At 33.7% G+C, this 144,179-nt stretch overlaps 12 protein-coding genes across 12 annotated transcripts; 4 read left to right on the top strand and 8 right to left on the bottom strand.

Moving 5' to 3' along the window:
• Positions 1-3,056: 3,056 nt before the first annotated feature.
• BDCG_16826 (uncharacterized protein) lies at positions 3,057-4,135 on the bottom strand (the record flags this gene model as incomplete). Its single annotated transcript, XM_045426021.1, has 2 exons — positions 3,057-3,433; positions 4,126-4,135. The coding sequence occupies 2 exons, from the start codon at positions 4,133-4,135 to the stop codon at positions 3,057-3,059; spliced, it is 387 nt and encodes a 128-aa protein (XP_045280701.1).
• Positions 4,136-47,514: 43,379 nt separating this feature from the next.
• BDCG_03966 (uncharacterized protein) lies at positions 47,515-49,887 on the top strand (the record flags this gene model as incomplete). The annotated part of the gene is made up of 1 exon (XM_045419634.1): positions 47,515-49,887. One exon carries the CDS (start codon positions 47,515-47,517, stop codon positions 49,885-49,887), a length of 2,373 nt encoding a protein of 790 aa, XP_045275889.1.
• Positions 49,888-52,777: 2,890 nt separating this feature from the next.
• BDCG_16825 (uncharacterized protein) lies at positions 52,778-53,361 on the bottom strand (the record flags this gene model as incomplete). Its single annotated transcript, XM_045426020.1, has 2 exons — positions 52,778-53,142; positions 53,289-53,361. 2 exons carry the CDS (start codon positions 53,359-53,361, stop codon positions 52,778-52,780), a joined length of 438 nt encoding a protein of 145 aa, XP_045280700.1.
• A 216-nt stretch (positions 53,362-53,577) lies between these two features.
• Positions 53,578-54,038, bottom strand: BDCG_16824 (uncharacterized protein; the record flags this gene model as incomplete). The annotated part of the gene is made up of 2 exons (XM_045426019.1): positions 53,578-53,688; positions 53,742-54,038. 2 exons carry the CDS (start codon positions 54,036-54,038, stop codon positions 53,578-53,580), a joined length of 408 nt encoding a protein of 135 aa, XP_045280699.1.
• Positions 54,039-62,214: 8,176 nt separating this feature from the next.
• Positions 62,215-65,990, bottom strand: BDCG_03965 (hsp88-like protein). The gene is made up of 5 exons (XM_045419633.1): positions 65,653-65,990; positions 65,302-65,333; positions 63,717-65,151; positions 63,229-63,546; positions 62,215-63,102 (listed from the first exon to the last, which is right to left on the bottom strand). Exons 1-5 carry the CDS (start codon positions 65,725-65,727, stop codon positions 62,812-62,814), a joined length of 2,151 nt encoding a protein of 716 aa, XP_045275888.1. The 5' UTR covers positions 65,728-65,990; the 3' UTR covers positions 62,215-62,811.
• A 678-nt stretch (positions 65,991-66,668) lies between these two features.
• Positions 66,669-73,176, bottom strand: BDCG_03964 (chitin synthase). Its single transcript, XM_045419632.1, has 3 exons — positions 70,079-73,176; positions 69,825-69,991; positions 66,669-69,749 (listed from the first exon to the last, which is right to left on the bottom strand). Exons 1-3 carry the CDS (start codon positions 70,124-70,126, stop codon positions 67,412-67,414), a joined length of 2,553 nt encoding a protein of 850 aa, XP_045275887.1. The 5' UTR covers positions 70,127-73,176; the 3' UTR covers positions 66,669-67,411.
• BDCG_03963 (lupus La protein) lies at positions 71,322-75,794 on the top strand. The gene is made up of 3 exons (XM_045419631.1): positions 71,322-72,338; positions 72,434-73,176; positions 73,377-75,794. Exons 1-3 carry the CDS (start codon positions 71,883-71,885, stop codon positions 73,561-73,563), a joined length of 1,386 nt encoding a protein of 461 aa, XP_045275886.1. The 5' UTR covers positions 71,322-71,882; the 3' UTR covers positions 73,564-75,794.
• On the bottom strand, positions 74,403-77,341 carry BDCG_03962 (FAD dependent oxidoreductase). The gene is made up of 3 exons (XM_045419630.1): positions 76,203-77,341; positions 74,981-75,988; positions 74,403-74,842 (listed from the first exon to the last, which is right to left on the bottom strand). Exons 1-3 carry the CDS (start codon positions 76,453-76,455, stop codon positions 74,664-74,666), a joined length of 1,440 nt encoding a protein of 479 aa, XP_045275885.1. The 5' UTR covers positions 76,456-77,341; the 3' UTR covers positions 74,403-74,663.
• Positions 77,342-81,223: 3,882 nt separating this feature from the next.
• On the top strand, positions 81,224-83,521 carry BDCG_03961 (MFS multidrug transporter; the record flags this gene model as incomplete). Its single annotated transcript, XM_045419629.1, has 6 exons — positions 81,224-81,524; positions 81,844-81,872; positions 81,931-82,325; positions 82,385-82,679; positions 82,753-83,034; positions 83,114-83,521. The coding sequence occupies 6 exons, from the start codon at positions 81,224-81,226 to the stop codon at positions 83,519-83,521; spliced, it is 1,710 nt and encodes a 569-aa protein (XP_045275884.1).
• A 113-nt stretch (positions 83,522-83,634) lies between these two features.
• BDCG_03959 (fungal specific transcription factor domain-containing protein) lies at positions 83,635-88,441 on the bottom strand. The gene is made up of 4 exons (XM_045419627.1): positions 88,051-88,441; positions 87,393-87,891; positions 86,563-87,322; positions 83,635-86,479 (listed from the first exon to the last, which is right to left on the bottom strand). Exons 1-4 carry the CDS (start codon positions 88,183-88,185, stop codon positions 85,402-85,404), a joined length of 2,472 nt encoding a protein of 823 aa, XP_045275882.1. The 5' UTR covers positions 88,186-88,441; the 3' UTR covers positions 83,635-85,401.
• On the top strand, positions 84,075-84,674 carry BDCG_03960 (uncharacterized protein). The gene has a single exon (XM_045419628.1). The coding sequence runs from the start codon at positions 84,208-84,210 to the stop codon at positions 84,400-84,402; it is 195 nt and encodes a 64-aa protein (XP_045275883.1). The 5' UTR covers positions 84,075-84,207; the 3' UTR covers positions 84,403-84,674.
• An 18,390-nt stretch (positions 88,442-106,831) lies between the features above and the next one.
• BDCG_16823 (uncharacterized protein) lies at positions 106,832-107,283 on the bottom strand (the record flags this gene model as incomplete). Its single annotated transcript, XM_045426018.1, has 1 exon — positions 106,832-107,283. Exon 1 carries the CDS (start codon positions 107,186-107,188, stop codon positions 106,832-106,834), a length of 357 nt encoding a protein of 118 aa, XP_045280698.1. The 5' UTR covers positions 107,189-107,283.
• Positions 107,284-144,179: the final 36,896 nt, after the last annotated feature.

Genomic DNA, 144,179 nt, shown 5'->3' with positions numbered 1-144,179 from the left:
ATTCAGTCTGACAAATGCACTCATCATCTTTTAAATAATGATGAATACAATCCTTCATAAACAGAATGAAACCTCATATCTTGTATATCTCAATGACATTCTAGTCTTTTCAAACTCATACAATGAACATCTGAAGCATCTCAATGAAGTGCTTACAACTCTGGCAGAGTATAAGCTCTACATCAAATCAATCAAGTGTGTGTTTGAAACAGAAGAGTTGAAGTTTGTGAGACATATAGTGAGTGATAACTGTATACATCTCATCTCAGAGAAATTGAATGTTATAGTGAATTAACTGCAGCTGAGAAACATACATCATGTACAATAGTTTCTTAAGTTGATCTCATATTACTGCAGATTCATCAAGAATTTCACATGAATATCTGCATCACTCTCAGATCTCTTAAGAGAAACAGATGCAAATCTGTGAAAGAAGAAGTTTCATTCAATCATCTGAAATACTGTGTGTGAAGAGGCTTTTCTCACACTGAGGAAATGTGTAACAACATTCTCAGTGCTTATTCAATCAGATCATAATAAACCTTTCTACATTAAGACAGACACATTCAAATGAGCTATCAGAGATACTCTTCTACAGATGAGTAAGAACAGCAAGCTACACCTGATGACATATGATGGTAGAAAACTATCAGGCGCTGAGCTCAATTACTCAGTGCATGAAAAGAAATTGCTAGCAATCAAGCACATGCTGGTGTTGTGGGATAGATATATCAACAACAGGCATATGACAACAATGATCACAGATCATGAAAGCCTCATCTATCTATAATTAACAATAAAACCTTTCAAATGTTTAGCACATTGAATCTCAGAGTTTCAAGTGTATAATCTTCATATCAAATACTGAAAGGAATTGAACACAGTGATGCTGAACACAATCAGTCACAGACCTGATTTCATGAGTGAGAGTCCTGCAAACCAGGCACAAGGGACATTCACATTAAACACACTGAGAAGATGCAAGAAATCAGAATGAGTGAACACCATGATCTCTCACTTGGAGAATGGCAAGATGTCAGATGACAAGTGTCTTATGAAAGTAGTAGAAGAGATGCTTCTGAACTTCAAGCTGAGAAAATTGAGAAATGAAAACAACATTGTGCTTTATCACAATCTAGGATACACAGAAGCTCCCTATCTAGAACCTTCATTTAGACACAACTTAATGACTCGCATGCACAAGGAATTCAGCCACTTAGAAAGCCCTGAACTCATGAGTGTACTCAAATCAAGAGTATACTGGCCAAGCATGGCTGAGGACATTCAGGTGTACACTCATAAGTGCCCGAATTGCCAGGTTGCAAAAGAATCTAAGAAAGAATTAGAACACAAGAAAGTACAATATCAGATGAAGTGTACAATATAACTGTTTGAACAATGAGAGATGAATCTCATAGACATATTACTGTGAATGTCAAATGAAAATTGATGAATAATCACTGCTATTGATTACACTACTGGCTGGCCAGTTGTGAAAGCAGTTTCAGAGATAACAGAGAAGATAATAGCAAAGTTTCTACACAATGAGATCTATATCAACTATGAAATGCCATGTGAGATTCTAACTGATAACAGTGCAAATCTCATAGGAGAAGTGATGAGGCATTTCATGAGCCAGTTACAGACAAGATATTATAGAACAACATCATATCATTCATAAACAAACAGAAAGATAGAATGCTTGAATGAAATCTTGAGCAATATGCTGATAAAATATCTAGTGAGTAAGCCTACAAGACTATGAGATGAATATCTCAGACAGACGCTATTGACCACACGGATTCAACAGCATGCAGTCTTCAAGTGTTCACCATTCTACCTGTTGTATGAATTGCATCCGCGCATCCCGGAAGATGCTTTGAAAAAGATGAAGGAGAGAGCAGTTACAGATGCAACAGTAGCAGTTGCAGATGCAACAGTCACAGACACGGAACCAAGATTGAAAGAGATCAGCCACACACGTGCAAAAGCTAATAAGTTACTCCTGAACTGAGCAATTCAATTGAAAAGAATATGAGACTCACTTGTTAAGAAATCAAGTCTCAAGATAAGAACATGAATTCTCATACACAATGAGAGTTCTGAGAAGTTCCAACCTAGGTGATTTGAGTCATATAAGATACTCAAATCACATTCTCTGAGAACATATACATTGAAAGAATCAGAGAGACAGATCTTACACAACTTAATCAATGATTTATAACTTGTGAAAGCAAAGATGCAAGACTTAAGCAGATTATAATCATTTACAGCACTATCATCAGTGTTGAAAAAGAAGAGACTTACAATTGAAAAGCCTCATGAAGTAAGAGAAATCATAGACACTTACAAATCAGATGATCTCACTTATTTCAATCTTTTCATGATTATAAGAAAAGAATGAGAAGAAATGAAGAAATCAGACAAACACCACACTTCAATAAGTGATAAGACTGTAGTTAATCATATAATAACATATCACAGATAGCAGATGCAACACAGTAAAGAGCAGTCTCAAAGCAGCAGACTTGCATATGAGTCAGATCACAGAAGAAAAAGAAATTCAGAGTTAAATTTAACTGTTTACATCAGTTCAATCATGAAGATCACAGAGAACAAACTATCTGAAACATCTGCAAACATGTGAGATCAAGCCATCTCAACCTCTGAAGACACTCAGAGATCAGATGAGATTAGTTTCAATAAGTCATTTACTGTAGTGATCTGAGCAGGTGAAGAGAGACAGTATAATATATGAGACAGAATCACAAAAAGTTAAAAGCTGCTGAACCTAGTCACTGAACACTGTATCATATAGAGGTCATGTAAGAGTAGTGACTAACAGATAGAGAAAAAGCATAAGAAAAGAAATGATGAATTGATCATTAACTGTAAGAGTCAGTCATAAAAGACAAATGTTATCATACACATCTCATTCATTTTTATATACTATATATTTAATCTATTTCCAACATCATGCCACCTGAAAAACATCAAAAACAAAGAAAATCTCAAAACTCAAGATTTGCAAGAAATTTGAGAGTCATAAGCCACTCTTACAATAACATCATGCATGTCTCTGATTCCTCTATCACTCTGCATACAACATTAATATCATTGATCACAAGATTGACTGAAATATCAATATAGAAATGCGCACGCATATGCATAGAGAAATTGAAGAAGAGCATGAGATCTGCAGAACCAGAAGCCAGAGCAGAGAGAATGAAGGCAGAAGAAACAGAAGAAGAAGAAGACACAGAATCAGATGAATAACAGAAGCCACCCAGAGTCAAACACTTATAACTCAGTGTGCACACGACCTTCTCTGCAGAGAAGAGAGAAGAAGTGATGAGAGAAGCTTGAGAGTGAAAGAAGGTAGTCTCAGCAGCATTATCATCTTCAATTAAAATGACCTCTGGCGCCAGAGTAACTAAGAACTATTGTTAGCATACAAAACTGCAAAAACAGGGATAACAATTATCAAATAAACACTCACTGGCCTTAGAATTGTACATGCAATTACAACATGCACAAGGCTTCTCAGAAAGAGAGAGAGGAACACAGAGGAATACAGGAAGCAGAACACAGTGTGCAAATGACTCATTCTCATAATAACATCTCAGACAAGGTGTATGAGCCTCACACCTGTGAGTGTAAAAGAGTATGACATTCGCATTCTCATTTCTGAAAACACAGATATCTTTTGTCTGCATCACAAAGTTAAACAACAGATATCAGAGAATAGGCTAATACAGATCTATCATTCTGAAGAAATTCATCAGAGCAGATATCTCTGCAATATTGAACTTTACAGTTATAAAAAGTTCCTTGATATCTGTGAACACTATGACTTTGTACACAGTAAAACTCATAATAATTTCTCCTAAGAACAGAAAAATCAGTATTAGAAAGAAAAGATGAAAAAGAAAAAGACTTACAATCTCAACACTGTTGAAAGAGGGAGTGATTCTCTGATATGAATAAATAATTGTCTCATCACAAATATTTAAAATGAATGTAATAATCAGTGTCTGTGACTGAGCTTTAGATAGTTGTGTTGTATACAGTCTTCATACAATAAATTATTCTAGAGATTGACAAGAAGAACAGAAGTGTACATACTGAGAAACATGGTTCACTGAGCCTACACAACATCTCCTTGAAACAGGGAGAGCTAGTAAGAAAGACAGAGACAGCAAAACCAGGAGTAGCAGAAGTAGAAGTCGCGGGAACAGGGGTAGCAGAAGCAGAGGAATCAGACACAGGGACAAGTGTAGAAGATTGAGAGAGAGCAGCAGGGAAAGAAGCAGCAGAAGAGGCAGAGAGAGACACTGAAGACTCAGTTATACATGACATGAGCAATTCCTTCATTAAGATGTTCTTCAAGTTCTCAATCAATGATTCAACACTGAGTTCACTATCATCAGCAGACACAGATCTGTCAACACATGAAGATTCTACACAAATAAAAACAAACATCAGCATCTGCATTCACATAAAATTATGCCAGAAAACATGATCAGAAACTCACTGAGAAGAAGAAACAGTCAAGAGTGTATAAGAAGATGAAGAAGATGTGTCATCATTCATGATAATACATTGTTCTGACAATCATTAGAAGATAAACAAGTCCTGATCACATTTCACAATGTGTTACACTTACTGCTAATGAACTGCCTGATATGAGCACTACAATGACACTTGTTGTGAGAACAAGAGGCCATTGCCAGAAACATGTACAATGTGATAGATGAACAGATCAAAAGAGTTGAACAGAAGAAGAGATAGAAATCTTGAATGAGATGATAACATTCAATGATGATGATGATGAAGAAGATGATTGAAGAATGAGAAAAGTTAGTGAATGAGTGATGTAATATAGTGAAAGTTTCTTTGTGAGAGTGTACACAGAACACTAGCTGAATCAGAGATAGGTCACACAATTATAAAACACTAGTGATGAGCTAATCTGCATGAAGCTAGAGTGTACAACATGGTCATGTGAGCGTGACTGAATCTGATGAGAGAGGATGTGATTTGGAAGAATGTATGACTGTCAGATAATCACGCGGCCGCTTCCGAACTACTAGCATATGTGTACAAGTGTAAAGGGGCCATAGTGTACGCTAATTAATTTAGTGTACGAGATTACAATATAAGAAGCCAGCGTACGCCTGTAATCGTACGCTGGCTTAAGCAACCTTTGAATCATATCTAATAAAATAAGTTAACTGTTTTATATCTAAAAGAATTATACAACTCTTCTTTGATGAAATGAAATAAGATAAGACTGAGATAAAAATAGAAGTATCACAGAGATCTTCAATCTCACTCATTTTATTTACAATATACACTGCATATCTATTCAAAAATAGAAATATGAGAATAGTGCAATCTTCAAGTTATATGAATGATATTGATCTAGTCTACAGCTTAAAAACTATTAAAGAGAATTTGAAAGTAATTGAAGAAGCTGCAAAGAAAATCTTTATTAGAGCAGATATCAATCAAATTCAATTTAATATAAATAAAACTGAGTTAATTCATTTCTTTTCTAGATTCAATGAGAAAGAACTATCTCTAACTCTTTTAAATAGAGAGATTAAACTCAGTGTAAATGTTAAATGATTAGAAGTATGATTAAACTTCAAGTTGAATTTTAAATATCACATTTAACAAAGAACTGTCAAGACAGAAAGACTATTGAACAACATAATCAGACTATTAAATACAGAGAGAGGTCTATTCTTTCAGGCTATGAGACAGTTATATATAGCCTGTATTACATCAGTAGCTGATTATGAAGTTTAAGTTTGATGAAATAATCAAGAGAATTTCACTGAACTCTTTCAAAGTCTGTAAAACAGAGCCTTGAGAAGAATTCTGAGAGCATTCAAATCATCTTTCATTAAAGCAATGAAAATTGAAGCTTCAATTCCTTCTTCTGCTATTAGATTTGAAAAAGCCTGTATAAACTATGCTCTGAGAGTTGTAAAGATGAGCTTAAATTATATAATCAGAGAAAGAGTCTCTTCTTCATTTTCATCAATTAACTCTGAAAATGAACTGGATTGAAATAGATTTCTTGATTGAAATGAAAATAATTCTTCAAAGAAAATGTCTTCTCAACTGTACAGACTATACTCTCTGATTAAAAATCAATTTTCTTCTTTAAATGTTGAAAAAGTTGATTATGAGAAGTTATCTCTCTGAAGAGAAAAGCTTGAATCTCTTATAGACTTATAAATAAGTGAACTATTAAAAGAGAAAGAATATGAACAGCATTTGAAGAGAATTTCTACAATCAATATAAAAGACTCTATTCTGATTTATTCAGATGACTCAAAAAATGAGAACTTAAATAGATTAGACACAGGCATTGCTTATACTGAAGATAATATTAATTTTATCTCAGATTTCTGAAATCTAGGCTCTGAATGTGAAGTCTTTGATGCTGAACTATTTACAATAGTGAAAGCTTTCAAACTCATTGAAATAAAATCTTATAAAAGAGAAAATTGTTTGAAAGAGACATGAATATTCTCTGATAGTCAAGCTGCTTTAAAAAGACTTAGAAATAGTCAGATTTATAATAATCAAATGAATCTTGAACTGATCTTAAACTCTGTTTTAAAAATTCAAAAGAGAAGAACATCAAAGCTGATAATTCATCTGCACTAAGTTCCTGCTCATATGAATATTCATGACAATGAATTGACTGATTCAGCTGCAAAAAAGAATGCAGAATTAAGCAGATCTATTCAAAAAATTATATTCTGATCTTTTATAAAGAGAAAAATAAAAGAATCTTGTTTAGACAAGAGAAATGAAAGCTGGCAGAAATAAAAGAAGAGTATACATTATTCAAGATTTGAAACAAAACTCAAGTGAAAATCTTGTTCAATTAAATGTAAAAAGAAAATATTCTCATCTATAATACAGCTGAAACTAGGACATGGCTATTTTAAATCTTATATACAAAGATTTAATGATAGATTTGACTCAATAGAATGCTCATTCTGCAATACAAATGAGAATTCTGAGTATATTATAATGCACTGTGCATTATACAATAGTCTCAGAGCCAGATTAAAAGAGAAGTATGATCTAAATCAATTAAATATGAGATTCTTATTCTCAACTGAGACAGAAATTAAATACTTAATAGACTTTCTATCAGAAACTCAAGCAGCTACAAGAAAATAACTAAATTCAGAATTATCTGAATATGAAGAGAAGGAAATTAATCAGATATAGTCTGTTAAAACAGCTATACACTCTCTTTTAATAATTTGTTTTGTTATAGTCTCTCTTTACTTTATCTTTTTCTTTATCTTTTCCTTTCAATTTCTTTCTATCTATCTATTTAATGTGTCTATCTTTGAGACTGTGTTCTTTTTCTTTTTTCTTTTGTCATGATATTGTCAAATGATTTCAAAGTATCAAAAGATGTTAAAACACTGTAATTTGTAAACAGTTTTTGTATTCTGAGCTGGAATTTTCTGATTTTGCATATCTGAAATTGATGAATGTATAATAGTTAACTTTACAGACATAGAAAAAACCCTGAGAACTAAAGTTCTCAGGTAGATGTCATAGTCTCTGACTGCATACATCTATAATTGAAGAATAATAATAATAATAATAATAACAAAGATTCTACTGCTGATTTTCAGAGATTCTTATTCTGAATAAGAAATTCTGCACTGAATTCAGACATTGTAGTCAGAATGATAGAGTTTTCAAAGAAGAATGACTCAATTGAAGCTATAACTGATTTTTGAACTTTAATATCAGTCATTAACTGAGAAAAGAACTGCTGATTAATTTCATTTTTAATTCTGAAAATGAGATTTGAGTTTAGCTTATTTCTCTGCAAGATGTTCTGATTTGAGACTTTGAGAATAAGTCTTCTATTTCTGAAGATTTGAAGATTTTCTTCTTTTGCATTTTTTTCTTCACTTTTCTATGAATAGAAGTATGAGCTTTATTCTTCTCAGTTTTCTCAGGATTTTGAGTATGTTTTGAGATAGCAGGTTTAGAGACAGCAGATTCAGCTGCTTGAGAATATGTTTTCTTCTGATTCAAAGAAGAAGAAGAAGTAGAAAAAGAGAAAGAAGAGTACGATGAGAAGTCAGTAATTGTACTAGAAATTTTCAATGTTTTTTGAACTGTGTTTGAAATTTCAAGTTTGAACTTGATTATCTTCTGTAGTTGTCTAGTCTGAGTATGAAGATTTAGCAGAACTTCTTCATTCATCTCACTCAGACACTGTTTTTCAAGAATCTTGCTTACTTTTTCAAGTTTCTGTATTTCAAGAACTTGTTATTTCTCTATTTCTTCTTTCTTTCTTCTCTTCAGAATTTCAATCTCAGAAATGATATTTAAGAAAGTATCTTTTTTCATATCAACTGAGTGTATTTTTGAACTTATTATTCTCACTCAATGAAAAGTTGATCAGACTGTTTCAATTGAGAGATTTATTAAACTCTTTTGAATTGAAAAGTTGATTAGACTATTTCAATTAAGAGAATTCTAAGTCTGATTTTAATTGAAAACTTAGTTAGACTATTTTATAATTTCTCATAAGAGAAGAGAGAGAAGAGAGAGAAGAAGTCTGTATAACTACTCTCTACAACACTAAGAGTTAACACTCTGAAAATCTCTGTGAGAATTCTTGAACAGAGTATCTATAATCTGAAGAATTTACAGACTTTGAGAAGTACTGTAAAAGACCTGATGTAAGAAGAAACAGAGTATAAGTCTTTATAAGATCTTGTATTCAGATTGTCTGAACTGTAACTGAAGAATAAATATACTCAGTATATTCAGAAACTACTCATAACAGAGATCAACTCTGCAGAAATAAAGAATTGAGAAGACTTAAATAATCTCTTATGAAGAGAGAGCTGAATTTATATACTTATAAATAAGTTTCTATATATTAAACTTATTAAAAGATATCATAACTCTTCTCTAGCAGATCATTTTATAGATACTAGAACTCATGAATTGCTTATAAGAAAATACTTCTGACTGAAGATGTGAGAACTTATAAAGAAGATAGTGAATTCTTATACTATTTATCAGAATTCACAGATAGTGTGATTCAGATTATATAAAGAACTTACTTCTCTACTCATTCTGTGAAAACCTTGACAACAGCTAGAAATGAATACTTTTATAAGTCTCTCTGAAAGTAAGAATATATATAATACCTGCTTTAACAGTGTACTGATGATAGTGGATTACTTCATCAAGATAACACACTTTATACTCACTTATAAGAACTTAAAGTCAAAGAATTTGACTTATATCTTTATCTGTAATATAATCTGATTGTATGAATTATCTGCAAATATTGTCTCAGACAGAGAATTAATCTTTACAGAGAAGTTCTGATCTGATCTGATAACTATACTGAAGATCTTATGAGATCTAAGCAAAGCTTTTCATTAACAGACAGATGATCAGATAGAATATCTAATAAGTATATTGAAACAGTATCTGCAGTGCTTTGTCAATTACAATTACAATAACTGAATGCATTGATTATCACTTACAGAGTTTATATATAATAACTTAAAACATATCAGTACAGATAAAACTCTCTTTAAGATACTTACTGAGACTCATCTGTGAATAATCTTAATAAATTTATAAGAGTATACTATAGAGTGTGATTGTAAGAGGCCTATACTGAATAGATCAGTATTATATTAATAGGTCTTATATAACAAAGAGAAAAATATTAGAGAAGGAAAAGAAAGAGAAAGTATGAGAATCAGTGATTAAAGTAAATATTTGTACATATATGTGATAATGTATGTAGTAGAGCTTCGGAGTGAAAGAATCTATACATGTTCATGATGACTGAGAATCAGCAATTGAGAATGACTGAGAATCAGAGTGTATATATTCATGACAGCTGAGAATCAGTGATTGAGAATGATCAAGAATCAGAGTGTATACATTCAAGAATGAAGTGATTGAAATCTGTGAAGTGTAATGAAATAGTCTATATAATTGATCAGATGCAGCCCGTCACATTAACTCTCTTCTTTCAGAAGCAGTTCTCATTGATCAAGAGTCACTGTTTTGAATAACACAGAACTCAGAGTTCAGATCAGTTGATTATAACTAACTCATTTTATAAGATATTATCAGCTGTGACTGCAGAATCTCTCATTGAGAATATTCTTAATATCTCACTCAAGCTCATTATCTTCTTCTATGATGCCTGACAGCTGTCAGTTAAAAGTCAGTTGAGAAGGAAATGAATCAGTGACAGTATGACAGAGTAAGCTTGTATGAAAGACATTATAAATCTCTGATAATATATCAAGATAGTAGTTATGACTATCTAGAACTTCTATCACTTTATACTTGATATGATAGTAATTCAGTGTATAAGATGAACATATGACTTATATAGTCTTAAGATTCAATCACATCAAGTCTTCTATCTTATATTGTTCAGCAGAATCTCAGTGAATATTAATTTAATTTTCTTAATCTTGTTTCACAGTTGCTATGAAGACCTCTGCTCAGTCACAAACATTTCAGAGCTTCATTACTATATTATCAGCAATCTGAATCAGACTGCAGAAGTTCAGTGTGAACTGTATAGTCTCTAGAAGATTCAACACTTTTATATGATAATTATATGTAAGAAAGAACAGACTTATGTCTATTAAAACAGTATTTTATTTATTGATAGCAATCTCTGCATGTGGAAACAGATCATATTAATCATCTTATAAGTGATTGCAGAACTTACAGAGATAATTCTTTACAGTCTGAATTATTTATTCTGACACATTATCAGTCTCAGAGTGATAGACAGTTGACAGATAGTATATAATCTTGAGAACTTGACAGATTCTTGTTCAGAGAGTACTTACAAATTGACAGTCTTAATTTAATACTATGAATCTCAGTAATTCATACATCTGATAGAATAAGCTCTGTAGAAAAGCTTCAGTGACTTGTTCAGTATTTATCATATCACAAGATTTCAATATTATATTCTTACTCAATCAGTTTATAATAATCAGAATATTTCTACAATTCTTACTCTCAGAGAGATTAATAGCAAAGTTAATTATCACATCTTATCAGATTCTATCAGAGACATTGAGTGATTTTAGTAGATCTTTTCTACAGTTCTTTTATAAGATGATAGAAGAATAATAGTTACAGTTTCAAATAAAACATCTGATACTGTTTAATATCTCAGATCAGTAGAACTCTTGAGAGATCATTTAATACAATTGTTTATAATCTGAGTGATTAGTTATATACAAATCATGCATCTCTTGCATTATCTGAGTGTGTAAGAGTTCGGAGTAGAGAACTCAACATCATTCATAGAATTACAGAGTGTTATTATCATCAATTGAGCATTCTGAGATGTCAGTTCTTATACATAGTTCTGAGGGAAATCAGAGTGCTTCTTAATATACTGCTTCAGTGAGTGTTTAAAGAAGTTCATCAGTTTGAGCTGTTGCATATCATAATTCATTCAGTGTAGATTTGAAAGAAGTTGAGATATCAGTGTCAGTGTCAGTGTCAGTATTGATAGCAGTTTGAAGAGAGAATGTTCTAATCAGAGAAGCATGTATAGTATCATGAGCTGTTTCATCTTAATTAACTAATATCTTCAGATTCAAGAGCTTGTGCTCTCAGTTCATTCAGTAAGTATCTGTTATATCAGATGATATATCTTGCTCTTATTATAAGAGAGTATCTATCATCAAGTTCTAACTGCCAGAACAGTAGTATATTATAAAATGAAAGCAGCTTAAGAACTCAGATTATTATATCTATCATTTAATAAGTTTATAAATAGTTATGAAGTACTTGAGATTTTTATAACCTGTGATTATCTCAAATTCAGAGATACTTCAGAGTTCAGAGTCTCATTCTTCTAGACAGTGTATAATTGTAAGAAGTTTCTTATCATAGATCTCATAGTTGCATTCAGCAGAACTCAGTTTCTTAGACATGAAGATGTATAATTGTAAGATATCTTCATTATCATATTACAATATAGCTTATCTCTCTGAAGAGAAAAGCTTGAATCTCTTATAGATGTGCAAATAAGTGAACTATCTAAAGAGAAGAAATATAAACAGCATTTGAAGAGAATTTCTACAATTAATATAAAAGACTCTATTCTGATTAAAACTGCCACTTTCTCTAATAAAATGGGTTAACTGTTTTATGTCTAAAAGAATCATACAACTTTTCTTTGATGGAATGAAACAAGACAAGACTGAGATAAAAATAGAAGTATCATAAGAATCTTCAATCTCATCTATTTTATTTGCAATATACACTGCATATCTATTCAAAAATAGAAATATGAGAATAGTGCGATCTCTGAGTTATGTGGATGATATTGGTCTAGTCTACAGCTCAAAAATTATCAAAGAAAATTTGAAAGTGATTGAAGAAGCTGCAAAGGAAATCTTTATTAGAGCAGATATCAATCAAATTCAATTTAATATGAATAAAACTGAGTTAATTTATTTCTTTTCTAGATTCAATGAGAAAGAACTATCTCTAACTCTTTTAAATAGAGAGATTAAACTCAGTGTAAATGTCAAATGATTAGAAGTATGATTAAACTCCAAGTTGAATTTTAAATATCACATTCAACAAAGAACTGTCAAAGCAGAAAGACTATTAAACAACATAATCAGACTATCAAATACAGAGAGAGGTCTATCCTTTCAGGCTATGAGACAGTTATATATAGCCTGTATTACATCAGTAGCTGATTATGAAGTTCAAGTTTGATGAAATAATCAAGAGAATTTCACTGAACTCTTTCAAAGTCTGCAAAACAGAGCCTTGAGAAGAATTCTAGAAGTATTCAAATCATCTTCTATTAAAGTAATGGAAATTGAAGCTTCAATTCCTTCTCCTGCTATTAGATTTGAAAAGACCTGTATGAACTATGCACTGAGAGTTATAAAGATGAGCTTAAATCATATAATCAGAGAAAGAGTCTCTTCTTCATTTTCATCAATTAACTCTGCAAATGAACTGGATTGAAATAGATTTCTTGATTGAAATGAAAATAATTCTTCAAAGAAAATGTCTTCTCAACTTTACAGACTATACTTTCTGATTAAAAATCAATTTTCTTCTTTAAATGTTGAAAAAGTGAATTATGAGAAGTTATCTTTCTGGAGAGAAAAGCTTGAATCTCTTATAGACTTACAAATAAGTGAACTATCAAAAGAGAAAGAATATGAACAGCATTTGAAGAGAATTTCTACAATCAATATAAAAGAGTCTATTCTGATTTATTCAGATGGCTCAAAAAATGAGAATCTGAATAGTGTGATTCAAAGATGCTTAAGTCAGCGTACGATTACAGGCGTACGCCAGCTTCTTATATATTGTAATATCATATGCTAAATTAATTAGCGGCCGCTATGACCTCTTTACACTTGTAAGCTAGTAGTTTGAAAGCGGCTGCATTATTATCCGACAGTTGTATGTTCTTCTGAATCACATTCTTCCTCATCAGATTCAGTCACACTCACATGATCATATTGTACATTCTAGCTTCATGCGGATTAGCTTGCTACTAGTGTTTCATGATCATGTGATCTATCTCTGATTCAGCTAGCATTTCATGTACACTCTTATAAAGAAACTTTCACTATATTATATCACTTCTTCACTAACTTTTCTCATTCTTCAATCATCTTCTTCATCATTATCATCATTGAATGTTACTATCTTATTCAAGATTTCTATCTCTTCTTCTGTTCAACTCTTTTTATCTGTTCATCTATCACATTGTACATGTTCCTGGTGATGACTCTCTGTTTTCATAACAAGTGTCATTATAGTGCTCATACTGAGCAGTTTGTTAGCAGTAAGTGTAACATGTTGTGAAATGTACATGATCAGAACTTGTTTATGTTCTAACAATTGTCAGAATATACTATTATAAATGACACATCTTCTCTATCTTCTTGTATACTCTCAATCTTTTCCTTCTTAGCAGGTTTCTGATCATGTTTTCTGGCACAATTTTGCATGAATGCAGATGCTGATATGTTGTTTTTATTCATGTAGAATCTTCACATATTGACAGATCTATGTCTGCTAATGATAGTGAACTCAGTATTGAATCATTGATTGAGAACTTGAAGAATGTGATAATAAAGAAATTGTCTGTATCATATGTGATCAGATCTTCTATATTCTTCCCTGCCTTCTCTGTTTCTTTCTCTGCTACTCTCTCTCAATCTTTTATATCTATCTCTGTGTCTGATTCCCCCTCTTCTGCTACCTCTGTTCTCATGACCCTCACTTCTGCTACTTCTGGTTTTACTGTCTCTGCTTTCATTATCAGCTCTCCCTGTTTCAAGAAGATGTTGTATAGACTTAATGAATCACATTTCTCAGTGTGTACACTGCTACTCTTCTTACTGACTCTCAGAATAATTTATTGTATAAAGACTGTGTATAACATAACTATCTGAAGCTTGATTACAGATGCTGATTATTATGTTTGTTTGAAATATTTATGATGAGACAATTGTTTATTTATATCAGAGAATCATCTCTTCTCTCAACAGTATTGAGATTATAAGTCTTTTTCTTTTTCATCTTTTCTTTCTAATGCTGATTTTTCTGTTCTTAGGAAAAATTATTATAGATTTTGCTATGCATGAAGTTGTGATATTCACAGATATTAAGAAGCTTTTCACAACTGTAAAGTTCAATATTATAAAGACATTCACTCTGATGAATTTCTTCAGAATGATAGATTCATATCAGTCTATTTGTAAGAAATCCCGCTTCTTGCGAATCCTTTACCTCTATTCCTATCTCTCGCGTAATCAATAGGGCTAGCGGCCCTTGGCTACACACAACTATATAGACTGGAGTTCATGAATACTATTCATAACTCAGCTTGAATGCTATTATATATTTTAATCTCTACATTTTATCTTCCTACTGTGAATACTTCTAGTAGTTAACAGTACATATCATGTCAAGCTGCAAACACCTGAATAATTGCCTGTAAGCACTTATTCTTACATTTCAAACTCAGTCAGTCAGCAACTGCCTGTTATGACTGAAAGAACTAGAAACTTGTGTGCTTCAACCCCTGTGAACTCTACTGCAGGCACTCAGAAGCAGTCATCTGAATCATGAATAATCTCCATAAAAGAAGTCTCAGAGAACTTATTAATCACTCATAGAACACTATTCTCTACATCTGTGACAGAGAAACTCTCTGAACTCATGAACAAATCAATCTCAGTGAAGAACATTCTTGAGTATCTTCTACAGAATCAAGCTATTTTTCTACAAGAAATGCTTACTATCTGCAAACACTCTCAAACTGAGTCTCTAGACATAATCTTCAGAAATACCTGCAAACTGAAAAGAAACTTTCTCAAGCTATGATCACTTAAGATTATCTATTAAATCACAATCTATAAAAGCTTTTGCAAGTTTGTATTTGAAATTGACTTATAAGCCTGACTGTGTGATATGAAAGATGAAAAAGCTGTTATCTATGTAATGACAGGCCTCTATTACACTGAAGTCAAGAACTGGCTGAATTATCTAGAGAATGATTATGAGAGATTCTGATGATCTGTTCTCAAGATCTATCTAGAGAACAAGTTAAGAGACTTCATAAGTCAGACAGAGAACACCTGAGCTGTAATCATTAATATTAGAAAAAAAGATGAGGAATCTGATGAAGACTACTTACAGTGCTTCATGAAATTGTGATGTGAATTAAGATCTGTGAAAACAGAGCTCTGAAACAAGACCTGAATGATGATATTCACAAAGAGACTGAATAAAGATATACAGAACAAGCTCATTGAGCAAGACTTTAAGTCCTTGACTCTGAAGAAACTGATGACTCTCATTCATCACTTGTGAATCACTGTAAGAGTCACAGATTCACAGAGAGCAGATTATTGACCAGCTCTGCAAGAGTCAGAATAACAGAGAACAGGTTTATCAGAAAAAGATGACAAGACACAGAGAGATTCATATCTGACTGCTGAGCAGAGAGAGAGAGCTTCACAAGCTCTCACAAATAGAGTGCATAACAGAGAGATCAAGAAAAAGAGACTCTGCTTCATCTGTTCTAAATCAGAACATCTTCATACAAACTGTCTGAACAAATCAAAATAGAAGTTTGAGAAGTTGTGAACAGAGTCAGCAACAGCCTTCTTAAGGATCTTGAAGCTGACACCTGAATCTGTTGCTTTCTCAATGAAAATGCTTGCTTATAAGAAGAGACTGTGCTGCAGTGCTACTGCTCTGCAAGTATGAAAAGCATTGATGAACTCAGAATCCCAGGTCACTGTGATGTTTCTGAAGCTCACAGAGTGAATGAGCTGAAAGATGAAGACTGAGAACCTGCTCTTACAATAAGCAGGATGTGAGAACTTAGATCTGAGAGCTGAGAGACTTATGAGAATCATCTTTGAATTGCAAGATCTCTCTGAAATCTGAAGAAGATTTACAGAAACTGTGATTATCACAGATATCACAGATGACATGTACTTGAGACTTATATGACTTTAAAGACACAATCTGCACATAGCTGTCTGTGAGTCAGATTTATACTTCTGATCAGTGTTGATAGATTCACTTATAAAGATAGAATCAGTTGATGCTGCAGAGTTAATTAGAGAAGATAAGCTTATCTATATAATGACTTTATAAGTGTCTGAGAATCTTGCAGTCATGAAAACTGAGCTTCAGATATCAGAGAAATACTGAGACCTTGCAGAGATATTCAGCTCAGTAAAGACAGCTGAGCTTTCTTCTCACTGTGAGAAGAATCTGATAATAGATTTGATAGAAGAGCAGAAATCCTTCTGAGAACTAATTTATAAGCTATTTCATCATGAGACAGAGATCTTGCAGACCTATGTGAAGAAGAATCTGAAGAATGACTTTATCTGATCTTCACAGGCCTCTGTGAAAGTCTCTGTGATGTTCATGAAGAAGAAGAATGAAGATCTCAGATTATATGTAGACTACTGTGACCTGAACTTCAAGATAATAAAGAGCTGCTACTCTCTGTCTCTGATTGAGAATGTAATCAATCATCTCACAGAAGCTATTATATTCACACAACTGAATATAATCAATGCATATACATGACTGTGAATACAGTCTGAGAATGAATGAAAGACTGTCTTTAGAACTGCACTGAGATTGTTTAAATATCTAGTGATGTCTTTTGATCTGACTAATGTCTTCACAGTATTTCAGTCTTTCATCAATAAAATACTTCATATATATCTGAATGTCTTTGTGATAATATATCTGAATAATATGATGATGTACTTCATAAAGAAGAAAGAACACACTGAGTATATACAAAGTGTGTTGAAGACCTTAGATGAGACAGAACTATATATTAAACTTATAAAGTGTAACTTCAGTGTCTGCTGAATTAATTTTCTAGAATATATAATCACTGCAGATAATATTCAGATGAAATCTTCATAAGTTGAGACTATTCTATTATGACTGAAGTCAACTAGTATTCATGAGATTCAGATCTTTCTGAGCTTTGTAAATTTCTATAGATGATTTATCTTTGTATTTATAAGAATCTTCTTAATCCTTACAGACATGCTGAAGAGTGAAAATAAGAAGAAGTTATTCTGTGAATAGAGAATGAAAAGATTGTTAAGAAGAGAGAACTGTAAGAACTTTCTTATCTCAGAAGCTTATAAGGTCTTTACAAGATTGAAACAGATATTTATGAATACAGTGATACTGTTTCACTTTAATTTCTTACTCTTAATCAGATTGAAGATAGATGTCTTCTTCTTTACAATTTCAGAAATAGTCTTACAACTACAGTTAAATAAGAACTGAGTTTCAGTGATCTTTTTCTCACAGAAGATGCAACTCACAGAGATCAACTATAACATTCATGATCAGAAGCTTCTCATAATAGTGAAATTCTTTTATCACTGATGTCACTACTTTAAGAGTCTTGTGACAGTGATTACTGTTAGAACTGATCATGACAGCTTATAATAGTTTACTTCAATCAAGAAACTCTCACAGTGACAGATTTACTGAGCTCAGAGACTGAGTGAGTTCTGATTCAAGATAGAATATATCAAGAAAACTAAGAACTCAGTGAATAAACTCTCTTACAGATCAGACTATGTTAAGAAGACCAGAGTAACAGATACAGAGAGACTAGAGAAGATAGAAAAGCTTTGCAGAATACTCAGACTGAGTGTTATAAAGAGATTGACTGAAGAGTCTCTCAATTCTCTGTAAGAGAAGAGAGAGAAGAGAGAGAAGAAGTCTACACAACTACTCTCTATAACACTGAGAGTCAACACTCTGAGAATCTCTGTGAGAATTCTTGAAGAGAATATCTATAATCTGAAGAGTTTACAGGCTTTGAGAAGCACTGTGAAAGACCTGATATAAGAGAAAACAGAGTATAAGTCTTTATAAGATCTTCTATTCAGATTGTCTGAACTGTAACTGAAGAATAAATATGCTCAGCATATTTAAAAACTGCTTACAGCAGAGATTAATCCTGCAGAAATAAAGAATTGAAGAGACTTAAATAATCTCTTGTAAAGAGAGGACTGAATTTATATATCTGTGAATAAGTTTCTATATATAGAACTTATTAAAAGATATCATAACTCTTCTCTAGCAGGTCATTTTACAGATACTAGAACTTATGAGTTGCTTATAAGAAAATACTTCTGATCAAAGATGTGAGAACTTATAAAGAAGATAGTGAATTCTTATACTGTTTATCAGAATTTGCAGATAGTGCAGTTCAGACTATATGAAGAACTTACTTCTCTACTCATTTCACAGAAACCTTGAGAACAGCTAGAAATAAATACTCTTATAAGTCTTTCTGAAAGCAAGAACATATATAATGCCTGCTTTGACAGTGTGCTGATGATAGTAAATCACTTTATCAAGATAGCACACTTTATACTCACTTACAAGAACTTGAAGTTAAAGAATTTAACTCATATCTTTGTCTGCAATGTGATTCAGTTGCATGAGTTATCTGTGAATATTATCTCAGACAGAGAATTAATCTTTATAGAAGAGTTCTGATCTGATCTGATAACTATACTGAAGATCTTATAAGATCTAAGCATGACTTTTTATCAACAGACAGATGATTAGACAGAACATCTGATGAGTATATTGAAACAGTATCTGTAATACTTTGTCAATTACAATCAGAATAACTAAGTGCATTGATTATCACTTATAAAGTTTGTATACAACAACTCAAAGCATGTCAGCATAGATAAAACCCTCTTTGAGATGCTCACTGAGACTCATTCATGAATAATCTTGATGAACTTGCAAGAGTATACTATAGAGTGTGATAATGCCTGTGAATGAGCTGAGAGAATTCAGAAGATTCAGAAGAAAGTCTGTAAATTCTTGAGAAAGACTCAAGAGTATCAGAAGAGATACTATGACTTCAAGCATATTATAAAGAGTTTCAAGAAAGATGATAGAGTCTGACTGAGTCTAGAAAACATTATTATATAAAGATCTAGTAAGAAGCTGAATCTCTTATAGACAGAGTCTTATAAGATTATAGAGAAGATTAGCTTACAGTTCTACAGATTGAAACTGTTATCTGAATTACAGATATACAATATTTTTCATGTCTCTTTACTCTGTGAATATAAGAAATTCTCAGAAGAGAATTCTGTGACTCATCACTCTGTCTATGAAGCACTAGAGAGTAAAAGAGAATATCAGATTAAAGAGATTATTAACTCAGAGAAGTGAGATTACAAGCTCTGATTCAAGATTCAGTGATAAGAATATTCTGATAAGATAAATAAGTTCACTTGAAAATTATCTGAGTAGATAAGATATCTGCAGAAGCTAAGATATGACTTTCATACTGTAAATTCTAATAAGTCAGAATGATGCAGTCTTCACTAAGAACCTGATTGTAATAAAGATATTAACACTGTTATTTACAAATTCTAGTCTATAAGATAATGAGTTTCTACTGAGATGAACAGTCTGCAGTGTACATAAGAAAAGAAGAAATCATATTCTTATTAAAACTAAAAAACAGAAAATAAACAGAGTTATAAACACAATTTAGAGATTAATAAAGAAAAAATAAAGAAAATTCACACTTATACTCTCAATATCTGTGACACTTAATTCTCTCACAATTACTAATTTTCTTCTTCAAAGAAGCAGAGAGTATTATATCTGTGATACAGACAATTGTTGTATTTGATATAAAGACTGTCAGAAATGCACAGACTTCAGAGAAGCTGAACACCAGAATATATACAGTTGCAGCAGAATCTTGAAGACTGATCATCTATGCATGTGATCAGATATTTCTCATGAAGCTGTGTCTGCTCTCTCAGTTGTACTGAAGTATTCAGTCTGGAAATAATGAGAATATGAAGAGAAAGCTCATCTGTTCAGATCAACTTCTGTTACAAATTCATAACATTCACATTGTCTTGATTATCTGAATTTTATAAGTATCTGAGAACTTATCTCTCATTGACAATGAGATTGCAGAAATGCGCTGTGACATGAGAACCATTGATAGAAAACCTAGACATATTTGCATATGCCTGGTCAGAGATTGTGCAGGTAGAAGAGAGATGATTGTAGGCCTGCAGAGGTGCAGAAGACACTGACAACACTAGAAGCTTTGCAAGAACTGTCAGCTAGAGTCTGCAAGGAATTACTTGTAAGAAGACTTACAGCAAAGAGAGAGACTACACTGCTTAAAGTCAGAAACTGGCCTGAAGAAGGCAGAGGGTTGACTGCTGATCTGAAGATTGAGTGTGATGACAGAGCTGAGAGAGATGAAGACACAGTCATGAATAATAATGCCCCTGCTTTATCAGCTGATAAAAAGCAATCAGAGAAGTCACAGAGATATTCATGAGAAGCTCAGTGATAACTGAATATTGTTTATGAAGAGATTGAAATTGAAAAAATTTTTTATTCTTGAGAAGTTCTTGAATTAATACACAGATATTGTCAGAAACACTCTCTCTCTGTCATCTAAGTGAAAACACTTTATAAATGAATGAAAATACTCACAGTTTATAAGAATGAAAGCTGTTACAGAAAAAGAAAAAAGAAGATGAAATTCTGCAGACAGATCTGAAATATTTATACTACTTTAGAGAGATTTACTTGCACTATGAGTGATTCTATGAAACAGTCAGATTACTCTAGTAAATAAGAGTGATTGTAAATCACAGATCTGAATCTTTCTATATAACTACAAAGAGTGATTACAGACTGCAGACATCTTAATTCTACAATTCTACAGAGTTAATAAAAGAATGAAAAATTTCTTACAATTCTACAGTGTCAAAGAGCAATGATTTATGAGAATGAGTGAAAGATTAACTTACAAATGTTTCTCTTTAATAAGAGTAATCTTATAAAGAGTGATTCATCTGTGAGATAAATCTGTGTAATGATTATATAAGAATCTCATAAAAATGATTAAGAGTCAATCAGAACTCTTCTGTATGAAAGATGTGAGATGAATCTGTATAATAGTCAGAGAAGAATCTGTAGGTCACAAAGAATCTTGCAGAATAAGAAACTGAGTGACAGACTCTTTTCTCTTTGTAATAATAAGGGATTTTTTCTCACTGAGGTTTTTTATAGATATGAAGGATTTTTAGTGAGTATCACTGCAGTGCTGAGCTGACTATGAAGTTACTCAGTGAAAGGCTTCATGAATGAAGCCTTAGAGAGAGAGGGGTATGTAAGAAATTCCACTTCTTGTGAATTCTTTATCTCTATTTCTATCTCTCATATAACTAATAGAGCTAGCAGCCCTTGGCTATACACAACTATATAGACTGGAGTTCATGAATACTATTCACAACTCAGCTTGAATGCTATTATACATTTTGATCTCTACATTTTATCTTTCTACCATGAATACTTCTAGTAGTTAACAGTACATATCACGCCAAGCTGCAAACACCCGAATAATCGCCTGCGAGCACTTATTCTTACACTATTCTCTAACATCTGTTATCTGACTTTGTGATGCAGGTGAAAGATATTCATGTTTTCAGAAATGAAAACACAGATGTCATTCTCTTTTACACTCACAGATGCAAGGCTTGTACACCTTGTCTGAGATGTTATTGTGAGAATGAGTTATTCACATACTATGTTCTGCTTTCTGCATTTCTCTGTGTCTCTCTCTCTCTTTCTGAGAAGCCTTATGCATGTTGTAATTGCATGTACAACTCTAAGACCAGTGAGTGTTTATTCAATAACTGTTTCCATCTCTGAGTTTGTGATTTTTATATACTAATAATGATTCTTAGTTGCTTCAGTGTCAGAGATCATTTTAATTGAAGATGATAATACTGCTGAGACTATCTTCTCTCACTCTCAAGCTTCTCTCATCACTTTCTCTCTCTTCTCTGTGAAGAAGGTTGTGTGCACACTGAATTATAAGTATTCAGCCTCAGATAGCTTCTGCTGTTATTTGTCTAATTCTGTATCTTCTTCTTCTTCTGTTTCTTTCACCTCTGTTTCCTCTGCTCTGACTTCTGATTCTGTGAGTCTCACACTCTTCTTCAATTTCTCTACATGTATGTGTGTGCATTTCTATATTGATATTTCAGTCAATCTTGTGATAAATGACATTAATGTTGTATGCAGAGTGATAGAGAAATCAGAGATATGTACAGTGTTATTATAAGAGCAGCTTGCAGCTCTTGAATCTCTTGTGAATCTTGAGTTTTGAGATTTCCTTTTTTGGCATTTTTCAAGTGATGTGGTGTTGAAAATAGATTAAATATATAATATATAAAAATAAATGAAGTATGTATGATAACATTCATCTTTTACAGCTGACTCTTACAGTTGATGATCAATTCATTATTTCTTTTCTTATGCTTTTTCTTTATCTGCTAGTCACTACTCTTACACAATCTCTATATAATACAGTGTTCAGTGACTAGGTTCAGTAGCTTTCATCTTTTATAATTCTGTCTCATGTATTATACTGTCTCTCTTCACTCACTCAGATTACTACAGTGAACAGCTCATTGAAACTAATCTCACTCAATCTCTAAATATTCTCAGAGATCAAGATGACTTGATCTCACATATCTACAGATGTTTCAGATGGTTCATTCTCTGTAATCTCTGTGATTAAACTGGTGTAAACAGTTGAATTCAACTCTGAATTTCTTTTTCTTCTGCAATCTGACTCATGTACAAGTCTGCTGCTTTGAAACTGCTCTTTACTGTGTTACACTCACTGTCTGTGACATATTATTGTATGACTGACTACAGTCTCATTACTTATTGAAGTGTGATGTTCATCTGATTTCTTCATTTCTTCTCATTCTTTTCTTATAATTGTGAAAAGGTCAGAATAAGTAAGATCATCTGATTTGTAAGCATCTATAATTTCTCTTACTTCATAAGACTTTTCAATTGTAAGTCTCTTCTTTTTCAATACTGATAATAGTGCTGTGAATAATCATAATTCACTCAGGTCTTGTATCTTTGCTTTCACAAGTTATAAATCATTGATTAAGTTGTATAAGATCTGTCTCTCTGATTCCTTCAATGTGTAAGTTCTCAGAGAATGTGATTTGAGTATTTTATATAACTCAAATCATCTAGGTTGAAACTTCTCAGAACTCTTATTACATATAAGAATTCATATTCTTATCTTGAGACTTGATTTCTTAACAAGTGAGTCTCATATTCTTTTCAATTGAATTGCTCAGTTCAGAAGTAACTTGTTAGCTTTTATATATATATAGCTGATCTCTTTCAATCTTGGTTCTGTGTCCGCGACTGTTGTTTCCTCTCTCATCTTTTTCAAAGCATTCTTCAGAATGTGCGGATGCAATTCATATAACAGATAGAATGATGAATACTTAATAACTGCATACTGCTGAATTCATGTGGCTAATAGTGCCTGACTGAGATATTCATCTCATAATCTTGTAGGCTTGCTCACTAGATATTTCATCAGCATGTTACTCAAGATTTTATTCAAGTGTTTCATCTTTCTATTTATCTGTGAATGATATGATATTGTTCTATGATATCTTATCTATAACTGGCTCATGAAATGTCTCACTGCTTCTTCTATGAGATTTGCACTGTTATCAGTTAGAATCTCATGCAGCATTTCATAGTTGACATAGATCTTATTATGTAGAAACTTCATCATCATCTTCTCTATTATCTCTGAAACTGCTTTTGCAACTGATCAGTCAGTAGTGTAATCAATAACAGTGATTATTCATTAATTTTCATTTAACATTCACAGTAATATGTCTATGAGATTCATCTTTCATTATTTAAACAGTTGTATTATACACTTCATCTGATGTTACACTTTCTTATATTCTAATCCTTTCTTAGATTCTTTTGTGATCTGACAATTTGAGCACTTGTGAGTGTATGTCTGAATGTTCTCAGCCATGCTTGACCAGTATACTCTTGATTTGAGTATACTTATGAGTTCAGAGCTTTCTAAGTGACTGAATTCCTTGTGCATGTGAGTCATCAAGTTATGTCTAAATAAAGATTCTAGATAGAGAGCTTCTGCATATTCTAGATTATGATAAAGCACAATATCACTTTTCAATTTTCTTAGCTTGAAGTTCAGAAGTATCTCTTCTACTACTTTCACAAGATACTTATTATCTGATATCTTGTCATTCTTTAAGTAAGAGATTATAGTGTTCACTCATTCTGATTTCTTGTATTCTCTCAGTATATTTAACATGAACATCTCTTGTACCTGGTTCACAGAACTCTTACTCATGAAATCAGATCTGTGACTGATTATATCAGATATCACAGTGTCTGATTTCTTTCAGTATTTGATATGAAGATTGTATACTTAAAACTCTGAGATTCAATATACTAAGTGTTTAAAAGGTTTTATTATTAATTGTAGATAGATATAACTTTTATGATCTGTGATCACTGTTGTTGTATGTCTGTTATTAATATATCTATTTCATAACATCAGTATATACTTAATCACTAGTAATTTCTTTTCATGCACTGAATAATTGAGCTCAACATCTGATAGTTTTCTACCATTATATGTCACTGAGTGCAGCTTGCTGTTCTTACTCATCTGTAGAAAAGTGTCTCTGATAGCTCATTTAAATACATTCATCTCAATGTAGAAAGATTTATTATGATCTGATTGAATAAGCACTGAGAATATTATTATACATTTTCTCAGTGTGAGAAAAGTCTCTTTGCACACAGTATTTCAGATAATTGAATGAAACTTCTTCTTCTGCAGATTTGCATCTGTTTCTCTTAAGAGATCTGAGAGTAATGCAGATATTTGTGTGAAATCCTTGATGAATCTGCAGTAGTATGAGATCAACTCAAGAAACTATTATACATAATGTACATTTCTCAGTCACAGTCAATTCACTATGACATTCAATTTCTTCAGAATGAGACATATACAGTCATTACTTACTATATATTCTATGAACTTCAACTCTTCTGTTTCAAACACATACTTGATTGATTTAATGTAGAGCTTATACTCTCTCAGAGTTGTAAGCACTTTATTAAGATACTTCAGATATTTATTATATGAGTTTGAAAAGACTAGAATGTTATTGAGATATATAAGATATGAGATTTCATTCTGTTTATGAAGAATTGTATTCATCATTGTTTAAAAGATGATGAGTGTATTTATCAGATCAAATAACATTATCAGAAATTCAAACTTTCTTTATTGTATATTAAATGTGATTTATAAGACTGACAGTTCATCTACACAGATCTATTAGTATTCTAAGAGAAGATTGATCTTTGATAGATATCAGGCATTTTTAACTGTATTCAACTGTTGTTGAATCTGTGACAGTGAATATCTATTCTTGATTGTAAGCTTATTGAGTGTTTGATAATTGATACACATTCATCACTTCTCATCTGTCTTTTTCATGAATAGAACTGGAAAGTCTTATGTGATTGATAAGAATTATATAAGATCATGTTCTAGAAGGTCTGTGATCTGATGCTTCTATTCTTTAAGATGTGTTTGTGACAGAGAGTACACATTCTGATTGACTGATTTTGTGTTCTCTGTGTCAATCTCATGTATGAATCCTCATTCTGGCAGCAATTCTGATGAAAGATCTGTTTAAAAGATCTTCTCATACTTCTTCAGAAGCTTCTTCATATGCTTGTTCTTCTGTATATTCTTTATCTTGATTTTCTCTGCTTCTGAGTTCTGTATTACATACAGAATGCTTTCAGATGAGGTCTTGCAAATAGATCTTCTTACTTATTAATGTGTAAGCAGATTTAATCCTTCTATATCAGAGATGTGAAATGTTCTTCTCATATCAGTTAATAGAATTGTATAAATCATTTTCTTTCTATCAGTCAACTACATATAACATGTACATCATTGAATCTGCAGATTGAACTTTTGAAATCAATTAAGTCTGAGAATAAGATTGTATTTTACATTCTACAGCTCTTACACTCAAATATAGCAAGATCATTCTTCAAAGTGCAAGGAAACTCTTACTCTTGTGAGTAATATCAAATATCAGTTATCAGATAATCTTATATATCAGGGATTTTTCACTCAGCAGATCTCTTTCACTCTTTGAATCATATAATTATCAATATATTGTGTAGAAGCTTCTGTGTTTACTAACACTTTTGTAGTCATCTCTCAATTCTTATTCAAGTGCCTTTTATACATTAACATTTCAGGTCTCAAGGCATTGAGATGAGTGTTCACTTTCTCACTCACATCTCAGTCAGAAGCCTGCTTTCTCTTTATATTCACAGAATTCAGAGAATCATCTAATACAGACATCTCTTTCACTTTGAAGACTTTTTATAGAATATCAGTGAGTGTCTTCAAGCTCACTGATTCTGCTAGTTTTTTAACTCTCTTGCTTCTCTTGACTGTGCACACTGAATGCAATCTTTTATATCATGATTTTAATATCTGCAGTTGAAGCAAGCTTAATGCTTATAATATCAAGATTTTCACTCAGAGAATTTCTTTTTCAGAGGATTCAGTGCTTTAATAATGATATTCAGATCTAGATTCATTATGTCTGAGTGTGTGACTTGTGTTATAGAAGTCTGATTATCTGTTCTTCACTAAGATATACTTGATTACAGTATTTTCTGTTATAATTAACTTACTTATTTCTGTATAATGAGAATATTATATGCTTTCTTCACTGTGTCTGATTATGAGATTAAGCATTTTCATTCTGCTCTTAACTCAGATATAAGATCATGAATGAAGATCTGTAAATAAAAAGATATTAAAAGCTCTTCATTCAACATGAGATAGTGTAAGCTGAAGTGTGTGAAGTATAATATAAGATTACTCACTTATCTACACTCAGTGAAGTGTTTATAATACTTATCTCATATATTTACTTTCTCAAAGTTATGCAAGATTCATTTGAAAAACTCATTTTATATTTATAAGAATGAATATTACTCTGAGTCTGTAAGATTCATCTTTTCATCAGTTATTCACAATAACTTTGCTTTTTCACATAGAAATGCAGCAGATCTTAAGACTTGTTAAAATTTCATTAACTGTCTGTCTATGAGTTCATATTTAATCTGATAATATGATCATATCTGACTTAGTCAGCTGATTACAGCATCATTTTTTCAGTTGCTATTAAAACTTGATAACTTCAGCAGATCTTCTGACTTGATATATCTCATGCTTGAATTCTCATCTTGTACAGTGATCTCTGATGATGTGTATACTTCTAAAGAGATTATAAATAATTATAATAAGATCTTCAGATTCAGTGTAGTTGTCTATCTGTGTAAATATTCAATCTTCTACTACAGGTCTAAGATCTGGTTTTCTCTATTCTTATTAATGATGATAATTGCATCAGTGAAGCTCTTTATAGTGAATACTTGATCTGCAGTAAATATCAATTATTGTTTGACTTCTGTCTCAGCCTGTCACTGTGTATGCAAGACCTTGATCTCATTTAGAATTCTTATACATGTATAAAGCTTTGATTCTGATTCAGTGATCTCAGCTGCTTTTCTTACTACTTTGAGTAAATTCTCTGAGAGATTCTGTATATCTTCTGATTCAGATAGCAGAGAAAAGTGTTGTTTATATTGACTAGAGAAGATATTCATTTCAGTGATTTCTCATTGATCATACAATGTCTATTATTATATCACTGTATTATTATATCACTATATCATTATATCACTATATCATTATATGATTTTTATTATTATTGTACAACTCTGATAATAGTCACTCTTTCTTTTATCTCTTTAAGTGAAGAGTGATCTTCTTTGAATCTGATTCACTGTTCTCATCTCTTTTCTCACATCTCATCTGTTCACATACATGGCATTCATCTGAGTGTGAAGTTTTCTCTTAACAAGTGAAACAGTATCAATCAGATGCTCTTTCACTCACTGCTCTTTATACACTATCTTTTGAGATGTTCTAGAATAACACTGGTATGATAACTATGAATCACTTTGTAGACAGAATTATCACACTCTGAAGAAGTCTGTGCTTCTCACTGGTTTTTAGACATGCTATCAGATGTGATTCAAAGGTGCTTAAGTCAGCATACAATTACAGGTGTACGCCGGCTTCTTATATATTGTAATATTGTACACTAAATTAATTAGCGGCCGCTATGGCCTCTTTACACTCATAAGCTAGTAGTTCGGAAGCGGCCGCGTTATTATCCGACGGTCGTACGTTCTTCCGAACCACAATAGATTAGGCACAGGCATTGCTTATACTGAAGATAATATCAATTTTATCTCAGATTTCTGAAATCTAGGCTGTGAATCTGAAGTCTTTGATACTGAACTATTTGTAATAGTGAAAGCTTTCAAACTCATAGAAATAAAATCTCATAAAAGAGAAAATAGTTTGAAAGAGACATGAATATTCTCTGATAGTCAAGCTGCTTTAAAAAGACTTAGAAATAGTCAGATTCATAATAGTCAAATGAATCTTGAACTGATCTTAAACTCTGTTTTAAAAATTCAAAAGAGAAGAATATTGAAGCTGATAATTCATCTACACTGAGTTTCTGCTTATATGAATATTCATGGCAATGAATTGACTGATTCAGCTGCAAAAAAGAGTGCAGAATTAAGCAGATCTATTCAAAAAATTATGTTCTGATCTTTTATAAAGAGAAAAATAAAAGAATCTTGTTTAGATAAGTGAAATGAAAGCTGGCAGAAACAAAAGAAGAGTATATATTATTCAAGATTTGAAACAAAACTCAAGTGAAAATCTTGTTTAATTAAATGTAAAAAGAAAATATTCTCATCTATAATACAGCTGAAACTAGGACATGGCTATTTCAAATCTTATATACAAAGATTTGATGATAGATTTGACTCAATAGAATGCTCATTCTGCAATGCAAATTAGAATTCTGAGCATATTGTAATACACTGTGCATAGACTGGCCGCCAAGACCATGAATTTCATGTTTGATTTCATTTGGTCTGGTCTCATACATTTCTTGACGTGAATCCCGCTGGGACTAATCATTAAATAAACATGCAAAGTGACTATATATCAGATCTCAAAATGAAACCATGACTTGAAAAAAATGAGAAAGTGATTTCATTTGATCTCATTTAGTTCCATTCTTGGCATAAAGTTACTATTTTTAGACATTTTAAGGTTTTTTTTAGACTATTTTTAATTTTTTAAAAAGTAACGCTTTTTGATAACACTCAAATGAGATTTAAAGCCATTTAAAGCAATAAAAATAATTTAAATTGAGAAGTGGAAATCATGATCTCATTTGAAAAATGTGACAAGAGTAGACAGTAAGTCTCACTGAGACAGTATGAGACTACTATCTAATGTTAAAACTGTGTAATGAAATCTGTCGAATTGACAATGAGACTATGAAAAATTCTGATCCTGGTCTCAGACACGGTCACACGGTCAGTCTAACTGTGCATTATACAATAGTCTCAGAGTCAGATTGAAAGAGAAGTATAATCTAAATTAATTAAATGTAAGATTCTTATTCTCAACTGAGACAGAAATTAAATACTTAATAGACTTTCTATCAGAAACTCAAGCAGCTACAAGAAAATAACTAAATTCAGAAATATCTGAATATGAAGAGAAGAAAATCAATCAGATATAGTCTGTTGAAACTTAAAACAGCTTTATACTATCTTTTAATAATTTGTTTTATTACAGTCTCTCTTTACTTTATCTTTTTCTTTTAATTCCTTTCTATCTATCTATTTAATGTGTCTATCTTTAAGACTGTGTTCTCTTTTCCTTTGTCATGATATTGTCAAATGATTTCAAAGTATCAAAAGATGTTAAAACACTGTAATTTGTAAACAGTTTTTATATTCTGAGCTAGAATTTTCTGATTTTACATATCTGAAATTAATGAATGTATAATAGTTAACTTTACAGATATAGAAAAAACCCTGAGAACTAAAAGTTCTCAGGTAGATGTTATAGTCTCTGACTGCATACATCTATAATTGAAGAATAATAATAATAATAATAATTACAATATAGCTTCTTCTGTAATATAGTCAGAGAAATCAGCTTCAATAACTGTCTTATAATCAGAATTGAATATTATCAGTAAAGAGATATTAATAAACATCTTCTTTATCTGTGTAAATGCAGCTTCAGTATCTGCTGATTATTGAAATACTGAGTTTTTCTTATTAAGTTCTGTAAGTGATCTCATGATATCTGAGAAGTTTCATATAAATCATTAATAGAAGTTAGCAAATCTGATAAAGCTTTATACATCTTTCACAGTGTGCAGAGCCTCTCATTCAAGAATAGCAGAGATCTGCTCAGAATTCATTCAGATTCTCTTATCAGCTTCTATAATAAAGTCTAGATATTTTATACTTTTAATCTTAAAATCACACTTATTTATATCTATCAGTAGTTCTGCTTTCTGTAGTTATTATAATATCTTTCACACATGTTCTTGATATTCTTTTCTGAATTCATCAGTGAAGATGAGAATGTTATCAAGATATACAGATATGAATTCATCAAGAAAGTCTCAGAGTACTCAGTTAATATACTTCTGAAATGTACTGAGAGCATTAATCAGTTCAAAGAGTGTGACTACTTATTCAAAGAGATTATATTATGTTCAGAATACTGTAAGTCACTCATCTTCTTCAGTGATACAGATCTTATGAAACACAGTGATGATATCTAACTTTATGAACTATTAAGCTTGTTTAATACAAGCTAGAGTTTCATTAATAAGAGATAAAGAATAACAGTTCTTCTTTATTAATCTGTTCAATTCTTGATAATTCACACAGAACTGAAGTTCTTCATCTGATTTCTTTGCAAAGAGAATAGAGACTGCAGTGAAAGAGTTGCTAATATATATAAATTCTTTATTCAACAGATCATTGAGTGTCTTTCAAAGAAGAAGTTCATCTCAGAACATATTATAAAAAGAGTCTCATGATAATTCAGAGTTCTTATTATTTATCTTTTTTAACTTGATACTGTGATTCACTTCTGAATCTTGTAAGAGAGATAGATTTGTAATATTATTATCTTGTTAAAAGACATCTAGATATTCATGATATTATTAAGAGAGTTTCATACAAGTATCTGTTATTATAACACAGAATAACTTTTCTAGAGCCTTTTTAATATTGATCAGACTGATAGAATAGATTGATATATAATTCTGCTATCAGTGATCTTATCAGTGATTTTAATAATAACTTCTTTTTCAGAGTATTTTGTAAGTGTTGACAGAGATCTGTGTAAGATTCATAGTCTTGTGAATATCACCTTCATGAATTCTATCATTGTTAGAGAATATCAAGGTCCTGTTTTAAGCATTTAATAAGATGCCTTGTTCAGATAGTCAGACAAGTTCTAACATAAGATTATAATTGAGATTATCAACTTTATATATATAGACATCTTCATATTGATGTTCTCTTACATCTATATTTAGTTTCATCATGTAATGAGTATAAATGTCTTTTGAATTATCAAATTCTGTGAGAAGCTGAGATTTTAATAAGAAGATATACTAAAGATTATAATATCTTATAACTGAAGATTTTATCATTGTATAGTGATATAGACTGCTGTCTATCATGACTTTCATATTATACATATTATAAATCACAGTAGATACAAGAATCATATTCATTATTATTTTCTCTTTAAATTATTATCATCTGATCTCTTTAAGCTTCTGTTTGTGAATTTGAACAGAAGCTAATCTTTTTCCTGTTTTATCAGAGTATTCTCATAGTTATCTTTCAAATCTTTCTTCACTGCAATGTAGTTGACATGAACAGGCACTGATTCATCTCTTAAGTGAGAAGATATATAGGCTGATCAGCAGTTGAAAGCAATATGCTCTGATTAGTTACAGTTAATACACACTTCTTATTGATGTCAATCAGCAACTTCTTCAGAAGTAATTTCAGAAACTCAGAAGTCTGTTCAGACAGCAGAGATTCTTACTTATATATAGATATTTAAGTCTACTCAATTCATAACATCTGTATCATTGTTATTCTTCAGTGCAGGTGTATAAGTGACTAAGATGTAATATCTTCTATTACTGTTCTGTATACTCTTAAGCTTGATAAGATGATCATTCAATGTCTGAAGCTGTACTAATCTTCATTCAATTCTCTCAAGATTGATCACCTGCTTCTAAGATCTTGATATCAAAGTCAGGAATAAATGTTGTAAGAGAAATGTTCCTCTGTCAGATACTCTGTAATCAATCTAATACTTTCTGTTGTATAGCAGTGTCTCAGAACAGAATATCAAGATATTTGATAATATTATCAGGTATTTACAACACTGGTTTACATGCTTTTATTCATAAATAAAACTTCTGTTTTATGCAATTCTTCAATCATTCATTGATATATCAATCTTGATTGATTAATAAACCAATAACATCTTCATCTATACTCAGTTTTGTGAGTATTTTCATCCTTCATGATGAGTAGAGAGTGAGATCAGAAGTATTGAAATATATAAGAGTATCTAAGTATTCTTTCAGCACTTTTGTATTTAATTCTGTAGATATTGAAATCACATGAGTTAATTATTAAATCTCTTCATATTGAAGTTATTGAGTCACATGCATGTCTGCTATCTGTTGCTGTTATAATTTCAGCATTGCTTAGAGTTACTGTGATATTACTTCTATACTCATACTTGAGAGGTCTCTCATATTATTATTAGACATAATTATATCATTTATCAGATATGTGATATCTGTGAAATCTGAAGAAGTGTAATCATATTCTTATACATCTAAGTGTCAGAACTCTCAGGTCTTTTACTGACATTCTCTTATAAGATCTTATTACAGAGTCAGAATAACTGATAAGTAAGCTTCTATCTGAGAACTTAGTATCTGCTTTAACTTATTGTTTCTCTTTTCTTACACATTATTACACATTCAGATATCTCTCAATGAATAATCATTTCTAATGAGAAGATAATACATGAATAATCATTTCTAATAAGAAGACAATAAACATTTTTTTAGTATAAGAGGCCTACACTGAATAGATCAGTATTATATTGATAGATCTTATATAACAAAGAGAAAAACATTAGAGAAGGAAAAGAAAGAGAAAGTGCAAGAATCAGTAATCAAAGTGAATATTTATACATCTATATAGTGATGTACACAGTGAAGCTTCAGAGGAGAAGAATCTATACATGTTTGTAGTGACTGAGAATCAGCAATTGAGAATGGCTGAGAATCGGAGCATACGTGTTCGTGGCGGCCGAGGATCGCTGATTGAGAATGATCAAGAATCAGAGCATACGCGTTCAAGAATGAAGTGGTTGAAATCTGTGAAGTGTAACAGAATAGTCTATATAATTGATTGAGCGCAGCCCGTCATAGTGATGATGCTTATAAACAGACTGAGAGAATTCAGAATATTCAGAAGAAAGCCTGTGAATTCTTGAGAAAGACTCAAGAGTATCAAAAGAGATACTATGACTTCAAGTACATTGTAAAGAGTTTTAAGAAAGATAATAGAGTCTGACTGAGTCTAGAAAACATTATTATATGAAGATCTAGCAAGAAGCTGAATCTCTTACAGACAGAGTCTTATAAGATTATGAAGAAAGTTAGATTATAGTTCTATAAATTAAAACTGTTATCTGAGTTATAAATATACAATGTTTTTCATATCTCTTTATTTCATAAATATAAGAAATTCTTAGAAGAGAACTCTGTGACTCATCACTCTATTTATAAAATACTAGAGAGGGAAAGAGAATATCAGATTAAAAAGATTATTAACTCAGAGAAGTAAGATTGTAAGCTCTGATTCAAGATTCAGTGATAAGAATATTCTAATAAGATAAATAAGTTCACTTGAGAATTATTTGAGTAGATAAGTTATCTGCAGAAGCTGAGACATAACTTTTATACTATGAATTCTGATAAGTTAGAATAATGTAATCTTTACTAAGAATCTGATTATAATAAAGACACTAACACTGTCATTTATAAATTCTAGTCTATAAGATAATAAGTTTCTACTGAGATGAATAGTCTGCAGTATATACAAAGAGAAGAAGAAATCATACTCTTATTAAAGCTAAAAAATAAAGAAAATAAAAACAGAGCTATGAACACAATTTCAAGATTAATAAAGAAAAAATAAAGAAAATTCACACTTATATTCTTAATATCTGTGATACTTAATTCTCTTACAACTATCAATTCTTCTCTTTAAAGAAGTAGAGAGTATTATATCTGCAGTAGAGACAATTATTATATTTAGTATAAAAACTGTTAAAAATACACAAACTTCAGAGAAGCTGAATATTAGAGTATACACAGGTATAACAGAGTCTTGAGAGCTGACTATCTGTATATATAACTAGATATTTCTTATAAAGCTGTGTTCACTTTCTCAGTTATACTGAAGTATTCAGCTCAGAAATAATTAAGATATAGAGAGAGAACTCATCTACTCAGATTAACTCTTATTATAAATTCATGATATTTGTATTATCTTAATTATCTGAATTTTACAGATATCTAGAGACTTATCTCTCATTGGAAATGAGATTGCAGAAATATACTGCAGTGTGAGAATCATTGATAGAGAATCTAGATATATTTATATATATCTGATCAGAGATTATATAGACAGAGAGAGAATAATTATAGATCTACAGAGTTGTAGAAGACACTGATAACACTGAGAGCTTTATAAGAACTGTTAGCTAGAAACTGTAAGAAATTACTTATGAAAAGACTTACAGTAAAGAGCAAAACTGCACTGCTTGAAGTCAGAGACTGATCTGAAAGAAATATAAGATTAACTACTAGTCTGAAGATTAGATACAGTGATAAGACTGAGAGAGATAAAGATACTATTATAATCAGTGATATCTCTACTTCATCAGTCAGTAAAAAGTGATCAGAAAAGTCATAGAGATACTTATAAGAAGCTTAGCAGTAGTCAGATATTATTTACAAAGATATTGAAATTAAAAAAAAAAAAAAAAAATTATTCTTGAGAAGTTCTTGAATTAATATACAGATATTGTCAGAAACACTCTCTCTCTATTATCTGAGTAAAAACACTTTATAGATGAATAAGAATACTCACAGTTTATAAGAATAAGAGCTATTATAGAAAAAGAGAAAAGAAGATAAGATTTCACAAACAGATCTGAGATATTTATACTACTCTAGAGAGATTTACTTACACTGTGAATAATTCTACAGAATAGCTAGATTACTTTAATAAATAAAGAATAATTATGAATTGCAGATCTAAATCTTTCTATATAATTATAAAGAGTGATTACAGACTACAGATATCTTAATTCTATAATTTTACAGAGTTAATAAAAGAATAGAAAATTTCTCATAACTCTATAATATCAAAGAATAATAATTTATAAGAATGAGTGAAAGATTAACTTATAAATACTTCTCTTTAATAAGAATAATCTCACAGAGAGTGATTTATCTGTGAGATAAATATATATAATAATTATATAAGAATCTTATAAAAATAATTAAGAGTTAACTGAAACTTTTCTATATAAAAAATATAAGATGAATCTATGTAATAGTTAGAGAAGAATCTATAGATTATAAAGAATCTCACAGAATAAGAAACTAAGTAATAGACTCTTTTTTTATTTATAGTAATAAGAGATTTTTCCTCACTGAGATTTTTTTATAGATATAAAGAATTTTTAGTAAGTATCACTGTAGTGCTGAGCTGATTCTATGAAGTTACTCAGGCCCGGTGGCGTAGTAGTTAACTACGCTATTATGAAGCCTCAATTAGCGGCCTTTTCTCTGAGAAATGAATGCTAAGAGAGAGCAGGTTCAAACTCTGCAAGAGTTATCTTAATCACAGCTTTCACTGTTAAGTTATAAAACAGTATCAGAGACTCTCAGATGCACTATAGTGAATTATTATCAAGCTTAAGATATTCATTCTGAGAATTTCTGAGCACTAATTCTCACTGATCTTAGAGTTAACAGCTCTCTGAGTGCTTTAAGTTAGATCAGTACTAGAGTGATTGAGATCTAGAATACTCACAGAATAGTAAATCATTGTTAAGCTTAACTGATCAGGTCTTATCTTTCTCACTCTAGACATTAACTTCTGAGAAATAAGATTTAAAAACTATCTGATTAGAACACTCTGAGTCTAGCAAGAATCTAGATAAGACAAGGTCTAGATACTCTTAATAGATGATTAGTGTAAGCAAGACTGTGATGATTAATTGATAAACTGAAATACTGAGATTGACAGCTGAAAGATTAGAGACTTAACTAGAATTGAGTAGCTCTGATATTATTCTTAGTGAGAATCTCACTTATAAGTAAGCTAGTTACAGAAGCTAGCTGAGCAGCAGCTCTTTAGAGAGAATGATAATCTCTGAAGCAGGTCTGAGAGAACAGAGACAGTGATCAGTTATATAGAGTGTTAAAATATGTATATAGCTTAAGATGTAAACTGTAGAGATCTTGTTCTGTAGCTCTTTTTACTTTATCTTTTTCTTTCAATTTCTTTCTATCTATCTATTTACTGTGTCTATCTTTGAGACTGTGTTCTCTTTCTCTTTTCCTTTGTCATGATATTGTCAAATGATTTCAAAGTATTAGAAGATGTTAAAACACTGTAATTTATAAACAGTTTTTATATTCTGAGCTGAAATTCTCTGATTTTATATATCTGAAATTGATGAATGTATAATAGTTAACTTTACAGATATAGAAAAAACTCTGAGAAATAAAAGTTCTTAGATAGATATTATAGTCTCTGACTGTATACATCTATAATTGAAGAATAATAATAATAATAATATAAAGTCACTCAGTGAAAGACTTCACAGATAAAGTCTTAGAGAGAAGAAAGTATATAAAAAATCTCACTTCTTACAGATTCTTTATCTCTATTTCTATCTCTTATATAATTAATAGAGTTAGCAGCTCTTGACTATACATAACTATATAGACTGAAGTTTATAAATACTATTTATAACTTAGCTTAAATACTATTATATCTTTGACTTCTACATTTTATCTTTCTATTATAAATACTTCTAGTAGTTAACAGTACATATTATATCAAGCTGCAAACATCTGAATAATCGCCTGCGAGTACTTATTCTTACATGTATATTATATTAATATTAAACATTATCACATCTGTGATACTGCAGCTACAGATATTGTTAAAATCATACAGATAAATATTATCAGTATAACTGCAGATACTCTAATAAAAGCTTTAACAGCTGAAGTTTATAAGAGTACTCTGATTAATATTGAAATCTGAATATCTACAGTCAGAAAAGCTCTGAAGATATTTCAATAAATACAGAGTTTTATCAGTTCACTATCTCTATAATAGTTCATATATTTATTCATTTATCTTACTGTTTTCTTTACTTTCTTATTCTCTGAATTCTTGTTAATTCTCTGTGAAATCTTCGATAAAAGACACTACTATCTTTTATATATAATATTCTTTCTTTAGTTATAGAACTACTCTGCTGAGTTGTAAATATCTACTTAGTGAAGTAGCAGCTAAGAGAGATGTCAGATTTTCCTCTCTATAAGCTGATTACTTCTGTCTAAGTGAGATGTACATTAATCACTTGATAAATGCCTACTGTGGCGGGCTGCGCCCGATCAATCATATAGACTATTCCATTACACTCCATAGATTCTTCCATTCCCGATCGCCGATCCGCGGCCGCTACGAACGCGCGTAGTGTACGCTCCGATTCTCGGCCATTCCTGATCGCCGATCCTCGGCCGCTACGAACGTGTGTAGCATACACTCCGATTCTTGGCCATTCCTGATCACTGATCCTCGGCCACTACGAACGCATGTATATTCTTCCGCCCTGAAGCTCCACTGTGTACACCATCACATACATGTATAAATATCCATCTCAATCACTGATTCTTGCACTTTCTCTTTCTTTTCTTCTTTAACATTTTTATCTTTGTTATATAAGATCTATCAATATTATACTGATCTATTCAGTATAGATCTCTTACACTATAAAAATGTTCATTGTCTTCTTATTAGAAAACAATTATTCATACATTATCTTCTTATCAGAAATGATTATTCATTGAGAGATATCTGAATGTGTAATAATGTATAAGAGACAGTTAAACAGTTAAGTGAACACTGAGTTCTCAGATAGTTCTCAGATAGAAGCTTACTTATCAGTCACTCTGACTCTGTAACAAGATCTTATGAAGAGAATAAGATTTTATAAAAGAATGTTAGTAAAAGATCTGAGAGTTCTGACACTCAGATGTATAAGAATATGATTACACTTTCACAGATATTATACATCTGATAATTGATATAATCATGTCTAATAATAATATGAAACTCTCAAACATAAGTATAGATACAGTGTCACAGTGACTCTGAGCAATGTTAAAACTACAATAATAATAAATAGCTGATATGCATGCAACTCAACAATGTTAATATGAAGAGATTCAATGATTATTATAAGAAACTCATGCAATTTCAATATCTACAGAATTGAATATAAAAGCACTGAAAGAATACTTAGATACTTCTACATATTTTAATACTTCTGATCTCACTCTCTACTTATTATGAAGAATGAAAATGCTTATAAAACTGAGTGTAGATGAATATTTCATCAGTTTATTAATCAATTAAAATTAATATATCAATGAATGATTGAAGAATCACATGAAATAGAAGTTTCATTCATGAATGAAAGCATGTGAATCAGTGTTGCAAATATCTGATAATATTATGAAATATCTTGATATTCTGTTCTGAGACACTGTCATGCAATAGAAAGTATTAGATTGATTACAGAGTATCTGACAGAGAAACACTTCTCTTATAACATTCATTTCTGACTTCAACATCAAGATTCTAGAAGCAGATAATCAATCTTGAAAGAATTAAATGAAGATTAGCATGCTTAAGAAGATATTGACTTTTGAACTCTTACAGACTCTTATAAGTATAGATAAAGACTCAACTTATAAAGACTTCTGTACACAGCTCTGAACATTGAATGACTGTCTTATCAAGCTCAAAAGTATACAGAACAGTGATAGAAGATGTTACATCTCAGTCACTCATACACCCGCACTGAAGAATAATGATGCAGAGGTTATGAACTGAATAGATTCAAATACCTATACATAAGCAAGAGTTTTCACTGTTTAAACAGGCTTCTGAGTCCCTGAGATCACTTCTGAAGAAGTCACTGATTAATGTCAATGTGAAGTGTGTATCAACTGTAACTGATCAGAACACATTGCTTTCAACTGCTGATTGATCTATACATCTTCTTATTTGAAGAATGAATCAGCACCTGTCCACACTAATCATGTTATATTAGAGAAAGATTCAGAGAATAACTATGAGAATGCTCTGATGAAACAGACAAAAGATTAGCTTCTATTCAAATTCATAAACAGAAGCTTGAAGAGGTTAGACAGCAGCAATTTGAAAAGAAGATAATAATGAATGTGATTCTTATATCTACTTTGATTGATAACATGTATAATATAAAAGCTATGATAGACAGTGATCTATACTACTATACAATAATAAAATTTTCAGTTGTAAGATATTATAATCTTCAGTGTATCTCTTTATCAAAACTTTGACTTCTTGTAGAATTTGATAATCTGAAAGATGTTTGTATCTGTTACATGATAAAGCTGATCATAGATATGAGAGAACATCAATGTGAGAATGTCTATACATATGAAGTTGATAATCTTGATTACAATCTTATGTTAGAACTTGTCTGACTATCTGAACAAGACATCTTATTAAATACTTGAAACAGAAGCTTGATATTCTCTAATAATAATAGAGTTCATGAAGATAATATTCACAAGATCATGAATCTAACACAGATCTCTGTCAATGTATATAAAATACTCTGAAAAAGAAGTCATTATCAAAACTACTGACAGAGTCACTGATAAGTTCATTAATAACAGAATTATATATCAATCTATTTCATCAGTCTGACTGATATTAAAAAGACTCTAGAAAAGTTATTCTATGTTATAATAACAGATTCTTATACAAAACTCTCTTAATAATATCATGAATATCTAGATGTCTTCTGATAAGATAATATTATAAACATATCTCTCTTACAAGATTCTAAAGTGAATCACAGTATCAAGTTAGAAAAAAAGAATGATAAGAACTCTGAATTATCATGAGACTCTCTTTATAATATATTCTGAGATGAACTTCTTCTTCTTTAAAAGACACTCAATGATCTGTTGAATAAAGAATTCATATATATTAGTAACTCTTTCATCACAGTCTCTATTCTCTTTGCAAAGAAATCAGATGAAGAACTTCAATTCTGTGTGAACTATTAAGATCTGAACAGACTGATAAAGAAAGATTGATATCTCTTATCTCTCATCAATGAGACTCTAGCATGAATCAGACAAGCTCAATGATTTATAAAACTAGGTATTATCACTGTGTTTCATAAGATTTGTATTACTGAAGAAGATGAATAACTTACAGCATTCTGAACATATTATGATCTCTTTAAATGAATAGTCACACTCTTTGAACTGATTAATATCTCTAGTATATTTCAGAAGTATATCAACTGAGTACTCTGAGATTTTCTTAATAAGTTTATATCTGCTTATCTAGATAACATTCTCATCTTCACTGATGAATTCAGAAAAGAATATCAAGAATATATGTGAAAGATATTATAATGACTATGAGAAGCAGAACTACTGATAGATATTGATAAGTATAATTTTAAAGTCAAGAGTATCAAGTATCTGAGTTTTATTATAGAAGCTGATAAGAGAATTTGAATGAACTCTGAGAAAGTCTCTATCATTCTTGAATGAGAAGCTTTATATACTGTGAAAGATATATAAAGCTTCATCAGATTTGCTAACTTCTATTAATAATTTATATAAAACTTCTCAGATATCATGAGATCACTTACAGATCTTATTAAGAAAGACTTAGTATTTTAATAATCAGCAGACATCAAAGCTGTATTTATATAGATAAAGAAAATGTTTATTAATACTTCTCTACTGATAATATTTGATTCTGATTATAAAATAGTTATTAAAGCTGACTTCTCTGACTATATAACAGAAGAAGTGATATTATAATATAATAATAAAGATGTTCTATAATCATGTGTCTTTATATCTAAGAAACTGAGTCTTGCTGAATGCAATTATAAGATCTATGATAAGAAACTTCTTATAATTGTATACTATTTAGAAGAATAAGACTCTGAACTCTGAAGTATCTCTGAATTTGAGATAGTTATAGATTATAAGAATCTTAAATACTTTATAACTATCTGTAAACTTACTGAATAATAGATATAATAATCTGAGTTTCTAAGATGCTTTCATTTTACAATACACTACTATTCTAGCAGTCAGAACTTAATGACAGATACTCTCTCATAATAAGAGTAAGATATATTATCTGATATAACAGATACTCACTGAATAAATCAAGAGCACTGACTCTTGAATCTGAAGATATTAATTAATCAAGATAAAACAGCTCACAGTATCATATATATCTCTTCAATTAGAACTGATATTGATATCTTCACTTTCTCTACACTGAATGAACTGTGATATACAGCAGCTCAGACTGATGAACTTCTTCAGATTCTCACTGAAGCAGTATATCAAGAAGTATTCTAATTCTTCTCAGAACTATATATAAGAACTGATATCTCAGAATACTCAATTGATGATAATAACACTCTATAATTTTATAAATAACACTGAGTCTCTCACTCTAAACTCTTACACACTCAGATAATATAAGAGATACATAATTTATATATAACTGATTATTTAGATTATAAATAACTGTATAGAATGATCTTCTGAGAATTCTACTGATCTGAGATATTAAACAGTATCAGATACTTTGTCTGAGACTGTAATTACTATTCTTCTATTATCTTATGAAAGAACTGTAGAAAAGATCTACTGAAATCACTTAATATCTCTAATAGAATCTGATAAGATATAGTGATTAACTTTACTATTAATCTATCTAAGAGCAAGAGCTGCAGAAATATTCTAGTCATTATTAACTGACTAAATAAGAATATAATATTAAAATCTTATAATAAGATGAATACTGAACAAGTCACTGAAGCCTTCTTATAAAGTTTATTCTATCAGATATATGAATTACTGAGATTAATAGTATTAGATTAAGACTACTAATTTATGAGTACTCTCTGAATAAGAATCTGTCAAGTTCTCAGAATTATATACTATCTATTAACTATCTATCACTCTAAGACTGATAATACATCAGAATAGATAATTCAGACTGTAAAGAATTATCTTTATAAGTTCTGTAATCACTTATAAGATGATTAACATAATCTTCTTCTACATATAGAGATTGTTATTAACAGTTAAAATGCTGTTTTAATAGAGATAAGTCTGTTCTTTCTTATATATAAGTATTATATAAAAGTGTTGAATCTTCTAGAGATTATACAGTTTATATCAAACTTCTACAGTTTAATTCAGATCACTGATAATATAATAATAAAGCTCTAAGATATCTGTGACTGAGTAGAGATCTTCATAATAACTGTGAAATAAGACTAAGAAGATTAAATTAATATCTGATGAGATTCTACAGAGTAGTATAAGATAGAAGATCTTGTATAATTGAATCTCAAGAATATATAAATCACATGTTCATCTTGTATACTAGACTATCATCATATCAGATATAAAGTGATAGAGATTTTAGATAGTTATAACTATTATCTTAACATATTATCAGAAATTTATAATATATTTCACATGAGCTTGCTCTGTTATGTTATCACTGATCTGTTCTCTTCTCAGCTGACTTCTAACTGACAGCTGTCAGACATCATAGAAGAAGATAATGAGCTTAAGTAAGAGATTGAAAATATTCTCAATGAGAGATTCTACAGCTGTGACTGATAATATCTTATAAAATAAGTCAGCTATAATTAACTAATCTGAACTCTGAGTTCTATATTATCTGAAACAGTGATTCTTGACTGATGAGAACTGCTTCTGAAAAGAGAGAACTAATATGACAGACTGTGCCTGATCAATTATATAGACTATTTCATTACACTTTATAGATTCTTTTATTCCTGATCACTGATTCACAGCTGCTATGAACATATATAGTGTACACTTCAATTCTCAGCCATTTCTGATTGCTGATCCTTAGCCGCTACAAATGTGTGTAGCATACACTTCAATTCTCAGTTATTCTCAATCACTGATTCTCAGTCACTATGAATGCATGTATATTCTTCCACTCTGAAGCTTCACTGCGTACATCATCACATACATGTATAAATATTTATCTCAATCACTGATTCTTACACTTTCTCTTTCTTTCCTTTTCTAATGTTTTTATCTTTGTTATATAAGACCTATCAATATTATACTGATCTATTCAGCGTAGGCCTCTTACACCTACATATATAAAAGACCGCATAATAGATAAATCTTAATAATATAATTAACTACTCTATTATATCATCTTTATTAAATACTGTATAATAAGATTAATTAAATTAATAATAAGAGTATTAAATATTCTAATTCTGATCTCAGATATAGTTACAAAGTCAGTCTAAATATTATAGTCTCTGACTGTATATATTTATAATAAAAGAATAATAATAATAATAATACTTTTATTTCACTATTTTTAAGTTAAATCTGATTATTTTTCACATCATTTCTGAAAAAAGTGATTCATTTTTAGATTTTTTTAATACTCAGTTCTGATAAAATTCATGTTAAGAAATGTATGAAATTAAATTAAATAAAATTAAATGTGAAATTCATAGTCTTATCAGTCAGTTTAAATGAGATTGTAAAGTATTCAGAAATCAGATTCATATACTTAATTTTCTATATTAAAAGTATACTTATACTTTGCTAATTAGTTAATATAATATATTTATAAAATAACTAACTAATCAGCAACTGATTAAGTAATAGTAAATTATTAATAATATGTACTGTGTTTTCATTGACAACTTCTGTATACTTCTCATATAAATTATATTGATTTAAATCAAGATCAAACACATCTTTATTATCATTAATAATAAAAGAATCTTATTTATTTATTTTGACTGTGTTTATTAGAATGTACAAGAATGTAAAATCTCATCTCAGTTCTAATCTCAGCTGACTCATTTTTTGACTTGGGTCAGCTCACTAGCACTAGCGCGCTCAACTGACCTACGCGAGGGGTCAGTTGACGTGTAACCTGCGTTGACTTTCAGACTTCAGCAGCTGGAATTCCCGATGCTTCAGGCGTTCGTCATCCATTCCGCTGGGCATATCCTATTCTCGTCGTGACAGGGCGTCGGAGGTGGCGTTGTCCTTTCCTGGGCGGAAGTTGATCTCAAAGTCAGAGCGGCTTAAGAACTCTGCCCATCTGACCTGTCGTTCATTTAAGCGTCGAGTGGTCATAAAGTACTTCAAGTTCTTGTGGTCCGAGATGACCTTGAAGTGTCCAGTATTCCGTAAGCACGAGTGCCACTCCTCTAGGCAGCGTATGATAGCGAGCAACTCCTTATCGTGTATATCATAGTTGCACTCCGCCGGCGAGTTCTTCTTGGAGTAGAAGGCACACGGTCGCAAGACTCCTTTGTCGTTGTATTGGGACAGGACTCCTCTAGTTACGTAGCTAGATGAGTCCGTTTCAACAACCGTGGTCCGTTTCGGGTCAAACTGCAGAAGCATGGGTGCCGATAGAAACATGTCCTTGAGATCTTCGAAAGCCTGGTCCGCTTGGTCCGTCCATCTGAAAGCCGTGTCCTTTTTCGTTAGTTCCACTAGGGGGGCTACAATCTTGGAGAAGTTCTTGATAAACCGTGGGTAGAAGTTCGCGAAGCCTAAGAATCCTCGTACACCCTTGGTCGTCTTGGGGCCCGTCCATTCCTTGATAGCCTTAGCCTTGTCGGGGTCCATACGGATCCCCTTGCCCGCCTCAATGATGAAACCTAAGTACATGGTCGAGGTTACCTCAAACTCGCACTTGTCGATGTCCAGTTGAAGGCCGGCCTCTTTCACCTTGGTCAAGACCTTCCTGACGTTATCCCGATGTTGCTATAAACTTCCAGAGGAGAAAACCAGTATGTCGTCAATATACGCTTAACAGAACTCATCCAAGTACTCGCGCAGGGTCCAATTGATGAACTTTTGAAACGTGTTTGGGGCGTTAGCCAAACCAAAGGGAGTAACCAACCATTCATAGAGTCCATAGCGTGTTCGGAGAGCAGTCATCCATTCGTCTCCTTCAGCGATGCGAATCTTGTGGAAGGCGGCGATAACATCCATCTTCGTAAACCACTTAGCGCGCCCGATCCGTTCCAGAGTCTCGTTGATCAAGGGCAGCGGATATCGGTCTTTCTTTGTTAGGGCGTTGAGTCCGCGGTAGTCCACGCAAAAGCGTAGGCCTCCACTAGGTTTCTTCGTAAACAAGACCGGGGCTACCGCAGGGGAGTTATTTACTCACCCTATTGAAACCCTCTTCAAGAAGTTCGTTGAGCGTTTTCCGTAGTACCAGTAGTTTATAGAGGGGGGGGGGGGGGCGACATCCTTTCTATCAACCTTTTCCAGAGTTACTGAGTGGTGCACACTGGGCCCGCGTAGTGGTGGCAGCCGGTCTGCAGCTTCTCTGCTGAAGACTTCCAAGAATTCGTGGTAGTACTTAGGTAGCTTCTCTACTGAGTTGGAGTGCTTCTTGACAAGTAGGGCCATTTGAATATCGGCCAAGCTGGGGGCAAACACACTGGTGGTATCTTTCCGGTTCCGTTGGACATATCGTGCGTAGGCAATCGTAGAGATCTGAGGTAGTTCCATTTTTCGGTGCGCGTTTTCCTGGACCACAATACCTGAGTCGAAGCGCAGAGTTCTCGCGCGGCAATCCGGGATGGCACCAGATTCATTCAACCATGGGACACCTAGGAGCATATCGCTGTCTCCGCAGTTCTTAACAATGTACATGTAAGCTTTCATTTGCACATATCCTGCGATGTCAAGCTCAAGACAGGCTACTTCCGTTATTTCTTCGTAGACCTCACCGCTATAACCTTCCACATCACGGGGAATGATAGAGATACGCGGGAGCTAGCACTTCGTAGCAAAACAAGAGGAAATGATTCCATAAGAAGAGCAACCAGAATCTATCATTGCTATCGCATTAACTTCTTTATTAACAACAGCAGACATCTTAGTTGGTTCCTCATCCATCTTAGGCTTGAATTTCTCCCATCCTGCCAGTGCTTGCTCCATAGTAGGCCCTTGACTGCGTTTTTCGTCAAGGGGTACTGTACTCTTTTCCCTGCTCATTCTCTGATTCAAGGCTGGACTCTCTCATACTGAGTCGAGCCGATTCGGGTTCCAACTGGGGCTCCATCCTAGCCACTCGCGTTGATCGTGGGGGCGAGGGTCGTCGTGGTGGTTGGTACGGGCAACGGCTTATTTATCCAATAGCTAAGATGCATCTTAGGAACCATACGCGTCCGAGGCAAGAAAGGGCATCTTTCAAAACTTGTATGGTAGACATGGGTATAAAAGACAAGGGAGACTGATTTATATAAATACATGTAAGAATAAAAAAGTAGAATTGTTGATTATCACTCAGCCAATAATGTCATTTATAGTTCAACAGAATCTGAAACTAATATTCTTACATGTATAAATATCAGCCAGTTCCACCTCGGTCGAGAATAAAAAACCTCAAGGTTTGGCCTGTCCAAATTTTAACTTCATCCTCCAACACTCTTTTCGTCAACATCAATCCAAGCCTTATAGATTTTCTATTGCTAGCATGGTAGAGTTATCATTAGATGAGATTACTTTGATTGAGAAATACCCTCTAAGATCACTCGATCGCTTACGTGGCTTGCTTCAAGGGACAGAGCAGCCTCACTTGGAATCCTACGATGGTGTTGCTGGTGATCCCGATCAAACAGATCAAATGAAAATATCGAAGGTTCTAATTGCTTTGATGGATGAAAAGGCAGCCTATAATCTCCGTCCACCAACAAGCAGCCAGGATGTCATATCAGAACTCGCGAAATTATTGACTTGCCTTCGAGAAAGCAACTACAGCTATGACCATTACCAACCACTCGTCCAACCCATCATACAAAGCGCACCCGACACCGACATCTGGAAAGCTGTCTTCAACTTCATCACCTCGGTCACACATGCTGAAAGGTCCACACCTCCTCCCAGGTCATCACTGCCTATTCTACAGACCCCGCGCTCGCGCAACACCAGCAGCCTCGCCAACTCATCTGAGCTTCGAACAAACATTGATCACATGCTGAGGGAGGAACTGTTGGGAGACCTTCATGCGGATATTCCTGGGTTTTATGCTGCTTATTTTGATGATATCGAGGGGCTCAGATCGACCGCGCAGACCGTGTTTGAGAACTGCAAGTCTGGTGACAGTCCCATCTACAGCGAGGAGAGTGGATGGAAGGATTGGCCTAGCAATGCAGACGAGAAGCCTGTACTGGACTGGCTAACTGAAACCATCAACCAGCTTGTGCAGTTTGCGGAAGATCACAATCCAACTAGAACAGTCGTCCGCAGGCCATTGGCCCAGCCTGCTCAGCCGATTGCCGGATCCATCGCAAAGCGAAAACTCGACATTGGATTTGTGGATGATCCGGGTGCCACACAGGACAAACAGTGCAAGTGGTCACAGATCCTGGTGCCGGGAGAACTGAAGAATGACCGAAAGTATGACATGCCTTCTGGGGCGAGACTCGATCTGGCCAGATATGCCCGAGAAGTGCTATCCGCGCAGGACAACCGCCGCTTTGTCCTTGGTTTCACACTGTGCGGGCCGCTCCTGCGCGTCTGGGAATTCGACCGTTGCGGCGGGATCGGCTCGGAGGAGATCAACATCAACAAGGATGGCTTTCAGTTCATCATGGTGATCCTGGGATTCCTTTTCATGGACCAACAGCAGCTTGGTTTTGATCCGACCATTGTCACAGTAGGCAGTCAGCGCTACATTGAGATTCAGCGCGATGGTAAGAAGGAGCGTCTAGTGATTGATGAGGTGATTCTACGGGCACGCTGTGTCGCGGGCCGAGCCACAACCTGCTGGAAAGCTCATCGCGAAACAGACAAGTCGCGGATCCCCCTGGTAATCAAGGACTCTTGGCAGTATCCGGAGCGCCATGAGGAAGGGGAACTGCTACAAGAGGCGATGGAGAGGGGAGCCACGCGCGTTGCTCGATATGATTTCCACGAAACTGTCCAGGTGGACGGCAAGGACGATGATGTGCATACTATTCGAAAGGGTCTAGAGGTCACTACGTCGAAATCCAAGAAGGGTAGCTTGCAGGTGGCCCTGAGGAGGAGTGCATCTAATAGAGGCTGTACCAGCCGAAGCAGCACCATCGGGCAGAAACGGTCTTCTGATTGTGTGGACACAATACTTCGCTCTCCCCCCAGCAAACGTACCCAGTCCAGCTCTCCAATAAAGCGTCCTGCACACAGTAGCCCTCCAAATCGAGTGCACCGTCGCGTCATTGTTCGAGATTACGGGAAGCCTATCTATGAAAGCAGCTCAAGAGTGGCTCTACTTGTTGGAATGGAAGGCTGCATTGTAGGATATGAATCCCTGTACTCCAAGGCTGGGTTGATTCAAAGTGATATCTCGCCGCAAAATCTTTTGGTCAATGAAGATGATGACAACCCTTCATGGCGGTCCTTCTTGATTGACCTTGACCTTGCCATCCGAACGCAACGCGACGGGTTCTCAGGAACACGGGGCAAGACTGGCACCAGAGCTTTCATGGCGATCGGTGTGTTGTATGGGGAGAAGCACTCATTCATGCATGATCTTGAGTCGTTCTTCTGGGTGCTTTTCTGGATATGTGTTCACTACGAAGGCCCGGGTAAGAGCAAGCTTGTTGAGGATTTTGAGGAATGGAACTACATGAGCACGGAAAAACTTGCCGGCGCAAAGAAAGGATTGATAAGTGATGAATCGGATTTCCTTAGAATTGTGGATGACAATTTCACTCCATATTACCGACCACTGGTCCCCTGGGCAAACAGGCTACGGCGGATTGTGTTTCCAAACAGCGGACGATGGAAAGAAATAAACCCAAACCTAGGTTCAGAAATGAGAAAAATACTTCAAGATGCACAGAAAGATCCGGAGGTCACAGATTAGATTATGCTTAGATATTCGACTGTCCCGGTAACAATCTTCCACCACCACCATCTCCAGAGCATAATCCACCAGGCTCTTTGCAAAGTTGCATGTTCACCGTGCGCATTTGCGTTAATATTGATGAGAGCGCCTCGAGACACCACTAGCGCTAGTCTCGTCGTAGTTAGCCTCCAGCCATTCGGGCCGGATCATATAGATGATCCGCCGTTGCAGAGTTTTCATCCTTTCTATTTTTCACCATTCCCGCTGAGCTCGATGGCGACTTAGTTAGGTTTACATCGATCTCATCTGAGCTTTTTCCCTTGTTTCGTGGTTTCTAGAGCTTCCACCTCCATGCTAGAGAGTTCGCGAGCAGTAGGCATACGGATGATGGGTGGCCAATCATGTTGACACTCATGTAATCCACTATGTAGTTTAGCCCTTACTGCGTAGGTAGGTTAGGGTTAGCCGCGCGCGCTGTCGCACTGGCACCATGGAGTTCATGGCTATCGAGGTGCTGCTCAACATCGATCATACATATCGACATGATCTCGAGTCATTTTTCCATGTATTTATCTGGCAGTGCGCCCGTCGCAGCTGTGGCGTGTGGCCAAATCGCCCGCGAAAGCAGTGGGTTGATTTGTATGTGCACCAACAGTGAGTGGCTATTCCAGAATCCGTGCCTGGAACAATTTCTCCTTCTTCATCCATCTCCGGGAAATGTAGGGTGTGTCAACCAGGTCAGTAACCTTGCGGGTGTCCATGCCCTGAGCCTAACACCAGGCTAGCTTCCTTGCAGCTTGTTTAAACAAAAAAAAAAAAACAAAAAAACTAAGTACAAAATGATTCCCATTGGCATGCCCATGTGCCTAGTAACAAGTAGGAACCATAAAGAAGTCAAAAAAATTGTCCCATCCATTTCCCATTCCATCAGTGATGTAGACTTGTTCGGGGTAAGTAGGTAGGGTGCCGGTGGCGATATCCCTAGTGTTGGCTTTAGGGACTTTCACTCGTTCGTTCGATACGGAGTGACGTTCGTTTACCATATCGAAAATTTAGCCGTTCAGGCTAAGGGATGTTTCGAATCTTGGGATTTCCGATCCTCTGAGCCTTTTCGAGGTTCCGGCAGATTCGTATGCACGTTAGTTTGTGCAGGGGATTTTCCTTTTCGGGTGCTCTATAGACCCTTGAAAAGGACGGCCGTTCGGTCGACGACCGTTAAGTACTACGTTAACCTAGTAGTCAGGATTCGACTTGAAATGTTGTTGTTGGTAGCTCTCTTGGTGCTCATTCGTTTGATCGGCTGTAAATTTCTACTTTCACCCAAGTAATGAGGGGATTCGGCTCGAAGAGTCGTGGGCAGCTTTCTTAGCTTATTGCATCAGTCAGTTGACAGCCAGAAAGCTCTACTTTAACCTAAGTAGACAGGGGAAACTGTCACCTATTCAGACATGTTACGCATCATCCTCACCCTCCCCAGGTTTGAGGTGTGGAAGCATAAGGGCTCATCAGAACAGTCTCAACCACCACAGAAACTCCTTTCTGAGTGATGTTAGGAATTGTCTTTACATTCCCACAACAAAATATGATGAAGAACTCAAGCTAGAGCTTCAGAATCTCTTTCAGGGCCAGTAGTGATTGAGGGCTGAGCCCAGATGTGGAGTGTTGGTTATCACTACTTCATATTTCAGAAGGAAATTATACAAGGGTGGATTGTCATCAGTGATTAGAATTGGAGTATCTAGCATAGATTAGAATATAAATGACTGACCAGTCATAACCTTCTCTGCAGCAAATTATTTAAAAATATCATGACACAAAATCAGAACATCTCTCTCAAAGGTAGTTTATTAACATTTTCATGTGAAAGCTAGCTGTTAAGAACACCAAACCGTATGCCTGTCAGGTCTAGACAATCAGGCACTGCTCTTTCAAATCTTATGTTCCCCCAACACCAGTGTTCTCCATTAGGACCTGACATGCCGGTGCTATTGTCAGGACTCATGATCCTCTGATTCACTGTGTTGGGTTTGTGTAGCTTTGATGCTTCTGCATTCAGATTGCTGAAGCTAGCATCAAAATTTCTCTTTCAAGAAACACAGTTACATCGAGGTTCCTCAATAGAGTGTCAGTTGAAATAGTGGTTTCAAAGTGCTAATATCCCTTCATAACACTGGTCGTCACAGCATGGGTGGGGACATTTGAGCTTGCTTTCGGTTTTCTTCTTCATCAGGTGTACCTCATCGATGTGATTAAGAAGGGTGGATTTAACCCTCCATTGTTGGAACCTTTCATCAGGTTGCATGCTCTCATCTCCTAAGCAGTCCGGACAAAACCCTGGGGCAACAAGGGTGTAATGAAGGGTAAGGATGCCACATCATGGTTGCAAGTTGTTGAGGTGAAAGGTACAATGCTCTTTCCAAGCCATAGGGTCAGGAAAACACTTAGCACACAAGTAACAGTACTTGAGAAACAAGCAATTCGTTCGGCGATGAGCCTGTTTCCCATTCTTATATTGCTGCTGATATGGAGTGGCATTGCATGACTTCCTGCAGCACTGTAAAATATGCTTCAAACAGGACTGCAACGCGAGGCTTCAAGTAATTAGTGCTAGAGAGTTCATTGTATGGGGCATGCATACCTAGTCATCTTTGTTGAGCACACAGGGCAACACTCATCCAATGGTGCCTCTCCTGGATAGTATGCAACTCACTCCCTCGAGATGCAAAGATTCACCATGTCTTGCAAACACTGCATACCAGCTTTGCTATCCAACAAGGTTTTCATGAAGAGATTTATCTCTCAGGCAGCTTCTCTCTGGCATAAATTTTCAGCAAATCTCAAATATAGAGGTTGTATCTCTCTCTGTGAATTCATTTCCTGTTGAAATCCACCAGTTTTCTCTATATTCCTATAATTTTTGACGGCGCATCTTCAATGCTTTATTATAGAGCTTGGCTTGTTCGCGGACAAGGTCTTCATGGTCCCTAGGGTGTTTTCCAATCTTCTTTGTAAGTTCTGTGATTTTAAAGTTTATATCAATCATTTCTGCATCTCTCTCAAGTTCAACAATCACCTCGGCATCAAGGTGTTGCGGAACATTGGTATCTCTATGGTGTGCCATGCTCTGTTCCATTTCCAGAACCTCGTGATCAGGAGCTAGGCCCCAAAAACAGGCCTGAATGTCGAGGGCGAGGACCTTTGATTGGTATTTAAGGTATGTGTTGGGATCTTCATGATAGAGTGCTTGGCTCCGACTAGCTTCTGATGTGTTGACTGAAACGCGGTAAGCGAAGGCTCTTTGGATAGTAAGGGGTACAGACCATCAAATGCATTGGCAACACCACCTCCAATCCCATGAACTCTAAGACGATCACGAAAGCAAGCTCGCTTTGATAAATTTAAGAAATGATGCCGCATACACGAGAAGGTCATACCACGGTAGCTGTTGGGACCAGCTGCAGTGACCATACAAAGCACTGGAACATTCTTCATGCTATCCTCCCATTCAAGGGTCCATGACTCATGTCCTTTGGGCGGGTTTGCTTAGCAATTCCTGAACTGTGCAAATCCCCTTGAATGCTCGATCTGCGATACTGATGGCACCCAACCAGAAAATGAAATTTTTTCCCAACACTTCTTGCTCTCCTATCCAGTTCCTCGACCTATTTCAATCCAAGTATAACTAAGTGATAATGGGCCAGGCAAGACTTATGTCAAACCTTCATCATTGTATCGATTTCCTTTCAAAAATTCTGGGTCAAGAGTCGCCCAGTACTTTACCCGGCCCCCCGCAATCCATCTCAAATTAAATGTAAGGTGCTATAATCACAGTTAGCTTGCTTTTGAAATGTCTCCTAAGCTTAAAAACTGACCTGATAATATAAACATTCATTGGATCCATGGTAAGCGCTAGATTCCACAATAGAGCCTGCTCTTGCTCCCGAAGCCGAAAATAGAGACAAAAGAAAACCTAGGTAGACTGTTATATGTTCGTGTTCATAATCGTGGTCGTCATCGCCGAATAACTGATCCAGATGATATTCAATATCCTCCTTGGTAACAGGAAATTTATCTCTATGTTTGGTCTTTTTTTTTTCACTCTGAAATGAAAGCAGACATATGGTTGCAAGCCGTATCCTGCGCTGGAATCTCGATGTGCGTAGCAACATAGTCTTCAGCAAAGTTTTTCAGAGTTTATATTGAGAGATCAGGCTCATGCTTAGCAAACTCTTTATCTGCTGATTCACTGTGAAAAACCCTCCACCTACTTGATAATTAGTTATGATACAGCAGTTATTTTCTCACATTAACACTCACAATATCCAGTTCTCAACCACTCTGGCATACTTGTCATCAGTAGCAGGTGTCTTCTTTCTGTGACATATCATGTTTTCACTACTTTCCTTCTCTTTCTGATAAGCAATGGTAAAACCACAACTGTCAGCAAGTTGTTGACATTTCTTAACATGTTTCAAAAAGAGTTCTTCGACGGAAACACGAGGCATCTTTGGTCACGTGATTCAGAAAGTTGACACTACTATCACTTATTGTTGGGGGTCCCGCGGTTGGTCGGCCCTTCTACCAGCAGTGCGCTGGTGGTGATCGAGCTCTTTTGCCCCAGTAGCCTACAGGTTATGAGACTGTTAAGCGTGAGCCCCGCTGTGGTCAACATGCATGGGTTTGATCCCAGAATGGACTTAAAAATTCCTAACAAATATCCTGGACATTTTAACAGTGCCAAGAGACATCCCAGGAGTGTGCCCTAGAAGTCCTGTGAGCCCTAGGACTGACTGAGTCCATTATTAGAGGAGCCATTGTGGGGAGGCCACTGAAGGGAGCCACTGAGGGGAAGTACTGTACTCTGTGGTAGCTGGTCCGAGGGGGGGTGTTGAGGGTCCCGCGGTTGGTCGGCCCTTCTACCAGCAGGCGCTGGTGGTGATTGAGCTCTTTTGCCCCAGTAGCCTACACTTATCTCAGCGGGCTCAGACCTCTGGCTCGGTTTGAACGGGTTGCAGCATTATTATTAACTAATCCGGCATGACACTAACCTACTTTTGATACAAGTCATGTCAGGTCACGTGATCTGGCTTACTAATCCTTCCACCATATAACTTTCCACAAGCTAGCAACCTTTCAATCACACAAGCTTTACACCTTCCACAGGTTATGAGACCTGTTTTGCACAAAATCACTGTCAATTCGGGATTCCTTGTTAATATAATCATTATTTGAACTACTGCTTCATTTGATATGCTCATCAGAAGTTAAAATCATCTTATTCTATCAGTATTGATGTATTTGAGATCTTGATAATCAATAATACTACTACTCACTTAAAAAAGAGACTTGCAGAAAACATATCACATTTGCAAAAAAAAAGTAAGAAAAGAGAATGATATTGACAAGGATTCAATAAATGAATATCAAGATAATGAATTTAATACAATCTCACTTATATACACATTCATAATCTCATGTTCTTTTCACTGAATCAGTTGCAGTTGATAATGATGATGATTCTTCATATTCATACTCTGTCAGTGAACATTCTTCTGAAGTCTTTGAAAGCTTCATTAATGAAACACTCTCTCAATTCAAAGCTGATTTAAATACAGCTTCTGACACGGTCAGGCCGGCTCTCTGATCTACTCAACAGCTTGATAAAGCTGGTTCTCTTGATAAGAATAATGAACATTCAGATGTTTACTGTTTAAATAAGGCAATATCAAATCAATAGATGAAGTATCTCAAGATAATACTTGAGATGAACAAGAGAAAGCAAAGAGTTCTAGAACTCAAACTACAACTGAAAAAACTCTGTTAACAGAGATTCTCATTCTCTACAGATTGATCACAGAATGTCAACAATTATTCTGTCATTATATTAACAGTCTGTACAGTCACATGAAATTCTAATCTCAGTGAAAGATTGAAATTCAATCTTTATAAATCAGATAGCTGTGTTGACAAGGCAATCTCTCAATTTAAGAAAGATATCAAGAATACTGTGAGATTAAACAGTTTAACTGATACATTCAATTACATCACATGAAGTATCTTCATGAAATTGAAACTGATTGATGCACAGTGCTGATATATAATAGAGAAACAACAGATTCAGAACTCTCTACAAAGAGATGACAAATGAGTATCATTCTGAGATGTCAGAAATCAGTGACTCTACACATTTATCTTGAACTTCTTGAATGCAGGTGTCAGACCATGTTTCTTCAAGTATAATGAAAATTGAATCACTTATACTCTATGAAATGTGATTAAATAGAAATACTCTGTTCTCAAAACACAGTTATATTATAAGACAGTTCTGAAATTCATATCTCTTGATAATACACAGATCATCAATCTACACACATTCTTTAATAAGTTTCAGTCTGTCATTATAAAATTGAAGATGTTGAATACTTCTCTCTCAGATGCATAAATATTTGATATCTTCTACTCAGTTCTACTCAACAATTGAAGAAATTACATTCAGAAGAAGATAGAGAAGATACAGAATTCTAAATTCACAGCTGTGATATTGAATGTTGATTTTCTCATGAAGGAAATCCGTTCACAGCTTGATTCTTCAAAAGATAAAAAGAATCTGCAGAATATAGATTCTGCAGTTAACACAGCTATGACAGCTACAACAGTTACAACAACTATCAATTTAAACAACAATACATTGAATTCGGCCTGTGAAGACTGTACTGAATGTGATTGTAATAGTACTTAAGAGAGCTTCTGAAATCATCAGAGATCAGAAAACTCATCTACCTGTTCTGAATGTAAGAGATCTCACTTTGACATCTGTTAATTAATCAATTCAGACAGTGCTTCAGATAATTGAAGAATAAACAATACTGCAAGAATAAAGAAATTCAAGGAAAATAAGAAAAAGAACAATAGTGAGAGTAGAACTCAACTATTTATTACAGATGAATCAGACATCTATCAGATGACAAATCTCACAGAGATTATCAATGTGTCAGTCTGTTTCATGAAACCTCATAAGAATTCTCTCACTATATGAGATAGTGACGTCAGATGCCACATAGCAAGTGATAGATCACAATTTTCAGAACTTATAGCAATCAATGATTCAACAGTTCAAGTGACTAATAAGATCATTATAAAGATTCAGAGTGTCAGCACTGCATTCATTTCAGTGAGTGAAAGATTGATAGAATTCAATTATGTATACTACATGTTAGAGCTATCTGCAAATCTGATCTCTGCTGAACTTATGAAACATCAGAGCTATATTTATTATAATCTGTAAATTGATGCTGAGAACTACTTTGAGTTTCTGTTATCTATTAACAGTGATATCTTCTATATCAATCTGTTTTATAATAATATTTACATTCTATTCAACAGCTCACTGACATTTCATGAGATAATGAACAACTCAATGTATAAAGCAGTGATATATGTAACTGTTCTGAAATCAAAGACAATCTCAACAGATTACAATCTGAATACTGAGTCTTTGAGATCTTTCAGCTGTGAGAAGATTGAACAGTTAATCAACTCTAAGAATTCAGATACTGATTTCTTTATTATCTTATCTTTATCTCAATTATCTGCAGTCCTTCTGAAACAGCTTCTGATAGATGAGTGGCATCATCAACTTGATCATATCAGTGAAAATAGTATATTAAAAATGATCAGAGACTCATAATTTGATATTGTTATTATCAGTCTGAAGAAATTATCATTCTGTGCTATATATATTAAGTCTAAACAGAAACATGCTTTCTACAAGAATTCCACACCACATCATATCACCTGCAAGGCCTTGAAGATTTGAGTGAATATATTCAGTGATGATGAGACTCTTGAAACTGAGAATGATATATCATCTTACACTGGTAAGAAGCTTGCAATGATGATAACAGATAATGCTATCTGTATGAGATGAATATTTCTATTGAAACACAAGAATGAGACATTGAGATATCTACAGATCTTCAATCAATTCATCAAGAATCTGCTGAGATGTGGCATTGCAATCATTCACTCAGATTGTGAAGAATTGAATTCAAATGCAGTCACAGTATACATACTCAGTGAAGATATAAAATGAGAGCTGACTCTCTCTTATACTTCACAGCAAGATAAAGTATCTGAATAATTGATCAGTTTGATCATTGAGAAGTTCTGATTACTATTAATAGACTCTTCAGCTCTGAAAAAGATGTGAAGTGAGACAGTTATTACAGTCACAGAGCTGCTTAATCTTATGTCAATCTCAACAATATTGTATGAGAGCTCTGAAAATACAAAGTCAATTACACTGTATAAGACCTGGCTTGAAGCTCTATCTTCTGCACACAGTATTCACTGATGGGGTTGCAAAGCATTCTTGAAGATAGTCTTCAAACTCATCAATAAGATGGCTTTCTGTTTCAAAGAGTTGATTTTTATGAGTTATGATGATTTTATTAATTATAGATTGATGAACCTCTTCAACAGGCATTTATACATATCAAAAGACATCATCTTTCAGAAGAACCTTTATCTTGTCAATTCATCAATATTAATAATACACAACTCAAAGATTCTACTCAATACAGCTTATAAAGCAGCTGTGATGATTTCTTCAGTGATATCAGATCTACTCACTACAGTCTGTCAAGAGACTACAGTAATTTCTGATCTATTCATTGATGAGAAAATCCGATCTGAGTGTTCATTATTTCTCATATTCACTAATAATTGATGGATTGACTATGATATCTCCGCGAGAATACCTACTTTTTTAGTGCAGAATACACTGAACTTCTCAGAACTTACAGTTGAATCAGATGATTCTTTAACATCTATAAAAGATATCACTACAGTGAGAGAAGCTTCAGTGAGAGACAGTCTTGAAAACCTACTCATCAATCTCAAGATCACTGCACTTTCAATTCTGAAAAATCTCACATGTGTCAAAGCTTTCATGAAATGAAAGTATTATTATAAGGCCTGTGTTAAAGAGATCAACTGTTTGAAACAGATAGAAGTCTGATAACTGATTGAGAGAACATCACAAATGAGTGTTCTTCACAGTCAATGAGTATTTGATAAAAAGTTCAATAATATGAGTGATGTTATTCACTATAAGACCTGCTGAGTTATCTGTGAAAATCTTCAACAGAAGAGAGTCAATTACTCAAGAATCTTTGTATCTGTCATCTCTGCATTCATCTCATAAGCTCTCATAGCAATCTCAGTATCTCAGGAATGATATGTTCTGCAGATTGATATAATAACTGTATTTTTAAATGCTCAACTGCCTGCTGATGAACAGATATATATGAATTAATTCACAGAATTCTGCGAAGACTGTGATGATCTTGTGTGTGAGTTGATGCAGAGACTCTACAGTCTTAAGCAGGTAGCACTCTTATGATATGAGAAGCTGCAAAAGATGCTATTATACTCAGACTTTCATATCAGTTTCTATGATGCTGAACTATTTATTCACAATGAAAGACAGGTCTATATAATCATCTATATGAATGATGTCTGTCTCTACAGTCTGAAAATAAATTGAAGATCTGAACTGAGCCAAAGCTAAAATCACTGCTAATTATGAGATCAAGGATGTAGAGAATTTCAACTGCTATCTAGAAATGAAGATTAATAGAGATTCAACTTCATTGATATTATTTCAACTTCTCTTTATAAGAAATCTTCTTGAGAAGTTCTCAATGAATGACTGTCATTCTACATTCACTTCTATGAAGAAGAACATCAATTTCATGAATGATAATGAGAAACTGATTGTATATACAGCAGAATTTACTCTACAGTTCTATCAATTCAGTATTGAATCTCTGCAATATCTGGCATTTAATACACATTCTGATATGAGCTTCAGTGCAGAATTTCTTGAACAATTCAGCTCTCAGTCTATATCAAAGAACTGAGCTGTATACAAGTGTATACTTCAATATCTACAGAGTTCAATCAATGAGAGTATAATCTATCACAGAGATGCTGAAATTGAACCTGTAGCATACACAGATACTGATTGAGCTGATAGAAATTCAGAATCCTGTTCAATCACCAGTTATATTATCTACATAACAGGTAGTTCTGTTGCATGACAGAGCTGCTGATAAACAGAGGTCTTCAAGTTATTAACAGAGACTGAATATATTGCATTCTCTGAGACTGTATATAAGCTTGTCTGTCTCTGAGAGCTTCTAGAAGATGCTGAATTCATCTCATTCTGTCTCAACAATCTGAATGCTGATGATTATCTCATTTCCACTACAGTTAATAGTCTAACTTATACAATTCATGCTGATAATAAGTCTGTCATAGAGCTATTCTCTTTCAAAGCAATTTCATATCACTTGAAGTATATAGAGGTCTGTTTTCACATTCTTCAGAATCTTGTCTGTAAAAATGAGATATTTATCTGATATGTTTCATCTGCTGAGAACACAGTGAATAAGCTTAGTAAACCACTTGAAATGTTGAAATATACATGTTGAAAAGAGAATATAAAGAAGATAGAGAAATAGAGAGATAAAAATGATGTATATCATAACTGGTTTTTCATTACTACACATTTTCCAGTCATTTTTTGTACCTGTACTTGATTTGAAGGTGAATTTTGTATATAGCATCGTGTATAGTTACTCTGATGAGTGAGAATGTCAGGTCACATGATCTGGCTTACTAATTCTTTCATTATATAACTTTTCACAAGCTAGCAATCTTTCAATCACACAAGCTTTACATCTTTCACAAGTCATGTACTCAGAGCAATTCTTATCAGAGAGTCTGAGAAGAAATGATTTCATCTTCAATGAAGATTTCTGAGATTTACAAGAATTTTTCAGATTCTTCAACTTTGACTTTCTATTATTATATATTTATATATCTTTGAGATTTAAAAATCACCTTAGCTTATAGCTAAAGAGAAGAAGAATAGAAATATTTCTTTAATATTTTAAAAAAATCTATATTTAAGATAGATATATACTCTTGAAAATAATCATATTTTTTGATCTCAGAATTTCTAAGAGCTTTTTTTTGTATGAGAAATTAGATCAAAATTTCTGTATTTAAAAACACACTAGTCAACTTTGAGATGATACTTCTATTTTAAGAACTTGAGATATGAATATAAAAATCAGATATATCATGAGAACATTGTTATTCTAAGATTTCAAGATAATACAGAAATAATGAATCTATGAAGTTGAGTTGAAATTCTCTTTCATACTCAGAGTACTGAGTAAATTCTTTCTATGTTGCTAACTTTGTAAGATATCATCACTCACATGACCTGATTTTACTATTTGGGTTAGCTTATTGCTTATTTGAGGTTAGCTCATGACATAATCATCAATCCAGTGTTAAAACAGCAATGAATATCTGGAGAAGCGTCTGAGCTTGCTGAGTTAAACTATCACAACATTTCTGCTGAAACAATCAACAAGAATAGAATCAACATGGCTCCTTTCTGACATTTATTACTTGTTGGCTCTCTAGTAGCATGGCTTTTATTATTAACGCCCTGCACACCTGCTCCTCACCCTGCACACCCCCTACTCACCGGTTCCTCACCCATAAAGCAGCGGGCTTCAGGGCCAAGTATGAATATTGGCCGCGCAGATCTAAGTGGCTTATTTAAGTAGCTGAGCGGACGGGAAGCCCTGCTTTCCACTCCCTATGGTCGTATGTGGTAGACACTGAAGTTTGGGGATTTTATATTCTGTGAGAATTGTTTTTTTTTTAAGTTTAATTCATTAGGTGTAGTTAGGGCCTGTTCAGTGCGTCCGTACTTTTTGAACGCAATAGTGGATCTCATTAAAAATAGTGTATTTATCAATTATTTAGTAGCAAGCCGGCGTTGCGCCATCTTGATGATCTTTGCTGACAATATTCTTCTGTAGAATGGAGAAAGAAGGAGCTTACAAAATGTGTTCTTTTTGAATGGAGTCCAGAGTCCATTCAAAAAGAACACATTTTTGTAAGCTTCTTTCTAACTAATATTAGTTAACTGTCTTCACTATGAATGCTATTCTACACTATATTATCTCTAAAAGTGCTATTCTACACCATCACACGCTGTTGAAGTTAAATATAGCTTATTCATAAGATCTTGACAAAAGATGCAAGTACAGCCACTCAATCCACCAAACACCTGGCCTTTTTCATCTGTACTTTGTAAAAAGCAGCTATACTATTAGTACAGACACTCTGCCCACTGAACAGTCATGATATTGGGGCTGTACTTTTTAAAAAAAGTGGAGATCCGTACAAAAAGAACGAGTACACACGGACGCACCGAACAGGCCCTTTAATGGCTCCTTAGCAATTTTTGAAAATGCCTGGATATTCATTTTGATAAACGATAAATCGCGAGCTAGGAAAAGTAACTACACAAGGCGAGAGATGAATCAAATCTATAGTTACTGTCGGTGTGTTGTTTGTATCTTGGATGAGTGGCATGTTGACCCTTGCTAAAAACCACAACATTGAACCTTTGCTTCTAGCGCTATACCATGCTATGGAGAATGTCTTTACATAAGATGTATGTAGGAGATCAAAGGGCAAAATGAGATGAATTCTTTTTGTCTTTCATGTAGAAAACCTGAGCAAGGAGAAAACCAAGCATCATCGTCATCATTATCCACATTTCATCGTTCTCCCGCTTTTTTTTTTCTTTCCAACATCACTCACTCCTCTGTTTAATACTTATAGACAAGTAAGAATGAACAAAAAAAAAAAAGAAAAGAAAAGAAAAGAAAAGAAAAGAAAAAAAGAAAAGAGAGAAGAAAAGGAAAGAGAGAAGAAAATAGGTTTTCACATTATTTATTCTAAATAAAGAAGAGGGGGCAAAACGAAAAAAGAAGAACCAGCGCATACAACACAAACATGAGAGACGACAAGCTTCACAAGAAAACATATGAAAATCATAAAAAAGACCTAAGAAGTCTCCTCGACTTCCGGCATAGGCTCATCGCCAGCTTTCTCCTCACTAGACGGAGAATCCGCATCCTTCATCTCCGTATCAGATGCCCCATTCTTCTTGGTGGCCGCCTCCTCCGCGCGCTTCTTCGCAGCCGCCTCCTCCTGCGCCTTCAGGACGGCCATGCGCTCAGCTTCTATTTTATCTGCGTAGCGCTGGATGATGGGGCCGGCGATAAAGCGAATATCGTCCATTTTAGCGATGTAGACGGCCTTGGTGGTGTCTTCGCCGTCCTCGTAGAGCCAGTCCTGTCAGGAAAGTTTGTGCGTTAGTAGGGGATTCCCGGTTAGAGTTTATGTATGGATTGGGACAAAGATAGTATGTTTTTAGGGGGGGAGGGGGAGGGGGAGGGGGGCCGATTTAAAGAAACATACCTCTGTCTCATCAAGCTTCGCCTTCAGCTTCGCCTTCTCATCCTCATTGGCAAATTCAGAGTAGACAGTCTCGATCTTATCCCGCAGCTCATAGATATGCGACTCAAGCTCATTCTTCTTGTCCTCGGTATCGGCAACAAGCTTGTCTTCCATGAACATGGCATTCTCCTTTTCGCCTAGGAGCTGCCTAGTGGCCGCGTCGAGACCCGCAGTACCGGACGCGACGGGCAGGTCACCCTTCCGCACCTGCTTCTTGACCTTGCGCATCTTCGGTTTGGCCTCCCCGGCCTCCCCGTTGGGCGCATCCGTATCCATGGCCTGTTTCCAGAGTTTTCTCATGTTAGAAAACACGTTCTTCTTTCCGTCGGTTGATGAGTTTTGTCCATGCCTTTTCGTTAAAAAAACAAACATCTCGACAAAGGATAACTTATTTTTTAGGGAAAGGGGGGGAGGGGGCAGGGGGGAAGGAAAATGTTTTCAAGACTTACTTCGCCTTCTTTCTCTGGAATGGGTTCTTCAACTTCCACATCTTCCACGTAATATCCAGATTCAATGTTGAGGATACCGTGCAGGTTGAGTCTAGCCCTCAATTTGCAGGTAGCAAAATCACCATCGGGACCTGGTGTCACGCCCTTGATGGAGAAACGGCCAATCCATGGGTTGGCCTTGCCAGGCAGGCCTTCAGGCTTAGCATATCGAGCCTCAATATCAAACGGTTGCTTGCGATAGAAAGTGAGAATCTTGGTCGATGGCATCACGTTGCCCTTGTTGAATACGGTCAAGGAGGTGGCCTCGTCGGGGATTTCAGGGGCGGGCTCCCAAGTGAACTCGATGGGGTAGTTTACGATGTCGTGGACGGCGAAGTCGCGGACGCGGAATACTGGAGAGAGAATGGCACAACTGAATGCACAACCGCGGGCGACGGCTTCATCCTGGTTGAGCGTGAAGGAGAGAGGTTTGCCGAAGAAATTGCTGATCTTCTCCTTGATGATGGGCACACGCGTGCAGCCGCCTACCATCTCGATGGTGTCGATATCTTCTGGTTTCAGCTTCGCCTCGGCAAGGGCCTGCTCTAGGGGTACGGTTACACGGTCCAAAAGGGGCTCGATCATCGCTTCTAGTTCTTCGCGCTTGACGAAGCTGCGGACATCGACATCGTCCATCACAGACTCAACACTCAAGGGCGCAGCAGCATTGGCTGACAGGATCTTCTTTAGTTTCTCTGCAGCCGCCAGAATCCGGGTCCACGCTTTCGGGTTAGTGGTGATATCAATCTTGAACTTCTCTTTAAATTCCTTGGCGAAATGGTCAACCAGGGCTTTATCGAAGTTGCGGCCTCCGAAATGGCGGTCATATGTGGTGGCCTTGACGTTCAGTTCTCCCTTGCGGAACTCGACGACAGAGCAGGTGTAGTCGCTATGTCCAATATCAACAAAGACAACCCGTCTGGGTTTCTCCTCCGCGGTTGGCAGGTCTAATTTCGTGATACCCCAACCCAGGGCAATGGCAGTGGAGTCATTTATGAGGCGAAGGCATGTCAAGCCGGCAATTTCACTAGCATCGAGCAGGGCCCGGCGCTGGGCATCAGTGAACCAGGGAGGCACGCTGAGCACAACATCTGCGACGGGGAGCTTGAGTTCGGCGGTGGCGGTGGTTTTAATTTTGGTCAGGAACATAGCCACCAGCTGGGTAGCAGTGAACTGTTCCTTCTTGCCCAGGTACGACACCTCAGCACCAGCCTCGCCATTGATATCGACCAGGGTGGCAGTATTGTAGTCTTGCTCGATCTGGACATCGGGATCCTTGAAAGAACGACCGGCGAGACGCCTCAGGCTGCCGACGGTGTTTTTGAGATTAGAGATCTCCTGCGTCTTGGCGGTCTCACCGATGTATCTGCTCTTGGGGCCGAATCCAACTAGGGATCTGTAGAGATGAAGATAGCTTGTTAGCGCATATCCTTCCTCGTTTATATGTAGATGCGTGCGTTGGAGGGTCAGGATATATATGTAAATATATACGATATCCCACGTCAGGAATTTGAGGGTTGGCGGGGGTTTTCGATGTGGAACTTACGGTGTAGACCGATTGGAGACTTCATTCGTGATCTAATTATCCATTCCTCAAACGAGGACACTTCGTCAGTGAGAGATGAACCCAAAGTAGAGTGTATAAAAAATATAAACGATCGGAGCAATAAAAAAAAAAAAAAAAAAAAAAAAAAGAAACAGAAACATCATATCATCACATCACATCACCACATCTCCTCAACGAAAGACAACAAGACACCAAAGAGCTCAAATAAAAACAAAAAGCATGAGATAAGAAGGGTGAGAAAGTGAATATCAAAAAGATATTAAAATAAAAAAAGTAAAAAAAATAAAAAAAAGACAACATAGAGCAAAGAAGGAAAAAGTGTATACGCACAATATCAATACCCTTATTCCTAGCAACGCCAACCTTCGTCGACTGCGAACCGAAATCTATGCCAACAACGCTCATGGTGACGATATGCTGCTCACTTTTATTTTGTTAAAACAAGGGAAAAGCACAAAGAAATCTTTCTCTAAAAAAGTAAATAGAAAAAAACAAGAAGGTGGAAGAATTCGTGACGGCGGCGGGGAGACAGGGATTGGGGAAAAAAAAGAAAGAAAAAAAGAAAAAAGAAAGGAAAAAGAAAGGAAAAAGAAAAAAAAATTCGAAAATTTCGTTCGTTCTCGATTCCCAAAGCCTGGCTTTCCCGGCGTTTATGTGGCGTGGTTGGTATAGGAGTGAGTGAGTAGAGGTTAAGATAGACCAGGCAAGGTCTTGATTGATGTAATATTTTATCTTTTTGTCCCGTTCTACGTTTATGTTCCGGGGGGAGCGAGAGACGGACGGCGGTGGGTGGTGGTGGGGGGCGGATAACAATGAAGCTTTGGGTTGGGGAAAAAAAAAAAAAGGAGGGGCGAGTTTTCTTGTTGTCCTTTTTTTTTGAATTTTTGATCTTTTTTTGGCTTTGTACTTTAGCGCCAGGGAGATGTTCAGGTGGGATTTTGGCAGGCTTTTTTATTTTAAATTTTTTTGGAAATAAATTATGGAGCGCTCCCAGTTTCGTTGGGTGCGGAAACAAATGGAATATTCGGGCAGCGTCTTGGTTATTCGTTGGCTGTTAGCTTGTATTGAGGAGCGGTGGGAATGGACTGTACGTACCGTACCTCTTCTTTGCAAGTGTATCTAGGTAGTTGATTGAATAATGGATGGATTGATTGATTGATTGATTGATTGATTGATTGATTGATTGTAAATGCTATGGGTTGTTGTTGACTGCAGAGCAGAGTAAGTTATAGAGGAGATTTTTTCTTCGTTGAACCAGGTAGCGGTACCTGCAGACTGTATTTATGTCATCCATTATTATTGTTAACTAAACAAAGATCAAGATACATAGATACAAACTCCACCTAAAAAATAATTAAATAATTTTTTTTAAAGATCACTCAATTCCTCTTGATCTTCCTAAATTTTTATTTTTATTTATTTATTCATTTTACTCATAGATTCTGGTGTTGTTATGGATGGAACCATCACTTGCCCCTCCTCCTCTCCTCTCCCCAAGAACCCGCTGATGTACCGGTACCTGTTGCCCTGCTGCCGCGTCTTTGTCGTCACATTCCACTTGGCATCACGTGGGCGACCTTCGTTGCCCTTCGGTGCGCTTCGGTGTTTTTCTTCGCTTTTCCACAGGTAAGAAGAAATCCCCTACCTACCTAACAAAGGGCGAGGGAACCAACAAGGACAAACAGGACCAGCAGTCGGGCTGTCAACAGCCGGGTAATAATAATATACCATACAGATAACAGACACAACTTCTCTGACGGGGAAGAAGGGTTGGGCCCAGCCCAATCATAATGACAATCATTTGTTGGATTTATTTGCTCACGGCCTTGACTGCCCAATAATGAATCTATACCCAATGATCGAGGCACAAATATCCCGCTTTTATCTATCGCTCTAATGCGCCCTGTTTACAGTACATACAAATGCTAAGACAAAAACCAAGAGAATGAAAATAAAACGACGTGGGAGGCCGGGATAATGAAAACAAAATAGAAAAAAGGAAAATACCAATAGAAGCAACCAAAATTAACAACAACAACAACAACCAATGCAACCCGCGAAATATGAACCCCGGACCTCTTCAAGGGTCTCAAACTATATCCCCTGGATCCCGCGACCTCTTCACTAACCGTGATTGCTTCCGCCTCGACTTTGTTGCAGAAGACTCAGCTTGCTCTACCCCTTTTTCATCCTGGGTATTATCTTGATGATGGACACTCCCAGCCCCTGCTCCCGCTACAGCTCCTTCAGCTCCCCCAGCTCGTTCCGGCGAAGGTGAAAGTGAAGGTGAAGGTGAGTCATCCATTCCGTCAACCTCAACGGCTCGCACGGGACTATTCCTCCCCAGCGGACTCCGCCCCGCCCGACGACTCCGCGTCGGCTCAAACACCCCCGTATCCGGCGGGACCCAGCTCCCGCCCCCTCCATTGTTAGCCCCATCATAGACGAATGCGCCTGTCGCGGAGCTGGATATCCTTTCGGACCGGGTAGACGAGCGCGCAGGACTCTTCCCTCTAGATATAGATCGCCCCCCGCTGTCGGACATCGATTCCACCCCCCACGATGAGTCGATGCCGTCGTCGAACTCCCCCACCTCTACTCCAATGCTAGAGCATGCCCTTGACCGGCGTGCCAAATGCACTTTCCTCTGGTCCTCATCTCCCATAATACTCTCTATTGTGCGTGGTAGATGTATCATGGAATTAGATCCGTTTGTCCAGTCCGAGTCAAAGGATACCCGAGGGTGTAAGGGTAGTGGGGAGACGGCTGGGTTGCGGGGCAAGAACTCTGGAAAGGTCATCGTGGACGTATCGTCGTTCTCAGTGTAGTAGTACCCATTTGGCTGTAGATCCGGTGCTGCGAATCGGCCCTCTACACCTTCCGCTGGATGGATGGGGACTGAGGATTTCCCTTCGGCCACGGCCCGGAAAGTATCCAGTTTAATATTTAGTTCGTCGCCTGTAGCTTTAGCCCTGACAGCAGCTTCCTCCGGCGTAGTGTTTTCATCTGCTGCAGCCGCGTCAGCCCTAGGGCCACCCCATGTCCGTTGACCAGCAGTAAAAATCCCATAGACCATATAAAGCCAGTTAAAGAAAGGATTCAGAATGAACATCAGGGGGTAAAGCCATGCTTTATACCGTCGAAGCTTCGCGCCAAAATAAAGCATGAGCAAGTAGTTTAAACCAAGGGATACTGCGATGAACCCCACAGGCAAATTTTCCACTTTATTGGACGTAGTTATGACCGATATGACCATGATGAAAAAGAGAAGAGCGGTTGTGCGGATGGTATTTTGCATAAACCGTACAAGGCATAACATGGGATATCGATACCACAAACGAATGTCAGTAAGCATGCACACCTCATTCGTGATAAACCCGAGGAACCACCGTCTTCGCTGTTTCAGTAAACCGCGGAAGGTCTGGACGGCCTCCGTTTTGCAGAACGCGCTCGTGCACATCTGAATTTGATATCGCTCCTTGGCTCCAATCATAAAGAGATGAGTGAGCCAACGGTCTTCGCCAAGGTGACATTTGCCAAAATCGAACAAGTCCTCGCACTGCTCTGCCTTGTCTGCGAAATAATATTTAGCCATTTTACGGAAGGCTGAAAATCGAAGGATCGTAAGTGCGCCTGGGAGGCAGGTGACAGATCCGCATCCAGATTCAACAGATCGCTCGAATAGCTGTCCATGTATATACTCTAGATCCTGAAGGAGAGTAATCAAGGTGTTCTTTTGCGTGGTTGAGGTAATAACGCCGGTCATGGCAAGCATATTCCGTTTACTTCCTGGTTTTAATTCCATGTCGTACATGAAATTTTGAAGACAAACCCGATCAAGAATGCAATCCGAATCAATAAATAGCACGAAGAGGTTGTCATTTCTCTGGAGGTACTTCGCGTAAATCTTGTCAATCAGTTTGAACGTCAGCTTTTGGCAGTGCCTTTTCCCTCCATGCTTGAACCGCGATATAGTGATTCTAGCACCTTTGTATGAGACATCAATGCTCTCCGGATAACATTTGAGGGTGATAGGCACCCCGAGATGGGCAGCAACTGTCAGATATGATTCATCGACTTGACCGCCGTCATAGGAGAGGAAAACATGGATGCACGACGGCGGATAATCGCAGTCAACCACCGAGTCGACGGCTTTTATTAATATGTCAGGCGCCTCCTTGTACACAGGCATCACGATGACAGTTTTAGGAGCAGTACGCTCATCAAGAACCTCCTTGATTCGTTTTGTCCGTCCGACGGAGTTTGTCACTAATCTGTAGATGCAGAATAACCACGGAATGATGAGTAGAATGGCAAAGGTCCAGAATGCAAACCATTGCAGAAAGGACACGACCTGAACAGGGAAATGCCGTGTGATATTTGGCGGGAGGGGTAGAGTAACGACCATGACCGGGAGAAATGCGCCACTATGAGGGAAAACATGATTAGCAAGGAGAGGGGTGGACAGCCCAGAAATGAGAACCGCAGACAGGAGCACGTACCGAAATCCCGTGAACATCAACATCATGATAACAGCGAGGACTTTTATACTCCAATGATCCGCTTTTACAAACACTTTTCCTAGGCAGTATAGGAAAGCTGCTAGCCATAGAAACCACTCGAGGAAAGCCGCCACGATGAAAGGCCCCAATACGGATACATAGACGATCTTCAACAAACAAAATCAAAGATCAGCAGTCGGATATATATATATATATATATTATTTTAGTATAGAAGCTTATCAGAAAGACTCACATCCTGGACTGCCCATGATGGTATATCATCCCCATTGTCGTGGGCCATGTTTAAGCCGGTGCTTGAAACTCGCGAATATCGTAGCAGCTTCAAAGGGGAGCAGATATGCAGTTGACAAGACGTGAAACATGAGATGAGCTTAGGAACACACCGAGAACGACGGTGGCACCCGCCACCGATCAGCCCGGCAGATCGAGCTAATCACGTTCAATCACTGACAATCAGTCATTGGCATAAAAAACTGCAACCGGGAAGTTGAACTGATATCTGTAGCCGCAGTGGTAATTCTGGCGCAGCCTGCAGGGAGCCGGAATGTCCCAGTTTATCACCACGGATGCAGGTTAATGTTGGAGAAGAAATTAACAGATATGGTTATATGTATAATTCAAGCTCTCCGTCCACGACAAGGACATGACTTGTATGTGTTCCTGAATGTAGCAAATGGTTGGCGAGGGTTGCTACTGGGCTAGTTGGAATGTGAATATAGCGAGTCAGGGACAACAAAGAGACCATGTCATCCAGTCAAAACAACCCACACGCACACACACACCCGGTCGACTGGAGCAAGAACACACAAAGAACTTGATGTAAAGAGATAAAACAGCAAATATAGTAAAGGTTTAGTAGTTGATGCCTGAGGTATGTTAGAGGAGGACAGAAGGAATGAACTGAAATGAACTGGTCTCCGCCGCATCGACAAGACTTCCAAGCAGTGGAACGTCTTGGGCGATGCGATTTGTTGCAGCAGGCGCAAGGAACCGCCAGTCCAAGCAGCTGCAGCCGGCCAGTGGAAGCATTGCCGCCGAATTGGGGAGAGAGATTCCCCGTAATCCGTACTGCCTGCAACCAGAATTGCTGCCGATAGAAAACGGGGAGAAAATAAATCAGAGTTAGTGATCGCCGAATATGAGCTGCCTGTGGTGGTTGAGTGGTGAGTGGGGAGATATTATGTATGCTATTTAGGGGGTTATGTTCAAGGAGGAAGTACTAATAATACTCGAGGCTTCCTCACCACCAAACTCAGGAACATAGTGCCTTATCTCTGTGCTAATTAATCTTGCCATTTGAATCAGGCAGTTATATATGTAAAGTGCATACATACATATTTGTGTGGAGTAGTTAGATATCAGAATGTATAGCAAATGCTGACTTCTTGCTGTGACTCCGCGCTGACTTTCCCGGCGCGGAACAACAATGCCCCATTCCTTCCTGTGTGCTAACTTCTAAGCTTGGAAACCAGCCGAAGAAAAAAATAAGAAAAAGAAAAAGAAAAAAAAATACGGCAACTGAGAGTCTCCAAGAAAAAATATCCCCCTCTCCAACAACGCAATTATTCAACATTTTCTCCAGTTTCTTCTAGAAAATTTATACCGCTTCCCCATATAGATATCTATCTCGACAATTAAGTCGATCTAGATAACAACTTGTCTTCGGATCTTTCTGTGCAGTTACTCCCGCGATCCTTATCCATAAACCGCCAGCCCGCCCGCGCGTGCGAATTTCCCCGCCCCTGTACCTATAGATACACCCTGCTTTTGTCGCCCGATTGCACACAGGGAATTCCCATAACACCATACCTTCTGGCCCCTTGCTATATCAAATGATCTAAGTCTGCCATCGCTCTATCACAAATTTTCATTGGTATTACCGGCCACTCGGGAATAGCAGAGCACGCAGGATCTTCCCCGCTAGGATCAGGACCGCGTGCCTACCTGTGTCCATTTGCGTCTCTCCCTCTCTCCATCTCCCTCTTAAATCTACGTCTCCTTTACCAAGATAATACTTCATATCACATAAAAAAAAAATGACGGAGGAACAGCAACAAGCTGCTGCGCCCGCAGAAGTAAACCCCAACGCACAGGCTGAAAACGATGTAAAGCAGGTGCTTGTGGAGCTCAAGGAACAAGAGCCAGCAAAACAGGATGCTCAAAGTGCTGCCCAAGAAAGCAGTAAGAAAACAGATGCAAAACCAGATACAAACGGCAAGGCTTCAGAAGGGAACACGGATGGTGCTGGGGAGGAGGATGCGGAGGCCAAAGAAGAAGCTAGGATCATTGCAGCTGCCGCAAAGCTGGGCCAGGATGCTGAATCAAAGAGCGACTCTAAGGACGGTGAGCAAAAGGATACAAACAGGGGCCAAGGACAGGCGTCGCGAGGTGGCCGTGGTGCCCATCGCCCCCGCGTAAACCACCGTGACAACATCAAATCAGATGTTTCGACGCTGAAGGAGACAAGCGACCCGGACGAGATCCGTAAACAGGTCAGCCCTCGTCCAATATTCTGTGTGATCCGGCGGCTTTAAAAAAAGCGAAGTCACAGATCATTTATCTTTCTAACCCTTTTGCTTCCTCATAGGTCGAATTCTACTTCTCTGACTCGAACCTTCTCATGGATAAATTCCTCCTCTCCAAGGTTGGCGGCAGCGAAAATCGCCCCGTCGAACTGTCCCTCCTGCACTCCTTCAAGCGCATGCGTCGCTTCCAGCCATTCAGCGCCGTTGTCGATGCGCTAAAGGACTCCAAGACACTCGAGCTGACCGACGACAATACCTGCGTCAGGCGTAAGGTGGCCCTTCCCGAAACCGTCAAGGAATCGCTAGATCCCACCGTTGTCAAGCTGTTTGAAGATAAAGCGATGGATCGCAGCATTTACGCGAAGGGATTCGGCCCTGAAGAACCTAGCACACAATTCGACATCGAGGCCTTCTTCACGCCATACGGCCCCACCAATGCCATCCGCCTGAGACGGACGGCTGATAAGATCTTCAAGGGAAGTGTGTTCGTTGAATTTGACAGTGAGGAGACGCAAAAGGCGTTCCTGGCCCTCGACCCCAAGCCGAAGTGGAAGGGTACCACTGAGCTCCTGATCAAGAGCAAGAGAGATTATTGCGATGAGAAGATTAAGGAAATTGAAGCTGGTCGTCTGCGGCCCAATAGCGGCCGGGGCAGAGGTGGTCATAGAGGGCGGGGCCGTGGGGGGTCGTCGAACCATCACGATCGTCGGGGAGATGATCATGGAAAGGGCTTTAGGGGCGGTCGAGGTGGACGTGGTCACAGAGGCGGCAGAGGTGGTCGTCAAGAGGCTCAAAAGGATTCTCGGTATGTTTTCTTTCTTTTTCTTTCTTTTTCTTTTTCCCTTCCGAATCTCCATTGTTCCTTATCATTCACAAAAATCCTATTCTCGAGGTTTTTTTTTTTTTTTTTTTTTTTCATTTTATTTTATTTTCCTTTTTTCTTTTAAGATCGTGCATAGCTAACCCTACTCCCCTTGCTTTTTCTTTTTTTTTTCGCTTTCATAGTGGTGTCCCCGTAATCCAGGTACCAGCTGCGACAGACTCAACAGCCAAGGCAGGACAAAAACGTGCGCGGGAAGATGACGGCAATGCTGCTGCCGCCAATGGCTCTTCTGCTTCCAATGGCACTGCCGGCCCCAGTGCTGAGGCTGGCGCTCCTCCTGCCAAAAAAGTTGATACTAAAGAGTCATGATAATTGTCCTGTGCCTTGCCATTTCTCTTCCTCTTCATCCTCTTCTTCTTTCCCAATTCAACCTATAGAAATGGGGTCAAAGGAATATAGCAAATGACGAACGGTTTATTCATATTTCAGAAGGACAATTTTTCTTTTTAATTAAGCCTTCGAAATGTTTTTAGCTCCAATGCTCGCTTCTTACCTTTTTGTTGTTTAAAAAACAAAATCAATATGTATGAAAAGCCTCCCCTTTGTGGGCATGATTGGTACTTCTGGTGCTGGAGGGTCATAGAATTGGATACCTGTCATTTTTTCTTCGTGTTCATTATTTCCTTTTTCTCTTCTTCTTCTTCTCCTCCCTCCTTTTCCCCTTCTTCCTCTGTTTGATATCCTCTTTTTTCTTGCCGTGGCGGAAATTTTATTGCATCTGGTCTCCTGTTCTGCTCACGGTTCGTTTCCTTTCGCTTTCGTTCCGGTAGTGACTAGTGACTACCGGGCTTCTCATTTCTAATATGTTTCATCTACGTGATTTTTTCAACCATATACTGTTGTATGAGCTATATCGGTGTTGTTTTTGTGTGCCCTTCCTCCTCCTTTTATATGCTTCATCGTCTCAAAACGTGTCTTCCTCCATATTACTATTTTCTACCTGTTTTACCGCTTGGATTTAAGATATGAGGTGATGTCTACTGCTAGTTATTACATGCCAGCCACCAATATGTGAAGTAACGTACTACTCGTTCCTGGGGTGTAACTAGTTCAGTAACACACTATCTGAGCCTGCAAATCTCCAAGAGGCTTCATGGTATGCTAATAGTTAACTTCTATACGCGTGGGAACATTTGGGACCAAAAAATAAAATAAAAAATAACATCTGATTGGCATTCTATTTGCATTCGCTAGTTCTACTATGGACCAACATCCTCAGATTTGACAAGGACTCCGATAGTTGCCCATGTTCCCGGCTGTGTATGAATCACATACGCTACCTGTATTCCGAATTCCATCCTACCAAAACAGTTGTCATCGAAATGAATTGGAAATGCCACTTCGCCTACGTTCTTATGTGGGAAAAAGGAAATATGAGCAAATGCGGCCTGTGCTGTGCCAGATATAGATTACAGACGCGCCTTGGATTGAGCCTTTGGAGGCGGGGTGATTCTCCGATCGAGCCTGCGCTTTAGCCGGTCTGCGTTTACCTTGTACGTGCGCGGGAACCAGCTGTATAGGGTCTTTTCGTCATCGCCAAATAGCATGCTTGTGACTGCCTGAGCGCAGAGGAAACAGAGGACCATTCCTAGGGTTTTGAAATAAATAAATATCAGTCAGGTTTAGAGAGCCACAAATACATCTATATATAGATATATGTGTAAAACGTAGAACGATTTGGAGGTTTTGAAAAATTATGCTTGGGTGTGGGTGGGTGCTAACTCACCATGCCCCTGAAAGGATGCCGAGATAAACAACCCAGGTTCCCCCGGAATCTCTCCAACCAACGGATGCCCATCAGCACTATACCCCATAATGCCAGTCCATTCATGTCGCACGCGGCCGGCAGGATCATCACGGCCCCAATTCTTCCCGAAGAACTCCACCGTCGATGCGGCAAGATACTCACTAATCGCCGGCTCGAGCACAGAGTCATCCGTAGTTCCATAATTGGCCAGGCCGCCATTCTCACTTTCACAGAACCCGCCACCGATGACGATGTCGCGGGGATACTTCGATGCGTCGGGACATTGGATCATGTAGTCAAATCCGCTGCCGTAGTTGAAGGAGTAGGTGGTGGAGAGGCCGGAGGCTGGCATTGCCGATCCAGGCCTGTGTGCTGTCACCTGACCGCGGACGGGGACTATGACGCCTTGAAGCTTTGGGTAGAGGGCCGCTGAGTAGCCGTTCGTCGCCATGATGACTTTCGTTGCTTGAATGTTGCCGCGAAGAGTTACGACAGTCCAGTGCTTCACTTTGCCGTGGCCATTGTCCTTACTAGTGCTACTTTCTTGCCTGTGCAAACTGGTAACAGGGGTATTCGTTTGAAGGTTTAGGCCCTTCTTTAGACATAACTTGAGAAGTCCTATGACAAACTTATATGCGCTGAGACTGCCGGCTTCGTACGTAATGGCTCCGGCAGCCCCCGGGACTAGGAACTTCTCCTCCGTTTCCTTCCTGTTCCAGAACGTATATTTGCTTGCAGGGTGATTTTTCATGATCTTCTGCATGAATTTGACTGTTGTAGCTGCTTGTTCTAATGTTTCTTGGTCGTATATCACGTCCGTTGTGTCGATGTGCTTGCTCTCGCACTGGATGTTGTGTTTCCGTGCAAAGTCGTGCACCTGACGAACAGTGTTGAGTTCAAGTTTCGCGATTTTGATGGCTTCGTCGAGACCTAGTTTTTCCACGTTTGTTGGAAAGGTCGTATAAGAAGCCCCCTTGGTGTGGCCGCCTAATATCCGATTTCGCAGTATGGTATGCGTTTAATTAGCTAGATTGTTCATAGAAAATTAAGGGGCTTTCCGTGGACATTGCATGCAAGTCGCCGGACGGGACACATTAGAAATCAGGGAAAAGAGGAATAGATACATATATCTCATTTGTAGAATAATAAAAATACAAAATAAAAATAAAAATAAAAGTAAAAGTAAAGAAGGAATGAGTACCATTTCGCCCCGACGCTCCGCTAGCAGCCTGCCTCGCCTCAAGCATAACAATCTTCGTCCCTGGAGCTCGACATAGTATATTGTATGCAATGGCCGCACCAGATATTCCTGATCCGACTATCGCAATATCAGCCTCCGCAGGAAGCTTCACGGTTGAGCATATATCCCCGATCTCATCTGGCGGGTTCTGCCAGTATGAGACTGTAGGGTTTGGATGGGGCAGTGAAACTGGTATGGAGATACGTTCATCCATTTTGGGTTTGCTTCCTGGTAAACGACACAAGGGCAAAGGTAAGAAGAGATGGAGAAAACCAGTCGTTCTTATGTTTAGATTGTGTTTAGATTTCCTCGGTTATGTAGTAGTAAACGGCTGAGGATGTGGGGTATGTATGGGGAAAATGGGACGTAGTTTCAATGACAGTTCCCCAACGTTGGTAAGATATAGAAGGCTTTTTTTCATATCAAACACGTAGCAAGCGGGCCTCCCCCATTTTAAGCGTCGGTCAACTGTGCAAGTACGGTTAAGGGAAACGGGATCTAGCGGGAACCATGAGCCTGGGTGGCGCGCCTCCAACGATTCCCATGACAGCGGCAAGGTATGCTTCAAACGAGTTAATGTGATCATCATATCATCTGTAGCCCACAGTCCTATCGCAATGTTGGAAGTTGAATCCATTTTGCCCTCAAGCGAAATTTCCTGCATGTGCTGAGGATCAACTGACCGGTTTCAAACAAAACCTTCCCTTGTAACGCAGAGAAGTTAATTAGTTCCAGGGCATATTTGATTGGAAGAAAGTTGTGACTTGGTAAGGGTCAGACGATTATCCCTGGTCAGAGGCCAATGTGTATGTATGGAAGTCATGACTTCAGGTTCCAAAAATATCTAAGCCTTGAGAGGCTAACTAGCCAATCAGCGACGATAGGGAGGTTCGGGTCATGTGATATATTAGATTTCGGGTTCGACCAATAGAATCAACTTCTGATTTCAACTTGTTCAAGTCGCTCCATCGCCGAAAGCCAGCAAAAATGAGGAGATTGATTTGGCAATGGCTGCCTAAGAAGTTCACTAGGTGATAGCAAGTAGTGAGTTAGAAGCGCCACGACTAGCAAAGAAAAGGGAACAGAGATATTGGAGGTTTGGCTTCTTTGCAAAGCAAAGCTCCTCCTATATTAAACCCCGCAAACGGAATGCTTTCTCTTCCGCGCTACCCAACGCCCTGGACAACTTGTTGATTGAGATACCCTTGCCTCTAGGTGATTGGCATGGTGGACATACATTATCTTGAGAACTGTTTACTCTTACTTCCAAACTGCACTCTCTGTGTAGCGAGCGATGACGGCCATTCCCGGACATTGAGAGTTGTTTGACGGCCCATCTCGTTGAGAGGAAAAATTGATATAAAACTCAATTGCTATCTGCGTCTGAACCCTCACTCATCCTGCTCTCCTCGCTATATGTTGGAGCTATGGGCGACACCTTTCCGATTGCTTGCTTGAAATTTCGGCCCGAACAGATTGAACGGATAGGGATATTTGTCTTCGCTAGGAATCTCTCGAGCTAGAGAACCGTGTTGCAACCTACCTCTTCCGTTAGCCCTGAGCATCCTAGCCAATCCGAATCTATTTTCAAAAGAACCCAAACAGATATTGCGGCGGCCATCCTTCATTGATCCCGATGTGGGATTGGTATGATAGGAGATATTCACCTCACACCATATTACAATCACTACGATTTATGGAAACTCCTCTGTTCTTCCTGTTCTATCACGCTCAATGATCGCAACGGATTATATCCCCTGCAGCTGTATCCTGATGATATGTGGTAGCACAAGGCACCATTAGGAGTCTAAACACGAACACCCCTCGTGCTTTCAGAAATATAACGCGGCGTATTGCTATTGGAATTGACTTAGAACAAGAGTTAAAATGACATACAGACATACAGGTTTCATATATCCTTATTTCTCTGGCTAACGGACTCCAAGAGAGAAAAAGCCTCTCAAAGGTCGAGCCTCACCATGATGGTTCTAGTATAGGAAGTGGATTCATATATGCCCACTCGACCAATTTGCTTGATCGATAAGAGGTGAACTGCACCAAAGTCCGCCACTCCTCAGGAAATGGAAACGAGAACTAGTCACGTGGATTTGGCTCCCTCAGCCTGCCTACTATTTGCTCGCCTACAGTTCCAAGGTTCTCGAAACACCCCTCGGCTTGTAACGTCGGCATTTCGTTTCAGAAAATTTCGAATCCACTGTACTGAAATCCGTCAGATGATTTTGAGACGCTAAAACGCTCGAGCCTATGTTGATTTAGCTTTATTTATTCAGCTTAGAGATGCGCCTCTTATGCAAGAGTCGCTTTGCTAGTTGCTTGGAGGCGATTTTTGCTGCGGAGATGGGCTCATGTGAATTCCCTTTTTCCTTTACCCTGACAAATAACAAAGATATCAAATCAAACACAAACCGCCATCTATTCGTGGCCATGATAAAGTGAAAAAGTGACAACTAACCCCTCTCTTAGCACGATCTACTTTTGATGCTCGACATATCCTCGCCCCTGAGTGTACTCCAGAGTTTGAATAGATATTTGGCACCAAACGACCTTGCGATATAGTTCACTACTATGCCATTTGAAAATAAATTTGCGGCTAACACAAGTGTTGATGCCGAAAGACACAGGAAACTATAACATTACCAGGGCTATTGGCCTGTTTCACCGGAGGAAGTTTGGCGCAGGAGGTTTTATCCGGATTCTCAAATGGGCCATGGCTGGAGGACGCTCTGACGCCTTTCCTGGTGTTCGCTAGTGCAGAAGAAGTGAAACAAATCTGAAAGCTCGCAGAATGAATGGTCTACCGAAGCTGCAATAGGAAACGGATCCATGTTCCGACGATTCATTTAATTGTTCACCATTGCCTGGCTCGACCAAACGAAGGACATGATCAGACATTGGAAGGCGGATGAAGGACGATATGAAGAAGAAAAACTGGTCGCGTGTTATTTGCTATATTTGCCAACAACTTTCTCAAAGGAGAACTTCGGAGCCCCCGGTGGGATATCAACAATTGAAAACGCAGATCATTGAAGTCGCCGTGGAGGCGGATCAAGCCCCCAAAGCAATTTTCGTGGGTGTAGATTGTTGCCAAAACAGACATTCCCACAGATTTACGCAGCGTAGCCACTGCAGTCAGATTTTTCTTCGCTAATGAGGCCGACTTTTCATTTAGGGTATCCTTGGTCATTTATTACGCATATTTGGGTCACATATCAAGGGAGTTTACATGGCTAAACTCAAACTTTTAAGCATATATATGCCGTATTCTTTAGCAATCCCGACAGGCTCCTGGGTTGGGCAAGTCAACAGATCAAGGTATAAAACTCACATGTTCTTTATCGACTGCATTGCTCAGAAGGAAATTGAGATAGGGCTTGGACACTAAGCCACCTGCCGCATTTCGTGCCAAGCCACTGGCTGGCCGTGATCTTCGATCCCGGACACGTTAAAGTGCTGCGTGTCAACATGGATAAACACCTACAGAATACAATGATATACTCCGTATAATTCGACTCGGAAGCTGCCGTGTCTCCACGGCCTCTCAAAATGAGAAACTTTCATACTAAATGCTAGGCCCTGCGGAGCTGGTTAAACGTGTGAGTGGTCTAGCCTCCACCGGATATTTCATAAAAGTCATCAACAGTTATTCACGTCTTTGCGGATATACTGGGATCTGCATCATGAGAAAGCGCTCTCAATCACGGCTGTGACCTGTATTATTGGTTCGCCATCTTTGCCCTCGTTTTGGACTATGGAGGGAATCACTTCTTGACGGTGCAGGATGGCGAGTCCTCGTGGCAGCCCTTGCTACTAGCTTCCGCAACGATATCAAGTCGGATAGGCCCACACACAGAGGAATATCATGGTTAGAAAACAGCTACTGTGACTTCCTCATGTGTTAGAATCAAAGATAGAAATGCCCAAGATGGGAGAGAGAGAGAGGTAGAGAAACTGAAGAGAAAGGAGGGGCTCTCATGCCAAGCAATCAGCTAATCTTTCCAGGAAGAAGAGCATGGCGAAATCCATCGCGGGGTAAAACATGGTTTTCAGTGATTTGCTGGGATATCAGATCATCATCTGCTGGAGGGAAAATGCGCAACCTTGGAAGGTTTGAGCAAAAACATCATTAGAAAAACCGTCTAGTTGGGAAGCAGGTGAATCTGAACGGAATCGACCACTTGGTAACGGCATTGGTTGAATCTACAGGGTTTGCATAAATGTTTCGCATAAGGTTGGCAGGCTTGGGCACTCACTCCCTGCAGAATCTTTGGCCGCTATGCTTAATCTCTACGGAGTACTCTGTAGATGCTCGTCATCATAGCGAGAGTTTCTGGCCCTAGTGGCGCCAAGAGTATGCTATATTTAACAGCGGGTCCCCTGGGAAGTCGGCAAAGGTTTGGTGATGAACTGCCCTTGTTGACGTTTCGGCTCCGTGCCAACCAACTCCACAATATGTGGCCAGAATTTTTTTAAACCCGGTTCTTGATCTTGGGTTCTACTGAGGGGTGCGGAAGTTCAACATGATACTACTTCATGGATAATGCCAACGGAGTCACGGTCTGGTGCTCCTAGACGGTATGTTCGTGTATCACCGTTCCATCCGTCCCGTGAGCCGGACCTAGCATGTTGTGGCAATTTTTGGACTCTATGTCCTTAGGACACTGACCATGCTTGAGATGTGGGATTTTGCGTCTCTCGCTTTGAACCAGAGAATTCTTGTTTACGGATTGCACCTGGCACATTAAGAAACTGAATATGACGTTTCTTTTCTCCATTTATTTACGTTTCTGCTGTGGAAATTCCAAATCGCGGGCGCTGTTGGCAACCTTGACTCATATCAATGTTGTTGAATAATTTTTACTGTGCGCCCGTTACGCCGGCCAGTGGCTCGCGAACCTATTCGGATAGGGTAGAAGTACCTCCAAGCCGCCAAATGCTGATCATGCACAAGCAGAAGGTCAAAAATGCGAGCGTTTATCCTCCGCCTCGAATATACGAGCTCGGGCTTCATGGATCACAACGAACTGCTCCGTCTTGGCAAGTCTCTAGCGCCCGAAGCGAGCACAGAGCGGTTACACTCTTTTGGCGATTTTGAACCGAATACTTGGGCCCACAGCATATACGGATCTAGGATGAAATGCTTGTCCAGCATAGATACTCGCTCCCTCTATCACAACGCGCCGCAGCCGCAATCCCGTACAGATCCTAGCAGAAACCAGGGGTCAACTACCCCAATCTATCTCCATTCCGAAAATGTGGAGGGCTGTATAGCTCCATTTTGTACTTTAAGACTGCCGGTAGTCCGGCAAAATTTTATTCAAAATAGTACTCCATTCCTGTTTGCTTCTCACGCAAGATAGACGAATTTTCATTTTCATCGTCAAATGGGAGACGCTCATACACAGCCATGTCTGAATTATACGAGGGCAGACGTCAACATCTACTGGTCTAGGAAGCTATCTAGTTTCTGAATCAGACGTTGGATTCAAAGATTCTCCTCCACGGTCCCCGGAATGGAAGCCGCAAAGAAGAGAGTGGCTGATAGTTTCCTCGATCTTCTTGCTCTATCTAATGATTGCCTTAGATTCAACCATCATTGTCCCCGTTCTTCCGGTATGTGTCTATCATATCCTTTGACGATCGTGACAGTATTCTTACTCCTGACTGATAGACGATAGCAAGCGAGCTAAATGGCACTGCTGTTCACGCTTTTTGGGCGGGAACCTCATTTCTCTTGACCTACGCCGTTTTTCAACCCTTCATCGCCGTTTTGTCTGATATATTCGGACGCCGGGAAGTGATGCTAGCCAGCGTCAGCCTTTTTACTACCGGTACATTAATCGCATGTTTAGCCCAGAATTTCTCCACGCTTTTAGCCGGGCGTTCTATCCAAGGAGTGGGGGCCGGCGGTGTCTTTGTCCTTGGCTATGTCATTCTTACCGACATTGTCCCTCTCAGGCAGCGTCCGAAGTTCACAGCAATTATTCAAATGGCATGGGCAGTTGGGACCATCCTTGGGCCACTTTTTGGCGGCTTATTTGCTGAACACTCAACATGGCGATGGACGTTCTATATTAATTTCCCTTCTGCGCGATTGGTTTCGTAATGGTTCCAATTGCGCTCAGGCTTCAACGGCAGGAGTCCTCATTTATGGATAAGATCAAACAAGTTGACTGGATCGGAGGCACTCTATTCATTACAAGTACTACCCTCCCCCTGATAGCGATCTCCTGGGGTGGCACTCAATTTGCATGGGACCACATGGCAACTTTCGCTCCCATGTTAATCGGTATATTTGGACTCCTGTGTACAATTTGGTACGAGTTCCGCATAGCGAATATTCCCTTTTTGCGAAAGAACATGTTCTATTGCCGGTCTGCGATAGCCGCATATATCTGCTCATTGATTCAAGGACTAGAGGTACGTTGGCAGCACGACAACGCGAATGCTATTCACCCCTCCTCTTGTATGGTTGGCTAATAATAGATTACAGCTGTACATTGCGCTTTACTATATCCCGCTCTATTTACAGGCTGTTCAAGGGCTAAGTCCTGTTCGTACTAGAATCAGCGCCCTACTGGGCAATAGGGGCAGGATGGGTTCTCACAACACTTTCAACTGGCCTCCTACTACTGTTGGACGCCAATACCAAAACACCTGTTTGGGCTACTATCCTAGTATTTCTTGGGTTTGGGCATGGCTTGATTCTCAGTGCACTCAACCTCGGGGTTCAGGCCATCTCAACTGTCAACAACGTCGCCCACGCAGTTATGATGTATTCATTCCTCCGGGCCGTTGGTGCTGCCCTAGGGATAGGAATGGGGGGCACAGTCTTCTAGAACGTTATTTCCCAGAGCCTAAGCGACGCCGGGCTTCCAACCGAAATTTCAAAGAACGCAGAGGCGTATATCGAAACCCTTCACAATCTACCCTTATTTTCACCGTTCAAATTCAGCGTTATCGAATGCTATGTGAAAGGCATCCAAGGTGTCTTTGCTGTAATCACAGGGTTCAGTGGCCTTGCTATGTTCCTCAGCTTCCTGATAGCAAGGCACTCTACGGACAAATATTTTGTGGCTGAAGATGATTCGATTGAATATGAGGGACCTTATCAAAATCGATCAATGATGGAGGAACCCATGTTGGAGAAACTGGCACATCCAGAAGCAACACACACGGCTAGATCAAGCGACAGCTATCCGGGTGTTTTTGAGTTTGAGGGCTATAAATCAGCACAAATTACATGTATCTATCATGGATAGGTACCATTTTTACCTCCAAAATAGACACGCGAGTTTGACATGAATGATAGTCAATTTCCATTCTCTTGCGAAGGATAAAGTTTATTTCTTTAACCTCTGATGAGTCCTATCTTCTGAAGCATCATGATCTATTGGTGGGCAGGTTCTTTTGGCATTTACATCTGTATTTTGTATTCTGCGTTCCAGTCTCTTTCATAGTAACAATGCCATTTTACTTCTACATGTAACTTACATATCTTCTTCTGCGTCAATTCTTTTCTCGTCTTCGGTTCATCCCCTTTCTTGAATTCTTTCCAACGGCTGCTCGCGCCTGAACTCATTTTGGATCTTCTACTTGATTTGCCTTCCAGCCCTGCCATCGCAGGAGAGAAGCTCCTTTGAAGTGAAAACATCGCCATACGCTAGCGACCTTTCTACGTGCGCATGAAATTAGTACTCCATATAACCATATTACCAACATGCGAGCGCGAAAACTTTCTTCTCGCATCCCCACATAGACTGAAGAAGTGGGAAGTCCAATTTTGGCTAGAATGGACGTTAATTGGCTACTTTTGCGGAAGCAGCTTTTTATCTCAAACGTAGCTAAACCCAACCTTGCTGGTAAAATAATGATTGTTATGGCATCGAATACTCTTCCTAACCAGCTTATTTAGGCGTAAACACCAAATCTTGCTCGGATTCTACACATGTATAAAAACATGGAGCCTGTCATTCGCGCCAATTTAAATCCTGCCTCCACCTTAAATTTCTCGAAGCGAGCTGAAAGAAACCCGCCGGCGCGGAGAGAAATTCCTTCCTGGAACAGCAATGGTGGAGAGGAAGGGTTCAAACGAGAAAGGGGCGATGAGAAACAGTTTTCAACCACTGGGACGCCATCATGAACAGAAATGTGACAGAGTAGGATTCCAATCCTACTCGTGGTGCATACGATGATAATAGGGCAAGGAGGAGCTTGTCTTACCAGCATCAGCGAGAGTAACGCAGGGGACTTATAGTATCCACACTTGGAAATATTTCAACTGGAATATTCAACACCTCACCATCGACTTCTTTTCCCAAAGTGCTTACACCAGCGATTTGAATCTTGATGGAATGGAATGCTACCCCCATGTGTAGATAGAGAACCTTTGGCCCTCACCACGCATCCCTTCATACTCCCGGAAGGTCTCCAACCCCACTGGTATCATTTCACAAACTTTGTGAAAGACATCATCGTTAACCAGGGATCGACGAGAGAGTTAAGTTAAAAGCGGCGCAAATATTCCATCTTTGAAAGGTATTGCTCCCTGAATTATTTCGTCCAATGTTAAGACCAGCCTACCTAACAATCAAACAAACGCGTTGACATTTTCATTCAATAGGAATTCAACTTGAGCGCTGATGGGGATATGCGTTGAGTACCCCTGGAACTACTTAGCTATTACCTAAGTAAATATGTGGTGCTAGATTGGGAGGTAAAAATATCCACCGGGTCCTCCCCAAATGGGCATAAATCCCATGGCAAAAGCATTAATAAAGGAGATCCATAAAAATCAAACACTTTGCAGAACAAAATGAAAGAGAAATATGCCAAAGAAATGATCATGAATATCTATGGACGTATACTCCATTTTCGCAGTTCGCCATGACACGACGTTGAAGCGCGCACAAATATACACAGGCGACAGGATTATGTCAGTTCCTCTAATAATATAGTGAGAATTCCATGCGGCGCGTCTGCCGCCTAGGGAGAAAAAAGGGAATTAGGCGACAACATGAATACACAATATTCGATGAGGCCGATCTTCATTATTATGCCACCGGCTGGTAGGTGGCAGGCGTGTAAGGGAGTTTATTGTATTTCCAGAATCATTAGTCAATCGTGGGCAGCAGCCGCAATTTTATGGCATTTCGCAGTTGTAGTACGCCATTGGTTCACTAATGTGGTACGAAACTTCCGGAGGGTTTTGAACCAAATTTGCCATTAGCTCCATATGTTCCTCTTGAGTTAAGCTTCGTCCCCGGACATCTATGGGGTATGGCTGGTTAAAGAATTGAGAGTATTGGTCCCCAATCGATCCTAGCCAGAACATTGGGTCAACGTTGGCATTGGAATAGGTAAGATGGCCTGCTGTCGTGGATGCCGTAGTATAATTCGGATCCCAGTGCTGTAAGCCTGGAAGCACGGAAGGAAAATGGTTATATAGGGAATTTGGATCAAACGGAACGTCGCTATGATTGGCAACTGGAGGTGCATATGATGTCGTCGCCACTGCTTGCCTGAGCTGGGTTGACTCCTGGTACTTGGACTGTGGTACAAAGGGAGCTGGTGAAGGAGTGGCTGTTGGTGACTTAGGGGATGTGTTCCGACTGACACAAACTGGATATGGCTGTGGACGATTAACGACGTTGGGGATTGCTTGAGAGAGTGATGGAGATGGGCCCGGCGTCACACACTCATCGATAGTCGTATGACAAGATGAGGCGACGGAAATCGTAGCATCGCTACGGGGAGTGGACACGGATGGAGGGGTCGTGACTTCATGTGACGAGGAAGGAGAGGAGCGGTTGGACGGAGACTGTACCACGAAAGATTCATCGGTCCCATAAGCTCTGAGGCAGCCTGCAATAAGGCTTCTATAAAGTTGGAGGGCAGATTCTACCCCTGGCCATCGCTCCGCACTCACTATAAGTACGTCTAAGGCAATAGCAATATGGCCTTTAACCTCGTCGATGGGATGTTCCTGTCGAATTGCAGGATATGAAAGTGACCAAAGAACAGTATTCAATGCCATGAATACAGACTGGGTGAAAATCCAAGTCAGGTCCACAGAATTCGTGTCGACTTGAGTTTTATGCATTTTTATGTTAAAGACAGATGCATTGTAACACCTCGTCGCAGCCTCAAGGGAAGGTTCCGGGACCTGTGGAGATGGCCGAAACATGAATACGATCATCGTATTCCGCCTTCCTTGGAACCTTGATGCGAATCAGTGCTAAGTTTTAAAAATGATCCTGTAGAAAGTAAAATAAAATAAAATAAGAAAAACCTTCCCACTTACCATAACTCGCTAAGCCCGCTACCCTCATCATTTTTCGGGCAGGACGCAACCCAGCGATCAAGTTTAGCTAACATATTAGTAAACCACGGATCATTGTCATCGTGGGGTCTATCTCGCTTTTTAAGGTATAACGTTCGTCGGATTTCGGCCTGGAGGAGTCTCATTTTAAAGAAATGAATTGCAATACACTTCTTCATAATTGGTTGGCTGCCGGGCAGGATGCCGCCGCGTGTAATAAAACGATCATCAACCATAGAAAAGAATTCAACATTTATATGATCGTGGGTTATGGCGAAAGCACTCGGACGACCAAGGCTATGAGACAAACCATATTCCATTGATGTTATAATCCAGAATAGGCGCCTTCGCATATCTAGTTCGAGACAATCTAGCGGGCCTGACGATGACTTCGTTATGGTCTCCTCATCCGTTAAACCTAGATCTTGGCAAATTTTAACAGCAACCCCCACTACCCAATATGCGGCAGTCCTTGTTGGCGTTAATAATGAATACTGCGCGATGAGTGCTAAACACTGTAGAGTGGATATGTCCATCCGTTTTATTGAAGGATCCAAAAAGGGAAGTGCAGCCAGATAGTAGCTGTCTGCCAATCCCGCATACTGTGGGCTGAGCTTCTGCATGCTGATCGCAATGACAAGTCGGGATTGGAAATTATGGCAAGGGTCTTGAGATCCGTCCAAAACAGCATCTATTTCCCGGCGGAATGAAGGTTCATGCAAGGTGGGAAGCATGTATTGCGCTGGTAGAAAATGTCAGTCAATAGACAGAGACTTGAAGAATAAACGGCGTTGGCGAGACATGGGCTTTACCTTTGACCATGAATATATCCACGAGTCGGTAGGTCAACTCCCGTGGTGGGAGATTAGGCTCCGCAACAGAACTTATCATTGGATATATTTTCGAGGTTGGTTTTTGACTCTCCTGGGTAAAAGCATATTTGATTTCCTGCGCAGTGGCCTCATTCACGACTTCTTTAATGCTCTTCGAATCTGTATTCTGCTTTGCCATTTCCATCACAAGACGAGTAATCGTGATGCCACTTGACGGTCCTAGGAACCTGGGCTCATCTGTTTCTTTGAACCTTATGAGACCTGCCCCGCGAACCATGAGTTCGGCATCAGGACAATGGCTGATTTCGCTCTCGACCTGAGCCAATTCCTGGCTAAGAATCTTTATCCTTTCGCGCAACTGCAATATATACGTCCTTGATATATTTCGATTTCTTGCTGGGTCATAGTATACGCATTTCGTATTGGATCGTTGGCAGGGCTCGCATCTGGGTATCCCTGGGTCGCATCTCGATTTTCTCTGCATTATCATACGTGAGTGGAAGCAAATGTAAGTGATGGATGAAAAGTTCACAATATCATATTCAAAGGCGGTGGAACAGGAAGGAGGGTATGGATATCGTATGTACTGTACAACATCAGCAGCCCCAGGCACAGGGATAGAGGAGGCTGGTTATACCTGTCTGCACCGCGTACAGGCGGTTAATGTGTGAGCGATGCGACCATTGGTCACTTCTCCTGAACGCGCAGGGGTTTTGTGCGGTGACGTCCTCCACGGATCAGTGAAGGACTGTTTAACATTGGTAGCAGCCATTTGGACCTTGATGTCTTCAAGGTCTCAATTGCCAGATCGACGCAACCAAGAGTCGCGGGGAACAGACAGCGTGTGGCCGTTCATGTGAAACTGGGTCAATGAGAAGGGCAAAAGGTTGCATATCATATCAGAAGTCCTAGTATCAAGATCAGCAAATAATAGATTTGAATGTTTACTCATGAATTGTTCCATCTTGATCAATAATATGTTTGAAGCTGTTGATAGTGGCTTCAGCTACTGCAGTCACATGTCTCAATTAATCAATAATTTCTCATACAAAATTCTATAATTGCTTCAAATTTTATACTCTATGTATTCTTATTATCAATTTTCTCATTATCTTGACTTATTTTTATTTATTGTAAATATAATTATTTTTCAATTTTAATTCTGACTTTTTTTAAAAATATATATAATTTTTATAATCAATTTTCAATTCTTTAATATTTTTTTTATTAAATACTATTAAATTAAATATATAATAAAAATAATTTTTTAATAAAATTTTATTATTTATTTTATTTTAAAAAGAATTGAATTTAAATTTATATAATATTAATATAAAATTTTTATATATTTTATTTTTTATATATATTTATAATTAATTTAACTGTAGTTACTATTTTTTATATAATATAAAAATATAAAAGACTATTACTTAAACTGATTAATAAAAGTATAAATATAGTATACACTGCTATATAGAGTCAGATATAAGAGTAAAAACTCATCTAATTCTCTAAAAGATGAGAGATAAGTATACACTCTTATATATACTGTGATTGTTTTATAGAGATTAACTCTTGTAGAAGAAGTAATTATCTATGAAGAAAAGAACAGAGACTCTGTAGAGAAGAAGTAAAAGCTCTTATAGAAGAAGTAATTATATATAAAGAGAAGAATAAAGACTTTGTAAAGAAGAAGTAAAAGCTCTTATAGAAGAAGTAATTATATATAAAGAAAAGAGCAGAAAGAGAAGATAGAATTAAAAGCTTTAGAAAATAGTAAGAGATGAAGTGAAAGCTAGAGTTGAATAGAGAATTAATTTAAATAGAGAGTGAAAGTATATCATAGTTTCTCTATCTGTAAGAAATCCCGCTTCTCGCGGATTCTTTACCTCTATTTCTATCTCTTATGTAATCAATAGAGTTAGCAGCTCTTGACTACACATAACTATATAAACTGAAGTTTGTGAATACTATTCATAACTTAGCTTGAATACTATTATATATTTAATCTCTATATTTTATCTTTCTATTATGAATACTTCTAGTAGTTAATAGTTTATATTATATCAAGTTATAAACATCTGAATAATCATCTGTAAGTACTTATTCTTACATTTCAAGCTCAGTCAGTCAGTAATCACTTATTATAACTGAAAGAACTAAAAACTTATATACTTCAATCTCTATAAACTCTACTACAGACACTTAGAAACAGCTATCTAAATTATGAATAATCTCTATAAAAGAAGTCTCAGAGAACTTATTAATTATTTATAAAATACTATTCTCTACATCTGTAATAGAGAAATTCTTTAAATTTATAAATAAATCAATCTTAGTAAAGAATATTCTTAAGTATCTCTTATAGAATCAAGCTATTTTTCTATAAGAAATATTTACTATTTATAAATATTCTTAAACTGAGTCTCTAGATATAATTTTCAGAGATATCTATGAACTGAAAAGAAACTTTCTTAAGCTATAATTACTTAAGATCACTTATTAAATCATAATCTATAAAAGCTTTTATAAGTTTGTATTTAAAATTGACTTATAAGCTCAGCTATATAATATAAAAGATAAAGAAGCTGTTATCTATATAATAACAAATCTCTACTATACTGAAGTCAAGAACTAGCTGAATTATCTAGAGAATAATTATAAGAGATTATACTAATCTATTCTTAAAATCTATTTAAAGAATAAATTAAGAAACTTTATAAACTGAATAAAGAATATCTGAATTATAATTATTAATATTAGAAAAAGAGATAAGAAATCTGATAAAGACTACTCACAGTACTTTATAAAATTATAATATAAATTAAGATCTGTGAAAATAGAGCTCTGAAATAAGATCTGAATAATAATATTTATAAAGAGACTGAATAAAGATATGTAGAATAAGCTTATTAAGTAAGACTCTAAGTTCTTAACTCTGAAGAAACTGATAACTCTTATTTATTACTTACAGATCACTGTAAAAGTTATAGATCTATAAAGAGTGAATCACTGATTAGCTCTACAAGAGTCAGAATAACAGAGAACAGATTTATTAGAGAAAGATAATAAAATATAAAGAGATTTATATCTGACTACTGAGCAGAGAGAGAGAGCTTTACAAGCTCTTATAAATAGAGTATATAACAGAGAGATTAAGAAAAAGAGACTCTACTTTATTTATTCTAAATCAGAATATCTCTGTATAAACTATCTAAATAAATTAAAATAGAAATTTAAGAAGTTATAGACAGAGTTAGTAACAGTCTTTTTAAAAGTCTTAAAACTGATATCTGAATCTGTTACTTCTCTGATGAAAATACTTACTTATGAAAAGAGATTATACTGTAGTACTACTACTCTATAAGTATAAAAAGTATTAATAAACTCAGAATCTCAGATTACTATAGTGTTTCTAAAGCTCATAGAGTGAATAAGCTGAATAATGAAAACTGAGAATCTATTCTTATAATAAGCAGAGTATGAGAACTCAGATCTGAGAGTTAAAAGACTTATAAGAGTTATTTTTAAATTATAAGATCTGTCTGAAATCTGAAGAAGATTTACAGAAACTATGATTATTATAAATATTATAAATAATATATACTTAAGACTTATATAACTTTAAAGACATAATCTGTATATAACTATTTATAAGTCAGGTTTATACTTCTGATCAGTGTTGATAGACTTACTTATAAAGATAGAATCAGTTAATACTACAAAGTTAATTAGAGAAGATAAGCTTATTTATATAATAACTTTACAAATATCTGAGAATCTCATAGTTATGAAAACTGAGCTTCAGATATCAGAGAAATACTGAGATCTTATAAAGATATTTAACTTAGTAAAGATAGCTAAGCTTTCTTCTCACTATAAGAAGAATCTAGTAATAGATTTAATAGAAGAGTAGAAACTCTTCTGAGAATTAATTTATAAGCTCTCTCATTATAAGATAGAGATCTTATAAATCTATGTAAAAGAGAATTTAAAGAATAACTTTATCTAATCTTCATAGATCTCTGCAGAAGTCTCTGTAATATTTATAAAGAAGAAGAATAAAGATCTCAGATTATATATAAACTACTATAATCTGAACTTCAAGATAATAAAGAGTCACTATTCTTTATCTCTGATTGAGAATATAATTAACTGTCTTATAAAAGCTGTCATATTCATATAACTGAATATGATTAATATATATACATAGCTGTAAATACAGTCTGAGAATGAATAAAAGACTGTCTTTAGAACTGCACTGAGATTATTTAAATATTTAGTAATGTCTTTTAGTCTGATTAATACTCTCATAGTATTTCAGTCTTTCATTAATAAAATACTTTATATATATCTAAATATCTTTATAATAATATATCTGAATAATGTGATAATATACTCTGTGAAGAAGAAGAAATACACTGAGTATATATAAAGTATATTGAAGATCTTAGATAAGACAGAACTGTATATTAAGCTTATAAAGTATAACTTCAGTACTTATTAAATTAATTTTCTAAAATATATAATCACTGCAGATAATATTCAGATGAAATCTTTATAAGTTAAAACTATTCTATTATAACTGAAGTTAATTAATATTTATAAGATTCAGATCTTTCTGAGCTTTGTGAATTTCTATAGATAGTTTATCTTTATATTTATAAGAATCTTCTTAACTCTTACAGATATACTGAAGAGTGAAAATAAGAAGAAGTTATTCTATAAATGAAGAATGAAAAGATTATTAAGAAGAGAGAACTGTGAGTAGACTGACTGTGTAATTATCTCTGAAATCAGAATCAGAATTTTTGATAGTTTTATTATCAATTTAACAGATCTCATTACACGGTTCTAACATTAGATAGTAGTCTCATACTGTCTCAGTGAGACTTACTGTCTACTCTTATCACATTTTTCAAATAAGACCATGATTTTCACTTCTCAATTTAAATTATTTTTATTGCTTTAAATGACTTTAAATCTCATTTGAGTATTACCAAAAAGTGTTACTTTTTAAAAAATTAAAAATAGTCTAAAAAAAACCTTAAAATGTCTAAAAATAGTAACTTTATGTCAAGAATGAAACTAAATGAGATTAAATGAGATCACTTTCTCATTTTTTTCAAGTTATGATTTCATTTTGAGATCTGATATATAGTCACTTTACATGTTTATTTAATGATTAGTCTCAGCGGGATTCATGCTAAGAAATGTATGAAATCAGATCAAATGAGATTAAATGTGAAATTCATGATTTCAGTGACCAGTCTAACTGTGAGAACTTTCTTATCTCAGAAGCTCACAGAGTCTTTATAAGATTAAAATAGATATTTATAAATACAGTAATACTGTTTCACTTTGATTTCTTACTCTTAATCAGATTGAAGATAGATGTCTTTTTCTTTATAATTTCAGAAATAGTTTTATAACTACAGTTAAATAAGAACTGAGTTTCAGTGATCTTTTTCTTATAGAAGATATAACTTATAGAGATTAATTATAACATTTATAATTAGAAGCTTCTTATAATAGTGAAATTCTTTTATCACTGATATCACTACTTTAAGAATATTATAACAGTGATTACTATTAAAACTAATTATAACAGCTTATAATAGTTTACTTTAATTAAGAAACTCTTATAGTAATAGATTTACTGAGCTCAGAGACTGAGTAAGTTCTGATTTAAAATAGAATATATCAAGAGAACTAAGAACTCAGCAGACAGACTCTCTTACAGATCAGACTATATTAAGAAGATCAGAATAACAGATACAGAGAGACTAGAGAAGATAGAAAAGCTTTACAGAATACTCAGACTGAGTGTTGTAAAGAGATTGACTAAAGAGTCTCTTAATCTCTTTTAAGAGAAGAGAGAAGAGAGAGAAAAGAAGTCTGTATAACTACTTTCTATAATACTGAGAGTTAACACTCTGAGAATCTCTGTGAGAATTCTTGAAGAGAGTATCTATAATCTGAAGAGTTTACAGACTTTAAGAAGTACTGTGAAAGATCTGATATAAGAGAAAACAGAGTATAAGTCTTTGTAAAATCTTCTATTCAGATTGTCTGAACTGTAACTGAAGAATGAATATACTCAGTATATTTAGAAATTACTCACAGCAGAGATCAACTCTGCAGAAATAAAGAATTAAAGAGACTTAAATAATCTCTTATAAAGAGAGAGCTGAATTTATATATCTGTGAATAAGTTTCTATATATAAAACTTATTAAAAGATATCATGACTCTTCTCTAGCAGGTCATTTTACAGACACTAGAACTTATAAGTTACTTATAAGAAAATACTTCTGATCAAAGATATGAGAACTTATAAAGAAGATAGTAAATTTTTATACTATTTATCAGAATTCATGAGTAGTACAGTTCAGATTATATAAAGAACTTACTTCTCTACTCATCTCACAGAAATCTTGAGAATAGTTAGAAATTAATATTCTTATAAGTCTCTCTGAAAGTAAGAATATATATAATATCTGTTTTGACAGTGTGCTGATGATAGTGAATCACTTTATCAAGATAATACACTTTATACTCATCTACAAGAACTTGAAGTTAAAGAATTTAACTTATATTTTCATTCATAATGTGATTCAGTTGTATGAATTTGTAAGAAATCCTGCTTCTCGTGGATTCTTTACCTCTATTTCTATCTCTCGCGTAATTAATAGAGCTAGCGGCTCTTGGCTACATACAACTATATAGACTGGAGTTCATGAATACTATTCATAACTCAGCTTGAATGCTATTATATATTTAATCTCTACATTTTATCTTTCTACTGTGAATACTTCTAGTAGTTAACAGTAGACTGACCGTGTGACCGTGTCTGAGACCAGGACCAGATTTTTTGATAGTCTCATTACCAATTCGACTGATCCCATTACACGGTTTTAACATTAGATAGTAGTTCCATACTGTCCCAGTGGGACTTACTGTCTACTCTTGTCACATTTTCCAAATGGGACCATGATTTCCACTTCTCAATTTAAATTATTTTTATTGCTTTAAATGACTTTAAATCTCATTTGAGTGTTACCAAAAAGCGTTACTTTTTAAAAAATTAAAAATAGTCTAAAAAAAACCTTAAAATGTCTAAAAATAGTAACTTTATGCCAAGAATGGGACTAAATGGGACCAAATGGGATCACTTTCTCATTTTTTTCAAGTCATGGTTCCATTTTAAGATCTGATATATAGTCACTTTACCTGTTTTTTTGATAGCCAGTCCCAGCGGGATTCACGCCAAGAAATGTATGGGACCAGACCAAATGGGACCAAACGTGAAATTCATGGTCCCAGCGGCCAGTCTAGTTAACAGTATATATTATGTCAAGCTGCAAATACTCAAATAATCATCTGTAAGCACTTATTCTTATATTTCAAGCTCAGTCAGTCAGCAATCATCTGTTATAACTGAAAGAACTAGAAACTTACATACTTCAATCTCTGTAAACTCTACTACAGATAGACTGGCCGGCGGGATCATGAATTTCACATTTGGTCTCATTTGATCTGATCTCATACATTTCTTAGCGTGAGTCTCACCAGAACCAAGCCTCAAAAAAATCTGAAAATGAACCATTTCTGAGAGAAATGGCATGAAAAATGACTAGATTTAATTCAAGAACAGTGAAATGAGAGTAATTTTCCAGAATAAACTGTGAAAGATGATTATTCTTTCAAAATCAGAATAAGACTGAGACTGAAGATCAAAATCAGTCTTATTCAGTTCATTCAGTGATTGCTTATATAATCAGAATTTGATAACAATTATTAATAATACTCATGAAATAACTAAATACATTCTTGTACAAGTTTATTCTTCACTTTCTCATGAAAACTACACTTCTCTGATATACTGTGATCAGAGATATTAAACTGTCTGATAATTTCATGTTTTATAATTATAAGTTTCTTGATTGTTTCTTCTTGTAATTGTCTCTGATAATAGTGATAAATATCTCAACTTGAGTTGAACTTTCACTTCATTCTCATCTCTGTTAATAGAATTATCAGAATATCACACATCATCAGTGTAACAGTTGAATATATACTCTCAACAATTTTTCATAACTCTAGAATTGATTTAATGTATAAATTCATCAGATTATCTTGAAGATAGCAGTCAAATTCAGTTTTACAAGTATGTAGTTTTGCCTGATTTTTGATTGCAATCAATGTATGTAAGTTCTGTTTCAAAGTTAGTATTATAGTTCTATGTGATATGAAGTGTTATCAAAGATTATTACTTACTAGAGAATTGTATTTCACTGTCTTCATATCTTGAACATCTGCTCATTCAAATCTCTGATAGTTGATATTATAGTAGTCTCAGATTAATTTAATATATGAGTCTCATTCCTTCTCTATTCAATCTTGAGAAGTGTAGATATTAACTCAATGAGAGAAATCTAGTAGAGCTGCTATAGCATAGTACTCTGTAAAAGATTGTTTCATTTTACTGTAATAATATGCCAGTTTATTCCTTACAGTAACAATAGCCTGCACTATAGTATCATCTCAGACTGAATTTCTTTTTGAGTGATTCAACTGCTTCTCAAGATGAGTAAATAAACTGTTATACACTTATCAGACTGACTGCAGCATTGATGTATAAGTGATTGAGACTGTCTTTATTATCTTATAAAACTGAAACAGTAAATCAATCACATATTTCAACTGAGTTCACTTTATATCAGAAAGTTTCAATATCTGAATCTTTTTCTAATCAGAGTGTTACACTCAATAATCAATTATCTGATGCAATTAAAGAGTCTGAACAGTTATCTCATATATTGAACTTTACTATATTCTAACATTCTGTATCATATTCAGTGATGTGACTGATTTGTTTGTTTATTAAATATCATGAAATTGTTGTTATTATTTAGAAGAGGTACAAATTGTATTAACAATGTTTCAAATCTATGATATTTAAATTATTAGTCAATCTATTCAAAATTAACAGTAGTATTATTAAAAAGTGTTATTAAAAAGCAATATCAAAAAGTGTTATCAAAAAACATTATCTTTTATAAAATGAATATAAAAGTTACTTGAGTAATTACTTTCATCTCATTCTTATCTTAAGAATCAGTCATCTTATTATTCTTTGTCTCAATGTTAAGATTCTTTATCAGTGTTTATATCACAAGTTGAATCACATGAGCAATGCAGAAGATATGACCTTATTTATCATTTCAGAAATGCAAAGTCAATTTTTGCTTCAAGCTCTTCATCATAGTATAGTTATTCACAGTATTATCAGTTATAATTGTAAGAAGACTGAAACTAATATCTCAATAGTTATTTTTAATCACAGTTATTAATATCTCTGTCATATAATTCTCAGTATGACTACTGATCAATGATTCAAATTCAATTAATGTCTCTCAATAAGTTCAGTTCTCATCAATGTAATAACATATAACTCTTATAAATGTAAGATTATTTATACTAGTTCATACATTCACTGTGAGAGACACTCTTCAATAATTCTTCAACTCTGATTCTAGATGTTGTATATTAACTTTGTAGTGTGTCTTGAGGTTGAACTGAAGACAGAATTGATGTGAAATATGAAGATTTGAATTAAGTATTTGAAGAAGTGTTCAGAATTCAGAATTTTCAATTGATTGAAGAGAAAGATTCAGAGATATACATATATAAAGTAATTATTCACAGAAGTTATCAGATGAGAGTTATGAAATCAGAGTACTGATACAGAGTTATTTTCACATAATTTTCTTTAAATTAGAAAGTTAGCATTATTAAAAATTATTATCTGATAGAGTAACTTATCAGCTCAGTAGTAATTTTCTAATTATTTTTCTTTTATTATCTGCATTCTGATGACTTCAGATGTCAGGAAATTTCTTCAGAGTTATAATCAGTTTATAATGAATGTTTCTGAATAAAGTTACAGTGATTGCAGTAAAGAGATGACTCTTCAGTAATCTACAATACAATCTGTTGATAATTATTTCATAGTTTATCTCAATATTTATGTTAAGTTTTTCATAAATTTTGTGATCTGAAATCAGATGTGAAGAATAAAGTGATCATTTATTATAATTGAAAGAGAGTATTCTGTGTTGAATTATAAATAATATAGACTTTGTGATTCACAGTGATTTCTTGAAGAGTTTATGAATCTTCAATAGAAGTAAAAGAAGTAAAAGAAGTGAATTCAGAAGATATAATAATAATTTAAGAAAGATAATAATTTATTTTCAATAACTGATCACTGATGTGTGTAAGAAGAATTAATATAAGAGAAAATAATCTTATTTCTTAGCTTAGTTATAATTTTAATACTAACTCAGATTGAATATCATTAATGTATAAAAGTAAATAAACAATCTTGATTAATCTCTGTCATATTTCTTGAAATATATTAATATTGTGAAAGAGAGTGTTATCAAATTGCATTATTAGATAATATTATTAAAAATATATTAATATTGTGAATATCAATGTTGAAAAAATGTTGATACTTATACATTATAGTGATTTGTGAATCATGATAGTTAAATATATATATATATATATATCATTTCTGACTTGATTACAACTTGTACAATAATTTTTGAAAACTCAAAATTAATTTTAATTATTAATAATTAAAAACTTAAACTTATAACTAACTAATATAAAAAGAAAAAAATTTACTTCTTCTCTTTCTCATTCTTCTTATCATTCTTTATAATTCACTTCTCATTCTTCTTCTTCTTCTTCTTCTCATCTGAGATGATAATCATCTCAAAATCTTTCTTCACTGCCTTCTTAGAAAAGAGTTCTCACTGCTCTCTTTCAGCCAGGTCAATCTATGTCTCAAAATCCTGCATTTTCTGATCTGCTGTCTCAGGTTTCACTTCAGTGATAAGCAGATTGACATGCTCAGAGAGCAGAGCTATCTTCTCAATATTCTGAATCATGAAGTGCATTCAAGATCTGAACAAGGCCTTAATTTCCTTCTTCTCTATCAGCTTCTGCTAATCAATTAGAGAACAGAAGTATTATCAAAAATCATTATCTCTTAATAAAAAACTTATCAGTTTTGACTTCTTTATCTCTTACTTCAATATCTTCTCAATCTTCTTCTGCTGCTGCTTATTTATAGTAATACTCTTCTTCTCTCTCTCTCTCTTCATCTTGATCTCAAATCATTCTCAGAACTTCTTCTGATCTCATCACTGCTATATGAGACTTTTCACTGTCTTCTTTTTCAATCTCTCACAGATGATGCCATCTGCATTATTTCTATACTTAGTTCAGTCTAAATCTATCAGAAGTGTTACTTAAAATCATTATTATTCTGCTCTCTTATAAAGCCTCTTCAAGACATTATAACATGTCTTACAATCTGTCTCTCTGTGCTTGAACATCTTCTTCTCCTCTCTCTTCAATCTGTGACAGTGCTCACACACCTTGATAGTCCGCAGAACCGTAGAATATTTGAAGAGAGATGATATAATTGATTTTAATAAGTATTGAAGAGAGAGTGAAGACAGGCAATAATATAATGATGATGATAATAATGATGATGATGATGATAATAGTGATAGTGATAATAATGATGATGATGATAATAATAATAATGATGATAATAATGATAATGATGATGATGAAAGAGAGAGTGCATCAGAATATATTATTAACTTATCAAACATAAAGAGATAAAGAAACTATTAACAGTTTTCAGAGATATACAGAAATAACTACAGTGTTGCATAGCAACATTATCTTCATTCAATATATGCACTATTAGTATTCTTTGTATGCATTTATCATATAATCTATATCAGAGATACATGCAGAAAACAGATCTTTATTACTAGAGAGAATGATTACAGTGATTCTCTGTTTTCATATTATAAAGATAAGTTATTCTCATTTCTTTCTTCTCTCTTTTCTCTTCTTCTTCAATTCATCACTAAGTTCAAGCTGGTATGAAAACTATTAAAACACTTATAGAAACTCTCAAATTGAAGAGTATAAACTAATCAAATTTTAAATGCAGATGAATTAAATTAATTCAATAATATTAATTATTTATCTCTCTCTCAATAAAATAACAGTCACATCTTCCTTCTTTCTTCTTAAACAAAACATGACTTGTGAAAAGTGAGTATCACACCAGGCTATAATGATCAATACAGCCTCAGTATACAGAGCTGCATATATGTAGTATGTGCTGAACTGAGAGACTGTATGAGTTGCAAACTGACAGCAGTATCTCAGAGAGAGCTGTACAGTGTGAGAAAGTCATAACTCTTGATTACATACACAGAGAATGAATTGCTGCAGCAAGTACATGTGCATTGCATGAAAGTAATGCTTTTTAATAACACTCAGTCTCTGATATCATGAAAATAGAGTCTCTCTGTGAGATCTGTTTTTATCAGAAGTTAAGAGATCTTATATTTCTCAAGATCATCTTCACATGCCTTATCTATGAAATTGATGAGAGGAATCATTGATTTCAGCATTCTGTTCTTGATATCATTCAAGTGACAGCAGAGTTCACTCTGATCACACTTTTTAAGTGTATGTTTTCTAATTATTCACATTTATACAGATATATACTGATTATTTATTAGATAATGTTAAGACAATGACTCATTACAGCTGTGTTACTCTCACTGTGAGAGATACACAGTTAATAATGAACATTATGAAGACTCTGAAGAGTGAGTATTTTGAGAGTACTGCAGCTCTGCAATCTTGATTTTTTTTATTTTTATTTTTTATTTTTTTCTTTTTCTTTTCTTTTTTTTTTTAATGTGATTTTTTCTTATGTTTGTTTTGTTTTTTGTTTTTTATTTTTTTTTATATTTTATGTTTTTTTCATAATTAAAATTATATGAATTATGATCTGTGTTTAGAAAAGTAATGATATTTGATAACACTCTCTGTTGAATTTTCAATAAATGAGCACTATGTTATGATATTATGTAAGTGAGAAGTGATTTCATAATCTCATTTAATGCCATTCTCAATAATGAGATCAGAATGAAAATGTGACTAAGAATTCAAATATATTCTTTATTCAGAACTAGATTTTTATTTGAAAAGTGAATCTGAAATCTTTAATATTTGAAATAATGTGATTTGAAATCAATGTAATGAACACAAATCATGATCAGAAGTAATGCTTTTAAGCAATGTAACAACTGTAAAGTTTGATCCTGATCTCAGACACGGTCACACGGTCAGTCTAACTACAGACACTCAGAAGCAGTCACTCAAATTATAAATAATCTCTGTAAAAGAAGTCTCAGAGAACTTATTAATTACTTATAAAATATTATTCTCTGCATCTGTGACAGAGAAACTCTCTGAATTTACAAATAAATCAATCTCAGTAAAGAACATTCTTAAGCATCTTCTGTAAGATTAAGCTATTTTTCTATAAGAAATACTTACTGTCTGTAAACACTCTCAAACTGAGTCTCTAGACATGATCTTCAGAGATACTTATAAACTGAAAAGAAACTTTCTTAAGCTGTGATTACTTAAGGTCATTTATTAAATCACAATCTATAAAAGCTTTTATAAGTTTGTATTTGAAATTGACTTACAAGCTCAGCTGTGTAACATGAAAGATGAAGAAGCTGTTATCTATATAATAACAGATCTCTATTACACTGAAGTCAAGAATTGACTGAATTATTTAGAGAATAATTATAAGAGATCTCACTGATCTGTTCTCAAGATCTATCTAGAGAATAAGTTAAGAGACTTTATAAGCTGAATAGAGAACATCTGAGCTGTGATCATTAATATTAGAAAAAGAGATAAGAAATCTGATAAAGACTACTCACAGTTAGACTGACCGTGTGACCGTGTCTGGGACCAGGACCAGATTTTTTGATAGTCTCATTATCAATTCAACTGATCCCATTACACGGTTTTAATATTAGATAGTAGTCTCATACTGTTTCAGTGGGACTTACTGTCTACTCTTGTCACATTTTCCAAATAAGATCATGATTTCCACTTCTCAATTTAAATTATTTTTATTGCTTTAAATGACTTTAAATCTCATTTGAGTGTTACCAAAAAGTGTTACTTTTTAAAAAATTAAAAATAGTCTAAAAAAAACCTTAAAATGTCTAAAAATAGTAACTTTATGTCAAGAATGGGACTAAATGGGATCAAATAAGATCACTTTCTCATTTTTTTCAAGTCATGATTTCATTTTAAGATCTGATATATAGTCACTTTACATGTTTTTTTGATAGCCAGTCCCAGCGGGATTCACGCCAAGAAATGTATGAGACCAGATCAAATGAGATCAAACATGAAATTCATGGTTCCGGCGGCCAGTCTACTCACAGTGCTTCATGAAATTATAATATGAATTGAGATCTGTGAAAACAGAGTTCTGAAACAAGATCTGAATGATAATATTCATAAAAAGACTGAATAAAGACATGCAGAACAAGCTTATTAAGTAAGACTCTAAGCTCTTAACTCTGAAGAAACTGATAACTCTTATTCACTGCTTATGAATCACTGTGAGAGTTACAGATCTGTAAAGAGTGAATCACTGATTAACTCTGTGAGAATCAGAATAACAGAGAACAGGTTTATTAGAAAAAGATAATAAAACACAGAGAGATTTGTATCTGACTGCTAAGTAGAAAGAGAGAGCTTTATAAGCTTCTGCAAATAGAGTGTATAACAGAGAGACTAAGAAAAAGAAACTCTACTTTATCTATTCTAAATCAGAATATCTTTATACAAACTGTTCAGATAAATTAAAATAGAAATTTAAGAAGTCACAGACAGAGTCAGTAACAGTCTTCTTAAAGATTTTAAAGCTGATATCTGAATCTGTTGCTTCTCTGATAAAAATACTTACTTATAGAGAGAGACTGTACTGCAGTACTACTACTCTGCAAGTATGAAAAGTATTAATGAACTCAGAATTTCAGATCACTGTAGTATCTCTAAAGCTCACAGAGTAAATAAGCTGAAAGATGAAAACTGAGAATCTGCTCTTATAATAAGTAGAATGTGAGAACTCAGATCTGAGAACTGAGAGACTTATAAGAATTATTTTTGAATTACAAGATCTCTCTGAAATCTGAAGAAGATTTGCAGAAACTGTGATTATCACAGACATCACAGATAATATATACTTAAGACTTGTATAACTTTAAAGACACAATCTGCACATAGCTGTTCATAAGTCAGATTTATACTTTCAATCAGTGTTAATAGACTTACTTATAAAGATAGAATCAGTTGATGCTGCAGAGTTAATTAAAGAAGATAAGCTTATTTATATAATGACTTTATAAGTGTCTGAGAATCTTATGATTATGAAAACTGAGCTTCAGATATCAGAGAAATACTGAGATCTTACAGAGATGTTCAGCTCAGTAAAGACAGCTGAGCTTTCTTCTCACTGTAAGAAGAATGTGATAATAGATTTGATAGAAGAGTAGAAACTCTTCTAAGAATTAATCTATAAGCTCTCTCACTATGAGACAGAGATCTTACAGGCCTATGTAAAGAAGAATCTGAAAAATAACTTTATCTAATCTTCACAGGCCTCTGCAGAAGCCTCTGTGATATTTGTGAAGAAGAAGAATAAAGATCTCAGATTATATATAGACTACTGTGATCTAAACTCTAAGATAACAAAGAGCTACTATTTTCTGTCTCTGATTGAGAATGTAATCAACTGTCTTGTAAGAGCTGTTATATTCATATAACTGAATGTAATCAATGTATATACATGACTGTGAATATAATCTGAGAATGAATGAAAGACTGTCTTTAGAACTGCACTGAGATTGTTTGAATATCTAATAATGTCTTTTGATCTGACTAATATTCTCACAGTATTTCAGTCTTTCATTAATAAAATACTTCATGTATATCTGAATGTCTTCATAATAATATATCTGAATGATGTAATAATATACTCTGTGAAGAAGAAAGAACACACTGAGCATGTATAAAGTATGTTAAAGATCTTAGATGAGATAGAACTGTATATTAAGCTTATAAAGTGCAACTTCAGTATCTGTCAGATTAATTTCCTAGAATATATAATGATTACAGATGATATTCAGATGAAATCTTCACAGATTAAGACTATTCTATTATAGCTGAAGTTAACTAGTATTCATAAAATTCAGATCTTTCTGAGCTTTGTGAATTTCTATAGATAGTTTATCTTTGTGTTTATAAGAATCTTCTTAACTCTTACAGACATACTGAAGAATGAAAATAAGAAGAAGTTATTCTATAAACAGAGAATGAAAAAATTATTAAGAAGAGAGAACTGTGAGAACTTTCTTATCTCAGAAGCTTATAAGATCTTTATAAGATTAAAACAGATATTCACAGATATAGTGATACTATTTTACTTTAATCTCTTACTCTTAATCAGATTAAAGATAGATGTCTTCTTCTTTATAATTTCAGAAATAGTCTTGTAACTACAGTTAAATGAGAACTGAGTTTTAATAGTCTTTTTCTCACAGAAGATGCAATCTGCAGAGATCAACTATAACATTTATAATTAGAAACTTCTTATAATAGTGAAATTCTTCTATCACTGATATCACTACTTTGAGAATCTTGTAACAGTGATTACTGTTAGAACTGATTATAACAGCTTAAAATAGTTTACTTTAATTAAGAAACTCTTATAACAGTAGATTCACTGAGCTCAGAGACTGAGTGAGTTCTAGTTCAAGATAGAATATATCAAGAGAACTAAGAACTCAGTGAATGAACTCTCTCACAGATCAGACTATGTTAAGAAGATCAGAATGACAGATATAGAGAGATTAGAGAAGATAGAAAAGCTTTATAAGATACTCAGACTGAGTGTTATAAAGAGATTAATTGAAGAGTCTCTTAATCTCTTAAAAGAGAAGAGAAAAGAAAGAGAGAATAAGTCTATACAATTACTTTCTATAACACTGAGAGTCAACACTCTGAGAATTTCTGCAAGAATTCTTGAAGAGAGTATCTATAATCTGAAGAGTTTGTAAGCTTTGAGAAGTACTGTGAAAGACCTGATATAAGAAGAAACAAAGTATAAGTCTTCATAAGATCTTCTATTCAGATTGTCTGAACTGCAACTGAAGAATGAATATACTCAGTATATTCAGAAACTGCTTATAACAGAGATTAATTCTGCAGAAATAAAAAATTGAAGAGACTTAAATAATCTCTTATGAAAAGAGAGCTGAATTTATATACCTGTAAATAAGTTTCTACACATAGAACTTATTAAAAGATATCATAACTCTTCTCTAGCAGATCATTTTACAGACACTAGAACTTATAAGTTACTTATAAGAAAATACTTCTGACTGAAGATGTGAGAACTTATAAAGAAGATAGTGAATTCTTATACTATTTATCAGAGTTCACAGATAGTGCAGTTCAGATTATATGAAGAACTTACTTCTCTATTCATCTTATAAAAATCTTGAGAATAGCTAGAAATGAATAGACTGGCTGACGGAATCATGAATTTCACATTTGATTTCATTTGATCTGATCTCATACATTTCTTGGCGTGAGTCTCACCAGGACCAAGCCTTAAAAAAATCTGAAAATGAACCATTTCTGAGAGAAATGATGTGAAAAATGATCAGATTTAATTCAAGAACAGTGAAATAAGAGTAATTTTCCAGAATAAACTGTAAAAGATGATCATTCTTTCAAAATCAGAATGAGACTGAGACTGAAGATCAAAATCAGTCTCATTCAGTTTATTCAGTGATTGCTTATATAATCAGAATTTGATAACAATTATTGATAACACTCATGAAACAACTAAATACATTCTTGTGTAAGTTTATTCATTACTTTCTCATGAAAACTACACTTCTCTGATATACTGTGATCAGAGATATTAAACTATCTGATAATTTCATGTTTTACAATCATGAGTTTCTTGATTGTTTTTTCTTATAATTGTCTCTAATAATAGTAATAAATATCTCAACTTGAGTTGAACTTTCACTTCATTCTCATCTCTGTCAATGAAATTATCAGAATATCACACATCATCAGTGTAACAGTTGAATATATACTCTTAACAATTTTTCATAACTCTAGAATTGATTTAGTGTGTAAATTCATTGAATTATCTTGAAGATAGTGATCAAATTCAGTTTTATAAGTATGTAATTTTACCTGATTTTCAGTTGTAATCAATGTATACAAGTTCTGTTTCAAAGTTAGTATTATAGTTCTATGTAATATGAAGTGTTATCAAAGATTATTACTTACTAGAGAATTGTATTTCACTGTCTTCACATCTCAAACATCTGCTTATTCAAATCTCTGATAGTTGACATTGTAGTAGTCTCAGACTAATTTGATATATGAGTCTCATTTCTTCTCTGTTCAATCTTGAGAAGTGTAGATATTAACTCAATGAGAGAAATCTAGTAGAGCTGCTATAGTATAGTACTCTGTAAAAGATTGTTTCATTTTACTGTAGTAATATGCCAGTTTATTCCTTGCAGTAATAATAGTCTGCACTATAGCATCATTTCAGACTGAATTTCTTTTTAAGTGATTCAACTGCTTCTCAAGATAAGTAAATAAACTGTTATACACTCATCAGACTGACTGCAGCATTGATATACAAGTGATTGAGACTGTCTTTATTATCTTATAAAACTGAAACAGTAAATCAATCACATATTTTAACTGAGTTCACTTCATATCAGAAAGTTTCAATATCTGAATCTTTTCTCAATCAGAGTATTGCACTCAATGATCAATCATCTGATACAATTAAAGAGTCTGAACAGCTATCTTATATATTGAACTTCATTATATTCTAACATTCTGTATCATATTCAGTGATGTAACTGATTTGTTTATTTATTGAATATCATGAAATTATTGTTATTATTTAGAAGAGATATAAATCACATTAGCAATGTTTTGAATCTATGATATTTAAATTATTAGTCAATCTATTCAAAATTAACAGTAGTATTATTAAAAAGTGTTATTAAAAAGTAATATTAAAAAGTATTGTTAAAAAATATTATCTTTTGCAAAGTAAATGCAAAAGTTACTTGAGTAATCACTTTCATTTCATTCTTATCTCAAGAATCATTCATCTCATTATTCTTCATCTCAATGTTAAGATTCTTTATCAGTGTTTGCATCACAAGTTGAATCACATGAGCAATGCAGAAAATATAACCTTGTTTATTATTTCAGAAATGCAAAGTCAATTTTTGCTCTAAGCTCTTCATCATAGTGTAGTTATTCACAGCATTGTCAGTTGTAATTATAAGAAGACTGAGACTAATATCTCAATAGTTATTTTTAATCACAGTCATTAATATCTCTGCTATATAATTCTCAGTATGACTACTGATCAATGATTCAGATTCTTTGAGTCAACCGCTCCACCACGAACTCGCTCGATTTTTCGAATAAGAACCCGCCGATAGATCCATCGAAAAGCCCTCGATCATACGAGCATTTTGACCCCATCGCCGACCGCATACCCCGTGTGGTGGTGGAGTTATCCAGCCAAACGTGAACCGGACGTTGTTCGAAGCTCCTGTGTGGGATTATCCCCCGTTCTTCCCTACCACACCACAACCCCGGGCCAGAGTGCCATACAAATTGTAAGGTGAAGTGACCTAGCCATATGCACCAATCTTCTCGATTTTGGAAGACCCCCGACCTGTAGTGTGGAGATATCCGAGGAGCGACCTCCGCGAAAACCCTGTCCATCTTTGATGTTCCAAAACACCAACACCAAGTCTCACCCTCGTACCGCCCTTCCCAATCTGGCCCATCCCCGGCAGAAAAATACAAAAAGATACCTCGGCGATAATATCAAGCACATAATCAACAGACTTTTCTGAAGTGCAACCTCCACGGTCCGCTGCCAGTGTATCTAGACTTCAACACCAAGTCTCACCCCTGTACTACCCCTCTCAATCTGGCCCATCCCCAGCAGAATGATACAAAAAGATACCTCAGCAACAGTATTCAATACATAACCAGTGGACAATGAGTCAACAGCACATCAATAACTATAAAATCAGTATACTTCAAGGTCTGACTGAGCCTTTGATCCCTGCACAGTGAGATATATTAAATCTAGTTTTAATATCTCAATATTCAATAGATTCTGTAAGGGATTGAGAACAGCAACACTAGGTTTCTATTGAATTTGAGAATTAACTCTATATTGATATAATCATTGACAAAGTCTTCTATTTTGAGATATAAATAACCAGTTTCTCTACATCCCACTGGCAATATTTATATTATCATATAGAAACAGACTTATATTCTCTATAATATCAAGACTCTGAAGAGGGAAAGTCTTGATAGAGAGTATACAGTAGTGCATATCTTAGCAGTTTCTATCTCATTCTTCTGCAGCAGTTAATGCAAAAAAAAAAGATCTTAGAAATAGTTTTTTACTTCTCTTGAAAAAGTAAGGTGTTTTTCTCTGAGTTTTACACAATATTCTTACAAAGAATTAAAAACAGAGTTGTTTTCTGTCATAATTTCATATTCTTTTAAGTAAGAATTACTTTTTCAGTGGCTGAAGAGCTTTCATTAATACCTAATTCTTTTTTACACTCTTTATTAACTGATTTGAGTTGCACACTTGTTGTGTGAGGAGAATTGAATGATTTAGAATAAAATTGAATAGTTTTAATCAATTTCTCTGCAAAAAATTGATTTATTTTTTATCAGTTTTTCTCTCAAAAACTGTCATATTATCTGATTTATTATCAATTGATATCATACTTTTTCTCACTGTACCCTAAGAAAGAGATTGTAAAGATTTTATTGATTTATCTTAAAAATCAATTTTAGTTTATTAGATTCTCTTCAAAAATCTAACCTAGTTACTGAACTAGTGTGAAAAAAATCAGGTGTTTTATACACAAAAGTCTTTTATTCTTCTTTTGAAACAGTCTGATCAACTTTTCAATTGAAAACAGACTTAGAAATATCTCAATTGAAACAGTCTGACCAACTTTTTATTGAGTGAAAACAATGAGTTCAAAAATACACTCAGTTGATGTGGAAAAAGATGCTTTCTCAAATGCTATTTCTGAGATTGAAATTCTGAAGAGAAGAAAGAAAGAAGAAATAGAGAAACAACAAGTTCTTGAAATACAGGAACTTGAAAAAGCAAGTAAGATTCTTGGAAAGCAGTGTCTGAGTGAGATGAATGAAGAAGTTCTGTTAATTCTTCATACTCAGATCAGATAACTACAGAAGATGATCAAGTTCAAACTTGGAATCTCAAACACAGTTCAAAAAACCTTGAAAATTCCTAGTATAATCACTGACTCTTCATCTTGCTCTTCTTCTTTCTTTCTTCCTACTTCTTCTTCTTTCTTGAATCAGAAGAAAATATATGCTCAAGCAGCTGAATCTGCTGTCTCTAAACCTGCTGTCTCAAAACCTGCTCAAAATTCTGAGAAAACTGAGAAGAATACTGCTCATGCCTCTATTCATAGAAAAGTGAAAAAGAAAATGTAAAAAGAGAAAAACTTTCAAATCTCTAGAAATAGAAGACTCATTCTCAAAGTCTCAAATCAGAACATTCTGCAAAGAAATAAGCTAAACTCAAATCTTATTTTCAGAATCAGAAATGAAATTAATCAGCAGTTCTTTTCTCAGTTGATAACTGATATTAAAGTTCAAAAACCAGTTATAGCTTCAATTGAGTCATCATTCTTTGAAAACTCTATTATTCTGACTACAATGCCTGAATTCAGTGCTGAATTCCTTATTCAGAATGAGAATCTCTGAAAGTCAGCAGTAGAATCATTGCTAAACACAACAATTCTATCTGAAAGAGATGAAAAGTGGGACAAATTCATTCTTCATGATATTTCAGTTGAAATTTTTGACTGTGAAGAAGGAATGCTACTTCTCAAAAATGAATTGAAAGAATACAACTTCATTCAACTGAGAAAGAAGCCTGTATGACTAAATTCAATTGAGTTCAGACAAAGCAGGAGAAATGCCTCTGTTCTAGTATATACAAAAACACTTGAACAGTCAAAGATCTCTGAAGTAAGAGTAGCAGGTTTGAAAATGAGAGTTCATGAATACAAAGACTCAAGAATGAATCTCAAAGCTCAAACACAGTGTTCAAACTGTCAAAGATATGAACACTTTGTAATCTCATATTTTAGAGACTCAAAATGTGCATTCTGTGCCAGAGATCACAAAACTAGTGAGCATAAATGTGAAACATGCTCAAAAAGAGGTGAAATTTATCAACATACTCTGCTTAAGTGCTCTAATTGTAAAGAAAAACATGCATCTAGCTCAAAAGAATGTATGTTTGCTTCTAGAACTCAAAAGAACTGGAGAAAAGATGAAGCTCAAAGTCAATCTAGAACTGAAGAGAAGAGTCAAGTCAGTAAACTCACAACTGCAAGCTCAAAAAGAAGAAACTCTCAATTATCTAAGTCTTCAAACTTCAATTCTTCAGTGAAATGTAAACAGAATTTGAATTCTCAAACTCCTGTTAAGATTAGAGAATTGAGAAATGACTCTGATGATAAACTAGATATAATGCAAGCAGTTGAGATTTCTACTTTTCAGAACAGTTATAATCTACTATCTGATGATAGTGATTAGATTCTTCTCTACTCTCTTTTAGTATGAATATACAACAAAAATAACAAAAAAAGTTTAAAAACTCTTCAAAAATCACATTTATTCAAAATAATGTGAATAGAAACTCAAATTGCATTTATTCTTGTCTTCAAATTGCATTTGAATAAAAAGTTGATTTTATACTGCTTCAGGAGCTGAATTTTGATGCTGAGCAAAAATATGTCATTTCTCATTTAAGCTACTACTGCTTTTTACCTCAAAAGTCTGAGATAAAGTCAAGAGTAGTGATCTATGAAAGAAAGAGATCAAGATATCAATTTAATCTAAGATTTAATATCATGTCTGACCCTGATATTCTGGTGGGTGATATTATAGATAAAGAAAATGAGTTTGATACTATACAGCTCATAAATATCTATAATGAAAAGTCATTGAAGGAAAATAACAATATCTGAACAATTGATAGAGGATTTCTGAACATAACTTCATCAAGAAACTCTATAATTGCAGAAGATTTCAATACACATCATCTCTGATGAAATTCAGAATGCAAGAGAGCAGTGAGAGCTGATAATCTGATTGAATGAATCTTTGAGCATTCAATAGATTTGGTTAATAAGTCTGATCAACAAACATTCTTTAGAAAAGGCATGAAACAGAAGTCTATTATAGATCTAACATTCATGTCACAAAATCTAATGAAAAGAAGACTTGTAAACTGATTTATTAATTCAAATGAGACATCAGAATCAGGTCATGAGATTATTCAATTTGATATTGAACTGAGTGAAAAACAAATGAGTGAAAATCCTCTTCTCTCTAATCAGTATAACTTTGAAAAAGCTGATTGAAAAGCAGTTGAAGAAAGCATAAAACTGTTAAAATCTGAAAGACAGAATGAGCTATATTGAAATTCTGGTCAAGATATCTCAAATGAAATGCTTGAGAATAGAGTGAAGCTTATTACATCTATCATTCTAACAAGTGTTAGAGATAATATTTCAAAAAGAAAATCTTCTGAGTATTCAAAACCTTGATGAAATGAGAATATCTCATCTAAAAGAAAAGAATTAGCTACTGCTAGAAGAGATTGAAAGAATGATGTAATATCTGATGAAGAGTTCAAAACTGTCAGAAATGAATATTTTTCAGATATTAAAAGAGCTAAAACAGACTGCTGGAATAAATTTCTTGAAGAAGCACAAGAAAAGGAAGTTTTTAAAGCTTTTAACTATACTAAAACAAGAAGTGTAGCAAAACTTCCAGCTCTAGAATATGAGTTTTAGAATGAATCATATACAGCAAACTCTTTTGAGGAAAAATGTCAAGCTTTCATAAGAATTCTCTTTCAGAACTCACCAGATTCAGATTCAGATTCAGAGAAAGAGAATATATCACTTCTCAACTACATTGATGAAAATGACTGGGAATGGCCTGATCTTACACAAGATGAATTAGAGTCAGCTATCTTCTCAAGTTCTGTTAAAACTGCTGCAGGTCCTGATTCAATTAATCACTTGATTATTCAAAATATGTATTTCTACTTAAAGAATAAATATTTTGAGCTCTTTTTCAATCTCTTGAAAAATGAATATCATTCTGAATGCTGGAGAGAAGCCACTGGAGTGATTCTTGCAAAACCTAATAGAAAAACTTCAATTTCTAAGTCATATAGAGTAATATCTCTATTGAACTGTCTAGGAAAGGTTTTAGAAAAGATAATAGCTACTTAACTATCTTTTATAAGCTCTATAGATGATTCTCTTTTATTCAGTGAACAAATGAGAGATAGAAAACAGTGTTCTGCAATTGACACTGTTCTCTCAGTTGTTCATGATATTCAAATAGCAAAGCATGAGGATCTGGTCTCAACTGCAGTTTTTATTGATATAAAAGAAGCATTTGATCATGTTTCAAAGTCAAAGTTAATTCAGACATTGAAGATATTAAAACTGCCACTTTTTCTAATAAAATGAGTTAACTGTTTTATATCTAAAAGAATTATACAACTCTTCTTTGATGAAATGAAACAAGACAAGACTGAGATAAAAATAGAAGTATCACAGAGATCTTCAATCTCACTCATTTTATTTACAATATACACTGCATATCTATTCAAAAATAGAAATATGAGAATAGTGTGATCTTCAAGTTATGTGAATGATATTGATCTAGTCTACAGCTCAAAAACTATCAAAGAGAATTTGAAAGTAATTGAAGAAGCTGTAAAGGAAATCTTTGTTAGAGCAGATATCAATCAAATTCAATTTGATATGGATAAAACTGAGTTAATTCATTTCTTTTCTAGATTCAATGAGAGAGAACTATCTCTAACTCTTTTAAATAGAGAGATTAAACCCAGTGTAAATGTCAAATGATTAGGAGTATGGTTAAACTCCAAGTTGAATTTTAAATATCACATTCAACAAAGAACTGTCAAGGCAGAAAGACTATTGAACAACATAATCAGACTATCAAATACAGAGAGAGGTCTATCCTTCCAGGCTATGAGACAGTTATATATAGCCTGTATTACATCAGTAGCTGATTATGAAGTTCAAGTTTGATGAAATAATCAAGGGAATTTCACTGAACTCTTTCAAAGTCTGCAAAACAGAGCCTTGAGAAGAATTCTGAAAGCATTTAAATCATCTCCTATTAAAGCAATAGAAATTGAAGCTTCAATTCCTTCTTCTACTATTAGATTTGAAAAGGCCTGTATGAACTATGCTCTGAGAGTTGTAAAGATGAGCTTAAATCATATAATCAGAGAAAGAGTCTCTTCTTCATTTTCATCAATTAACTCTGAAAATGAACTGGATTGGAATAGATTTCTTGATTGAAATGAAAATAATTCTTCAAAGAAAATGTCTTCTCAACTGTACAGACTATACTCTCTGATTAAAAATCAATTTTCTTCTTTAAATGTTGAAAAAGTTGATCATGAGAAGTTATCTCCCTGGAGAAAAAAGCTTGAATCTCTTATAGACTTACAAATAAGTGAACTATCAAAAGAGAAAGAATATGAACAGCATTTGAAGAGAATTTCTACAATCAATATAAAAGACTCTATTCTGATTTATTCAGATGGCTCAAAAAATGAGAACTTGAATAGATTAGGCGCAGGCATTGCTTATACTGAAGATAATATTAATTTTATCTCAGATTTCTGAAATCTAGACTCTGAATGTGAAGTCTTTGATGCTGAACTATTTGTAATAGTGAAAGCTTTCAAACTCATTGAAATAAAATCTCATAAAAGAGGAAATTGTTTGAAAGAGGCATGGATATTCTCTGATAGTCAAGCTGCTTTAAAAAGACTTAGAAATAGTCAGATTCATAATGATCAAATGAATCTTGAACTGATCTTAAACTCTGTTTTAAAAATTCAAAAGAGAAGAACATTAAAGCTGAGAATTCATCTACACTGGGTTCCTGCTCATATGAATATTCATGGCAATGAATTGGCTGATTCAGCTGTAAAAAAGGGTGCAGAATTAAGCAGATCTATTCAAAAAATTGTGTCCTGATCTTTTATAAAGAGAAAAATAAAAGAATCTTGTTTAGACAAGTGAAATGAAAGCTGGCAGAAACAAAAGAAGAGTATACATTATTCAAGATTTGAAACAAAACCCAAGTGGAAATCTTGTTCAATTAAATGTAAAAAGAAAATATTCTCATCTATAATACAGCTGAAACTAGGACATGGCTATTTCAAATCTTATATACAAAGATTTGATGATAGATTTAACTCAATAGAATGCTCATTCTGCAATACAAATGAGAATTCTGAGCATATTATAATGCACTGTGCATTATACAATAGTCTCAGAGCCAGATTGAAAGAGATGTATGATCTAAATCAATTAAATATGAGATTCTTATTCTCAACTGAGACAGGAATTAAATACTTAATAGACTTTCTATCAGAAACTCAAGCAGCTACAAGAAAATGACTAAATTCAGAATTATCTGAATATGAAGAGGAGGAAATCAATCAGATATAGTCTGTTAAAACAGCTATACACTCTCTTTTAAGAATTTGTTTTGTTATAGTCTCTCTTTACTTTTTCTTTTTCTGTATCTTTTTCTTTCAATTTCTTTCTATCTATCTATTTAATGTGTCTATCTTTGAGACTGTGTTCTTTCTCTCTTTTCTTTTGTCATGATATTGTCAAATGATTTCAAAGTATCAAAAGATGTTAAAACACTGCAATTTGTAAACAGTTTTTGTATTCTGGGCTGGAATTTTCTGATTTTGCATATCTGAAATTGATGAATGTACAATAGTTAACTTTACAGACATAGAAAAAACCCTGAGAACTAAAGTTCTCAGGTAGATGTCATAGTCTCTGACTGCATACATCTATAATTGAAGAATAATAATAATAATAATGATCAATGATTCAAATTCAATTAATGTCTCTTGATAAGTTCAGTTCTCATCAATGTAATAATATATAGCTCTTATAAATGTAAGATTATTTATACTAGTTCATGTATTCACTGTGAGAGACACTCTTCAATGATTCTTCAACTCTGATTCTAGATATTGTATATTGACTTTGTAGTGTGTCTTGAGATTGAACTGAAGACAGAATTAATGTGAAATATGAAGATTTGAATTAAGCATTTGAAGAAGTGTTCAGAATTCAGAGTTTTCAATTGATTGAAGAGAAAGATTCAGAGATATATACATATGAAGTAATTATTCACAGAAGTTATTAGATGAGAGTTATAAAATCAGAGTACTGATACAGAGTCATTATTGCATGATTTTCTTCAAATTAGAAAGTTAATGTTATTAAAAATTATTATCTGATAGAGTAACTTATCAGCTCAGTAGTAATTTTCTGATTATTTTTCTTTTATTGTCTGTATTCTGATGACTTCAGATGTCAGGAAATTTCTTCAGAGTTATGATCAGTTTATAATGAATGTTTCTGAATGAAGTTGCAGTGATTGCAGTAAAGAGATAGCTCTTGAGTAATCTATAATACAATTTATTGATAATTATTCTATAGTTCATCTCAATGTTTGTGTTGAGTTTTTCATAAATTTCATGATCTGAAATCAGATGTGAAGAATGAAGTGATTATTCATTATGATTGAAAGACAGTATTCTGTGTTGAATTGTAAATAATGTAGACTTTGTGATTTACAGTGATTTCTTGAAGAGTTTATGAATCTTCAATAGAAGTGAAAGAAGTGAAAGAAGTGAATTCAGAAGATATGATAATAATTTAAGAAAGATAATAATTTATTTTCAATAACTGATCACTGATGTGTGTAAGAAGAATTAATATAAGAGAAAATAATCTTGTTTCTTAACTTAGTTATAATTTTAGTACTAACTCAGATTGAATATCATTGATGTATAAAAGTAAATAAATAATCTTGATTAATCTCTGTCATATTTCTTGAAATATATTAATATTGTGAAAGAGAGTGTTATCAAATTATGTTATCAGATGATATTATTAAAAATATATTAATATTATGAATATCAATGTTGAAAAAATGTTGATACTTATACATTATAGTGATTTGTGAATCATGATAGTTAAATATATATATATATATATATCATTTCTGACTTGATTACAACTTGTACAATAATTTTTGAAAACTTAAAATCAATTTTAATTATTAATAATTAAAAACTTAAACTTATAACTAATTAATATAAAAAGAAAAAAATCTACTTCTTCTCTTTCTCATTCTTCTTATTATTCTTTATAATTCACTTCTCATTCTTTTTCTTCTTCTTCTTCTTCTTCTTCTTCTTCTTCTCATCTGAGATAATAATCATCTTAAAATCTCTCTTCACTATCTTCTCAGAGAAGAGTTCTTACTGCTCTCTCTCAGTCAGATTAATCTGCATCTCAAAATCCTGTATTTTCTGATCTGCTGTCTCAGGTTTCATCTCAGCAGTAAGCAGATTGACATGCTCAGAGAGCAGAGCTGTCTTCTCAATATTCTGAATCATGAAGCATATTCAAGACCTGAACAAGGTCTCAATTTCCTTCTTCTCTGCCAGCTTCTGCTAATCAATTAGAGAACAGAAGTGTTATCAAAAATTGTTATCTCTTAATAAAAAACTTATCAGTTTTGACTTCTTTGTCTCTTACTTTAATATCTTCTCAATCTTCTTCTGCTGCTGCTTATTTATAGTAATACTCTTCTTCTCTCTCTCTCTCTTCATCTTGATCTTAATTTATTCTCAGAACTTCTTCTAATCTCATCACTGCTGTATGAGACTCTTCACTATCTTCTTTTTCAATCTCTCACAGACAGTGTCATCTGTATTATTTCTATACTTAGTTCAGTCTAAATCTATCAGAAGTATTACTTAAAATTGTTATCATTCTACTCTCTTATAAAGCCTCTTCAAGACATTATAACATGTCTTGCAATCTGTCTCTCTGCACTTGAATATCTTTTTCTTCTCTCTCTTCAATCTGTGACAGTACTCACGCGCCTTGGTGGTCTGCAGAACCGCAGAATATTTGAAGAGAAATAACATGATTAATTTTAATAAGTATTGAAGAGAGAATGAAGACAGGCAATGATATGATGATAATAATAATGATAATGATAATGATGATGATAGTAGTGATAGTAATAATGATAATAATAATGATAATAATGATAATGATGATGATGAAAGAGAGAGTGCATTGAAATATATTATTGACTTATCAAATATAAAGAGATAAAGAAACTATTAACAGCTTTCAGAGATATACAGAAACAGCTACAGTGTTACATAGCAATATTATCTTCATTCAATGCATGCACTATTGATATTCTTTATATGCATTTATCATATAATCTATATCAGAAATACATGCAGAAAACAGATCTTTATTACTAGAAAGAATAATTGCAGTGATTCTCTGTTTTCATATTATAAAGATAAGTTATTCTCATTTCTTTCTTCTCTCTTTTCTCTTCTTCTTCAACTCATCACTAAGTTCAAGCTGGTATAAAAACTATTAAAACACTCATAGAAATCCTCAAATTGAAGAGTATAAACTAATCAAATTTTAAATGCAGATGAATTAAATTAATTCAATAATACTAATTATTCATTCTCTTCTTAATAAAACAACAGTTGCATTTTCTCTCCCTTCTCTTAAATGAAACATGGCTCACAAAAAGTGAGTATCATGTCAGGTTATAATGATCAACACAGTCTCAGCATGCAGAGCTGTATATATACAGTGTGTACTGAACTGAAAGACTGTATGAATTGCAAACTGACAGCAGCATCTCAGAGAGAGCTGTGCAGTATGAGAAAGTCACAACTCTCAGTTACATGCACAGAGAATGAATCACTGCAGTAAGTGTATATACATTGTATGAAAGTAACACTTTTTAATAACACTCAGTCTCTGATATTATGAAAATAGAGTCTCTCTGTGAGATCTGTTTTTATCAGAAGTCAGAGAATCTTATATTTCTCAAGATCATCTTCATATGTCTTGTCTGTGAAATTGATGAGAGAAATCATCAATTTCAGCATTCTGTTCTTAATGTCATTCAAGTGACAGCAGAGTTCATCCTGGTCACACTTTTTAAGTGTATGTTTTCTAATTATTCACATTTATACAGATATATACTGATTATTTATTAGATGATATTAAGATAATAACTTATCACAGCTGTGTTATTCTCACTGTGAGAAATACACAGTTGATGATGAATATTGTAAAGACTCTGAGAAGTGAGTATTTTAAGAGTGCTGTGACTCTGTAATCTTGATTTTTTTTATTTTTATTTTTTATTTTTTTCTTTTCCTTTTATTTTTTTTTTTAATGTGATTTTTTCTTGTATTTGTTTTGTTTTTTGTTTTTTGTTTTTTTTTTGTATTTTATGTTTTTTTCATAATTAAAATTATATGAATTATGATCTGTGTTCAGAAAAGTAATAATATTTAATAATACTCTCTATTGAATTTTCAACAAATGAGTACTATGTTATAATATTATGTAAGTGAGAAGTGATTTCATAATCTTATTTAATATCATTCTTAATAATGAGATCAGAATGAAAATGTGACTAAGAATTCAAATATATTCTTTATCTGAGACTAGATTTTTATTTGAAAAGTGAATCTGAGACCTTTAATATTTAAAATAATGTGATTTGAGATCAATGTGATGAACACAAACCATGATCAGAAGTAATACTTTTAGATAACATAACAACTGTAAAGTTTGATTCTGATCTCAGACACGGTCACACGGTCAGTCTAGAAATGAATACTCTTATAAATGTCTCTGAAAACAAGAACATATATAATGCCTGCTTTGACAGTGTGCTGATAATAGTGAATTACTTTATCAAGATAACACACTTTATACTCATCTGTAAGAACTTGAAGTTAAAGAATTTGACTCATATTTTTATCTGTGATGTAATCTGATTGTATAAGTTATCTATAAACATTGTCTCAGATAGAGAATTAATCTTTATAGAAGAGTTCTAATCTAATCTGATAACTATACTGAAGATTTTATAAGATCTAAGCACAGCTTTTTATTAACAGACAGATAATTAGATAGAATATCTGATAAGTATATTAAAACAGTATCTGTAGTGCTTTGTTAATTACAATCAGAATAACTGAGTGTATTAATTATCACTCACAGAGTTTGTATATAACAACTTAAAGTATATCAGTATAGATAAAACCTTCTTTAAGATACTCACTGAGACTTATTCATGAATGATCTTGATGAACCTGTGAGAGTATACTATAGAGTGTGATAATACTCATGAATGAGCTGAGAGAATTCAGAAGATTCAGAAGAAAGTCTGTGAATTCTTGAGAAAGACTCAAGAGTATCAGAAGAGATACTATAACTTCAAGTATATTATAAAGAGTTTTAAGAAAGATGATAGAGTCTGACTAAGTCTAGAAAATATTATTATATAAAAATCTAGTAAGAAGCTGAATCTTTTACAGACAGAGTCTTATAAGATTATGAAGAAAGTTAACTCACAGTTCTACAGATTAAAACTGTCATCTAAGTTACAGATATATAATATTTTTCATATCTCTTTACTTCATAAATATAAGAAATTCTCAGAAGAGAACTCTGTGACTCATTACTTTATCTATAAAGTACTAGAGAGTGAAAGAGAATATCAGATTAAAGAGATTATTAACTCAGAGAAGTGAGATTGCAAGCTCTGATTCAAGATTCAGTGATAAGAATATTCTAATAAGATAAATGAGTTTACTTAAGAATCATTCAGACAGATAAGATATTTACAGAAGCTGAGACATAACTTTTATACTGTGAATTCTGATAAGTTAGAATGATATGATCTTTGCTAAGAATCTGATTGTAACAAAGATATTAACACTGTCATTTATAAGTTCTAGTCTATAAGATAATGAGTTTCTACTGAGATGAACAGTCTACAGTGTATGTAAGAAAAGAAGAAATCATACTCTTATTAAAGCTAAAAAATAAGAAATAAAAACAGAGCTGTGAACACAATTTAGAGATTAATAAAGAAAAAATAAAGAAAACTCAAACTTACATTCTTAATATCTACAACACTTAATTTTCTCACAACTATCAATTTTCTTCTTCAAAGAAGCAGAGAGTATTATACTTATAATACAGATAATTATTGCATTTGATATAAAGACTATCAGAAATGCACAGACTTCAGAGAAGTCAAATATCAGAGTATATATAGTTACAGCAGAGTCTTAAGAGCTGACTGTCTGCATATGTGATCAGATATCTCTTATAAAGCTGTGTTCACTTTCTCAGTTATGCTGAAGTATTCAGTCTGAAAATAATTAAGATGTGAAGAAAAGACTCATCTATTCAGTTTAACTTCTATTGTGAATTTATAATATTCACATTATCTTGATTATCTGGATTTTATGAGTACTCAGAGACTCATCTCTCATTGACAATGAAATTGCAGAAATGTGTCACAGTATAAGAATCATTGATAGAGAATCTAGACATATTCATATATACCTGATTAGAGATTGTGTGAGTAGAAGAGAAGTGATTGTAGATCTACAGAGTTATAGAAGACACTGATAACATTAAAAGCTTTACAAGAACTATTAACTAGAATCTATAAGAAATTACTTATAAGAAGACTTACAGCAAAGAGAGAGACTGTGCTGCTTGAAGTCAGAGACTGATCTGAGAAAGATATGAAATTAACTGCTGATCTGAAGATCAGATATGATAATAAGATAGAAGAGAATGAAGATACTGTTATAAGTGATAACATCTCTGCTTCATCAGCTGATAAAAAGCAATCAGAGAAGTTATAAGAACACTTATAAGAAGCTCAGTAGTAGTTAGACATTGTTTATGAAGATATTAAAATTGTAAAATTTTTATTCTTGAGAAGTTCTTAAATCAATATGTGAATATTATCAGAAACACTCTCTCTCTGTCATCTAAGTGAAAACACTTTATAAATAAATGAAGATACTCACAGTTTGTGAGAATGAGAGCTGTTATAGAAAAAGAGAAAAGAAGATAAGATTTTACAGACAGATCTGAAATATTTATACTACTCTAGAGAGGTTTACTTACACTGTGAGTAATTCTGTGAAATAGTCAGATCACTCTAGTAAACAAGAGTAATTATGAATTACAGACCTGAATCTTTCTATATAATTATAAAGAGTGATTACAAACTGTAAACATCTTGATTCTATAATTTAACAGAGTTGATGAAAGAATGAAAAATTCCTCACAATTCTACAGTGTTAAAGAATAATGATTTATGAGAATAAGTGAAAGATTAACTTATAAATACTTCTCTTTGATAAAGATAATCTTATAGAGAGTGATTCATCTGCAAGATAAATCTGTGTGATGATTATATAAGAATCTTATAGAAATGATTAAGAGTTAACTGAAACTCTTCTATATAAAAGATGTGAGATAAATCTGTGTGATAGTTAGAGAAGAATCTGTAGATTACAAAGAATCTTATAGAATAAGAAACTGAGTGACAGACTCTTTTCTCTTTATAATAATAAGAGATTTTTCCTCACTGAGATTTTTTATAAATATGAAGAGTTTTTAGTGAGTATCACTGCAGTGCTGAGCTGACTCTATGAAGTCACTCAGTGAAAGACTTCACAGACAAAGTTTTAGAGAGAAGAGAATATGTAAGAAATTCTGCTTCTTACAGATTCTTTATCTCTATTTCTATCTCTTATGTAATCAATAGAGCTAGCAGCTCTTGACTACACACAACTATATAGACTGAAGTTCATGAATACTATTCACAACTCAGCTTGAATGCTATTATACATTTAATCTCTACATTTTATCTTTCTATCATGAATACTTCTAGTAGTTGACAGTACATATCACGCCAAGCTGCAAACACCCGAATAATTGCCTGCGAGTACTTATTCTTACAGAATTGTCTGTGAACATTATCTTAGATAGAGAATTAATCTTTATAGAAGAGTTCTAATCTGATCTGATAACTATACTGAAGATCTTATAAGATTTAAGCACAGCTTTTCATTAACAGACAGATAATCAGATAGAATATCTAATAAGTATATTAAAATAGTATCTGCAGTACTTTGTTAATTACAATCAGAATAACTGAGTATATTGATTATTACTCATAGAGTTTATATATAATAACTCAAAGCATGTCAGTATAGATAAAACTCTCTTTGAGATACTCACTGAGACTCATTCACAGATAGACTGGCCGCCGGAATCATGAATTTCATGTTTGATTTCATTTGATCTGATCTCATACATTTCTTGGCGTGAATCCCGCTGGGACTGGCTATCAAAAAAACATGTAAAGTGACTATATATCAGATCTTAAAATGAAATCATGACTTGAAAAAAATGAGAAAGTGATCTCATTTGATTTCATTTAGTCTCATTCTTGACATAAAGTTACTATTTTTAGACATTTTAAGATTTTTTTTAGACTATTTTTAATTTTTTAAAAAGTAACGCTTTTTGGTAATACTCAAATGAGATTTAAAGTCATTTAAAGCAATAAATATAATTTAAATTGAGAAGTGGAAATCATGGTCTCATTTGAAAAATGTGACAAGAGTAGACAGTAAGTCTCACTGAAACAGTATGAGACTACTATCTAATATTAAAACCATGTAATGAGATCAGTTGAATTGGTAATGAGACTATCAAAAAATCTAGTCCTGGTCTCAGACACGGTCACACGGTCAGTCTATTCACAGATAATCTTGATAAACTTATAAGAGTATACTATAGAGTGTAATAATGCTTATGAACAGACTGAGAGAATTCAGAAGATTCGAGAGAAAGTCTGTGAATTCTTGAGAAAGACTCAAGAGTATCAGAAGAGATACTATAACTTCAAGTATATTATAAAGAGTTTTAAGAAAGATAATAGAGTCTGACTGAGTCTAGAAAATATTATTATACAGAGATCTAGTAAGAAGCTGAATCTCTTATAGACAGAGTTTTATAAGATTATAAAGAAAGTTAGCTTATAGTTCTATAAATTGAAACTGCTATCTGAGTTATAGATATATAATGTTTTTCATATCTCTTTACTCTGTGAATATAAGAAATTCTCAGAAGAGAATTCTGTGACTCATCACTCTATTCACAAAATATTAGAGAGTGAAAGAGAATATCAGATTAAAGAGATTATTAACTCAGAGAAGTGAGATTATAAGCTCTGATTCAAGATTCAGTGATAAGAATATGCTGATAAGATAAATAAGTTTACTTAAGAATTATCTGAGTAGATAAGATATCTATAGAAGCTGAGACATGACTTTCATACTATAAATTCTAATAAGTTAGAATAATACAGTCTTCACTAAGAATCTAGTTGTAATAAAGATATTAATACTGTCATTTATAAGCTCTAATCTACAAGATGATGAGTTTCTACTGAGATAAACAGTTCACAGTGTATGTAAGAAAAGAAGAAATCATGCTCTTATTAAAGTTAAAAAATAAGAAAATAAAAACAGAACTGTGAATATAATTTAGAGATTAATAAAGAAAAAATAAAGAAAACTTAAACTTATATTCTCAATACTTATAATACTCAATCTTCTTATAACTATCAATTTTCTTCTTCAAAGAAGTAGAGAGTATTATATCTGTGATACAGACAATTATTGCATTTAATACAAAGACTATCAGAAATGCACAGACTTCAGAGAAGTCAGATATCAGAATATACACAGTTATAACTAGACTGGCCGCCGGGACTATGAATTTCACATTTGATCTCATTTGATCTGATCTCATACATTTCTTGATGTGAATCCCGCTGGGACTAATCATTAAATAAACATGCAAAGTGACTATATATCAGATCTCAAAATGAAACCATGACTTGAAAGAAATGAGAAAGTGATCTCATTTGATTTCATTTAGTTTCATTCTTGGCATAAAGTTACTATTTTTAGACATTTTAAGGTTTTTTTTAGACTATTTTTAATTTTTTAAAAAGTAACACTTTTTGATAATACTCAAATGAGATTTAAAGTCATTTAAAGTAATAAAAATAATTTAAATTGAGAAGTAGAAATCATGATCTCATTTGAAAAATGTGATAAGAGTAGACAGTAAGTTTCACTGAGACAGTATAAGACTACTATCTAATGTTAGAACTGTGTAATGAAATCTGTCGAATTGGTAATAAGACTATCAAAAATTCTGGTCCTGGTCTCAGACACGGTCACACGGTCAGTCTAGTTATAACAGAGTCTTAAAAGCTAACTGTCTGTGTATATAATCAGATATCTCTTACAAAGCTGTGTTCACTTTCTCAGTTATGCTGAAGTATTCAGCTCAGAAATAATTGAGATGCAGAGAGAGAGCTTATCTACTCAGATTAACTTCTATTACAAATTCATAATATTTACATTATCTTAATTATCTGAATTTTATAAGTATCTGAGAACTCATCTCTCATTGACAATGAAATTGTGAAAATGTGCTGTGATATGAGAATCACTGATAGAGAATTTAGACATATTTACATATATCTGATCAGAGATTGTGTGAGTAGAGAAGAGATAATTATAGACTTATAGAGCTGCAGAAGACACTGATAATATTAGAAGCTTTATAAGAATTATTAGTTAGAGTCTGTAAGAAATTACTTATAAGAAGACTTATAGTAAAGAGAGAGACTGCACTGCTTAAAGTCAGAAACTAATCTGAAAGAGATATGAAATTAACTGCTGATCTGAAGATCAGATGCAGTGATAGAACTGAAAGAAATGAAGATACTGTTATAAGCAGTGATATCTCTACTTCATCAGCTGATAAGAAGTAATTAGAGAAGTTATAGAAACACTCATAAGAAGCTCAGTAATAGTCAGATATTATTTATAAAAATATTAAAATTGAAAAAATTTTTATTCTTGAGAAGTTCTTGAATTAATATACAGACATTGTTAGAAACTCTCTCTCTCTATTATCTAAGTGAAAACACTTTACAGATGAATAAGAATACTCACAGTTTATAAGAATAAGAGCTGTTATAAAAAAAGGAAAAAGAAGATGAGATTCTGCAGACAGATCTGAAGTATTTATACTACTCTAGAGAGATTTACTTACACTGTAAGTAATTCTGTAAAACAGTCAGATCACTCTAGTAAATAAAGAGTGATTATAAATCACAGATCTGAATCTTTCTATATAACTATAAAGAATGATTACAGACTGCAGATATCTTAATTCTACAATTCTACAGAGTTGATAAAAGAATGAAAAATTTCTTACAATTCTACAGTGTTAAAAAATAATGATTTATAAGAATGAGTAAAAGATTAACTTATAAATACTTCTCTTTGATAAGAGTAATCTCATAGAGAGTGATTTATCTGTGAGATGAATCTATGTAATAATCATATAAGAATCTTATAAAAATAATTGAGAGTCAACTGAAACTGCCTCAGTGGCCGAATGGTTAATGCGGCCACCCGGTAGCGCCTTGGCGTGGGAAACCAAGGCATGTGAGTTCGAAACCCGCAGAGAATACATTAAATTCGGAACTCAAGCATCTCAGGTTTTTAATAAATACAGAGATGTACAAATTGCTTCAATAAATCACTCTATGTTTCTGAGCTGAGAAGTTATTATCGCATGTATCTAATTGTCACTTCTTTGTATTTTCTATGTTCTTATTATCTTGATGTGATCTCAACACCTGTATTTCCTCCTGTATAATTAACACTTAACCTGTATTTAACATCATACAAGGACTCATTATAAGCTCCGCTTGCATATGAGTATAATGAAAGAATAATAATAATAATAATAATCAACTGAAACTCTTCTATATAAAAGATATAAGATAAATCTATGTGATAGTTAGAGAAGAATCTGTAGATTATAAAGAATCTTATAAAATAAGAAACTGAGTGATAGACTCTTTTCTCTTTATAGTAATAAGTAGACTGGCCGCTGGGACCATGAATTTCATGTTTGGTCCTATTTGGTCTGGTCTCATACATTTCTTGGCGTGAATCCCGCTGGGACTGGCTATCAAAAAAACAGGTAAAGTGACTATATATCAGATCTTAAAATGGAACCATGACTTGAAAAAAATGAGAAAGTGATCCCATTTGGTCCCATTTAGTCCCATTCTTGACATAAAGTTACTATTTTTAGACATTTTAAGGTTTTTTTTAGACTATTTTTAATTTTTTAAAAAGTAACGCTTTTTGGTAACACTCAAATGAGATTTAAAGTCATTTAAAGCAATAAAAATAATTTAAATTGAGAAGTGGAAATCATGGTCCCATTTGGAAAATGTGACAAGAGTAGACAGTAAGTCTCACTGAGACAGTATGGAACTACTATCTAATGTTAAAACCGTGTAATGGGATCAGTCGAATTGGTAATGGGACTATCAAAAAATCTGGTCCTGGTCCCAGACACGGTCACACGGTCAGTCTAGTAATAAGAGATTTTTTCTCACTGAGATTTTTTATAGATATAAAGAGTTTTTAGTGAGTATCACTGCAGTGCTGAGCTGATTCTATGAAGTTACTTAGTGAAAGGCTTCACAGATAAAGTCTTAGAGAGAAAGAGATATGTAAGAAATTCTGCTTCTTACAGATTCTTTATCTCTATTTCTATCTCTTATATAATTAATAGAGTTAGCAGCTCTTGACTATACATAACTATATAGACTGAAGTTTGTGAATACTATTCATAACTCAGTTTAAATACTATTATACATTTAATCTCTATATTTTATCTTTCTATTATAAATACTTCTAGTAGTTAACAGTATATATCATGCCAAGCTGCAAATATCTGAATAATCACCTGCAAGCACTTATTCTTACACTATCTGAAAGAATATATTTATAAAGAAGAAAAAATAATATTGAAAGAAAGTAATAAATATCACAGATACTAGACTCAAAGAGACAGATATTATTCAGAAGTACTAGTTCATTTATATATACTACAGATATTATAAAAAGAGAAGACTGAGTAATAGAATTACTTATTCATAGACTAGTCAGCAGAATCATGAATTTCACATTTAATCTCATTTGATCTGGTTTTATACATTTCTTGACATGAGTCTCATCAGAATCAAGTCTCAAAAAAATCTGAAAATGAATCATTTCTGAGAGAAATGATGTGAAAAATGATCAGATTTAATTCAAGAACAGTAAAATAAGAGTAATTTCTCAGAATAAACTGTGAAAGATGATCATTCTTTCAAAATCAGAATAAGACTGAAACTGAAGATCAAAATCAGTCTTATTCAGTTTATTCAGTAATTGCTTATATAATCAGAATTTGGTAACAATTATTGATAATACTTATAAAACAACTAAATACATTCTTATACAAGTTTATTCTTCACTTTCTCATGAAAACTACACTTCTCTGATATACTATGATCAGAGGTATTAAACTGTCTGATAATTTCATGTTTTACAATCATGAGTTTCTTGATTGTTTCTTCTTATAATTGTTCTCAGTGATAGTGATAAATATCTCAACTTAAGTTGAACTTTCACTTCATTCTCACCTCTGTCAATGAAATTACTAGAATATCACATATCATCAGTGCAACAGTTAAATATATACTCTTAATCATTTTTTATAACTCTAGAATTGATTTAGTGTGTAAATTTATCAGATCATCTTGAAGATAGTGATCAAATTCAGTTTTACAAGTATGTAGTTTTGCCTGATTTTCAGTTGTAATCAATGTATACAAGTTCTGTTTCAAAGTTAGTATTATAGTTCTATGTGATATGAAGTGTTATTAAAGATTGTTACTTACTAGAGAATTGTATATCACTATCTTCATATCTTGAACATCTGCTCATTCAAATCTCTGATAGTTAGCATTGTAGTAGTCTCAGACTAATTTAATATATAAGTCTCATTTCTTCTCTATTCAATCTTGAGAAGTGTAGATATTAACTTAATGAGAGAAATCTAGTAGAGCTGCTATAGCATAGTACTCTGTAAAAGATTGTTCAGTTTTACTGTAGTAATATATTAGTTTATTTCTTACAGTAACAATAGCCTGCACTATAGTATCATTTCAGACTGAATTTCTTTTTGAGTGATTCAACTGCTTCTCAAGATGAGTAAATAAACTGTTATACACTCATCAGACTGACTGCAGCATTGATGTATAAGTGATTGAGACTGTCTTTATTATCTTATAAAACTGAAATAGTAAATCAATCATATATTTCAACTGAGTTCACTTTAGACTGGCCGCCGGGACCATGAATTTCACATTTGATTTCATTTGATCTGGTCTCATACATTTCTTGACGTGAATCCCGCTGAGACTACCTATCAAAAAAACATGCAAAGTGACTATATATCAGATCTTAAAATGGAATCATGACTTGAAAAAAATGAGAAAGTGATTTCATTTGATTTCATTTAGTCTCATTCTTGGCATAAAGTTACTATTTTTAGACATTTTAAGGTTTTTTTTAGACTATTTTTAATTTTTTAAAAAGTAACGCTTTTTGATAACACTCAAATGAGATTTAAAGTCATTTAAAGCAATAAAAATAATTTAAATTGAGAAGTGAAAATCATAATCTTATTTGAAAAATGTAATAAGAGTAGACAGTAAGTCTTACTGAGACAGTATGAGACTACTATCTAATGTTAAAACCGTGTAATGAGATCAGTTGAATTGATAATAAGACTATCAAAAAATCTGATTCTGATCTCAGATACAGTTATATGATCAGTCTAGTTTACTTCATATCAGAAAGTTTTAATATCTGAATCTTTTTCTGATCAGAGTATTGCACTCAATGATCAATTATCTGATACAATTGAAGAGTCTGAACAGCTATCTTATATGTTGAACTTCATCATATTCTAATATTCTGTATCATATTCAGTGATGTGACTGATTTGTTTATTTATTGAATATCATGAAATTGTTATTATTATTTAGAGAAGATACAAATCATATTAGCAATGTTTTAAATCTGTGATATTTAAATTATTAGTCAATCTATTCAAAATTAACTGTAGCATTATCAAAAAGTGTTATTAAAAAGCAATATTAAAAAGTGTTATTAAAAAATATTATCTTTTATAAAGTGAATATAAAAGTTACTTGAGTAATTACTTTCATCTTATTCTCATTTTAAGAATCAGTTATCTCATTATTCTTCATCTCAATGTTAAGATTCTTTATCAGTGTTTGTATCACAAGTTGAACTACATAAGCAATGCAGAGAATATGACCTTGTTTATTATTTCAGAAATGCAAAGTCAATTTTTGCTTCAAGCTCTTCATTATAGTGTAGTTATTCATAGCATTGTCAGTTGTAATTATAAGAAGACTGAGACTAATATTCTAATAGTTATTTTTAATCACAGTTATTAATATCTCTGTTATATAATCCTCAGTATAACTACTGATCAATGATTCAAATTCAATTAATGTCTCTTGATAAGTTCAGTTCTCATCAATGTAATAACATGTAACTTCTATAAATGCAAGATTGTTTGTACTAGTTCATGCATTCACTGTGAGAGACACTCTTTGATAATTCTTCAACTCTGATTCTAGATGTTGTATATTAACTTTATAGTATGTCTTAAGATTGAACTGAAGACAGAATTGATGTGAAATATGAAGATTTGAATTAAGTATTTGAAGAAGTGTTCAGAATTCAGAGTTTTCAATTAATTGAAGAGAAAGATTCAGAGATATACATATACAAAGTAATTATTCACAGAAGTTATCAGATGAGAGTTATGAAATCAGAGTACTGATATATAATCATTTTCACATGATTTTCTTTAAATTAGAAAGTTAGTGTTATCAAAAATCATTATCTGATAGAGTAACTTATCAGCTTAGTAGTAATCTTCTGATTATTTTTCTTTTATTATCTATATTCTGATAACTTCAGATATCAGAAAATTTCTTTAGAGTTATAATCAGTTTATAATGAATGTTTCTGAATGAAGTTACAGTGATTATAGCAGAGAGATGACTCTTCAGTAATCTATAATACAATCTGTTAATAATTATTTCATAGTTCATCTCAGTGTTTATATTGAGTTTTTCATAAATTTCATGACCTGGAATTAGATGTGAAGAATGAAGTAGTTATTCATTATAATTGAAAGATAGCATTCTGTGTTGAATTGTAAATAACATAGACTTTGTGATTCACAGTGATTTCTTGAAGAGTTTGTAAATCTTCAATAGAAGTAAAAGAAGTGAAAGAAGTGAATTCAGAAGACATAATAATAATTTAAGAAAGATAATAATTTATTTTCAATAACTGATTACTGATGTATGTAAGAAGAATTAATATAAGAGAAAATAATCTTGTTTCTTAGCTTAGTTATAATTTTAGTACTAACTCAGATTGAATATTATCAATGTATAAAAGTAAATAAACAATCTTAATTAATCTTTGTCATATTTCTTGAAATATATTAATATTATGAAAGAGAGTGTTACTAAATTATATTATCAGATAATATCATTAAAAATATATTAATAATTGTAAATATCAATGTTGAAAAAATGTTGATACTTATACATTATAGATATATATATATATATATATTATTTATAACTTGATTACAACTTGTACAATAATTTTTAAAAACTCAAATTTAATTTCAATTATTAATAATTATGAACTTATAACTAACTAATATAAAAAGAAAAAAAACTTTTTCTACTTATTATCTTTCTGCTCTTTCTTATTCTTCTTATCATTCTTTACAATTCACTTCTCATTCTTTTTCTTCTTCTTCTTCTTCTTATCTGAGATGATAATCATCTCAAAATCTCTCTTCACTATCTTCTCAGAGAAGAATTTCTGCTGCTCTTCTTTAGCCAGGTCAATCTATGTCTCAAAATCCTGTATTTTCTAGTCTGCTGTCTCAGGTTTCATCTCAGTAGTAAGCAGATTGACATACTCAGAGAGTAGAGCTGTCTTCTCAATGTTCTGAATCATGAAGTGCATTCAAGACCTGAATAAGATCTCAATTCTCTTCTTCTCTATCAGCTTCTGCTAATCAATTAGAGAACAGAAGTATTATTAAAAATCATTATCTCTCAATAAATAAAAAACTTATCAGTTTTGACTTCTTTATCTCTTACTTTAACACCTTCTCAATCTTCTTCTGTCACTGCTTATTTACAGTAATACTCTTCTTCTCTCTCTCTCTCTTTATCTTAATCTCAAATTATTCTTGAGACTTCTTCTGATTTCATCACTGCTGTATGAGACTCTTCACTATCTTCTTCTTCAATCTCTCACAGATGATATTATTCACATTATTTCTATACTTAATTCAGTCTAAATCTATCAAAAGTATTACTTAAAATTGTTATTATTCTACTCTCTTACAGAGTCTCTTCAAGACATTATAACATGTCTTACAATCTGTCTTCTCTCACTTAAACACCTTCTTCTTCTCTTTCTTCAATCTATGACAGCGCTCACATGCCTTGATGATTCACAGAACTGAAGAATATTTGAAGAGAGATGATATGATTAATTTCAGTGAGTGTTAAAAAAGAGTGAAGATAGAAGAGACAGTCAGAAATGATATAATAATAGTAATAATAATGATAATGATGATGATAATGATGATAATGATAGTAATAATGATGATAATAATAATGATGATAATAATGATGAAAGAGAAAGTGCATTGAAATATATTACTGACTTATCAAATATAAAGAGACTTAAAGAAAATATTAACAGCTTTCAGTAATGTACAGAAATAGTTACAGTGTTATATAGTAATATTATCTTTATTCAATATATACACTGTTGATATTCTTTATATGCAGTTATTATATAATCTGTATCAGAGATACATGTAGAAAACAGATCTTTATTACTAGAATAAATAATTACAGTAATTCTCTGTTTTTATATTATAAAGATAAGTTATTCTTATTTCTTTCTTCTCTCTTTTCTCTTCTTCAATCAATCACTAATTTCAAGCTGATATGAAAACTATTAAAACACTCTCAGAAACTCTTAAATTGAAGAGTATAGACTAATCAAATTTTAAATATAGAAGAAATTAAATTATCTTCTACAGATTCAATTATTCATCTTCTCTTAAATAAAACAGCAGTTATGTTCTCTCTTCTTCTCAATTAAATAAAACATAGCTCATGAAAAGTGAGTATTACATAAGATCATAATAATCAACACAGTCTCAGTATACAGAGCTGTATATACACAGTGTGTACTGAACTGAGAGACTGTGTAAATTGCAAACTGACAGTAGCATCTCAGAGAGAGCTGTGCAGTATAAGAAAGCTGCAACTCTCAGTCACATGCACAGAGAGTGAATTACTGCAGTAAGTATATATATATTAAAGTAATACTTTTTAATAATACTCAGTCTCTAATATAATGAAAATAGAGTCTCTCTGTGAGATCTGTTTCTATTAGAAGTCAGAAAATCTTATATTTCTCAAGATTATCTTCACATATCTTGTCTGTGAAATTGATGAGAAAAATCATTGATTTTAGTATTCTACTCTTAATATTATTCAAGTGACAGCAGAGTTCACTCTGATCTAGACTGGCCGCTGGAATCATGAATTTCACGTTTGGTTTCATTTGATCTGATTTCATATATTTCTTGGCGTGAATCCCGCTGGGACTAATCATTAAATAAACATGCAAAGTGACTATATATCAGATCTCAAAATGAAATCATGACTTGAAAAAAATGAGAAAGTGATCTCATTTGATCTCATTTAGTCTCATTCTTGGTATAAAGTTACTATTTTTAGACATTTTAAGGTTTCTTTTTAACTATTTTTAATTTTTTAAAAAGTAACACTTTTTGATAACACTCAAATGAGATTTAAAGTCATTTAAAGCAATAAAAATAATTTAAATTGAGAAGTGAAAATCATAATCTTATTTGAAAAATGTGATAAGAGTAGACAGTAAGTCTCACTGAGACAGTATGAGACTACTATCTAATATTAGAACTGTGTAATGAGATCTGTTGAATTAGCAATGAGACTATCAAAAATTCTGATTCTGGTCTCAGACACGGTCACACAGTCAGTCTACTCTGGCCACACTTTTTAAATGTATGTTTTCTAATTATTCACATTTATATAGATAGACTGGCCGCCGGAACCATGAATTTCACGTTTGATTTCATTTGGTCTGATCTCATACATTTCTTGGCGTGAATCCCGCTGGGACTGGCTATCAAAAAAACAGGTAAAGTGACTATATATCAGATCTTAAAATGAAACCATGACTTGAAAAAAATGAGAAAGTGGTTTCATTTGATCCCATTTAGTCTCATTCTTGGCATAAAGTTACTATTTTTAGACATTTTAAGGTTTTTTTTAGACTATTTTTAATTTTTTAAAAAGTAACGCTTTTTGATAACACTCAAATGAGATTTAAAGTCATTTAAAGCAATAAAAATAATTTAAATTGAGAAGTGGAAATCATGATCTCATTTGGAAAATGTGACAAGAGTAGACAGTAAGTCTCACTGAGATAGTATGAGACTACTATCTAATGTTAAAACTGTGTAATGGAATCAGTTGAATTGATAATGAGACTATCAAAAAATCTGGTCCTGGTCTCAGACACGGTCACACGGTCAGTCTATATATAGATATATACTGATTATTTATTAGATAATATTAAGATAATAACTTATTACAGCTGTGTTACTCTCACTGTGAGAAATACACAGTTAGTAATAAACATTATAAAGACTCTGAAAAGTAAGTATTTTAAAGATGCTACAGCTCTGTGATCTTGATTTTTTTTTCTTTTTTTCTTTTTCTTTTTTTCTTTTTCTTTTCTTTTTTCTTTTTATTTTTCTTTTTCTTTTTATCTCTTTTTTTCTTTCTCTTCTTTTTTTCTTTCTTTTTTTTTTTATTGTGATTTTTTCTTGTTGTTTTATTTTTTTATTTTTTTATTATTTTTTGTATTTTACATTTTTTTTTTAATTAAAATGATATTGATTATAATCTATATTTAGAAAAGTAATGATATTTGATAACACTCTCTATTAAATTTTCAACAAATGAGCACTATGTTATGATATTATGTAAGTGAGAAATGATTTTATAATCTCATTTAATACTATTTTCAATAATAAGATCAGAATGAAAATGTGACTAAGAATTTAAATATATTCTTTATCTAAGACTAGATTTTTATTTGAAAAGTGAATCTGAGACCTTTAATATTTGAAATAACAGGATTTGAAATTAATGTAATAAATACAAATTATGATCAGAAGTAATGCTTTTAGATAACATGATAACTATAAAGTTTGATTCTGATCTCAGACACGGTCACATGGTCAGTCTACTTATTCATATAAAGAGTGATCAGATATAAGAAGTGTTTATTTATATAAAGAATAAAAGATATAAGAATAGCTTGAAAAGAAATTATACACGGTAAATATCATAGAAAGAGAAGACTGAGTGATAGAATTACTTATTTATACAAAGAATGAAAGATATAAGAATAACTTGAAAAGAAATGATAAGAAAGAGATAAAAGTTCTTTAATTTAAAAACAACTGTAAGAAAATAAAGAAATTGTAAAGAAATTATAAGAAGCTTGAATGAGAAAGAATTCTTTAATAAGATAGATAAGAGTAAAAGTTTCATTATAATAAGAGAAAGATTCTGTAAGTAATAGAGATTGAAAGACTGAGATTGTATAGATGAATAATTATATTAATATATTATATATATATTATAATTACTTTCTTCTTACTCTTCTCTTATTTCTCACATTATTTTGCTAAAATTTCAGCAAGAATATAGCAGAATTAGTGAAAATTACAATATATAGAAGATTAGACTATAAAAATAATAAGTCTTAAGAAGAAGTCAACAGCTGTGAAGATAGACATAGTTAGACTGACCGTGTGACCGTGTCTGAGACCAGGACCAGATTTTTTGATAGTCTCATTACCAATTCGACTGATCTTATTACACGGTTTTAACATTAGATAGTAGTTCTATACTGTCTCAGTGAGACTTACTGTCTACTCTTGTCACATTTTTCAAATGAGATTATGATTTTCACTTCTCAATTTAAATTATTTTTATTGCTTTAAATGACTTTAAATCTCATTTGAGTGTTACCAAAAAGTGTTACTTTTTAAAAAATTAAAAATAGTCTAAAAAAAACCTTAAAATGTCTAAAAATAGTAACTTTATGCCAAGAATGGGACTAAATGGGACCAAATGGGACCACTTTCTCATTTTTTTCAAGTCATGGTTCCATTTTAAGATCTGATATATAGTCACTTTACCTGTTTTTTTGATAGCCAGTCCCAGCGGGATTCACGCCAAGAAATGTATGGGACCAGACCAAATGAGATCAAACATGAAATTCATGGTCTCAGCGGCCAGTCTAGACATAGTAAGTATAGTGAAAAAGATCTTAATCTTAGAGAAATTATTTCAGTTATTAAGTTAGAAGAAGTGTAATACTCTTCTTTATATAAGTGATAGAGAAGAGAAGACAGATAAGATAACAGATAAGAAAATATATAAGAAGACTAATAAAGAGAAGATAGATAAGAATAAGATGAAAGAAAATAATAAGAGTGAAGAGTTAGAATTCTGAATAGAGAGTGAATCAGAAATCTTTAATTCTGATAACTTCAGAGATAAGCTTTTAATACTATCATTGTATCTTTTCATATACAAAGTGATTAAAAGCTAAGATAAGAAAAAGACAGTAATATCTTATTATCACTTAATTAGACTGTATAATGCTGCTGCAGAAGAGTTAATAAATGAATTATATAATAGAAGCTTAAAAAGCTAGAAAGAGTTTAAGACTGTGATGTAAAAGCTTATAATACTGTTTATTCATATAAAAAAGTTGTGACTGTTCACATACTGATTTTCAGAAGAAGATATTAAGATGAATAAGAAGAAAGAGAGTCAGAAGACTGCTGCAGAAGTGACAGATAATAAAGAGCTGTAAGTAGAACTGAAAATAAGAGCTGAATAGACACATACAAATACTGAAGAATTGTTACTAATAGAAGAGAATAAGAAGTGCTAAAGAACTAGTTAAAAGCAGTATAAAACTCTGAGTGACAATGTTTTAAGAAAGTCAGAGTGAAAGAAGAATATTAAGAGTGATTAAATATCTTAACTATATAACACAGTATATATAAGACATCTGTATTATAATAATAAGACTGACTTGTACTTCTGTAAGAATGATAAGCTTACTTGTCTGAGTGTGTTAATTATGCAGAATCTAACTGTGAAGAGACTTACAGATGCTGTCTCAATCATTGAAAGACTTATAAAATATAGTAAGAAGATATTATTTATCAATTATGAATTTTTTATTTTACTCAGTCAGTATTTAATTAAAGATTTGAGATAGTTATCTATTAAGTAAAAGTTACACTGATGAATAAATAATAATAAGCTAATTACTTCATAAACTGTTAATTCTAAGAATTTCATTAATTAAGATATTATTATTCTGCAGATCTGTAGAAAAATAACTTCTATATTATATTAGTCTTATATGAAGAGTCAGAGATGATTTAAGAAATATATAATTATCTCTGCAGATGACAAACAGATGTAGTAAGAGTATAACATCTGTATTAACTATTAGTGAGAAAATAAGAGATTCTGCTACTCTTTAAATTACTATAACTGATATGAACTCAGATAAAACACAGATAACTTACTATTTAAAGAAAGTATATCTGAATTTGAAAAGACTGCAGCTGAGAAGATGAATATTAATAACATTATTAAAATTAGTGATTTAAGAGAGAAGAATAATTTAACTATAGTTTTAATAAAGAGAATATCTATATCTTTTAAGTATAAGATATTAAGTTCAATTGTGTTAAAATCTGTGAAATGCATTTAAATCAGTGAGTAGAGTATTATCTTAACATCTGTGAAGATAGATGATGAGATGAAGATAAGTTATTTAACCTCTACTAAGACAGTTAATAAGATTAAGATAAGTAATATATAATAATTATTAATTCTGTCTTCTGAAGACTATATAATCAATTATAAAGCTCAAGATTTAAAGATGCTGAAGCAGCTGTCTAATCTTAACAAGTATAATCTGAATATTATTTAGATCATGTGAAAGAAACTGAATAAGATAGCTGAGTTTATTAACATAATTTCAGCTGTAGAGAATACTGTGACTAATAATTATTTCTTTAAGTTACACAGTGAGATGTGTTTCAGTAATCTTATAAATGAGAAGTTATTAGTAAATATTGCATTCTGAGACACATGTCTCACTGAATAGAAGATTAAGCTGTAAAAAGAGCTGAAAGATAATTAATAAGAAGAAATGAGATAAAATAATGAAAAGAGTGAAAGATAATGTCTTCACATTTATCTTACAGAAGGTTTGATTTCTTACAGCTTGAAGATAGAATGTTAAAAGAGAGAGAAGATGAAAGAGATGATTTTCTTATTTTCTTTATCTTCTTATTTAACAGTTAAAATTAGATTATAATATATTTTCTTTCTTTCTTTCACTCTCTTTCTATTTTACTTTTCTTTCTATTTTTTACTTAGCTGACTGTGAGACTTCTTAATTATAAAGACCTTGATCAGATATAAAGTGTCTTATATAATAACTTCAAGAGACTTTCAGATTGAGTCTTCATATCTCTTTTACTTAATCTAAAGATAAGTCTTATCATTCTCTGTATACTTTCTTATAATATTTTCAACTTTAAATTGTAACTAATTATTAATAAGTACTGACTCTGATAATAAGTACTTCATATCTGCTTCTGTTAACACAGTCTTTTTCAGATGAATAATGAAGATTACTGAGTGTATTTATTAACTGATTGACAGTTTCAATTGAAATGCAGTATTTAATATTTTTTGAAGAATATTAAATAAGTCTGTCTGTAAGAGTGATAGCTTGAATGTTTCTTTTAATATATAGCTCTTTTAAGCTTTTTAAGTGAAGTTCAAGAAGATTCAATTATTAATCTGAATAGTTAACTGAGAATGAGATTAATTGAAAGACTCAGTTATTCTAGCTTTTATCAAAGTGTATAAGTTAAGAATGTCTTACTGTACTAGACTGGCCGGCGGGACCATGAATTTCACATTTGGTCCCATTTAATCTGGTCTCATACATTTCTTGGCATGAGTTCCACCAGAATCAAGCCTCAAAAAAATCTGAAAATGAACCATTTCTGAGAGAAATGGTGTGAAAAATGACCAGATTTAATTCAAGAACAGTGAAATGAAAGTAATTTTCCAGAATAAACTGTGAAAGATGATCATTCTTTTAAAATCAGAATGAGACTGAGACTGAAAATTAAAATCAGTCTCATTCAGTTCATTCAGTGATTGCTTATATAATCAGAATTTGATAACAATTATTGATAACACTCATGAAATAACTAAATACATTCTTGTGTAAGTTTATTCTTCACTTTCTCATGAAAACTACACTTCTCTGATATACTGTGATCAGAGATATTAAACTGTCTGATAATTTCATGTTTTACAATCATGAGTTTCTTAATTATTTCTCCTTGTAATTGTTCTCAGCAATAGTGATAAATATCTCAACTTGAGTTGAACTTTCACTTCATTCTTATCTCTGTCAATGAAATTGTTAGAATATCACATGTCATCAGTGCAACAGTTGAATATATACTCTCAACAATTTTTTATAACTCTAGAATTGATTTGATGTGTAAATTCATCAGATTATCTTGAAGATAGTAATCAAATTCAGTTTTATAAGTATGTAGTTTTGTCTGATTTTCAGTTGCAATCAATGTATGCAAGTTCTGTTTCAAAGTTAGTATTATAGTTCTATATAATATGAAGTGTTATCAAAGATCATTACTTACTAGAGAATTGTATTTCACTGTCTTCACATCTTAAATATCTACTCATTCAAATCTCTGATAGTTGATGTTGTAGTAGTCTCAGACTAATTTAATATATGAGTCTCATTTCTTCTCTGTTCAATCTTGAGAAGTGTAGATATTAACTCAATAGAAGAGATCTAGTAGAGCTACTATAGTATAATACTCTGTAAAAGATTGTTTCATTTTACTGTAGTAATATACCAGTTTATTTCTTACAGCAATAATAGCCTGCACTATAGCATCATCTCAGACTGAATTTCTTTTTGAGTGATTCAACTGCTTCTTAAAATGAGTAAATAAACTGTTATATACTTATCAGACTGACTGCAGCATTGATGTACAAGTGATTGAGACTATCTTTATTATCTTATAAAACTGAAACAGTAAATTAATCACATATTTCAACTGAGTTCACTTCATATCAGAAAGTTTCAATATCTGAATCTTTTCTCAATCAGAGTATTACACTCAATGATCAATCATCTGATACAATCAAAGAGTTCAAACAGTTATCTTATATATTGAACTTTATCATATTTTAACATTCTGTATCATATTCAGTGATGTGACTGATTTGTTTATTTATTAAATATCATGAAATCATTGTTGTTATTTAGAAGAGATATAAATTACATTAGCAATGTTTCAAATCTATGATACTTAAATTATTAGTCAATCTATTCAAAATTAACAGTAGTATTATTAAAAAGTATTATTAAAAAACAATATTAAAAAGTGTTGTCAAAAAACATTATCTTTTGCAAAGTGAATATAAAAGTTACTTAAGTAATCACTTTCATCTCATTCTCATCTCAAGAATCAGCTATCTCATTATTCTTCATCTCAATGTTAAGATTCTTTATCAGTGTTTGTATCACAAGTTGAATCACATGAGTAATACAGAGAATATGACCTTATTTATCATTTCAGAAATGCAAAGTCAATTTTTGCTCTAAGCTCTTCATCATAGTATAGTTATTCACAGTATTATCAGTTGTAATTGTAAGAAGACTGAGACTAATATCTCAATAGTTATTTTTAATCACAGTTATTAATATCTCTGCTATATAATTCTCAGTATGACTACTGATCAATGATTCAAATTTAATTAATGTCTCTTAATAAGTTCAGTTCTCATCAATGTAATAACATGTAACTCTTATAAATGTAAGATTATTTGTACTAGTTCATGCATTCACTGTAAGAGATACTCTTCAATAATTCTTCAACTCTGATTCTAGATGTTACATATTAACTTTATAGTGTGTCTTAAGATTGAACTGAAGACAGAATCAATGTAAAATATGAAGATTTGAATTAAGCATTTGAAGAAGTGTTCAGAATTCAGAGTTTTCAATTAATCAAAGAGAAAGATTCAGAGATATACACATATGAAGTAATTATTCACAGAAGTTATCAGATAAGAGTTATGAAATCAGAGTACTGATACAGAGTTGTTTTTATATAATTTTCTTCAAATTAGAAAGTTAGTATTATCAAAAATTATTATCTGATAGAGTAACTTATCAGCTCAGTAGTAATTTTCTGATTATTTTTCTTTTATTATCTGCATTTCAATGACTTCAGATGTCAGAAAATTTCTTCAGAATTATAATCAGTTTATAATAAATGTTTCTGAATGAAGTTGCAGTGATTGCAGCAAAGAGATGACTCTTCAGTAATTTATAATACAATCTGTTAATAATTATTTCATAGTTCATCTTGATATTTGTATTAAGTTTTTCATAAATTTTGTGACCTGAAATCAGATGTGAAGAATGAAGTAATTATTCATTATAATTGAAAGAGAGTATTCTGTGTTGAATTGTAAATAATATAGACTTTGTAATTCTCAGTGATTTCTTAAAGAGTTTATGAATCTTTAATAGAAGTAAAAGAAGTGAAAGAAGTGAATTCAGAAGATATAATAATAATTTAAGAAAGATAATAATTTATTTTCAATAACTGATCACTGATATGTGTAAGAAGAATTAATATAAGAGAAAATAATCTTGTTTCTTAGCTTAGTTATAATTTTAGTACTAACTCAGATTGAATATCATTGATATATAAAAGTAAATAAATAATCTTGATTAATCTCTGTTATATGTCTTGAAATATATTAATATTGTAAAAGAGAGTGTTATCAAATTACATTATCAGATGATATTATTAAAAATATATTAATATTATGAATATTAATGTTGAAAAAATGTTAATACTTATACATTATAGTGATTTGTGAATCATGATAGTTAAATATATATATATATATATATATCATTTCTGACTTGATTACAACTTGTACAATAATTTTTAAAAACTCAAAATCAATTTTAATTATTAATAATTAAAAACTTAAACTTATAACTAACTAATATAAAAAGAAAAAAATCTACTTCTTCTCTTTCTCATTCTTCTTATCATTCTTTATAATTCACTTCTCATTCTTCTTCTTCTTCTTCTTCTTCTTCTTCTTCTTCTTCTTATCTGAGATGATAATTATCTCAAAATCTCTCTCTGCTGCCTTCTCAGAGAAGAGTTCTCACTACTTCTTCTCAGTCAGATTAATCTGTATCTCAAAATCCTGCATTTTCTAATCTGCTGTCTCAGGTTTCATCTCAGCAGTAAGCAGATTGATATACTCAGAGAGCAGAGCTATCTTCTTAATATTCTGAATCATGAAGTGCATTCAAGAGCTGAACAAGGCCTCAATTCTCTTCTTCTCTGCTAGCTCCTGCTAATTAATTAGATAACAGAAGTATTATCAAAAATTATTATCTTTTAATAAAAAACTTATCAGTTTTGACTTCTTTATCTCTCACTTCAATATCTTCTCAATCTTCTTCTGCTACTACTTATTTATAGTAATACTCTTCTTCTCTCTCTCTCTCTTTATCTTAATCTTAAATCATTCTCAGAACTTCTTCTAATCTTACTACTACTGTATAAGACTCTTCACTATCTTCTTTTTCAATCTCTCACAGATGATGTTATTCATATTATTTCTATACTTAGTTCAGTCTAAATCTATCAGAAGTATTACTTAAAATCATTATCATTCTACTCTCTTATAAAGCCTCTTCAAGATATTATAACATGTCTTACAATCTGTCTCTCTGTGCTTAAATACCTTCTTCTTCTCTCTCTTCAATCTGTAACAGTGCTCACACACCTTGATAATTCACAGAACTGCAGAATATTTGAAGAGAGATGACATGATTAATTTTAATAAGTATTAAGAGAGAGATGAAGACAGGTAATGATATAATAGTGATAGTGATAATAATGATGATGATAATGATAATAATAATGATAATAATAATAATGATAATGATAGTGATAATGATAATAATAATGATAATAATAATGATGATGAAAGAGAGAGTACATCAGAATATATTATTAACTTATCAAATATAAAGAGATAAAGAAACTATTAACAGCTTTCAGAGATGTACAGAAATAGCTACAGTATTACATAGTAATATTATCTTTATTCAATACATACACTATTAATATTCTTTATATATATTTATTATATAATCTATATCAGAGATACATGCAGAAAACAGATCTTTATTACTAGAAAGAATGATTGCAGTGATTCTCTGTTTTTATATTATAAAGATAAGTTATTTTTATTTCTTTCTTCTCTCTTTTCTCTTCTTCTTCACCTCATCACTAAGTTCAAGCTGATATGAAAACTATTAAAACACTCATAGCAATTCTCAAATTAAAGAGTATAAACTAATCAAATTTTAAATACAGATGAACTAAATTAATTTAATAATACTAATTATTCATTCTCTCTTCAATAAAATAACAGTCATATCTTTCTCTTTCTTTCTCAAATGAAACATGACTTATAAAAAGTGAGTATTATATCAGACTATAATAACTAATACAGCTTCAGTATACAGAGCTGTATACACACAGTACATGCTGAACTGAGAGACTGCATGAGTTATAAATCAACAGCAGTATCTCAGAGAGAGTTATACAGCATGAAAAAGCTGTAACTCTCAGTTACATACACAGAGAGTAAATCACTGCAGTAAGTGTATATACATTGCATGAAAGTAATGCTTTTTAATAACACTCAGTCTCTGATATTATGAAAATAGAGTCTCTTCATGAGATCTGTTTTTATCAGAAGTTAAGAAATCTTGTATTTCTTAAGATTATCTTCACATGCCTTGTCTGTGAAATCAATGAGAGAAATTATTAATTTCAGTATTCTGCTCTTAATATTATTCAAGTGACAGTAGAGTTCACTCTGACCACACTTTTTAAGTGTATATTTTCTAATTATTCACATTTATACAGATATATACTGATTATTTATTAGATAATATTAAGACAATAATTCATCACAGCTGTGTTATTCTTACTATGAGAAATACACAGTTGATAATAAATATTGTAAAGACTCTGAGAAGTAAGTATTTTAAGAATACTGTAGCTCTGTGATCTTGATTTTTTTTATTTTTATTTTTTATTTTTTTCTTTTTCTTTTCTTTTTTTTTTTAATGTGATTTTTTCTTATATTTATTTTGTTTTTTGTTTTTTATTTTTTTTTGTATTTTATATTTTTTTTATAATTAAAATTATATGAATTATAATCTGTGTTTAGAAAAGTAATAATATTTGATAACACTCTCTATTGAATTTTTAATAAATGAGCACTATATTATAATATTATATAAGTGAGAAGTAATTTCATAGTCTTATTTAATGTCATTCTCAATAATAAGATCAGAATGAAAATGTGACTAAGAATTCAAATATATTCTTTATCTAAGACTAGATTTTTATTTGAAAAGTGAATCTGAGATCTTTAATATTTGAAATAACATGATTTGAAATTAATGTGATGAATACAAATCATGACTAGAAGTAATGCTTTTAGATAATGTAATAACTGTAAAGTTTGATTCTGGTCTCAGACACAGTTACATAGTCAGTCTATACTATACTATATCTTATACAGTGATGAACTCAGCTATATCTTTCTGAAAAACTTAATCTTGCTAAGTACATTACTTAATCTCATTATATAAGCTGATCTTGTAAATGTGATCTGTGTTACTATCTGATCTCACTTAATACATCTTTTCTTATAATTTGAAACTACTTAATTATTTATCATCAATTCTACAATCAATTCAAAATTAATTTAAAATTAATTTAAAATTAATTTAATACTGAAATTATTCTAGAATTTAATAATAAAGTAAGTATTTATATAATTTACACTGAATTAATTATTAATTAATTTTCAATCAATTGTTAATTACTTAAATATATAGATTGAATTTATTTTTATTACTATAATTAATTAATAATTAATTCAGAATTAATTTAAAATTAATTATTAAATATTTTTATTTTAATATATTTTAAAATTCTGTAAAACATCTCTTTATATTCTATATGAATTTATTTATTCATTTAATTGATTATGAATCAGTTATACATGCTTTTTAATTGATTAATGAGCTGAATGAATGAATGAATGAGTGAATTGAAAGATTGAAAGTTAATTATCAACTGATTATTACTGTATTGTGCGTAGACTGACTGTGTGACTGTGTCTGAGATCAGAATCAGATTTTTTAATAGTTTTATTATCAATTTAACTGATTTCATTACACAGTTTTAATATTAGATAGTAGTTTCATACT

Source organism: Blastomyces dermatitidis (genome assembly GCF_000003525.1).
Source record: "Blastomyces dermatitidis ER-3 genomic scaffold supercont1.4, whole genome shotgun sequence".
Lineage (NCBI taxonomy): Eukaryota > Fungi > Ascomycota > Eurotiomycetes > Onygenales > Ajellomycetaceae > Blastomyces > Blastomyces dermatitidis.
Note: the sequence above shows the minus strand (reverse complement) of the source record. Positions and strands in the feature narration are given on the sequence as shown.

Bases quoted from the DNA above. Each gene is read 5' to 3' on its own strand.
- BDCG_03965 (XM_045419633.1), bottom strand. From the start codon at position 65,727: ATGAGCGTTGTTGGCATAGATTTCGGTTCGCAGTCGACGAAGGTTGGC. The intron at 65,334-65,652 runs GTGCGTATACAC...ATGGATAATTAG, and splicing joins GGAATAAGGGTATTGATATT to ATCACGAATGAAGTCTCCAA. The intron at 63,547-63,716 runs GTAAGTCTTGAA...CTCTGGAAACAG, and splicing joins TTCCAGAGAAAGAAGGCGAA to GCCATGGATACGGATGCGCC.
- BDCG_03964 (XM_045419632.1), bottom strand. From the start codon at position 70,126: ATGGCCCACGACAATGGGGATGATATACCATCATGGGCAGTCCAGGAT. The intron at 69,992-70,078 runs GTGAGTCTTTCT...TGTTTGTTGAAG, and splicing joins CATCATGGGCAGTCCAGGAT to ATCGTCTATGTATCCGTATT. The intron at 69,750-69,824 runs GTACGTGCTCCT...TTTCCCTCATAG, and splicing joins TTGATGTTCACGGGATTTCG to TGGCGCATTTCTCCCGGTCA.
- BDCG_03963 (XM_045419631.1), top strand. From the start codon at position 71,883: ATGACGGAGGAACAGCAACAAGCTGCTGCGCCCGCAGAAGTAAACCCC. The intron at 72,339-72,433 runs GTCAGCCCTCGT...GCTTCCTCATAG, and splicing joins CGGACGAGATCCGTAAACAG to GTCGAATTCTACTTCTCTGA. The intron at 73,177-73,376 runs GTATGTTTTCTT...TCGCTTTCATAG, and splicing joins GAGGCTCAAAAGGATTCTCG to TGGTGTCCCCGTAATCCAGG.
- BDCG_03962 (XM_045419630.1), bottom strand. From the start codon at position 76,455: ATGGATGAACGTATCTCCATACCAGTTTCACTGCCCCATCCAAACCCT. The intron at 75,989-76,202 runs GTACTCATTCCT...ATCGGATATTAG, and splicing joins CGGAGCGTCGGGGCGAAATG to GCGGCCACACCAAGGGGGCT. The intron at 74,843-74,980 runs GTGAGTTAGCAC...TCAAAACCCTAG, and splicing joins GGCATCCTTTCAGGGGCATG to GAATGGTCCTCTGTTTCCTC.
- BDCG_03960 (XM_045419628.1), top strand. From the start codon at position 84,208: ATGTATAAAAACATGGAGCCTGTCATTCGCGCCAATTTAAATCCTGCC.
- BDCG_03959 (XM_045419627.1), bottom strand. From the start codon at position 88,185: ATGGCTGCTACCAATGTTAAACAGTCCTTCACTGATCCGTGGAGGACG. The intron at 87,892-88,050 runs GTATAACCAGCC...ATGATAATGCAG, and splicing joins CCTGTACGCGGTGCAGACAG to AGAAAATCGAGATGCGACCC. The intron at 87,323-87,392 runs GTAAAGCCCATG...ATTTTCTACCAG, and splicing joins GGATATATTCATGGTCAAAG to CGCAATACATGCTTCCCACC.